The sequence below is a fragment of the Hevea brasiliensis genome, chromosome 4 (assembly GCF_030052815.1).
Source record: "Hevea brasiliensis isolate MT/VB/25A 57/8 chromosome 4, ASM3005281v1, whole genome shotgun sequence".
Classification (NCBI taxonomy): domain Eukaryota; kingdom Viridiplantae; phylum Streptophyta; class Magnoliopsida; order Malpighiales; family Euphorbiaceae; genus Hevea; species Hevea brasiliensis.
The window spans coordinates 11691795-11819231 of record NC_079496.1 but is presented as its reverse complement, the minus strand read 5'-3'; the positions used below and the strand labels follow the sequence as shown (position 1 = coordinate 11819231).

At 35.1% G+C, this 127437-nt stretch overlaps 9 protein-coding genes and 1 pseudogene across 21 annotated transcripts; 3 read left to right on the top strand and 7 right to left on the bottom strand.

The window, feature by feature from the left end:
• Positions 1-17733: 17733 nt before the first annotated feature.
• Positions 17734-22860, top strand: LOC110670002 (65-kDa microtubule-associated protein 1). Of its 2 annotated transcripts, XR_009148189.1 has the most exons (12): positions 17734-17898; positions 19135-19186; positions 19302-19391; positions 19490-19693; positions 19790-20044; positions 20159-20374; positions 21082-21237; positions 21323-21634; positions 21858-21945; positions 22050-22198; positions 22321-22679; positions 22717-22860. XR_009148189.1 is itself a non-coding variant. In XM_058145337.1 (11 exons), exons 3-11 carry the CDS (start codon positions 19320-19322, stop codon positions 22624-22626), a joined length of 1758 nt encoding a protein of 585 aa, XP_058001320.1. In that variant the 5' UTR covers positions 17734-17898; positions 19135-19186; positions 19302-19319; the 3' UTR covers positions 22627-22860. The 2 variants fall into 2 exon arrangements, 1 of the variants encoding a protein (XP_058001320.1); XM_058145337.1 differs by having other exon boundaries at positions 22321-22860.
• A 3997-nt stretch (positions 22861-26857) lies between these two features.
• LOC110669999 (protein HOMOLOG OF MAMMALIAN LYST-INTERACTING PROTEIN 5) lies at positions 26858-31465 on the top strand. Of its 2 annotated transcripts, XM_021831908.2 has the most exons (7): positions 26858-27095; positions 27216-27316; positions 28355-28464; positions 29398-29473; positions 29681-29821; positions 30399-30527; positions 30604-31465. In XM_021831908.2, exons 1-7 carry the CDS (start codon positions 27002-27004, stop codon positions 31114-31116), a joined length of 1164 nt encoding a protein of 387 aa, XP_021687600.2. In that variant the 5' UTR covers positions 26858-27001; the 3' UTR covers positions 31117-31465. The 2 variants fall into 2 exon arrangements, with proteins under 2 accessions (XP_021687600.2, XP_021687599.2); XM_021831907.2 differs by having other exon boundaries at positions 26859-27095; positions 30399-31465.
• A 4541-nt stretch (positions 31466-36006) lies between these two features.
• Positions 36007-39798, bottom strand: LOC110670024 (indole-3-acetate O-methyltransferase 1). The gene is made up of 4 exons (XM_021831947.2): positions 39542-39798; positions 38804-39223; positions 36856-37131; positions 36007-36360 (listed from the first exon to the last, which is right to left on the bottom strand). The coding sequence occupies exons 1-4, from the start codon at positions 39650-39652 to the stop codon at positions 36007-36009; spliced, it is 1161 nt and encodes a 386-aa protein (XP_021687639.2). The 5' UTR covers positions 39653-39798.
• A 3890-nt stretch (positions 39799-43688) lies between these two features.
• Positions 43689-67272, bottom strand: LOC110670020 (uncharacterized; annotated as a pseudogene).
• Positions 67273-69746: 2474 nt separating this feature from the next.
• On the bottom strand, positions 69747-74248 carry LOC110670023 (putative BPI/LBP family protein At1g04970). Of its 2 annotated transcripts, XM_021831945.2 has the most exons (6): positions 73542-74236; positions 72806-72945; positions 72106-72457; positions 71377-71625; positions 71164-71289; positions 69747-70215 (listed from the first exon to the last, which is right to left on the bottom strand). In XM_021831945.2, the coding sequence occupies exons 1-6, from the start codon at positions 73962-73964 to the stop codon at positions 70051-70053; spliced, it is 1455 nt and encodes a 484-aa protein (XP_021687637.2). In that variant the 5' UTR covers positions 73965-74236; the 3' UTR covers positions 69747-70050. The 2 variants fall into 2 exon arrangements, with proteins under 2 accessions (XP_021687637.2, XP_021687638.2); XM_021831946.2 differs by lacking the exon at positions 69747-70215 and having other exon boundaries at positions 71164-71294; positions 73542-74248.
• A 1636-nt stretch (positions 74249-75884) lies between these two features.
• Positions 75885-80721, top strand: LOC110669963 (zinc finger BED domain-containing protein RICESLEEPER 2). 8 transcript variants are annotated; one of them, XM_058145335.1, is made up of 4 exons: positions 75885-76165; positions 76342-76532; positions 78453-78678; positions 78977-80721. In XM_058145335.1, the coding sequence occupies exon 4, from the start codon at positions 79131-79133 to the stop codon at positions 79767-79769; it is 639 nt and encodes a 212-aa protein (XP_058001318.1). In that variant the 5' UTR covers positions 75885-76165; positions 76342-76532; positions 78453-78678; positions 78977-79130; the 3' UTR covers positions 79770-80721. The 8 variants fall into 8 exon arrangements, with proteins under 8 accessions (XP_058001318.1, XP_021687546.2, XP_058001319.1 ...); XM_021831854.2 differs by having other exon boundaries at positions 76454-76532; positions 78539-80721; XM_058145336.1 differs by having other exon boundaries at positions 75886-76165; positions 76342-76393; positions 78539-80721.
• A 760-nt stretch (positions 80722-81481) lies between these two features.
• On the bottom strand, positions 81482-87810 carry LOC110669962 (serine/threonine-protein phosphatase PP-X isozyme 2). Its single transcript, XM_021831848.2, has 8 exons — positions 87525-87810; positions 85682-85834; positions 83582-83644; positions 83410-83495; positions 83008-83083; positions 82662-82930; positions 82505-82583; positions 81482-82059 (listed from the first exon to the last, which is right to left on the bottom strand). The coding sequence occupies exons 1-8, from the start codon at positions 87663-87665 to the stop codon at positions 82009-82011; spliced, it is 918 nt and encodes a 305-aa protein (XP_021687540.2). The 5' UTR covers positions 87666-87810; the 3' UTR covers positions 81482-82008.
• A 650-nt stretch (positions 87811-88460) lies between these two features.
• On the bottom strand, positions 88461-93925 carry LOC110669993 (transcription initiation factor TFIID subunit 6-like). 2 transcript variants are annotated; one of them, XM_058145331.1, is made up of 13 exons: positions 93819-93925; positions 93450-93653; positions 93259-93345; positions 93069-93170; positions 92867-92975; positions 92435-92538; positions 92210-92347; positions 92019-92114; positions 91681-91805; positions 91061-91193; positions 90522-90647; positions 90295-90406; positions 88461-88974 (listed from the first exon to the last, which is right to left on the bottom strand). In XM_058145331.1, the coding sequence occupies exons 2-13, from the start codon at positions 93606-93608 to the stop codon at positions 88613-88615; spliced, it is 1653 nt and encodes a 550-aa protein (XP_058001314.1). In that variant the 5' UTR covers positions 93609-93653; positions 93819-93925; the 3' UTR covers positions 88461-88612. The 2 variants fall into 2 exon arrangements, with proteins under 2 accessions (XP_058001314.1, XP_058001313.1); XM_058145330.1 differs by lacking the exon at positions 93819-93925 and having other exon boundaries at positions 93450-93812.
• Positions 93926-105632: 11707 nt separating this feature from the next.
• On the bottom strand, positions 105633-109156 carry LOC110669967 (syntaxin-52). Of its 2 annotated transcripts, none has more exons than XM_021831866.2 (6): positions 109003-109156; positions 108158-108380; positions 107081-107286; positions 106885-106985; positions 106717-106761; positions 105633-105986 (listed from the first exon to the last, which is right to left on the bottom strand). In XM_021831866.2, the coding sequence occupies exons 2-6, from the start codon at positions 108373-108375 to the stop codon at positions 105855-105857; spliced, it is 702 nt and encodes a 233-aa protein (XP_021687558.1). In that variant the 5' UTR covers positions 108376-108380; positions 109003-109156; the 3' UTR covers positions 105633-105854. The 2 variants fall into 2 exon arrangements, with proteins under 2 accessions (XP_021687558.1, XP_021687557.1); XM_021831865.2 differs by having other exon boundaries at positions 108891-109054.
• Positions 109157-110259: 1103 nt separating this feature from the next.
• On the bottom strand, positions 110260-113741 carry LOC110669966 (cell division protein FtsZ homolog 1, chloroplastic). The gene is made up of 6 exons (XM_021831863.2): positions 113335-113741; positions 112806-112905; positions 112435-112664; positions 111798-111965; positions 110787-111020; positions 110260-110660 (listed from the first exon to the last, which is right to left on the bottom strand). The coding sequence occupies exons 1-6, from the start codon at positions 113584-113586 to the stop codon at positions 110391-110393; spliced, it is 1254 nt and encodes a 417-aa protein (XP_021687555.2). The 5' UTR covers positions 113587-113741; the 3' UTR covers positions 110260-110390.
• Positions 113742-127437: the final 13696 nt, after the last annotated feature.

Below are 127437 nucleotides of genomic sequence, written 5' to 3'. Positions count from 1 at the left end.
TTTAAAATTCATTTACCATTTTAGCCCTTTTAAGCCCCCTTATATCTCGGAAAAAGCGGTGGGGGGTGAGAGTACCTAGAACTAGAAGCCTTCCGATGCACTGCCTCTTCCTCTTTACCTAACCAATGCTCTCTGATTCACCGTCTTCTTTGGGTTGTTTATTTTCTATTCAGCCGTTGGCGTGAGAAGATTGGAACCTCCACCCCGATGCATGTTGTCACTCTCTGAATTGCTGCCATTATTGCTTTGGTTGCTCGCTACATTTACCATTTTGCCTTCTCTGGTATTGACTTCGTTCAGTTCCTTGTGTCTTCCAAACGATATGTGGGCTACGGATGATAAGGAAGAGCCAATGGAACGAATTCCCCTTAATGAAGATGTAGTAAAATTGCCTTGTGGGGCAAGCTTTGGGTGAGGAAGATGTGAAGATCATCATATTCGATTAAGTCTAAATTAGATGATATTTCCTATGTCAAATAAATGTGATCTTTTAAAAAAAAATATGATAATTGGGATGAATAACTCTACTAAAATAAAGATGAAACCTTAAAATAATTTAAAAGTCGCACTAATTAAGGAATTCTAAATAAAATTTTAAGGCATGTATCATTTGATATCAATATTATTATTATTATTATTATTATTATTATTATTATTATTATTATTATTATTATTATTCATTTAAATGGATTAAATCAAGACATGACAGTAAATTAAAATAATAATAATAAGTAATCACCTTAAAGGTAAATTGACATGTAAATTGCAAAAGTAGGGGAAGAGAAACTATCATTGTATTATTATGTCATAGAACCAATTCAGCCTAATCTAAGTGGTGAGAAAGGTTGCAATTTGATTATGGGCCTAAGTAGTTATGTCATATCTTACCCCTCTGTAAGGCATAACATGATCCCGTAGTATACTTAATTAACTATCGAACTTCACCTACCGATAACTCATTAAGTACACTGCAAGGAATTTTAAAACTATTTTCTTACTTTTTGAAAGTGGTGAGCATTTCTAGCAGGTAATAAAAACATGTAATAGAAGATTAAAAGTTAGTTAAAATTTTTTTCCATTTTTATTTTTCTGCAAATTCTAGAAAAATTTCGGCTGAGTGCCGGTAGTAATTGAGAAAAATAAAAAATTTTACCTGTGGAAAAACACTTCCAATAATAGCACTACATCAAATCTCAACCACCAAATCACTCAATCAATACAATCTATCAAATCTCCACAGTTTATAACATTTTCAAAACAGTTAAATAAATTCATTCCCATTGCATTCAAAATATTTGATTACATTCACAAATTAGTTCACAGACATAAAAAGTCAAAAGACCATATTATTGCATATGATTATACAACTGCTCAGTTACAAAAGTACATATGACTACAAAATTATTTACATCAACAAGTTACAAAGGTATAATCAAATACCCATACAAAAGTCTCTGAGTAGTCCCCACAAACAGCAGCTTAATCTGCTGCTTTTTCCTTGTCTCTATTTGCGACAGCAAAAAAAGCTATTACTGAGTATAAAAATACTCAGTGATGCACAACAAAATATAAAATGCATAATATAAAACATTTATGAACAATTCACAATTCAAAAATCTCACAATCACATTTCACAATTTTTTAAAGCTCATTATAGCACAATTTTGATAAAACAATTTAATAAATACAGTGTTGCCAATCCATACACAACTTAAGCTATGACACAAAATTTCCAATCAATGCCATATTGTACACCACAACAAAGCAATCTACAATCTCACTAATCGAAATCAATAAGGGAGGTGGCTAGCTAGCTAATAAGTACTCATCCGATCTCAACCTCAACTGGCAAGCCAGAGAGGGAGGAAAATAAACTATCTCAACCCCATAAATAGAGAAGGAATAATGTGATACTGTCATGCTAAGTGTGAATACAAAATCAATTCAAAACAATTTATTCAAATAATTTGTGAGAAATCTGGTCAATTTCCAAAGTCATATTCACAATCATAAATGGCAACACAATTCATAATTAACTAAAAAAAAAAATCAAATTTTCAAGAATCATATATTTAAATAAAAATTACTGTGCATAGATCTGATATGAGTCGTCTCTAGATCTTGACTCAGTCCTTTATTCCTTCCAGGTCTTCTTCAGCTGAAACACACAATTGACAGTGTTTCAGTACCTTATCTCACAATTGTCACGACCCAACCTATGGGCCGGACCGGCACTAGGACCTGGGCCAGCTTAAAGCCCCCGAGGCCCGTAGTAAGCCTAACTGTTCATTAACCCAACTCTAAGGCCCATTTGGGCCCAATATCAAGAAAACAAACGGACAGAGTCCGGCCATAAAATGGACTTTCCAACGGGGAGTTTTTGACTCACCCGACCTGTAAACACAATATATAGTCATTTGGGGAGCTCAGCTCACCCTCCACATACTCATTAACATAAAATAAATGGGAGCTCAGCTCCCTCATCCAATCCATCAAACATGCATAGCATATTTAGTTTACAGGTCCAACATGATAACAATATTACAGACCATAATCAAATAATTTCTGCTAACACATGCGGAAATTCTAGGAGTAATTAAAATTACACAAATATTGATAAACAACCTGCGAGGTAGAAAAGCAGGTTAACCCAGAACAAAATATCCTCCTGTGGCCTGTAAAAATTTTTGAACAGGAGTGAGCGTTCGACTCAGAGAGTAAAATATCAATCTTAACTATAATCTCTATAACTATCTGAAACTAATGCAATCCTGTAGAGTGAAATGCAACATTTACATCATATTCACATCATAGCATCAAAAAGGTAATTTGGAGTACTCACGCACCCTGTAACATCAATCATAATATATGGGAGCTGATCCCCTATACAGCTCTCTTAAATCCAACCTGGTGCCAGCGAAGAACTCAGCTCGGACTTCCACTTAATAACCAAATCGGGGTCCCAGCGAAGAACTCAAGCCGTGTCTACCCCGAAGGACCGGGTCCCAGCGAAGATCTCAAGCCGTGTCTACCCGTCCTATCCATAGTCCACACCACATCACACGCACGCCAACGCACGCACACTGCTCCAAATTACCACAACAACATCCATGGCACGCTAACAGTTATGAATGCAACATAAATCGTGCCTAGAGTTTAACTACATAAATATTTGCATATAAGTGATGCATGGGCATGCTTGAACATATAATAATATCAAAATTACAATTAAAATTAATATTTTACTCACAGACTTGACGGCAATCACTGGCGGTGGGGCGGAGGAAGAAGGCCGTCCGCTCACACGACAATTATATTACAATTATTTAATACAAATGACTCAATACAAATCAAGAAAAGACCCAATACGTCCTAAGTCGTGCCGAAAATCCGGCAGAGTCTCCCCTATACCTAGGACCTACCCAACCTGCAAAAGGGCTAAAAACGCACTTCTATATTCACAATCCATATATCAACAGTTCAATCATATCACTCAGCCCCTCCTGGGCCCATCAAATCAATCATCCATCACAACACGCAAAATTTCAATTTAGTCCTTATTATTGATCATTTTTGCAAAAACTGCCCAAACAAGCTCTAAAAATTATAAAACTTTGCCCCACGGTCCTTAGCAATATTACTAAGCTATTGCAAAAAGAATCGTAATTTTCTAAGCTACCACGAATATTTTATGGATTTTTAATCCTATTTAAGCACTAGAAAATTACGAAAAAACAAGGTTCGGGTTTACCTTTGCCGATTCCGACTTGAACGCTGGGATGCCCGACAATCGTGGGGTAGCCAAAACCTCGATCCAGTCGAGACTTTTCCGGTAGCTAGTGCATGCGGCCGGAAATTCACAGATCCGGACAACTGTCAAATTTTCGCGAATTGAGGATACCTACACGAAGCCCCATAATAATATATAAAAAATCAGGGGTGTTACATTCTTCCCCCCTTACAGAAAATTCGTCCTCGAATTTTACACAAGGCAGAATAAAGTACATGATTACACATTGAACAGATAAGGGTACTTGCTACGCATGTCCCGTTCTGACTCCCAGGTGCACTCTTCCACTGACTGGCTCCTCCACAAAACCTTAACCATAGGGATCTGTTTTGATTTTAGCTGTCTCACTTGGTAGTCCACTATGGCTACAGGTTGCTCCTCAAATGTCAAGTTCTCCTTTAGTTCTATTACATCCGACTGTAGTACATGAGAAGGATCGGGAATGTATTTCCTGAGCATGGAGATGTGAAACATGGGATGAACGTGAGAAAGGTTGGGTGGTAGCTCCAACCGGTAGGCAACTGCTCCAACTCTATCAGTAACCTCAAAAGGTCCAATATACCGAGCTGCCAACTTGCCCTTCTTTCCAAATCTCACGACTCCCTTCATTGGAGAAACCTTCAGGAATACATAGTCGCCTTCGCAAACTCCACATCCCTCCGTGGGTCCGCATAACTCTTACGCCTCTTTTAAAGTGTTTGATCGTTCCCTGATTAAAGGAACTATCTCTGAAGTGTTCTGCACTAGATCTACATCATGCACCTTCGCTTCCCCCATTTCTGTCCAACACAGAGGAGACCTACACTTTCTTCTATATAGTGCCTCATAGGGTGCCATCTCTATGCTGGAGTGATAACTGTTGTTGTAGGCAAACTCCACCAAAGCTAGCTGCTCATCCCATTGACCTCCAAAATCCAAAACACTCATGCGAAGCATGTCTTCCAGTGTTTGGATTGTCCTTTCGGACTGTCCCGTGCATGCGAGGGTGGAAAGCCGCATCAAGTTCAAGCGGTGCCAAGTGCCTCCTGCAACTTTCTCCAAAACCGAGAAGTGAATCAGCCCTCTGTCAGATATTATGGAAGCCGGAACTCCATGCAATCTGACTATTTCTCGAATGTAGAGCCGGGCATACTGTGCCACAGAGTATGTAGTCTTTACAGGTAAGAAGTGAGCTGATTTGGTCAAGCGGTCTACAATTACCCATATCGAATCATATCCTCGCGTGGTACGAGGCAACCCAGTCACAAAATCCATAGTGATCATTTCCCACTTCCATTCTGGGATAGGGAGCTCTTGCAGCTTCCCTGACGGTCTCTGGTGTTCAAACTTCACCTTCTGACAAGTCAAGCACTTGGACACAAAGTCTGCTATGTCTCTCTTCATGCCATTCCACCAATAGCTATCTTTCACATCATGGTACATCTTGATGGAACCTGGGTGGACATTGTACAGTGTAAGTGTGCCTCTCGCATGATTTCATCTCTGAGATTGTCCACATCGGGCACACATATCCTAGAACCTTGCACTAGGGCGCCATCATTGGCAAATCCGAACTCACCACCTTCACCTTGCTGTACTCTTTCTATAATCTTCATCAATTGTTGGTCTCTGTGCTGGGAAACTCTAACTCTGTCCCTCAAGTCTGGCCTCACTGAAAAGTGAGCCAACAATACCCCCTCATCTGAAAGATCTAGGATTAAACCTTGATCCATCAACTCATGTACTTCCCTTTTCCTATTTTTGGTATTGTTGGTATCTTTTCAACCTGCTGTACTTATTTCTTAATTTTAGTTCTATCTCATCCTTACACCTTTTCCTTCAAAGATGTCTATCCCATCATCAACTTTAACTTTCTTTTTATTTCTTAGTCTTATCTTGATTACTAGTTTCATTACTTCGAGAATTCTAACCCTATGATTTACTCCTATCAGCACACTCTTCACCTTATGTAACACTTATAATTACCCATAGAGAAAATTTTTTTTGTACCCCCTTTTTTCCAACTTAACTATCAGAACATTATCATTCCCTACCAGCCTTAGTAGGAAATTGCTTATCCTGGATGAATATGAGCCCCATAAACTATAAGTTCCATCTGAACTAACACGGCTGTAGGAAATATGTGTCATGCCTTAATTCCAAACAAGATACTTCACGTGTTCATTCTCCTTAATATAATCATATATACTGCCCATAGCTTTCTAAACTTCAACCTCAAATTACCCATCAGCAACAATTTCATCTATTGAAACTCATCCATAAATAGTACTTCATCTAGCTCATAGTTTAAAACATGCAAGCCTTAGTAGCTAACTCAATTTAACTCTGTCATTACTCGATCGTCCTTTCATACTTAACACTAGGTATGCACTTACTGTCATTCTCATATCAGGAAATTGTATATGAATTGGTGCCTATCAAAATCTCAAATAACTAGGTCTCCTTGCCTCAGTCTCTGCTCCTTATATAACGCTCTGGAATCAAAAATACGAGCTAAACTTGAAAAGAAAGACAAATATCCTCTATATTCAACTACGCCCGATTGTCCATATAATAATGTTTAACCTATGTTTTTTAGTTTTTCTCTTCAAATTTCATCATCTCCTGGCACAATTGTGCTCTACCTATAAGGTATCATCTGCATGAACCCTTTACTATACCATCGCCCTTCCTGACATAATATTTTATAATTTATTAACTTTACTTATACTCGACCTATGATTCATATCTATCATCGTTTATATTGTGCCCTTAACCCTTGTTGAATCCTGAAAGATTTCTCTCGCTAATAGATTCTTCCAACACTAATTCCACCCTTATCTAGGGTCATTAATTTGATCCTTGAACTTTCTAGTGATTTATAACAATCCAGACTTGTCACTTTTCGTTCTACCCCTACTATTGTCCATCGTTATTGCGTCACTGCAAAGTGATTCTATTGATCACACTAAAAATGTTTGCCTGACATCCATAACGAACCTCTAACTACCTTCTCACTATCTCAAAAGTCTAACCTAAAACCTATGTGTCATTATCTATCATTCTTTTCCTCTCATCATACCTATTTGATCCCTTAGACTGACTTTTATTCAACTTACTGCTTACTAACTTCTCTTTCTCTACCTATTTAGGTAGGCCGCAATACCATCGCACACCTTCTAACATTTACTCATTATTATTGTATTCCATACCTCCATCACTTTTCTCACTAATGTGGTCCCATTTTGGGTTTTCCATCCTTGTCATTCTCCTTGCCAAGAATAACACTTAGCCTATCCTATATCTTAACTTTGTTCCTTTTATTATGCGCTCTTTAGGTTGTCCTTTCATTTATTTCCTTTGTCTTACCCAAAATAGAACTTGACTATTCTATCCTGGTTCCATTCTTTTTCCTAACATAATAGTGTACTTGCTAACTATATCTTTGAGTCTCTATCGCGTTATCATATGTCCGTGCTACTCGATTTGGTCCTTTGACCACTCTAGCTAGTACTTCCACTAGCATTTAGATTATATTGCATCCGCAATCAATTGTCCAAACTTTCATTCTGCACTTTCTTTATCCATTAGCCTTCTGATTTATCTTCGCTAATTTATTACTCTTAACACTATTATAATTAGATTATACTATTGTTTTGAATAATTTGAAATTAGAAAGGAACTCAAAGAAATTACTGATCATACTTTTATTGTATGATCTCTATTCTTATCCTTTAGCTTACATAATACCCTTACTACCTCGAGAACCGATTCTCATAATTTTATTTATTATTATTTTTATTATTATTATTATTATTATTATTTTCCATGTTTACTCAATTCCAAAACTTAAGATTTCGCACCCAAACCCGTCATCCAATTCAAAGGATTTACATCCATCGTGATCTGATTATATATGATTCCTATAATGGAACTTGTATCCTCTCCAGGATACCCGAGCCAACTACTCTCTACCACACTCTACAGTCCCATCTGGGACACTATTCCATAAGTCATCATTATCAGTAATAACCTTCGATCCATTACGAAAGATAGGACTATATCCTAACTTGTCGCAACAAAGGTACTACATCTACCACCTTGCCAGAACCATATCAAGTTAATGACTCTTTTATCATATCATAGCTCTATAAATCATCAATTCATAGTTTCGACCTTCTCTAGGTAGTAGAGTTGTACTTTATTCCATACTGATACACACAAGGTATACTATTCTCACTCTATAAGTGTCACTTTTACTTTGCAACTAGTCCGAAACCTCTGGTCTGATGGCAACTCTTGATGTAACTCTAGCTCATGTCAGTAATCGAGTCACTGACTCTAGTTATCACCCAACTGTGACCTTTCAATATTCTAACTCTAGACTCTTAGCCAGGAGTTCCCAACTCCTCTGCAAATATAGAACTCTGTTCTGGCATAACTGTACCAAAACAGAAGCCATCACAAACACCCTCATTATGGAGCACCACGGGGATGCACGCAGCTCTACACAATAATCTCATGTCGGTACTGTAATCTGCAGCTTACAGAGCAGACATCGAGAACATTGTATAGTTACCACGATACGTCCTGACAGACTAGGTCTCCTAATTTCTTATCTCTCCTGAATCTTCTATTATCACAAACTTATTCTGACTGGGTCATCTATTGATGACCGCCGAGTGGTATCCTCATCCTTATCTAGGGCAACTGTACTTTTAAGACTCACTTTTATGTACTCGTGCCTTACACGAAATGGGCACACCATTTAAACCCATACTGACAAAAATATAACATTTCTTGGAGTACGTATCCTCATGATAGACCTCACATGTCTACTAACTCTATTTTACATTTCTATGTACTCCACGAAAATCAAGACACTAACTGAGGTAATCTTATATTTCCCGAGGTATAACGTAGAATCTAGAAACAAAGAATTACAGGAAAAGACGAAACAGAATCCTATACTCCGCATGTGACTCCTAGTAGACTCTTCCCAACACTTTAGACAACATTCCCTAAGAATCTGGAGCCTAAGCTCTGATACCACATTGTAACGACCCAGCCCAGCCCAGTCAGTATTGTCCGCTTTGGCCCGTGGGCCTCACGGATTTGTCCCTTGGGAGGTTTCGCTCCCAAAAGCGCGCTGACCAGTTTAGGCTGACCCCCACATATATGGCCCAGATTCCCTTCTCCCATTTCCGATGTGGGACGGGCGGCACCTGCAGGCGTTACGTATCGCCGTCCCCACAGTCCGTTACAACCCACCAGCTTCCGCTGGGGGCGTCCTCGCACCCACTCGTACTGGAGGGAGTCCGGCTCTGATACCACATTTGTCACGACCCAACCTATGGGCCGGACCGGCACTAGGACCTGGGCCAGCTTAAAGCCCCCGAGGCCCGTAGTAAGCCTAACTGTTCATTAACCCAACTCTAAGGCCCATTTGGGCCCAATATCAAGAAAACAAACGGACAGAGTCCGGCCATAAAATGGACTTTCCAACGGGGAGTTTTTGACTCACCCGACCTGTAAACACAATATATAGTCATTTGGGGAGCTCAGCTCACCCTCCACATACTCATTAACATAAAATAAATGGGAGCTCAGCTCCCTCATCCAATCCATCAAACATGCATAGCATATTTAGTTTACAGGTCCAACATGATAACAATATTACAGACCATAATCAAATAATTTCTGCTAACACATGCGGAAATTCTAGGAGTAATTAAAATTACACAAATATTGATAAACACCTGCGAAGGAGAAAACAAAGTTAACCCGTAACAAAATATCCTCCCGTGGCTGTAAAATTTTTGAACAGAGTGAGCGTTCGACTCGAGTAAAATATCAATCTTAACAATAATCACTAAAACTATCTCAAACTAATGCAATCAGAGAGTGAAATGCAACATTAACATCATATTCACATCATAGCATCAAAAAGGTAATTTGGAGTACTCACGCACCCTGTAACATCAATCATAATATATGGGAGCTGATCCCCTATACAGCTCTCTTAAATCCAACCTGGTGCCAGCGAAGAACTCAGCTCGGACTTCCACTTAATAACCAAATCGGGGTCCCAGCGAAGAACTCAAGCCGTGTCTACCCCGAAGGACCGGGTCCCAGCGAAGATCTCAAGCCGTGTCTACCCGTCCTATCCATAGTCCACACCACATCACACGCACGCCAACGCACGCACACTGCTCCAAATTACCACAACAACATCCATGGCACGCTAACAGTTATGAATGCAACATAAATCGTGCCTAGAGTTTAACTACATAAATATTTGCATATAAGTGATGCATGGGCATGCTTGAACATATAATAATATCGAAATTACAATTAAAATTAATATTTTACTCACAGACTTGACGGCAATCACTGTGGCGGCTGGGCGGAGGAAGAAGGCCGTCCCGGCTCACCTGACAATTATATTACAATTATTTAATACAAATGACTCAATACAAATCAAGAAAAGACCCAATACGTCCTAAGTCGTGCCGAAAATCCGGCAGAGTCTCCCCTATACCTAGGACCTACCCAACCTGCAAAAGGGCTAAAAACGCACTTCTATATTCACAATCCATATATCAACAGTTCAATCATATCACTCAGCCCCTCCTGGGCCCATCAAATCAATCATCCATCACAACACGCAAAATTTCAATTTAGTCCTTATTATTGATCATTTTTGCAAAAACTGCCCAAACAAGCTCTAAAAATTATAAAACTTTGCCCCACGGTCCTTAGCAATATTACTAAGCTATTGCAAAAAGAATCGTAATTTTCTAAGCTACCACGAATATTTTATGGATTTTTAATCCTATTTAAGCACTAGAAAATTACGAAAAAACAAGGTTCGGGTTTACCTTTGCCGATTCCGACTTCGGGAACGCGCTCGGGATGCCTGACAATCGTGGGGTAGCCAAAACCTCGATCCAATTCTGAGACTTTTCCGGTAGCTAGTCCATGCGCCGGAAATTCATGATCCGGACAATCACAAATTTTCGCGAATTGAGGATACCTACACGAAGCCCCATAATAATATATAAAAAATCAGGGGTGTTACAACAATAAATCCAATAATTAATTCATATATACTCAATCCTAGCCTTAATATGCTTAAACAAACATTCTTCGAAATTTTCATTTCGGGATTGCTATTCATATCAATATATTGACTTTCTTATGCTTAATAGGTATGGAAAATCCACTTATACCCACATACCACATTTTGGGTGCCAAATTTGTTGGTTTTGATTGTTCTTCAAATTTTAGGTCTCTTAGGTATAATTTCAAAATTTTCAGATTTGATGTCCTGTTTTGTATTGTTCCATTGGTCATATTGCTGTGGGTTGACAAAGTATTCTTCATAAAACTTGTTCCTTATTGTCTTAACTTTAATTCTTTTTTTCGAATCACTCTATTTGGAATTTTGTAGCATAAGTTATGGTCATTTGAACATTCCTGGCCGGATTGGTCTACCCATAATTTCTAGGCACTTAATTTGGTTCTGACTGTTTTGGATCACTAATTTTGGGTGATAAAATGATTGGGTTATGGGCAGAATTTGATTTGGTGTTCTTCATAAAAGTTATAGTACTATGTCATACCTTTCCAATACCATAAAAGTCAGGTCATTTGGACCTGTATAGCTCAAGTTAGGGCCAAATGAACAAACACTATTTATTTGGTCATTTTGGTATAGTGGCAATGCACTACACCCGGGTTTGACCTAATTATTCACTATGTTATAGTCATTTTCTAGGCATGATTTCTAAATAAAAAATGTGTCATTATGTGTCTATTTTCATTCTCAATTGGCCTCACACCAATTTGTTTGATAAATTTTTAGTTTTGGTTCCTAAAAGGGACCTAAGTCAAGCTGCCAAAATATGAACACTAACCAATCCGAATTACAATTTGGTTCTACCAATTCACACACACCAAATAGTCATAATTCACTATTTTTCAACTCAACTAAGGTCAATTGCCTCAATTGACCAATTTCTCTAATTTTTTCCAAATTTTCAAAATGTTCAAGAACATTAATTACACAAACTTAAAATCTAATGAAATCAAAGTATATATCCATGGTCTACATACAAAATTCAACCTAAATAACCATTCAAATGCATCAAATTCATTCAATTCAAACCCCTCCTATGGCTGGCTGAATTCCATATTAATCCCCCATAGTTGTTTTCTTTTGATTTTTAAGTTAAGTTCTAGGTTAATTGAGCTAAACACACACATAATAAGCTAAAATTTTCAAATTAAATTGCTTACCTCCACTTGACTTTCAATTCTTCACTTTCTTCCTTTTCTTATTTTCTTTCCTTCTTCTAATGCCTCCTCAAGTAAAGATAACAAGCTTTTATGGTTTAATTTTAGGGAATTTAGGGTTTAGTTGGGTGAACTCAAGCTTTGCTCAAGCTTTAATGGTGTATTTGGCAATGGAGCAGCTAGGAAAGGCGGCTACCGAATTTACATGGAAGAGAAGATGAGGTTTTTTTGTTTTAATTTTTATGGATTTTGTCTTTTATTAAGTCAATTTGACTTAGTCAAAAATTGTAGGAAATTTTAAATTGATTTGTGATGTCAGGGGTAAAGTGATGTAATAAAACTTTTAAATTCTTTTTATTTTCTCTTTATTTTTCAATAGTTTCTTTAATTTAATTCTCAATTCTGTAATTTTCGTTTCTCCGATTTTATTGGACAGTTAGATCAGGAGTCAGCTCTAGGGGTGAATTGATAAAATTGCCCCTCGTTGGTTCGATCCGGTTTGCTAGTTATTCGATATTTCTTCCGGATCTCTGACTTAATTAGTTGACCTGCTTAACAATTCTTTTTCGGGATTTTCTCTTTTCCACTGTGTTCGCAATAGTCCTAAGGACCGCGACGTCATATTTTCCGGTTCAAAATTCAGGTTAAGACTGACCTTGCAGTCACTCCCTGGAAAGGTCGTCCATCGCTATGACTCCCGACTCATTTAACTTCTTATACGTTGTTTTTCTTATTTATGCTTACCTATCTGTTAATCACTAATTATTTGAGTTCAGGACTTATCTAGGTGTCTTAGATGTGATTATAATCCCCTTAATTTGTCACGACCCAACCTATGGGCCGGACTGGCACTAGGACCTGGGCCAGCCTAAAACCCCCGAGGCCCGTAGTAAGCCTAACTGTTCATTAATCCAACTCTAAGGCCCATTTGGGCCCAATATCAAGAAATCAACCGGACGGAGTCCGGCCATAAAGTGAACCTTTCAACGGGGAGTTTTTGACTCACCCGACCTGCAAACAAAATATAACATCAATTGGGGAGCTCAGCTCACCCTCCACATACTCATCATCATAAAAATAAATGGGAGCTCAGCTCCCTCATCCAATCCATCAATCATGCATAGAATATTATGTTTACAGGCCCAAAATAACAATTTAGTTTACAGATCCATATCAAATAAACATTTGTAACACATACGAAAATTTTAGAAATTTATAGATTTACACAAGCATGAATAAATAACCTGCGAGGGAGAAAGCAGGTTAACCTCAAAAATATCCTCCTGTGGCCTGGAAAAATATTGAACAGGAGTGAGCGTTCGACTCAGAGAGTAAAATATCAATTTTAACCATAATCTCTATAACTATCTAAAACTAATGCATCCTGTAGAGTGAAATGCAACATCAACAACATTTTCACATCATAACATCAAAAAGGTAATTTGGAGCACTCACACACCCAGTAACATCAATCATAATATATATGGGAGCTGATCCCCTATACAGCTCTCTTAATTCCAATCATGTGAAGAACTCAGCTCGGACTTCCACTTAATAACCAAATCGGGGTCCCAGTGAAGAACTCAAGCCATGTCTACCCCGAAGGACCAGGTCCCAGCGAAGATCTCAAGCCGTGTCTACCCATCCTATCCATAGTCCACACCACATCACATGCACGCCAACGCACACACACTGCTCCAAATTACCACAGCAACATATATGGCACTTTCACAGTTATGAATGCAACATAAATCGTGCCTAAAGTTTATCTACATAGATATATGCATATAAGTGATGCATGGGCATGCTTGAACATATAATAATAGTGAAATTACAATTAAAATTAATATTTTACTCACAGACTTGATAACGGTCACTGTGGCGGCTGGACGGAGGAAGAAGGCTGTCCCGACTCACCTGACAATTACATTATAATTATTTAATACAAATGACTCAATACAATTCAAGAAAAGACCAAATACGTTCTAAGTCGTGCCGAAAATCCGGCAGAGTCTCCCCTACACCTAGGACCTACCCAACCTGCAAAAGGGCTCAAAACACACTTTTATATTCACAATCCATATATCCACAACTCAATCTCATCACACAGCCCCTCCTGGGCCCATCAAATCAATCATCCATCACAATATGTAAAATTTCAATTTAGTCCTTATAATTGATCATTTTTGCAAAAACTACCCAAACAAGCTCTAAAAATTCTAAAACTTTGCCTCGCGGTCCTTAGCAATATTACTAGTCTATTGCAAAAAGAATCATAATTTTTTGAGCTACCACGAATATTTTATGGATTTTTAATCCTATTTAAGCATTAGAAAATTACGAAAAAGCAAGGTTCGGGTTTACCGTTGCTGATTCTGACTTCGGGAACGCGCTCGGGACGTCTGACAATGGGGGGGGAGCCAAAACCTCGGTCCAATTTGGAGACTTTTCCGGTAACGGGTCTATCTGACCGGAAATTCACAGACCTGGTCAACTGTCGAATTTCCGCGAATTGAGGATACCTACACGAAGCCCACAACACGGGGGTTAGTACATAAATTTTTCAGAATTTTCTAAACTCATTTAATACTCGAAAAGACACTGCGAAGTTTCGTGGGACCCACCGAAAAACGGTGTCAAAAAATTTTAAAATTTATATCCCCGCGAAGCTCTCGACGAGTGGAGCGCTCTGGTACTCTCGGTTTTCTCGTGGGATTCACGGTTTGAAAAAATCTAGCCCGAAAGTCAAAATGAGTTAAAACTTCCCGGGTAAAAATTGGACAAACCGCTGGATGGATTTCGGTGTTCTTGGTGTCTATGGAAAGCTCTCGACGAGTAGATGATTTTAGACACAAGACCCGGTCTAATTGGTGGCCGGATCCGCCGAATTTTGGCCGGGAAGTCGAGGAGTCGCGCGCGCGCTGCGCCTTATTTCTGGGGTCATTTTCCGGCGTTCCAGGCGGCGGCCGGCCGTGGGGGAGGGCTGAGGCGGCGCGCCGGCGAGGTGGGAAGGCAGGGGAGGTGGCGGCGCGGCAAGGGGAGGAGGGAGGAGAGAAAAAAGAGAGAGAGAAGGGGAGGAGGTCGGGACGCGCGGAAGAAAAGAGAAGAAGAAAAAGGAGCCGGTCCGATTCGACCGGTCCGATCCGTTTCGGTTCGACCGGTCCGATCCGTTCCGGTTCGATTCGGCCGGTTCGATTCGAAATACAAAATTTTGAATTTTTACTCTGTCTCGGGCCGAAAACGAGGTCCAAAAATTTCGAAAAATTTTCAGAAAACTCAGAAAAATACGTAGACTCTAAATATATTTTTAGTTTTGCCACGCGGTCTTTAAATTAATTTTTAAAAATCATCAAAGTTTATATTTTCGAAAAATCGAACCCGATTTTTAAAATCCGAAAAATCTCAAAAAAATTCCTAAAATTTAAATAAAATTAAAATACCAAAAATGCTCATAAAATAATAAAATTTAAAATTTTGGGGTGTTACATAATTGTTCGAACCGACGCTGGTCACCGGAATAGTAAAATATATCAAGTCATGCAAATAGGGGTGTTACTAGTTATGCATAAAGTTTTTTTTTTTTTTTTAAAGATAAAAAATAAGCTCCCTGAGTATGATAGTTATAGTCCCTTAATTTTGACGTCGGAGGTCACCGATTACGTCCTCGATTTAACTAACTCCACAAGAAGGGAATTATCTTCAAACCGGAAAATGGCATCTAATGAAATGAATCATTGGACAATCAGTCATCAATTTTTATTACACTCCTAAATAAAGATAATATTTAGTCATTATACTAGTGTGATGAGTCAAATTGAGATAAAATAGAATCATCTCACCAAATTAATCACTAATATATTATGCTCAATGATATAAAAACAATATTTAATCATGTAGAAAGTTAAACTGAGATGAGATAACCCTATCTCACCACATTACTGTGCTTGGTGGTAATTATGCATAAAGTTGTGGGCATCAAAAGCAAACATATCATAATGTAAAGTAATAAATACAAAAATCATGTGAGGGTATTTGGCTGCTTCACTGAACCCAAACCATTCCTTACACATATTATCTCTGTCTTGCCCACAACAAGCATGCCCTGCAAAGCTGCTCCCATTGGTCTCTATGAAAGCCTGTCTTAAAAGAGAAGCCAGATTTAATCTTTAGAAAATTGCATTGTTAAAAGAAATAATTATGAATTTTAAGAAAATTAATCTTTTCTAAACTATAAAATAAATATAAAAAATATATTAAAAAAGTTTTTTTGAATTAATTTTCCGCATCCCGGATCTTTTATTAATTACCACATTACAACATAATTAACCTGCTAGTTAAAACTCCTAAAAAAATAAATATATAATTCTCTTATAAAAAATTAAAAGAAAATAAATTATCAATATTTAAATTTTTATTCTCTTATTAATCGCTTGATTTCTAAAGCATTTTGCTTAATTTTTCTTTTTTAATTTATCATAATTTAAAATTTTAAATTGATATATATATATATATATATATATATATATATATATATTTGACTATTAAATAATAATTTTAATAATAATATCTAACAGACTTTTTAATTGCTTGTGCTCACTCCTCATCAAAAACATATACCTTACGTGTTGCCAACAAAAAATGTTTCTTTTGCACTTAGCAAATGGGCGTGGCATGTTCAACACTAAACACACATGGTGGGGCAATTGCAACAAAATAGGAGAATGAAATAACTTTAAAATTTTCTAATTTCATTTATATTTTATCATATATTTTTTATTTAAATGAAGCTCAATGAGTCAATAGAGTACAATTTAGTGTTGGGGTGTGGCTTCCACCATGAGCAAGAGAGCAAGAATAGCAGAATGTGGGCTCTCATTCTCTAATCCAAAGAAAAGAATATCTAAAACACTAATTAGGTGAGGTTAGCATTAAATATCATAATCAAATTGCATGGTGATTTAAGGATAAAAAGACTGTAAGCTGCGTGATGATGGACACCTGGTATTGACAGCGACTTTTGTCGTCGTCCCCAAAATCTCATTTTGCTTTCTAATTTATTATTTCTTTTACTTCCAACTATTCTTTTCTTCATGTTTTCCCCTTATCCATGCATCTACCCTTCTTCTTCCCTTTAACTACCAATTTGCCACTCCAAATCAAAATGATTGATGCGTTAAATTAATTATTGAAGTTTTAATTATATATTTTTGTTTTCATTTTTTTATTAAACATAGAAAATAATTATTTTTAATTTAAATGTCCTGAGCCCACCTGATGGATTCCCTTCTATGTAGTCAAGCCTTAGATTAAGGGTCTATTTGATATTATTATTAAAAAAATTATTTTTTTTAAATATATTAATTAAAAAATATTAAAAAATAATTAAAAATTAATTTTAATTAATTTTAATTATAAAAATATTACAATAATAAAATAAATTTTTTAAATTATTTTTTTAATAATATTTAAAATAATATTTTTATTCAAAATACTAATTTTAGACTCTTAAAATTCAATAAAAAAAGGGCTTAAGTGACTGTCAACGGAAAACTATAATGTACACTGACAGTGTCACCTTCGTAAATAAGTCCGGAACCCGCGGGTAGTTAACTATCAGAGATTTGAAGGACAAGTACATTTAGATATATAAGGGTCCCACCTTCCATCTCTCTCACTCTCACTCTCTCTCCTCCTTCTGTTAGCTTCTTCTGCTCTCTGTTTCTCTCTCTCCGTCAGTGTATGCAAACACCGAGAGACCCGAAGACCACAGAGGAAGCTTTAGATCTGAAACTAACAAACCCCCAAAAAAACTAGCTCCAAGGACGATTCAGGTAAGCATTGTTTTGTTGTCCCTCCAGTACACTTCAGCTTTTATTGACATTCTTGTTTTTTAGCCTAATGTAACTGTCTTGATCTCGTTTTGAGCACTGTTTGGCTAGTGGGTCATGCTTCTGTTTCAGTTTTCGGGATAGGGGAGAGATCTGGGATTTGTTGAAGCTGTGCTTGTGCTTGATTCTGTGAATGCGGGGTTTATTGTGGTGCATTTTTGTTCAAATTATTAGGATTCCATGTTTTGGGTTCTCTTAGTTGTTTTATATGATTGTGATCATGGGGTTCGATGAATGTGTTTTGACTTGCCAACTTGAGATATTGTCATTGACTCCTTTTCTTTTGATCCTTAGTTGGGCTGTTTGAGTATTTGGAGACGTGCCGTGATTTGTTTCGCTAAGGGTTTTATATTTGATTAAACTGAGGCAGAGTTTGGTTTATGACTAAATGTTAGAGAGGATAAAGCAGTTAATTGCTTTTATGAATCATTAAAGTGAACTGCTGTGATTCAATTAAGTAATGTTTTGTTTGGCTGCTGAGAATGTGTGAGCAAGAGAGATTCCAGAGTTAGAGTTGAATAAGTTGTCCTCTGTGTTGTCAATGAGAATTATCGTAAAAGTAAAGAAATCAAGATTGTAACTAGTTGCAGTTTGATGTCCTTGTTTTTAATCAAATTAAAAGATCATGACTAAGGAAATGATTGTACTAAGCCAGCAGGTGGTTTCTTCAGGCCTGAACAACTGTATAGTCAAGATTCAGAATTATAGTCTCTCTTTCTTTTGTCACCTTTCATTAGAAATCAAATAGCACTAGCAAGTTCTAAATTGGTAAATTGGTAAGTGATTTGGAATTTTATGTTTCTGCTTACAATGAAACAGGATTTAATGATCAATGCTCGGAACCTTGCACGTTTGCCAAAACGTTTTATGTTTAAAGAAAAGATGTGGATATTTTGTGGTTTTTTAAACTTTTATGAACTAGAGGATTTGTACATGGTAATAGACGAGCTAAGTGGCATATTTTGAAGCAATAGGGTCTGATTGTTCCTTTTGTTTCATGCATCTAATGGCATTTGAAATTTGTGATGCCTCTTTTATTAAGTCAAAACTGCCAAGCTGGGTAGTCTTTCCAACTATTTGGACTTGTTTATTGTTATCTTTTTCAACTTTCCTAATTCTTGAATGCTTGAACCCTCTACTCACTAGTTGTCTAACCTTATCTGTGACCATTTCTGACAGGTGTGCATGTTTTACTTGTCTGATAAAGGTCTGTTTCTTGCTGGTCAATAAGGTATATACATTTGATTCTCAGTTCCTGGATTGTAGTTTATATGTGTAACCAATGGATGCCTCTTGATACTAAATACAGAAGTCTTGAATTCCTAATGCTCTGTGATGCATGTTAGGTTGTAGAATTGCCGTCAATGGCGGTCACAGATGGTCATAATCCTCTTCTTGGAGAAACAACTTGCGGTACTTTGCTGCAAAAACTGCAGGTATTTTATTTTATTTGGAACTTCTCAATTTTTTCGCCCACCCAATTAATGTGTTTGGTATAAAGAAATAGCTTAATTTATTGGCCTTGACGTTCTAGGAAATCTGGGATGAGGTTGGTGAGAGTGATGAGGAACGAGACAAAATGCTTCTTCAAATAGAACAGGAGTGTTTGGAAGTGTATAAGAAGAAAGTTGAGCAGGCAGCAAATTCAAGGTCACAGCTTATTCAGACATTGTCAGATGCCAAAATTGAATTGGCCACTCTTCTTTCAGCCCTTGGAGAAAAAAGTTTTGTAGGAATTGTGAGTAATTTACTTTATTGGGTCCCATATGTCCCCTGGTATAAGCAACAGCGAAAAACAGGCTTCCATATGATTTCTTTTTTACTTTAATTGCAGCCACAGCCAGAGAAATCTTCTGGAACAATCAAGGAACAACTTGCAGCTATAGCACCAGCACTGGAACAGCTCTGGAAACAGAAAGAGGACAGAGTAAAGGAGTTTTCTGATGTACAATCACAAATTCAAAAACTATGTGGAGAAATTGCTGGCAACGTGAATGTCAATGAGACTCCTGCAGTTGATGAGACTGATCTATCCTTGAAGAAGTTAGATGAATATCATTCCCAACTTCAGGAACTTCAAAAGGAAAAGGTAAAGCTCTATCTTGATGATGATGAATTACCATTTAGCAAAGAAAATTACGCTTGTCTTAGCCCTGTAAAGGTGTAAAGTTTATAACTGCTAATTGCTTATTTGATATGGTAGAGTGATAGGTTGCAGAAGGTCCTTGAATTTGTGAGCAGTGTGCATGATCTCTGTGCTGTTCTTGGAATGGACTTCTTCAGTACCATAACTGAAGTTCACCCCAGCTTAAATGACTCTACTGGTGTGCAGTCCAAAAGCATTAGTAATGATACATTAGCAAGGCTGGCTAAGACAGTCTTAGCACTAAAAGAAGATAAGAAGCAGAGGCTTCATAAGGTAAGCTTACTTATTTTAGCTTGCTTTTGGTGCTCAGAAAAGAATAATGTGACTTATCACTTTCCTTGATACTTTATACTTGAACAGTTGGATATAGACATGCATACTACTTGAAAACTTTAACCTGAGGCTGACTGGCCGAGCCTCTTGATCAATGAATATCTTACCTTGTAAATTTTTTTTTCTTTGCTGGAGAAATAGTAATTATATTCAATAAACAGTATTGTACAATTTTGGTGGGGAAAAAACTAAAGACATTATACTTGATAGGGATTTTTTTCCCATAAGGCTTTGTTGTAAATTTATGCATGACCACATTATACTTCTAGGTAACATGAAACATATTCACTCTGTACTTGTCATTTAGATACATATCTTGATATGAAAGAGAAAAGTTTGTTTTCACATGTTATCTCCGTTTGACAATTGACAATTTTGGAGTGTATGAAAAACTGTGCTATTTCCTGTTAATATGTCCTAAAACTTCAAGAGTGATATCCAAGTGGAAGATAAATAGTCCAAACATGTTCTTTTATATGTGTGATGGAACATTAAACAGTTTTTCTATTGCACTTAACTTCAGTCACATTTTTGGATGTACAAAAAGACTTTTTGGAACTTTTCTCCTATACAAATAATTTCATTTTTATGTGCTCTCTTTTCATTAAATTAGATAAAGCTCTTTGACATGTATCTTTTCTCCACAGCTTCAAGAGTTGGCAACTCAGCTGATTGATCTATGGAATCTGATGGATACCTCCATAGAAGAAAGGAAATTGTTTGATCACGTTACCTGTAACATGTCAGCTTCAGTTGATGAAGTGACTGTCCCTGGTGCTCTTGCTATGGATCTGATTGAGCAGGTATTTAAGTTCTGCTAGGAAACAGAAATACAGGTTTGAATGAACTGTGGGAGCTGTTTACTCATTTTACTGTCATTTTTTTAAGGCTGAGGTTGAAGTCGAAAGGCTTGATCAGCTAAAAGCGAGCAGAATGAAAGAGATTGCTTTCAAAAAGCAAGCAGAACTTGAAGAAATATATGCAAGTGCGCATATAGAAATAGATCCAGAAGCTGCTCGAGAAAAAATCATGGCAATGATTGATTCTGGGAATGTTGAGCCTGCTGAGTTGTTGGCGAACATGGACAATCAGATATCAATATCCAAAGAAGAAGCTCTTAGCAGAAAAGATATTTTGGACAAGGTTGAGAAATGGATGTCAGCATGTGAGGAAGAGAGTTGGCTTGAGGATTACAATCGGGTATTTATTTATGATTTTCTCCTTTCTCTTGAGCATGGATAAGTGTAAGTGGGTGATCGTCCTTACAAATATCCAATCATATCATCTTAATCATAATAGCTTACTGAAATATCGAATCTACTAGGTTAGACAGGAAATAAACATATCAGAAAATTTGGTTTTTGAACTTATTTGTATCATAATTGACTTGTAAAAATTAATTAGCTTTCTTTTGTTAAAACAGGATGAAAATAGGTACAATGCCAGCAGAGGTGCACACTTAAACCTCAAGCGTGCAGAGAAAGCCCGGATTTTGGTAAACAAAATTCCAGGTATCTGTAGAATTAGAGAATCACCAGATTTGTGAGAATTAACTTTTAACAGATATAACTTTCTTAACCATTCATGATTTTTAATTTTTTTTTTCTTTTTGTAGCACTGGTGGACACTTTGGTTGCCAAAACTCAGGCATGGGAGGAAGATCGTGGCATGCAATTTGCTTATGATGGAGTTCCTCTATTGGCCATGCTAGATGAATATGCCATGCTTAGGCAGGAAAGAGAAGAAGAGAAGCGAAGACTTAGGGTAAGTTTTAAGTAATAACTAAGCAGACCAAGCACATGGTTGAGTTTAGACCAATTTGATGTTATTATTTGGTATGATTGATCTCCCTTACTAAAGGAGGCTACAACGTTTGGACATGACAGGATCAGAAGAAGTTCCATGAGCAGCAAAACACAGAACAAGAAACTATTTTTGGCTCAAGGCCCAGCCCTGCTCGACCAGTTGGTACAAAAAAGGTGGTAGGCCCTCGTGCAAATGGAGGTGCCAATGGCACTCCCAACAGACGGCTATCCTTGAATACTCAACAAAATGGCAGCAGGTCCAGCACTAAAGAGGGGAGAAGGGACAGTACTAGTAGACCAGCAGCTCCTGTTAACTTTGTTTCTATATCAAAAGAGGATGCTGCCTCCCACATTTCTGGTACTGACCCAGTTCCAGCTTCACCGTGATGAGAGAGATCTGTAGGTTTATGTTGTTTTGATATTACTGTTGTTATATGTAGGTTTATGTTGTTTTGATATTGCTGTTGTTATATGTAGGTTTATGTTGTTTTGATATTGCTGTTGTTACTACAAGGAGGTTTGTTGTAATGATATAGATGTGAAAACAAGATTGGAGAGTGAACTGTTTCTAGTTATGTATGTTCTATTGGCAATTTGAAGCTGTCATAATCCTTGGAGCTATACTTGGTCGATTTAGGATATATTGATTGTATTGCCTCTGAAAAAGATATTTTGGCTAACGAGCTTCCTGTGCATGTATCTACTTGATTGACAGTGATTGAGTTTCTGGCAGAATTGCAATTAAGACTAGAGAACTTTTGGAAGTTGCTGCAATAGTGCCGGAGTAAGACAATCTGGAGGTTGAACTCCTGCTGAGCCATTTATAGCAGAAGCGTTGGATTCAGACGGTTCCACTATCACCCATGCAGCTTGTGGAAAATAAGGCCTTGGTGAATAAGAACCAAATTGGATTCTGTATCAAATTCACAAGCAGAGTTATAATAAAAAATTCAAAAAATTATAATTTCTCAAATTAAACTCCGCCTAAGTAGTTTGCGCTTAGCCGGTCCCAAGCCCGAATAAAGGAGGAGGGTTGCGGTAGGTGACAACCAGCGTAAAAATTTCGTCACACCCTATGATATGGATTCAAATGATATAAACGTTGGGGCGTCCTCTACTAACGACGCGCTACATCGGAGCCCGGGTGTAGTGATAAATATGCAAGGGTGTAGGGCGTTCACCGAAAGCGACGCGCCATGCCGGCGCCCGGGTGTGGTGTTAAGTGAGCAAGGGTTCCCACATCATGGACGGGTGTGGGTAAAGAAGTTAGTCCATAGGACAGATAATAGAACAAATAGTGGAACAGAACACAAGATAGACATAGAAAATAATAGAAGATATCATAGAAGGAGACCAATTAGGAAGGAGCAGGATAGGAGGAGGATCAGGGTTGGTACTTGGAATGTTGGATCACTTACAGGAAAATTAATGGAGCTTGTGGATACCTTGGAAAGGAGAAGGGTGAATATTGCTTGCATTCAGGAGACTAAATGGGTAGGAGAGAAAAGTAAGGAAGTGGGTAATTCAGGTATAAATTGTGGTTTACCTGAAAGGAGAGAAACAAGAACGAGTGGGTATAATCATAGATGGACATTGAAAGATGAAAAGAGAGAAAAGTAAGGAAGTGGGTAATTCAGTTTATAAATTTTGGTTTTCCTGAAAGGAGAGAAACAAGAACTGAGTGGGTATAATCATAGACAGGACATTGAAAGACGCAGTAGTAGATGTGAAAAGAGTAGGAGATAGAATTATACTAGTAAAGCTAGTACTAGACGGAGAAACAATAAATATAGTTAGTGCTTATGCCCCACAAATAGGACTAGACAGTGAGAGTAAACAAAGGTTTTGGGAAGATATGGATGATTTAATGCAAAGCATACAGAATGAAGAGAATGTTTTCATTGGTGGAGATTTGAATGGACATGTAGGAAGTGATAGGCAAGGTTATGAGAATGTTCATGGAGGTTTTGGTTTTGGCAGTCGAAATGAGGAGGGAAAAAGCATCCTGGATTTTGCTATGGCATACGACCTAATACTAACAAATACCTACTTTATAAAAAGAGAGTCACATTTAGTGACTTTCAAAAGTGGGCAACATAGAAGTCAAATCGACTTTCTCTTAACCAGGAAGACAAATAGAGCTCTATGTAAGGATTGCAAGGTCATTCAAGGAGAGGCTTTAACAAGTCAACATAGGTTGGTGGTCTTGGATGTCAAGTTTAGGAACAATTCAAGTAAGGTCAGAAGAAATAGTGTAGCTCGAACAAAGTGGTGGGAGTTCAAAGGAGTAAAGCAAGTGAAGTTCAAAAATGAGCTTCTTGAGTCTGAAGTATGGAAGCTAGATATGGAGGCCAATGATATGTGGACACAGATGGCATCAAAGATTAGAGAAGTAGCTAGAAAAGTAATTGGGGAGTCTAAAGGACATGGACCACCCTCAAAAGAGAGATGGTGGTGGAATGAGGAAGTACAAAAGGCAGTGAAGAGAAAAAGGGAATGGTATAAGAAATTACCTAAATGTGATAATAATGAGGCATATGAACAGTACAAGATAGCAAAGAAAGAGGCAAAGGCAAAGCGATTAGCCCAAAGAAGAGCACAGGCCTTTGAAAAGTTATATGAGAAACTTGGAACTAAAGAAGGGGAGAAAGATATTTATAGATTAGCAAGGAGTAGAGAAAGGAAATGTCAAGATCTCAATCAAGTTAGGTGCATTAAGGATAAAGAAGGAAAAGTGTTAGTGAAAGATGAGGACATTAAAGAAAGATGGAGAAATTATTTTAATGATCTCTTTAATAATAGTCAAAATGGAAATAGCGTGAATATAGATTATAGAACAATAGAAAAGAATGTAAATTATACTAGAAGGATTAGATCTTTAGAAGTAAAGGAAGCACTTAAGAGAATGAAAGTAGGTAAAGCCTGTGGACCCGATGAAATACCAATTGAAGTGTGGAAGTATTTGAGAGATATGGGAGTGGCATGGTTAACTAAATTATTTAATAAGATTCTAGACTCAAAGAAAATGCCTGATGAATGGAGGAAGAGTATTTTAGTACCTATTTTTAAAAATAAGGGAGACATACAGAGTTGCTCAAACTATAGGGGAATTAAACTCATGAGCCATACTATGAAGTTGTGAGAGAGAGTTGTGGAGCATCGACTACGTCATGATACTTCTATCTCTCTCAATCAATTTGGTTTCATGCCTGGTCGTTCAACTATGGAAGCGATCTTTCTCATTAGAAGCTTGATGGAGAAATATAGAGATGGGAAGAAAGATCTACACATGGTTTTTATTGATTTGGAGAAGGCTTATGATAGTGTTCCAAGAGAGGTCTTATGGAATGCGTTAGAACAAAAGAGGATATCTATTAGGTACATACAAGTATTGAAAGATATGTATGAAGGAGCAACTACTATTGTGCGCACAGTGGGAGGGGACACAAGAGATTTTCCGATCTCAATTGGATTACACCAAGGATCAGCCATAAGCCCTTACCTTTTTACATTAGTTTTAGATGAACTGACGAAACATATACAAGAGAGTATTCCTTGGTGCATGATATTTGCGGTTGATATTGTTCTGATAGATGAGACACGAGAATGAGTCAATAGGAAGCTAGAACTTTGGAGAAGTACTCTAGAGTCAAAGGGTTTTAAGTTAAGTAGAACGAAGACAGAATACATGCATTGCAAGTTCAGTGAAGGCCAAACTGGTGATAGGGAAGGAGTTAGTTTGAATGGAGTGGCACTGTCCCAAAGTAATCACTTTAAATATCTAGGCTCAGTCCTTCAAGTAGATGGGGGATGTGAGGAGGATGTTAGTCATAGGATTAAAGCCGGATTGTCGAAGTGTAGACGTGCCACGGTAGTTTTATGTGATAGTAAGAGTCCAAATAAATTAAATGGAAAATTTTATCTTACAGCAATAAGACCTGCTATGCTATATGGTAGTGAGTGTTGGGCACTGAAAGAGTCGTATGCATCTAAGATAAGAGTTGCAGAGATGAGAATGTTAAGGTGGATGAGTGGTCATAGTAGACTAGATAAAGTCCGTAATGAAAGTAGAGAAAAGGTAGGAGTGGTGCCAATTGAAGATAAGTTGAGAGAAGGGAGATTGAGGTGGTTTGGTCATGTGAAGCGTAGACATACGGAGGCTCTAGTTAGACAAGTAGAGCACATTAGGCTAGAGGATAGAAAGAAAAAATGGGTATACCTAAATTGACTTGGAGGAGAAGTAGCAAGATGACTTGTAAGATTACACATTTATGAGGATTTAACCCAAAATCGTTCAGAGTGGAAAAAGTGAATCCATATAGCCGACCCCAAATTTTTGGGATAAAGGCTTAGTTGAGTTGAGTTGAGTATAATTTCTCAAATTATTAATGTACTGATATTTTATAATTTTTTTAGTTTGAAATACCCTCACAGCTTGACTGCATAATTCCCAAAAAGCAAACGGCAAACGAAACTGAAATTGATTACACTCAATACCAAAAGCTGAACGCCTGAAAGTCGTTGTCTCACATCAGATCACGTCGTAGCTGATGCGTCATTGGATAACTAATGAAAACGACGTAGTCTTCATAAATAAACCAATTAACCTTTTGCACGCTCAATTGAAAGATCGTCTTCCCGAATTAACTCGAAGTTATCTTCTCTGCGCACGCAACTCCCTCTCTCTCTCTCTCTCTCTGTAAAAAGCAAAACAGAAGAAAAGAAGAGGAAATAGGTTAAAGAAGATCAATCAAGCAAAGAAATGGCGAGCGATAACGAGCCCGCGAAGTTGCTATTGCCGTACCTGCAACGAGCCGATGAGCTGCAAAAACACGAACCTTTGGTCTCTTATTACTGTAACTCTCTCTGTCTCTCTCTCTCTCTCTCTCTCTGTCTAATTTCAAAAGCTAGAGGTTTATACCAATTTCTGATTCGTTAAACCCTAAGTTTCTTTTATCTGTTGGTTATTTGATTAGGTCGTTTGTATGCAATGGAGAAAGGGTTGCAGATTCCACAGAACGAGCGGACCAAGACCACCAATTCTCTCCTTATTTCCCTTATGAATCAACTTGAAAAGGTTTGCTCCTTTTCATTGTTTTTATTATTATTGTTTATTGAGCATCTTATTACATTGCTTCCTTTCAATCTTTTAGTGAATTGAAGGTGAACACATTATTAAGCAAATGATTATCACGGTTTTGTGAATGTAGATTGCTTCTACACTTCAAGAAACGAATTTTTAATTTTTAAGGTTTTAGTATTTGCACTAGTACTGAGGCTCTGGGTGTCAAGGAATAACCCATTTGTCTAATCTCGATGTGCAAAATCTGTTGTTGGGAACTGCTTTGCAGCTTAAGCTGTGATCATGTATTTTGCAGCCTGTAATGCCCACTCATTTTTCATATATTTTCCTAATATTTCAAGAGTTTGAATTTTGTTAAAAGTTTTAAAAATGAACATGCCTGTTTATTTAATTTCTATTTTCTGCTACTGGTTGTTAGTCAGTTTGTTGAAGTTTGTGTTATGGTGAAAATTGAAAATTTGAGCTCTTTATGGCACGACGGTGGTTATGTGGAATGAAACTTTTCGAATACTTTTCTGTATTGTCCCCAAAAGTATAGAATTTTCTCTGACTTCCATTCCATATGCAAATCTTAGCCCAATCAACTTCTAAAATTTATATTTATCCTGTACCCTCTGTATATTATTATATGATACAGATGCCTGTTAAATTTTTAGACACTTTTTGGCTAAATCCCTGTATCCTGAAGTTTGCATATGTTGTGTTGAAGTCCTAAATACATGCCTACAGTGGCCACATGCATCTGAATCTGAACAACTGAGCTGCCTTTATTGTTGAAAATATGATTCAAACCCATGCTTGTAGGTCAAGAGACCAACTTTAATATTGTATGCTTCCAAATGTTATGTGCAGTTTGCTATATTGATGAATGGCACAAGTGTTTGTTACATGTACAGGAATTTTTCTATCTTCTATGGACTTATTTTGAGTATACTTTGTTTCTGCTGCAGTTATTTATGTGCTTTACGATTGAAATGTGTTTTACCTCAAATTTTCTCTCCTGATTGCGGTCAATGGTTTTGTCTTTTACAGGATAAGAAGTCACTGAAGTTGGGGCCTGAAGACAATTTGCACCTAGAGGGATTTGCACTAAGTGTATTTGGGAAGGCAGACAAGCAAGATCGTGCTGGACGAGCAGATTTGTATGACATTTTTTCCTCATTTTAACCTTGTTATCAGTAGGGAATTGATACTTCTCCAAGGACTATAGTTGCATTTCTTTTTGTTTTAGTTATCTTAGATTGTGGATCTAGGTGCAAGGCTCTCATGGAACTTATCTTTTGAGTTTTGAGATTACCTCTCTGTTTCCTACCTCATGACATGTTTTTTTGATCCATTCCCTTGAGTCGAAGCTGGTATCAAATCCCATGATAGAAAACTGGCTATACCCTGAGAATTATGTGGTTCTGTTGGGGCACTGTAGGTCATATGTTAATAGGGCATATAATCTAAGTGACCTGTGCTAAGATGGCATGGTGAAAGATGATGTTCATGTTTCATAAGTTATAGTTATTATATATATATTTGTTAATATATATGTATCTGACTATTTATGTGTGTATCAACTCATCCAAAATACATGCCTCAGCTCACATTTCTTGTACCAGGGAAAAAGGGATTGGCAGAGTTTCAATTTACGAGTTAGCTTAGCTTTAGTCAATGGGACCCAATCTATTATTATAAGAGTTTTTGTGAACAACATAATAGTGTGAACATGTTGATTCACAAGTCACAAGAAATTTTTTTTTTTTTTAATTTCAATTTCATATGATTGTGATAAATTTGATATGGACTTAATTCAATAATAAGGAGCCTAACTATAATTCTTGTCCTCTCGATCCATTTGAACTTTGTGGTGGGGGACATGGCCGTGGGAAGGTGTTTGGTCATTTATTTGGGCTATCTGACTGTTAATGGATCTAATCTGTGAAAATCAGTTTGTGATCATAATAATTATTTCTACTTGAGTAAGCTATTTGAATTTATCTTGATTGTGATTATGTCCATATGCATGTAACTCATTCGCAATATTGGCTGCTCTAGATTTTGGAATTAAATCCTGTGCCTGGTTGCAGGAATACTGCAAAAACATTTTATGCGGCAAGCATTTTCTTTGAGATTCTAAACCAGTTTGGTGCCCTTCAGCCTGATGTGAGTTTCGAATCACCTTATTTGCCCTTCAAAGAGTTTAGGGATTGTGCTCTCAAATTCAAATATTTTAGCTAAAATATGTGTTTTTTGTTGTAAGAAGGGATTTTTTTTGGTTAAAAATAAACTATATAAGTGGCTTATCTTCATTTTTTTTTTTTTTAAAAATAATGGCTGTATTGTTATATTTACTCTTTTCGTATCGTACAGCTGGAGCAGAAGCAGAAGTATGCAGTTTGGAAAGCTGCAGATATAAGGAAAGCTTTGAAAGAAGGAAGGAAGCCCAATCCAGGTCCTCCTGATGGTGATGAAGATTTGTCAGTTCCATCCATTGCACCTGGTGGTGGTTATGTATGTTTTTAAAATTAATGTTAGCTAAGCGTCTTGAGCTTATCAATGAAACAACATCTGCTATTTCTTTTTATAACTTTAACTCTGGAAGATCTAACTAAAAAGGGAAGGTGTTTTGGTTTTTGTTGGGGGCAAGTAGGTGATGGAGGGTGTTGGTTGAAGCATTTTAGTAGTTTGATTGCAAAACTGGTCATAAATGTAATTCTGATCTCCTTACTATAGTTTTCTCATCTTTAAAAGTTCACAAATAGTTGTACATAAGGGAATCTACTAATTTTGCAATCGCATTTCATTTTGCGATTTGGTATCTTTCAAAACCTTTTTGTAAATTGGATTATCAATGTTGGAATAATAGATAATCTAGGTTTTGTTTCGTTACTAAGGATAAGGAAATGAGAACAAAAATGATCTCTCATTTCTGATCTCTTAGACACAAGGAAATGGACCTTTGAGAATTTACTAGTGCGGGGTCAGTAAATTTGATAATGGAAGTGTCTCATTTATTCTTATATTAGCAAACAATCTGTGAAAATCTAGAAAATTTTGAAGAATCTTCAAGCTATGGTTGTGCTTGCAGGATCTTGGGCCTACTGAAACTTCAGTTACCAGTCCTCGACCAGAATCTGATTATTCATCACGCTTCCATGATCAAGTCAATGACCAGCATTATACAAGCATTCCACCATCAAGCCAGCTCCATGAGAAGGTGAACAATCAGCATTCTGCAAACATTGTATCACAGACTCAGTTTCATGATTCTGTTAACAACCACCATTCTACAGGCATCCTGCCATCACCTCCTTCTTACCCTTCTGCTGTTTATCCTTCCCATGATTTCCAACCACCTCCTCCTGCCAGTGGATCAGAAAATGATACATATTCTCAGCCATACCACCATCAATCCTACTCACGAGAACTTCACCAGCATGCACCACATAATTATCCGCATCATGACACACCCTCCTACTCATATCCCAACTTCCAGTCTTATCCTGGTTTCACAGAGAGCAGTCTCCCATCAATCCCATCTCACTATCCTTCTTATTATCAAGGCTCAGATTCTTCCTATGCTCCACAGTCAGCTCCTCCTAGCAGCTATCCATCAACTGCCCAATACACTTCTAGCAGCAGAAATGGGACTGATTCAGATCCTGCCCCTACTTCCACTCAGTCATACCAACATGACAGCAATTACCAGCCTCCACCTGAGAAAATTGCCGAGGCACACAAGGCTGCAAGATTTGCAGTTGGAGCCTTGGCATTTGATGATGTATCAGTTGCAGTGGACTACTTAAGGAAATCTCTTGAACTTCTAACAAATCCATCTGCTAGTCAGTAAGTCATTTTCATCTGGATCAGATTCTAATGGTGCTTCTATCATTTGGACTTTGGCTTTTGAATTGTTTGATATGTAAAGTGATTGGATATTTGCACAAAAAAGAGCTATGACTGACCATTTTGACATATTGATGTGAATGGAAGTTATTGATATTAGATTCTTTAAGTTCTGTGTAGCATTGAGTCTCTTTGGATGTCGTGAGATGAATTTGTATTTTAAAGTGTATTTTTTTTTCAGGCTGAAAACCTACTCTATCAGTTATCAAATGATTCAAATTTGAATGGTATGGACATATTTCCTTCTTAGTTTTCCTGTAGTTTTGTCATTTTGATCTTAAATGGGATTGTAGGCTAGAGTATGCAGCTATTGGTAGGAAATGAAAAAATGATGAGGTGCAATGGCTCTACTGGAACTCGAAGTCATGATATACATTTTGTATTTTGCTGCAAAAAATGTTAGCTAGTGTCGTATGAATGATAAGGGTAATGGCATGAACTTCTAAGACCTAGAGCATGATTCATACAGTAGTACCAGGAGTTTCTTTGGAGATGACTAACTTAAACATGTGGAACGTTATGAAGTTTGCAATTTTGCATGCGAAGCATAAAATTTCAAGCGCAATTGAGGTTTATGGCAATTGGTCAAACATTTTAGTTTGCTCAAAACTCAGCCATCATAACAATGCATCTCTGCTATAAACTGAAGAACGTAGTTAATGTTGCTGAGATACTGCTGCAACTAAAAACTGCTAATATTCTAATAGGGAGGAATCCCATGTTCGTCAAGTCTGGCGTACATACAAGGATGATACATGCGATCATAAATTGGGCAACCAGCTTAGTAAGTCAATTATACGTAGCCAGTGTTTAAATAATGCAAGTATGTATATATATAACTAACCTTATGCCAGTAGTTAGCTATGTAATTCCAAGGATAACATTTGAGCTGCTTCAGGCAACGATTATTCCCAGTTGCTGTTAGTTTCTGGAAAATATCGTCCCTCATCTTTTTCTAGTTAGCCTATCATGGGATTTAGGATAATTCAAATTTAGAACACAATAAAACCCTTTAAAAAAAAAATGAGAGACAATTGTCAAAATTTATATTAATTTTTAAAATTAATTCTTAAATTATTAAAAATAAAAGTCTATAAAGATATAGAGACGACATATGTAATTATTTTAGTATAATCATTAATTCTACTATTATTATTAGGATTTAAAAGTTAAAAAAATAAGAAAAGCACTAAACAAACACTAATTAGGAATGTCAGACTTCTTAAATAAAATAAAATACTATTTCTTAAATTACTATTTAAAATAAATAGCCATAAAATTTCTGAAGACACCTACTTATTGTTTCTCCTTAATAGAAAAGAACTCGATTTTGGAGAGTTAAAACTACAACTAAAAATTCAAGAGAGAAGGATTCAAAACTTGAAATGTTAAAAACTGCAACTAAGAATTCAAGAGAGTAAGGATTAAAAACTTGAAATTCTCGGAGAGTTAAAACTACAACTAAGAATCCATGAGAGAAGGATTCAAAACTTGAAATTCCTCTTCAATAATTCGAGTAGCATCAGAATCGAAACAACCATTCCACTTAACAAGAAATCTGCTAAAACCACCTTGAGAGGAAATAAACTCTATAATCTAAAACAAATAGAATATTCTGGTTGAAAGTGACTTAGGTAAATATTGACCTATATAAAAATACTAGAAGGTGCCGTAATAGGCTCAAAGATGCATTCATAAGGTGATAAATCCTTCACATTTAAATATGACTAATATTCATATGATTAGGCAGGTCAAGTAAATATACACTAGATCTAAGTTTTTGCAAGATGGAGAATATGCCAATGGCTCAAGCATGCAATTGTTTAAAAGAATTTTTAAAATATCTTTAAGGGGGACGTGAACAATGACATAATCACCAATTTTAAACTCTTTATTCCTATGATGCATATTAGTAACAAATTTGCAATTTTAATTACTTAAAAAGTAATATTTCGTCTAATCTCAATATACAAATCACGAATATGTAAGGTAAAGTGCTCTAATAGCAAATTGTTGCAGAACACAATAGAGCACTAAGAAGGAAGGATAAAAAATTTTAAAAACTTGTGTTCATTCTCAAAATCAATCCTCAAATTGTCAAAAATAAAAATATACCAAAATAACTAGAGGATGTAAGTACTTATAATAGAATTGTTAATCTCATTACTACTAGAATTTAGAATAAATAAATAAACACTGATTAGGAATTCCAAACCAACTCAAAATTTTAAATAAAATAAAATAATACTTTCTAAATTCTTCCTAAAATAAATATTCCATTAGAAAACAGTCCTGCATCAAATAAATAAATTCAGTTTTTCTCATGCATTCAAGATAGTTTTTTCTTTTGAAATTATAATTACTTATCATGTTTATATATTATTTTATAATTAATTTACCATTTCATGTATTAATCCTACATGAAATAGTAGGACTCCTCCAAAGGAGCCATGAGTCCTTGTACGTTTTATGGTTAAGGTGAGCATGACTCTTGCAAGCAAATGATCTTACTCTTTTTATTTATCACTAATTATTCGATGGGTGATCTTAACAAGGAGAGATTCTAAGATCATCAAGGCAAGTTCTTTGTCAAAAAGTGCAAGTGACAGGTTAAAAACCCTTTGATTTAACACTTGATTGGTAATTAGAGCAAGAACAAAAGATTGCTTTGTCCTTACCATTGAAGGGTTTTGTCCCAGTCTATATGTAGCTTCGTTTTGAACAAATTTGTGAGCTAAGTGGTATTGCGTTTATCACCAGTCGATCGGATAAGCCTAGAAACAATGGGGTTTATATATTATATTTTCATTGGATAAGCAGTCTTTTAACAAAAATTCTTCTGCAAGAATTAGTTTGATAATAACTAAGCTATACATTCCCAAGTTGGTAATGAGCTTTTCCCCACCACTCTTGAAGAAAACGTCAAGGTGGCATCCTATATATAATGCACACCAAACCATATCTGATCAACTGCTAATCGTGTGGGCTCTGAGAAGCAATGGGAATCTGTCGTTCTTGTTTCGGGCAACCAAGCCCCGAAAGATTGCCAAAAGGGGATCTAAAGGATCAGGATGTTGGTTTAGCATCGTCTATTATTGAGTTCATGAAGGAAGGATGTTCTTGGAGAAGGAATGAGATAAAGAAAAGGCAGTTTTGCCCTCAAGAGAAGCAGAAGCAGCAGGTTGAAAAAGACAAGGAGTTCTCTACACTAAAGGAGTGTCTGCTAGCTTCACCAGTGTTGAATAGCTATAACTCTAATGGAGATCAAGTACACCACCACGTGCTGAAGCAGAACAAGGTGTATCCTTCAGATTATGTCTCTAACCCAAGGGACCGTTTCTCTAAGCAAAGGCTTCTAATGGTCGGTGAAGTTGGTAGCAGTGAAGTGGACGTTTCTTCTTCATTGAGCAGAAGCCAAAGTGGGAAGAAGAAGAAGAGGGTGAGCTTTAAACTGCCAGAAGAGGCTGATATAATAGTATATAACACACCAGAGGGGGAAACTCTGGAGTAGTTGTATAATGGATTTTTATTGTCTAAACATATATTGTGAGACTCACCTATTAAATCTGCATGTTTTTATCTTAGATTATAACAGTGGTAAAATTAATTCTCCAAGCGTGTAAATTTTGTTTAAGATTCGCCAAAAAGGTTGTGGGAAATTAATGATAGTTCAAATTTGTTTGGAAATTAAATAATGAAAATTGGCAACACTTTTTCATGTAATTAATATTAGTTCTCTGTTAATTAATTTAGTCTAACACTAGCTAGCTATCTAAATTGTCAAGAAAACATCATTATTAGATGATAAACTTTCAATTAATACCCTATTAAACTTTGAATAGATGATCAAATGATCAGTAGTCAAGCAAGAAAAAAAGAGAATATAGTATTCAGCATTCTAATAGGCAAAGAAGTAGTTAAGATAAAAGAAGGGAGAGCCTTTCCTGGTTTGTAACTGAAGTAACTACCTCTGGCCCCTCCCTACCGTCATGAAATGATCAAAACGAGAAAAGAACTAATAATCAAAGGCAAAACTTTGAAAGTAAACTTAATTCAATTAGTATTGACAAACGTTTTATTTGCAGTACATAGGTAAATACAAGTTTACATCTGCTGACATTTTTCTTTTGGTATTAGATCGAAGAAATTTTTAAAGAAAGGATGGTGTTAGAAGTTCAAATCTCTTGCTTTAATTAATCTGATAACTAACATCAATAGATATAATTAGTTACAAAGGAAGCAATATGAAGAGGGTTTACAAGCTTTTCCCGTCGCTTCTCCAATATTAATGGTTAGGCCTAAATTTTACAATGGAGCATTTACCTAGTTTGGATATTCAAGGAACACAGTTACAAAACCCATCAAGTAAAGGGAGGAAAAACGAGATAGCAATAAAAGCCCTTTTTCTCCTTTCTTTTTCTCTGCAACCATTGCTATTTGAACTGCTCCAGACCGACCGAATTAGATCAGAAGCTGTTTCAGTTTAGATAATAAATCCAGAGTTATGAAAAATCGGGGTTAACTCGGTCAATCAGACTAAATTTAAAATTTAATAAAAAAAATTTAATTTTTTTTTAAAAAATATATTTTAAAATATAATTAATTTATTTTAATAATTATTTATAAAATATATTAAATTAATGATTGAATCAATTCATTATTAGTGATTATTAAATGTATAATATATAAATAATATTTATTTAATAATATATTCCAGTTTAACTCCTATTTAACCTTGAATTTTTAATCTAGCACACAAGAAGAGAGGTTTTCTCTTTTTTTTTTTTTTCCTAAGCAAAAGAAAGAGATGCAACTATATGGAAGAACTGTAGTTTCTCTAATAGGACTTTTGCATGGCTTGTGGCTCGTCGTTCCACTCGTAAAAACAACTCCTCACTTAGCTGGTCGCCAATATGAGCATCGACAAGTACCCCAGAGACACTCCGGCAGGTGTTGGCAAATGCTCGGCCAACCTCTTTCGCATTGTCAGGACAGTCAACCACTAGAGGACTCCCTCCTTTGAAAACCTCAAGCTTGTTTATAGCAAATGAGCCATGAGCTTCCACCACATTCCTAAAATCTTGTAGGCTCGGTGCATACACAGGAATGTTGAAATTGTCACGCTTCTCACTTGTAATAAGCCCCTGCAAAGATAATAACATTAGTATCGAAATTAAAGCTATCATGCATAAAACTATTATGATTAAAGTAGATTTGTTCTTATCCAAAGGCAAAAAAAAAAGGTAGTACATATAAATTGCAAACCCTTTTAGACCCTCATTTGATTGGTTATCTGATGCTGCAACAATGATCTAAATGGATCGAAGGGTATTGTTGAGCGATATGATTGTGTTGGCAAGTGGTACAGTATTTCTATATCAATAACAGTAGTTATAACGTTGCCCAACACAGAAGATGGACATGAAATGGATGGCCAGATTCTAGTATTGGGAAAGCATTAAACGGTTAAGATTTGACTAGGTTAATCATGACCAGTGACATTTTATAATGAGGCATTTGTAAGCCCTAGATATGTAATCATATATATACTGCTCTGCATGGTGTCTTCTTGCTTTTTGGTCTGGGAAAGCGCAACATATGACAATTGGCAAGTAGTACTAGATAATAATGATGATTACCTCTTGGACAAGATCATCCCAAGCATCCTGATAGTGGGTCCCAAATAAGAGGCCAGCCCCACCTTGGTCTGTGGGGTCCTCTGATGTTCTACCCAAGCAGACAAGGAACATGGACCCACCTCTCTTCATTTCCTGTGATCTTGCTCTTAAGAATCCTGCAAGATCAGTTTGAAACTGGTGCTTGTAAGCATTTGCTGTGGATTCACTTGCACCATGGATAAACACCCTTTTTTTGTTGTATGCACCTGATCTCTTGTCTACCGCACTCTCTGGCACCTACATATATAGACATCCACACAATTAGACGGGTTCTTTAACAAATGGGTGGAATAAAAAAAAAATAAATAAAAAAGAATGAGTTTAAATGTAATTAATAAAAAGGATAAATTATGTTGAGATAGAAGATATTAAGATAGGACGTTAATTATAATAGCGTTTTAAGAATTTAGACATTATTTATAATAACGTTAGAGTTTTAAAAATTAAAATGAAAGCGTTCAGTTTTTATTTTAATTTTTTAATTATTTTATTTTATATTTTAAATAAAATATAAATATTATTTTAATAAGTAATATTATAATAATTAATATTATATATTATAATATTTTTATTATAATATTTTTTTTAAATTTAAAATAAAATTAAATTTTAATTAAATAAAAAATAAAATATAAAATGAAAGTTATAAAATGTTATAACATTTTATATTTTAATTGTTTATTTAATTTTAAATTAAAAAATAATTTCTTATAATAAAAATATTATAATATATAATATTAATGATTATAATATTAATTATTATAATATTAATTATTAAAATAATATTTATATTTTATTTAAAATATAAAATAAAATAATTAAAAAATTAAAATTAAAACTGAATGCTACTATAAGTAGTGTTTAATTTTTTTTAATTATTTTATTTTAATAAATTTTTATATTTTAATTTTTATTTATTTTTATTTAATTTGATTTTAAATTAAAAAATAATTTTTTATAATAAAAATATTATAATATATAATATTAATTATTATAATATTAATTATTAAAATAATATTTATATTTTATTTTAAATAAAATAATTAAAAATTAAAATAAAAACTGAACGCTACTTAACGCTACTATAAGTAGCGTCCATCTTTCATTTTATTTTTTAAAACTCAGACGCTATAGCGTTCGGGTCTTCAAAAGCTATTATAATTAGCGTCCCACCATAATTCACATCCTTTTAATAATTACATTTAAACTCATCATTTTTTAATATTTTTTATTTTTTGATTCCACTCATTTGGTAAAAAACCCTAATTAGAGACATGTTATTTATAAAAAGATATATATGACAGTTAATGATCAACTGCTTGCATTGGAAAACCAATAGATAATGATCCTTTCATCTTTATCCATCCAAGTTTTAAAAACTTCATGATTTGTATAAATAATGATTTTATCAAAGTCACAAGCATGCATGCATTGACCTACTTAAAAATTTATGAGTTCGCAATTGTAGGCTTAATTAGCCTCGTATGATAGGTGCATCGATCTCTGTCAATCTCCATATCGATTAAAATTTTATTTATTTATTTAAAATATATTTATAAAAATTTTTTTACTTAGATTTAATTCATTATAAATTTAAAATATAAATATATAAATTCATATATTTAATATATGAATCACGTTGTATATCTTATATTTTAAATTTATGGCATACCGAGACCACCTCACAAAGGGTAATATGAAAACAAAAATTTCAACCCATGGAATTTTAAAAATATATTATACCAAAATCTTGTAACATACACAATTATTCATTAATTTCATAATTGCTTAAAAATAATGTATAACATAAATGAAGATTATAATGTATAACATAAATGAAGATTATACTTTCCTTTTTAATCTATCTAAAACTCTCAAACAAAATATTAAGAGGCCAAAAAAAGCTAACCTGAGAGAGCCAATGCAGGGAAAATACTGAGTGAAACACATCAATCGATCTTGTCGGAAAAAGTCTTCGGTGAAAGGAACCGGGAACTCCAGCTGCAAAATAATTTCGGTGACCACTAGTAGATAGACACTCTTGCATGCTTCCCCCATAATTGGCAGCCAAGGGTGGAAGGAGTTGAAAAAGAGTGTTAAAGTCGTTACTAGGGAGATCGGAGAAAAAAGCGGAGAACTCAGGCAGCTCAAGTCCCGACGACTCATATCGCTTGATCATGTGCTTGATGATAACGTCAATTATGTATAATGTGTTGTTTCCAGAAGAGCATCCTAAGTCCACCACTTGAAATGGGACATCGGGAGAATTGAGCTGCACCATATCCAAGGTTTCTTCAAGAAAGTGAAGCATTGATCGAGCATGTAAGGCCTGCATGGATAATTAAAGATTTTTTTCCTAAAGAATTTAGTCCCAGTTAGGCTAATTAATCAAACATACAAGAACCTCAAGAAAATTAATAATATGTTATCAGTACTTAAACCACTTATTATATAGTTAAAAGAAGCAACTAACAGTTGCTTAAATTAATATAAAACTAAACTAAAGATCATTGATGCATAATCTTAGATCTACGAGGAGAAAAGGAGAAAGAAAAAGGGACCCATGCATACTCTGTAGTACAAAGAATAGAAGAAGCAAGACGATATACAGATTAAAGATTATAAAAAAAATGGAGAAAATGGCAACCTGGGCTTGGGAGTTATTGGCATAGCTAGCCTCTCCCTTGCCTCCCTTCATACAAAGTAATTTCTCAAGCTTGATGTCAGAGACAACAACAGTGCCTCCATTAGGAGCCATAGAGATGATTGTTGTAGTGTTGTATTTGTGTGTAAGGAGCAAGAAACTAGGGCTAAAGAAAGAAGAGTAGGGAGAGGTGGAATATATATATAACAGTAGGTTACGTAATAGTAACCTCAGGCCCTCGATTATCGCCGGAATACTAATTTGCAGAATCTATATATGACGCACTCTCTCTATAAATATGGAAACAAGTGGTTGGTGATTTTAAGCAAATTTAGCATTTATTGGCAAAATCTAGAGTTTGTTAAATCTGGTTTAAACGTGTGATATTGATGTTGGCCAAATTCAATGGCCTTTTTGTAAATATGCATGACAATCTTAATTTTTCTTTTTTATTATCAATAAAAGAAAAGAAAATATGGTAGGAATTTAAATTCGTGACTTTCTATAAAAAAAATAAATAAATAGAGTATTTTATTTAGACAAATTTACATGAAAAAGAGAAATACACCAATGAAGTAATATTGAAGTTGTCAGTTGTGAGATTAAGTTAATTATATTAAAAAGAAAAAGGGAAACACAAACTCGTTATTATTTTTTTAATATTTATTAAATTTAATGTATGTGATTGGCAGAAGTTGTATAGTAAAAAGGCTTGCTAACATGCAACTTAATGATTAAGTTAATACAGTATTAATCTCAATACAGTAAAAATCAATTAAAATCAAGAAAATACACAAAATGAGTAAAGAAATGCGTACACAAAAAAGGGAAAGCAATCCATATTGATCAAGAGCTGATTTTGGGATCTGATATGCTACTAAGTATAAAGGGAAACATGTGATTAATAATGGCCAAATGTAATATTCTTTTACATGAATAATATTTTTTTGATTATCAATAAAAAAAAAAAGGCTGGTTAGAGAAAAAGAGACTGTAACTTGATAATTTTCAGTACTTAATGTGCATCGTAGGAATTAAGTTGCAAAATACGTCTCTCTCACAATAAAAGTTGATGAACAAATTATGACTATTATTATTATTATTATTATTATATGGGTTGAAGGTGAATGGTTAGGAGGTGTTGTGACAGTAGTAGGTGAGACCAAGATAAGCACTCAATCCATAAACTTTTTTTTTTCTTTTTCCCAGTTTTTAATTGATGTAAGTTTTTGTTAATTGTTCCTCTATGGGATAATTAAAGTTGGATTTGTCGTCAATGTGAGAGAGCAATTCCATGGGATAATGTAACTGTGGGGAGATCTTCTGTATTAAATCCAAATCATGATTTGATTTTATTAAATCATCATCCCAGAAATCAAGGTTAGGTTTGTGTTCTAAAGAGAAGAAAAAAAAATTCTAATTAACTGCTACTAACTAAACTAGCACATTAATTAAAAGCAATACACGTTAATTGATTTTAAAAACAATTAATGTTAATCCTTGATAAAAGTTTTACTAATTAGTAAGTATAAAAGATAGAAAGAATTGAGAAAACTACAATATTGGAATGGGAGGTTCAGTGATCATGATGTGTGCCTATATATTTAATATATATAATGAAATATCAATCCATTAAAAAGCTTTGCTTTAGCATGAAAATGGGTTTTACCATTAATTTACCCAAAACACTTGATTGAATTTTTCTTCTTGACCTTCTCCGGTGTTTAATAGTAATATAATAATCATTCAACCATGGTAACCATGATTTTATGGGCACTTGATTCTCCAATTAATTTCCATGATTAGGTTTATTGATGTATGAGTTATATCAACCTTAGATTGATTTCTCTTTTTTTTTATAATTTCTTTATTAGAATTTTCCCTTTTTTTTATTAATAAAAGGATTGGAAGAGTGGAGAGACTCGAATTTAACACTTATTACATAACTGATATACCTTTAGTTATTGAATCAAGTCAAGCCAAGTAAGCAATGGTAGAATTTAACTAAATAAGAAAAGTGCAAAATGAAAATTTTGACAATGGAGAATGTATCATGTGTAAAAAGGCCTTAAAGGTGTTGGAACGGTAAAAAAAGATGGCAGTTAAGCTTGTATCATGTGTTCATGTCTGTCCTTTCGTGCTATGGCCCTCATTTTGATTTTGCATTTTGGAGGTCAAGTCCCTCAAAAAGCTGGCTAAGCTAAAAAGCACTTTTCTAATTTTTAGGGTAGAGAATGGACCTGCTGCCTATTCCCAATTCAACACAAATTACTCTCATCAAATTCTGGTATTTTGCCATTGTTAATTATGAAATCCAAGATCCCTCTCATTATTTTGTGTCTAAACTTAAAAAATATTGACCCTGCAACCCTAAATACTATATACCAAGATATACTTCAAGCGAACGTACTTTAAATGTAAATTTGACCATGTGATTAATGCCTCAACTTAACCAGTGGATAAAGAGATTTTCAAGTGAAAAATTAAGGTGAGCTTATGTAATGTCATTAAATTGTAAATGATATGAGTTGGTTGATGTTGTTCATTTTATAGGTTTTATTCCTCTATGTACTCTCATTACCTGGATAGAACTTTTATCTTGCCCTATCCCCCAGGCATGGTTTTGTAACACTCACAAGGAACAGCCTTCCAATCATCAGTGGATTTATCAGGCAAGTGGCAAATATGGGTTGGGTTTTGTGACGACAAAGAAATATAGACAAGAAGAAACCTCAATGAGACTTCATACAGCCTCTCCACATATTCCGCACAATTAACAAGAATCTTATAATCTACAGCTAACACTTAACTAGTGCTTAAATTTGATTGGTCCATGAAACAGCTGCAAGAATACAATCTTCTAATATTCAAATATAATTATTAAACTCTGATGGAAACAACTAGACCAACTAGTAGATCGATAAATCAGTCTTTAAATTGATTTAGATTTATAATTAAATTAGATAATACAATAATTTAATATGATCTTATCAATTAAACAATTAAATTGAAAAATCGATGCGACTTAATTGATACAACTATTTTAATTATTCAATAAATTTTTTTTTTAATATTAGTGTGAAGAATTAAACTCAAAATCTCATAAAAAAAAATCTTTAAAATCAAAATCAATTTAGCTAATTTGACAATTGTGTTTTTTTATGTCAATATATTTATTTTTTAACATTTAATATTTCATAAATATTAAAAAAATACATTTATAAAATTTTTTTATGCATTATATAAAATTTAAAAACACTACTAAAATTTATGTAAATATAACTTAATAAATGTTAAAATTTTATTTTAAATAATTAAAATTTAATTAATTATATTTATTTATATTAATAAGTATTATATTTAATTAATTTATATATATATTTAATTAATTTTTATAAAGTTGAATAACTTATTCGCTGATTGAATCACTGACCCATTAAACCTCAGAACCAGATTTAATTATTCAAATTACTTTAATTACAAGATATCCAAAACTCGGGCATTAGTGTCAATGGTGAACCAAAATCATATAAAATGATACATCGATAAGCCTGCTTCAATGGTATATGCATGAAATTTAGGGTTGGTTGCTTCGATGTTTGCTCGTGTGATTATCCCCCTCTTCTCCCCTAATCATTACACACATTGAACCCTCTTGATCACGTGATATCCAGCTGCATGTGACCAACTATTAATTTCACCATAAAAGCAAGCCTCTAAACTGCACTTTTGGCTTAGCAATATGCATAATGAGCGAGCATAGGTCATATATACCTTAAGCAGTAGACATTCTAACGGACAATCAAAAAGTTCTCTTCTTAAAGGACACCTAGATTTCTTTCAGAACACAAACTCATTCAATATTTTTGAACAGGATCTTGCTAAGAAATGCAATTCATGCTCAAATTTGACAGTCATTCATCCAAAACACAAATCACCAAAAAGAAGTTTTCTCGTAGCAGACAAGCACATAAAATATGCACAAATATTATTTTTGTCCTTTGAACACAAGTACCTAAGTGAAACCCTGTTTCCCAAGGTTTCAAAGCTGGAAAGGAATGATTAGAATGACTAGAATGAGTTGTAATTGCATGCTTGTTGAAGTCCAATATTTCACATGGTGATCACTGCACATACAAAACGCCTCACATGAACTAAACGCTTCAAATTCCTCATGTTATTTATGATATCCTAGAAAAACTCAACTGGTGTCCACTGTGGTGTGTCTTAGTTACACAAAACAAATTATCTAAAACTAATACATAACAGGAGGGGGAGGGGGATTGAACTAATAGAATGGAACATTAATTCTACAATTTACAAGGAAATAACTCATGTTGCACTAAAAATTTTGATAAAATAGAGGAAATATTACAAAGTTAAACTAAAGCTAAATATTGCCCAAGACTTGGTATAAAACTCACTCGTCAATTTTCTACAGGCCCCATTTGACATAGATTACCTGTTTTTACCAAACAGAATATATATATAATCAGTAATCATTCTTGTCACACCCTACCCCTCAGTAAGGCATAACATGATCCCCTAGTATACCTAATGAATTACCAACTCCGTCTACTGATAACCCATTAAATACACTACAAGGGATTTTAAAAACTTTTCTTACTTCTTTTACAGTGGTGAGCACTATTTACAGGTGTTAAAGACTTTGGTGAACTGAGTGAAATAACTAACTCAATTGGTTTATTTGGAATTTCTGTAAAAATTTTGGCAGAGTGCCATCTGTATTTTGGATAAAACAGTTCTTCAGAAAACCTGTAAAAAGTACTTCAATAATTTTCCAAATCTCAACTCCAATACATTTCTCAACACAACAATTTATCAACTCAATTCCATAGAAATTTTTCAAAGTCTGAGATAAGGAAATATAATACAGCTTTTACAAGTCAAAACAGCTCGTAATTATTTTACAACTTCAAGGTACAATTTGAATTTACAACTGCTCAAAACCAAAAACAATATGTACATACAGTGTCATACATTACAGTACAAAATGCAAAATATTGGTATACTCATTATACCCGAAAAATCTCTCGCTGGAGGTATATGCAGCCTAGTCTGCTGCCCTGTCTGTCTCTCTCTACTGACAAAGAATTAAAAAGCTATCGCTGAGACAATGTCTCAGTGGTGCACAACATTAACCAAATACAATTTAATCACAATTCATAATTCATGTAAATAGTGGATACTTAAAATCATAGTTAAATTCAAGACAATAAATGTCAACAAGAATTTAAACTCCATTTGTCAATATCACAATAATTTTCCATAAGTCAGATCATGTTTGAATTCAAAAGACAGTATATGTCAATGAGAGTTTAAATCAATTTCACAATCTCACAATACATAATAATGCAATTTAGTCGAACAATTTAAGAATACAGTGTTGCCAATTCATTCACAACTTAAGCCATGACACAAATTTCCGATCAATGCCGTGTTGTACACCACGACAAAGCAATCACAACCTCACTAATCGAAATCAATGAGGAAGGGGAGCTAGCTATATAATGAGTACTCATCCGATCACCTCAACTGGTAAACCAGAGAGGGAGAAAAATAAACGATCACGACTCCATAAATGGAGAAGGAAAATAAACGATCACAACCCCATAAATGGAGAAGGAATGATACGATACTGTCATGCTAAGTGTGAACACAAAATCAATTCCAAACATTTTATTCAAATGATTCGTGAGAATCCAATAAATTTCCAAACTCATAGTTTCATTCATAAAATGGCAACCCAATTCATAATTAACTTCAATTTCCACAAAAACCATTTACAGTGCTTTTCAATCAATAAGTTTCCATCAATATCATTCAAACAATTTTTCACAGTTTCAAACCATTCACAATGTTTTTCAATCAATGAGTGTCCACCAAACACATTTCCACAATTTAAAACAATGATATGCAAATAGTCAATATTTATTTCCATTGAAAATAATTCAAAAGAAACAGTTGTTGTGCACAAACACAATTTAAAACAATAATATACAAATATTCAATATTTATCTCAATTGAAAAATTCAAAAGCAATAGCCGTTGTGCACAAACCTCTGATGACTGTCTCCCTGGTCTGGACTCAGTGTTTCCTTCCCTTTTGCTGAGACCTTGTTAACTGAGAAACACAATTTGAAGTGTTTCAGTCCTAAATTAATTTGCCTCTAACGATAATGTTCGATAAACAATTCACTGAATACCTTTATTTGCTTAATCACCTAATATACCGACCCTCGACGTGTTCTAGGTAAATTAGGTCTTAGTGTCATTAACATGTCATATTCGATAGGGTTTTAGGTTTGGTACGTTTTACCAAAGTCATTTCCTTGCTTAGTGCATTTTAATGCAACTTGCTGGATTTCGGAATACTGGTTTGACCTAGCCGGACGGCCTAGTTCCCTCGGTTTTCGGGTCTCGGTCGAAACTACAAACTTGTAGATCTAGGTCTTATGGACCGCGGTGCAAAATTTCAGGTCAATCCGAGTTAAGTAGACCGAGTTATAGTCATTATACTATTGCTGGTCAAATGGTACCATTTTAGGTCAATTTTTGGTCAATTTGGTCAACTCTGGTTCGGCCAGTTTTTGGACCCGAACTTGTTCAAGTTGTTTGACTTGCTTATGGTCATTTCTGGGCTTTGGTGTCTTCATAAGACTTGTAGGTATGGGTCTTAACTATTCTTGGTCAAAATTTCAGGTCAATTGGACCTGGTTTGAGTGAGTTATGGCCTAAACACTCACTGCTGCCCAATTGGTCATTTTTCAGGTCCTAATTGCACCTAATCCGAATTGGTCATTTTTTTAGGTCACCTTGCAAGCAGAATTTTGGTATGGTTTCTCAATGAAAGTTGGCACATTTTGTGCCTAGTTTCACCTCAAATTGGTCTCATACCAATTGAGGTTACACATTTAAGGTTATAGGCTAAATTGTACACTGCCCTCACTATGCCTTTCACACCCCACTTCAAACACACATTTAACTTGCAAAGTTTACTTCCATACCCTACCAATCTGTTTTGGTACATTACCAAAAGCATTATCTACTTTACATTAACATTATTTTGGGCAGATTACCATTACTCTCAACACACCAAATATCATTCACAATTACAATTTCTAATTACCATTACAAACACACCTAACCATTACAAATTTTACATACACTTTACAATATCAATCTACATACATCTCATCAACCTTCTAGGTCAATATTCTGCCCACACTTCCTTCAATATATACCATTACTCAAGTGTCCCCAAGCTGCCAAAAATATTCTTCAACACCAAATTGTCCTACAATTCATCAATTCCCATCCAAGTGCCAAAAATCACCATATAAATATGAAGTAATTCACTAGGTTACTAATTCATCATGATCAACACCATTTCTCATCAATTATATGCACAAATATCTCATCAAAAACGTGACTCATGGCTGTCCAAAATGAAAACAACAATAACCCTTCAAACTCAAAATTTTCCTTCACCAAACCAACACCCATAACATGAACATAAACTTTAACAAAGAAATTCTCAAAAATGCAAACTTACCTTTAATTGTAACTTGCTAAACCTTCATCAAACTTCTCAAAATTGGTATCAATATCTTCCTTGTGATGTGTAGACCATTTTTTATGAAGGAACTTAAAGGATTGGAGTTGAAATGGAGAGAGGAAATCAAGCTTTACACAACACGTCCATGGAGGTTTCAAGGTTCTTCATTTCGCAAGTTGAATGCAAATGAGGAAGATGAATTATTCAGCTGCATTTTAAGTGTACACATGTCCCACTATGTATTTAATTAATCCTTAGTGGTCCACTAAAAATTAAATCATATTTTAAGCTAACTTCCCACTTATTCCACATTTAACCCATGATTTCCACTATTTATTTTAGGTACCACCAATTTAATTTTTCATTTTATTTTCTAAGTGTAATATTATTTATTTTTAATGGACATTTAGGTCAAAAGACACTTCGGGATGTCAAATGACCATAATGCCCCTGTTCGGGTTACGTTCCCGATTTTTCGGTAACACCGTATTTTGTCTGTTTTTCGATTTTTCACTTTTCTTTGTACTAATTATTTAATTTTTCTTTAATCTTTCTAATGAGATTTATACTTCAATAAGGGTCTATTTATGTCCTAAAAATGTTTTCCAGGGTTCCCATGATCCAAGGCCGATCCAACGGTCCACGCCGTGACTTCCCGGTGCGGTCACCCATCGCTAGGTTTCCCGGCTCACTTACTCGGTTACATTTCTTTGCTATGATTTTTCCTTTGTTTTCCTTGTACTTTCTTTTCTTGTATTTCATTATTTTATGTCTCCTCACTCATATTGAAGTGTAGTTCTAAGCATCCTAGCTGTCCGGACAACACTGGTCACCGGTACAGTAGAACGCACTACCGAACTTAGGGGTGTTACAATTCTTGAGAGATTCTAGGTGAAAAAGCAAAAGAAAGTGCAATATAGTGAAGGCAGCAAAAGGGGGAAAAAACATGTAGCTGAGAATGACAGTCAACTTGTGGTTCAACCTAAAAACAGAATGTATCTCATCTCAACATTTTGTGATGTAATTCCATGGACATGCATACAAAAGTATAGAACGTGACTGTTACTCATGGCTGAACCTAAAAACAAAATGTGCGTTATCTCAACATTTTAGGATATAATTGTGTGAACACCAAAGCTAACCTTGTAACACCCTCACTTTAGCTAGTCCGTACATTCGATTGTTCCGGTGACCAATGTCTGTCCAGACAGCCAGAATGTCCGGAACTATAATTAGACTAGAGTGAGAAGTCATAAATAATTCAAATAAGTGTAACAAAAATTAAGAAAAAATTTTAGAAATAAAATACAAGAAAGTTAAATGAGCCGGTGCACTAGCGAAGGGTAACCTAACAGGAAGTTGCTGTTTTCACAGCTAAAAGCCTTAAACCCGGGGAAAAATTCGTGAAATAATTTTTGGAACTCCAGAGAAGAGTCATTGAGCCTTCGATGGCATTAGAATGCCAAGAAAATACTTAGAAAAATTTTTAGATCGGTACAGACAATTTTAGTCCGTTAAGCAAAATGAAGGGCATTTTGGTCATTTTGTTTTCAGAAACGATTTTTGACCAACTTGTCCATTTAAGTAAATGAGATTTATGACATAAAATGTGAGTTACTAGTGAAGAAAAATTTTATTAAAAATAAGTAAAGGAAGAAGAAAGAAAAAGAAAATAAAAATGAAGTAAAATCTAATTATGACATAAGATGATGTCATTAAAAACCTCTTCCACCAATCACCATTCACCAAATACACTTAAAACACAAAAAGGGGCTGAAAATAAAATTAAAAATCTGCCCATCTTCTTTCTCCTTATGGCTGGCCGAACCATCTTCCATGAGAGCTCCATCATTTTCCTTCAACAAAGCTTCCTTTCCCACTTAAACTCACCATAAAAACCCTACCTCTCTTTAATAAAATTTAAGCTTACACTTTGGGCAAGCTAGAAATAGCAAAAAGAATTGGAAATCAAGAAGTTTTGGAAGTTGGGAATTGCTCACTAAGAGGTTAGTACTAGCTTCTCTCTTCTTTTCCTTTCTAATGTTTAAATCAAGGTTAAGTATGAGTAAATTACATGGAAAAAATTGAAATCCATGCATGAAAAGAAAGACCTAGATTTCGGCAGCCATGAAAGGATGTAGGGTTTGATGGTTTTTGATGGATTTGAATGGCTTAGAAATGGTGTTTGATGTGTAGACATCAATTAGAAATTGATTAGTATGCCTAATGTGATATGTGTTGTGTAAATCTTGAATTGGAGTTAGGGTTTGATATAAAAATTAGGAATTTAATGATATGTTGATAAATTGTTGATGTTGAGACTAATTATGGACTAATTGAAGTGCATGGAATATGAATTGTGGATGGTAGTAGTGTGGGAAGGTGGTATTGGGAGTGTTCTTCTTGTGCAGGGAATTCTGGACCTATGAGTCCAGTGTGTTTAAATGAACATAAATAGAGCTAGATAGCTCCAATTGGTGTGAGGCCAATTAGAGATGAAATTTAAGACCTTAAGCCACATTTTTCATGAAGAAACCCTGCCCAGAAAACCAACTTAAGTTGACCTAAAAATTGCCTCAATCCGGGTAACACACAAGCTGTCCCTGAAAAATGACCAAATGAACTTTGGTCATAACTCAGTGTAGAAATATCCAATTGGCCTAAATTTTATATCAATAGAAAGCTTAGATAATTTAGAACAACTTTCATGAAGACCATAACTCCAAATTTTCACCAGAACTTAATGAAATTGTCCACTAAAGTCAAGACACCAAATCTGGCAGAACCAATTCTACCCAGAATTCTGGGTACAGGTCAATCCGGCCAGTTATGGTAAAATGGCCATAACATGAGCTACAAAACTCCAAATAGAGTGATTCAAAAAGGAAATTAAAGAAGATACATAAAGGAACAACTTTAATTATGAACATTTGACTAAATTCTCACTGTAGAATTGTCTAATGGAATAGTGAACTCTAGCACCCAAAACTGAAACTTTTGATTTATTTCCTATTAGTTTGAAGTATTGATTGGCAACCAATGCCAACACTTTGTTGAACCAAAATGTGGTAATCTCATGTGGTTAGAACTCATGTTACTATTATGTATAAAAAAGTCAACAAATTAAGTGAATAGTAATGTGTGAATAGTAACCTCAAAAACATAAGGAATAATAAAAGAAATTAAAGAAGTCATTATGAGTACTAATATATGTGGAAACCCATATACATTTATTATTTATTATTATTTTATTTTAATTAGCTAATAATAATTTAATATATTTATAAAAAATATATATATTTTATTAGATGGTCTGCTTATTTATTTTTAGATATATTTATATTATTTTTGAAATTAAATATATATCTGCAATCTGAACAACCCAGTTCAATAATAACTCTATTCCCATTCTACACCTAATAGAACTCTTGAAATATATATATACTCTAATCATCTCTTCTGTTAAACTTTACTCTCAAAACCTGGTTGTCACCTCTATCAAATACTCTCAACAGAGAATCCCTAAATTTTTCCTTCTCTATTCATCACATTCGATTCTGTTTTCAAGGTAAAAATTCTCATTCTTTATTCAATAATGGGTGAATTTAATTTTATTTTCTTTCATTGATTTGTTACAACTACCCTAAAAATTTTTTTTTTTTTCTTTGATCATTAGTATTGAATTGGATTAATCATAATTATTGTGAGATAATATTTTTAAATTTAGATTTTATATATATATATATAAAACTTTTATTCTCCCTGTTCGTCCACGTCCCTGCACGTATATATATATATAAAACTTTTATTCCCCCTGTTCGTCCATGTCTCTGCGCGTGTATATATATATATATATATGTTATTTTATTTTATTATTATTTAATATTTTTTTTAATATTTTGGGTGTGTAGGAGATTTGAATATTCAATCAGTCAATTGAAATTATCTCTCTTCTATTGAAATAACTATTGTCTTGGAGGTTTCAGGTGATTGGTAATTATAGTACATGGCACCGTTTTTGTCCCTTTTAAAATTTCTTAACATTAAGTTTGTTATTAAATGAAATTTTAAATCAATATTTCAACAATGATTTTATATGTGATTTTCTATAGTTTTATTTTATTATTAAATTTTATTTCGATTTTGATTAAATAATTGATTTTGCCAACTATCTCTGCATTAGACCCATTAGGATTCCGGGAACAGGCCTTTAATGTATTTATATTGATTGATATTTGACTATAAAATTTACCGATGTGTTACTGAATTGATTTGAGATTGATTTGATTTTATTGACTCTCTGAAACTATTGAGATACACTATTGGAATTGCACTATCAGTTATTATTTGTTATCTGAAATTTTTTATTGATTTTGATTGATTTGTACAAATTGATTTTCTGTTTTGAATTGGTACCTGTGCCCAGTATCTGTTTCTGTTATCTGGCCTCGCCGTGTGGACCATCACGGTATTAGGTTGCATTGTCGAGTCATGCATCATTGCAGTTTATGGTTTGCATTAGTATCATATGCATTGATATCTGTGAAGGAGGAGGAAAGTATCTGATATCTGGTAGCGCGCTTACCATCTGGCCTTTGGTGATGTGGGGTATCATCACCCTGGTGCACTGTACCATAAAATTTTTATTGAATGAATCTCTTATATATATATGTTTTATGAAGTTATTTTATTAATGATTTTGACAGCATGAGCATGATTTTATTGAATAGAAAATTTATTATGAAATTAATCAAGCGTCTGCCTGTTCCTATTCCGTTGTGTGCTATAATTATTATTCACTGAGCATCTAGCTCAAACCACGTTTTCTCTGTCTGTTATCTGTTTCAGATCAGTAGAATTCTCCAGCTGATCCAAATATTCAGTCCATTCTCTGGAGAGGGACAACTTTGATTTGTTTTCATGGTATGCCCGAATTCATGCTTTCTCGGGCCAATAATTAGTTTAGTTTATTGAACAGTTTAAGTTTTTATTGAAATCTGTAGAGACTCCGCAGTTTACCTATGGGATATTTATGATGTTTATTCAGCATTTTGTTTATTTGAATTTTGTCTATTTTTGGGATTAGTAAGTGACAATATATTCATTCAAGATACTCTGATAAGGCTTGCATGATTTAAGAATACTTAAATTATGCGCCGGTCACGGTTCAGAATTTTGGGTCGTGACAAAGTTGGTATCAGAGCTCGGTTAAGGTCTAGTAAACTTGCGGAGCATAGGATACTTAACGTCTTTTCAGTTTATCATTGCTTCAGATATCTGCGTCCTTCGTACTTTTTCACCTGTCTTAATTTGGCTCACATTTTCAAATTTAATACTTGTTTATTAAAATGAATAAGTGCCTGAGTCTGTTAAATGTAAGAGGAGAGCTTGGGTCAAGGGTCTTAATGGTGCAAACCTTGATCCAACAAGGGAGGTACCCCCTAAAACTATTAATCAGACATCTGAACAGATGCCTATGGCTAAGACTGGGGCACAACCATTCTTTTGTTTCTCCATACTTTTCCATGATATTTAGTACACCACCTACTTTGTTAGAGTATCCTTCATCTGTATCAACACCTATGAGGAACGCAATAGACACTAATATGGTGTATAGGGGATGTATAGTTCACATTGGAGATAGGGAATTAGTTGCAGATCTTGTTTCTTTGGATATGTTTGAGTTTGATGTGATTTTAGGCATGGATTGGTTAGCCACTTATCACGTTTCATTGGATTATCATAATAAAGTTGTACTCTTTAAATTCCTGGGGAGGCAGAATTTCAATTTCAGGGAGATCGCAGTATAGCCTCTAGTAATCTTATCTCTGTAGTGAGTGCTAGACGATTATTGCGAAAGAGGTGTAAAGGGTATCTAGCTTATGTTAGAGATGTTCAGGTAGAAGGTGCAGGTTTGGAGAATGTTGCAGTGGTTAAGGAGTTTCCTGATGTGTTTCCAGAAGATTTATCAGGTTTACCCCCAGAGCGAGAGGTAGAGTTGGGTATAGACTTAGTCCCCGAATCGAGCCCATATCTATGCCACCTTATCGTATGGCACCCGCAGAACTTAAGGAGTTGAAGGAGCAACTACAGGACCTACTAGATAAGGGGTTTATTCGCCCTAGTGTTTCTCCATGGGGTGCTCCTGTGTTATTTGTACGGAAGAAGGATGGGTCTTTGAGAATGTGCATTGATTATAGGCAATTGAATAAGGTAACTGTGCGTAATAAGTATCCTCTTCCACGCATAGATGACCTGTTTGACCAACTTCAAGGTGCAAAGTATTTTTCCAAGATTGATCTTCGATCTGGGTATCATCAATTGAGGGTCAAGAAAGAAGACATACTCAAGACGGCCTTTAGGACTAGGTATGGACACTGTGAATTTCTTGTAATGTCTTTTGGTCTTATCAATGCTCCGGTCGCTTTTATGGATCTCATGAATAGAGTTTTCAAGCCTTTCTTAGATCAATTTGTTATAGTGTTCATCGATGACATTCTAGTGTACTCAAAGAGTAAGGAGGAGCATGAGCAGCATTTGAGAATTGTCCTTCAGACCTTACGAGAACACAAGCTATATGCCAAGTTCTCAAAATGTGAGTTTTGGTTAGATAGTGTGGCTTTCCTGGGCCATACAGTATCTAAGGATGGGGTGTGCGTTGATAAGAAGAAAGTTGAGGCAGTGCTTCATTGGCCTAGACCCACAACTGTGTCAGAGATTCGTAGTTTCTTGGGTTTAGCAGGGTATTATAGACGGTTTGTTCAAGACTTCTCTCGTATTGCAGTACCTTTAACTAAGTTGACACAGAAGAATGTGAAATTTCAGTGGTCTGAGGCTTATGAAAAAAAGTTTTCAGGAGCTTAAGACTCGTTTAACTACAGCACCAGTGTTAGCCCTTTCATCTGGATCAAGGGGTTATGTAGTATATTGTGATGCTTCTAGGATTGGTTTAGGATGTGTTTTGATGCAGCATGGACGGGTTATTGCATATGCTTCTCGTCAATTGAAAAGGCATGAGCAGAATTATCCAACTCATGATTTGGAAATGGCTGCAGTAATTTTTGTTTTAAAAATCTGGAGGCACTATCTGTATGGTGAGACTTGTGAAATCTTCACTGACCACAAAAGTCTCAAATACATATTTGACCAACGTGATCTTAATCTTAGGCAAAGGAGATGGGTAGAATTGCTGAAGGATTATGATTGCACCATACAGTATTGTCCTGGAAAAGCTAATGTAGTGGCTGATGCTCTAAGCAGGAAGTCTTCTGGTAGTTTAGCCCATATATCTACCAAGATGAGGCCTCTGATTGGTGAATTACATGGGTTGCTAGATCAGGGAGTAGAGTTTGAAATCATAGCTGGATCATTCTTAGCACATTTTCGAGTTAGGCCTATCTTGATTGATCAAATTAAGGCTGCTCAAAAGAGGGATTCTCAGCTGTGTGAGATTATAGATAATATTCATCAAGACCAAGCTCAAGGATTCATGTTGAATGATGATGGAGTTCTTCGTTATGGCACTAGACTTTGTGTCCCCAATGTTGATGAGTTGAGAAGAGAAATCATGGAGGAGGCACACCATTCTGCTTACACGGTACACCCAGGTTCAACTAAGATGTACCGTGATTTAAGGGAGCATTATTGGTGGGGTGGCATGAAGAGGGATATTGCAGACTTTGTTGCTAAATGTTTGACTTGTCAGCAGGTTAAGGCAGAACATCAGAGACCATCTGGGTTACTTCAGCCATTGCCTATTCCCGAGTGGAAATGGGAGCATATTGCCATGGACTTTGTTGTGGGTTTACCTAGTACACGAGTTACAATGCAATCTGGGTAATAGTGGACAGATTGACAAAATCTGCTCATTTCCTTCCTGTGAAGACTACATATGACTTTGCTAAACTTGCACAGTTGTATATAAACAAGATTGTTAGTCTTCATGGAGTTCCAGTTTCCATTGTATCTGATCGTGGTACTCAGTTTACTTCTCGATTTTGGAAGAAATTCCAAGATGCTTTAGGAACACGAGTAGACTTTAGTACTGCTTTTCACCCTCAGACGGATGGACAGTCAGAAAGGACCATACAGACATTAGAGGACATGCTTCGTGCATGCGTTATGGATTTTGGTGGCTGTTGGGATCATCATTTGCCTTTAGTAGAGTTTGCTTATAATAACAGTTATCAGGCAAGTATAGAGATGGCTCCATATGAGGCATTATATGGTCGAAAGTGTAGGTCACCGGTTTGTTGGGATGAAGTTGGAGAAAGAAGGCTTATTAGACCAGAGTTGATACAATTAACTTCAGAGAAGGTTCGACTAATTCGTGATCGACTTTTGACTGCTCAAAGTCGACAGAGAAGTTATGCTGACCCTAAGCGTAAAGATGTAGAATTTATGATTGGTGATCATGTATTTCTGAGAGTTTCCCCTATGAAAGGAATCATGAGGTTTGGGAAGAAAGGGAAGCTTAGCCCTCATTTTGTTGGTCCATTTGAAATTTTGGAGAGAATTGGAGCAGTTGCTTACCGTTTAGCCCTTCCACCTGGTTTTGCACATGTACATCCAGTTTTCCATATTTCTATGCTTAGGAAGTATGTACCAGATCCATCTCATGTTTTACAACCTCAAATCATGCAAATTAGGGATGATATGTCATATGAGGAACAACCAGTAAAGATTTTAGATCGACAAATTAGGAAACTCCGATCTAAGGAAGTGGCTTTGATCAAAGTCTTGTGGCATAATCACTCAAGTAGTGACGCCACTTGGGAGGCAGAATCTGAAATGCGAGCCAAATATCCTCACTTATTTGATTCTTTAGGTTAGAATTTTGTCTATTCAAATTCGGAGACCGAATTTTTTTTAAGGGGGGAAGTATGTGGAAACCCATATACATTTATTATTTATTATTATTTTATTTTAATTAGCTAATAATAATTTAATATATTTATAAAAAATATATATATTTTATTAGATGGTCTGCTTATTTATTTTTAGATATATATATATTATTTTTGAAATTAAATATATATCTGCAATCTGAACAACCCAGTTCAATAATAACTCTATTCCCATTCTACACCTAATAGAACTCTTGAAATATATATATACTCTAAACATCTTTTCTGTTAAACTTTGCTCTCAAAACCTGGTTGTCACCTCTATCAAATACTCTCAACAGAGAATCCCTAAATTTTTCCTTCTCTATTCATCACATTCGATTCTGTTTTCAAGGTAAAAATTCTCATTCTTTATTCAATAATGGGTGAATTTAATTTTATTTTCTTTCATTGATTTGTTACAACTACCCTAAAAATTTATTTTTTTTTTCTTTGATCATTAGTATTGAATTGGATTAATCATAATTACTGTGAGATAATATTTTTAAATTTAGATTATATATATATATATATATATATATATATATATATTTGGAAGTGTCCCATCCCTGTTCATATAACAATTGAAGCGTCCCACCGTCCCTGTTCATATAACAAGTGAAGCGTCCCGCCCCTGTTCGTCCACGTCCCTGCACGTGTATATATATATATATATATAAAAAAAAAACTTTTATTCTCCCTGTTCGTCCACGTCCCTGCACGTATATATATATAAAACTTTTATTCCCCCTGTTCGTCCATGTCTCTGCGCGTGTATATATATATATATATATATATATATATATATGTTATTTTATTTTATTATTATTTAATATTTTTTTTAATATTTTGGGTGTGTAGGAGATTTGAATATTCAATCAGTCAATTGAAATTATCTCTCTTCTATTGAAATAACTATTGTCTTGGAGGTTTCAGGTGAGTGGTAATTATAGTACATGGCACCGTTTTTGTCCCTTTTAAAATTTCTTAGCATTAAGTTTGTTATTAAATGAAATTTTAAATCAATATTTCAACAATGATTTTATATGTGATTTTCTATAGTTTTATTTTATTATTAAATTTTATTTCGATTTTGATTAAATAATTGATTTTGCCAACTATCTCTGCATTAGACCCATTAGGATTCCGGGAACAGGCCTTTAATGTATTTATATTGATTGATATTTGACTATAAAATTTACCGATGTGTTACTGAATTGATTTGAGATTGATTTGATTTTATTGAATTGATTTGAGATTGATTTGATTTTATTGACTCTCTGAAACTATTGAGATACACTATTGGAATTGCACTATCAGTTATTATTTGTTATCTGAAATTTTTTATTGATTTTGATTGATTTGTACAAATTGATTTTCTGTTTTGAATTGGTACCTGTGCCCAGTATCTGTTTCTATTATCTGGCCTCGCCGTGTGGACTATCACGGTATTAGGTTGCATTGTCGAGTCATGCATCATTGCAGTTTATGGTTTGCATTAGTATCATATGCATTGATATCTGTGAAGGAGGAGGAAAGTATCTGATATCCGTAGCGCTTACCATCTGGCCTTTGGTGATGTGGGGTATCATCACCCTGGTGCACTGTACCATAAAATTTTTATTGAATGAATCTCTTATATATATATGTTTTATGAAGTTATTTTATTAATGATTTTGACAGCATGAGCATGATTTTATTGAATAGAAAATTTATTATGAAATTAATCAAGCGTCTGCCTGTTCCTATTTCGTTGTGTGCTATAATTATCATTCACTGAGCATCTAGCTCAAACCACGTTTTCTCTGTCTGTTATCTGTTTCAGATCAGTAGAATTCTCCAGCTGATCCAAATATTCAGTCCATTCTCTGGAGAGGGACAACTTTGATTTGTTTTCATGGTATGCCCGAATTCATGTTTTCTCGGGCCAATAATTAGTTTAGTTTATTGAACAGTTTAAGTTTTTATTGAAATCTGTAGAGACTCCGCAGTTTACCTATGGGATATTTATGATGTTTATTCAGCATTTTGTTTATTTGAATTTTGTCTATTTTTGGGATTAGTAAGTGACAATATATTCATTCAAGATACTCTGATAAGGCTTGCATTATTTAAGAATACTTAAATTATGCGCCGGTCACGGTTCAGAATTTTGGGTCGTGACAATATATATATAGTATAATTAGTGAATTAAAAATTCTTGAACTTTAGTGATTCTAGGACATAAAGGAATAATCCATATGGAGAGACTTAGGAAAACATTTCGATGTACAAATAGTACACGAAAATTGATCGATGTGAATCGCAATTATCATGAATGGAATAATGAATGTATAAATTACGAGAAATACATGAATTATGTGTAATTGTGATATAGGAATTTATGTTTTCACTAGAAATAGAATAAAATTTTATCAATTATAATTGAACCTTATAATGAAATAATGACATAATAATACATATTAATGCTTAATGGTATTAATGTGCCCATGTATTGCCTAGACACGTGTGTCAGATTGGATAGATTGGTATGCCAATAGGGTATTGTTTTAGCAGTACTACGTAAGACTTTATACCCGCATTTATGACTTTATGCCCGCACTCATGGCTTTTATGCCTGATTACTTGTTATCATGGCTTTTAGCTATACTGATATGTTATCACGACTTTTTAGCCATACTGACTATATACGTGGTTGACGTACTGAGCTTACACGTCCCATGGTATGACGGCCCGAGACACTGCAGTGTCCAGTGCCAACGACCCGTTATCCAATTTAGTCAACCTGTCATAGGTTACTTGAGCAGTGAAATTTATTGAAATAAGTTAAGAATATTAGCAGTTAAGAATATTAGCAATTAAAAATATTAGAAATTAAACAAATGAGTAAAAAGACTTAAAATAAATTAGATTAATTATTTAACAGAAAGAATTGAAATGAACTGAACTGATGTTAAAAATTTATCTATTATTAAATGACACTGAGAACTTTAATTATTATGAAATAATCTAAGATAACCTAGAAAGTATTGAATTAAACGATACAAAAAGATTAATAATAGAAATATAATTTAAATAAATGTTACAATAAACTATGTTTTGTTTCCATCTGTATTTTGTATATTATCTTCTTTGTTATATTATTGCACTACTAAGCAGCAATGCTTAGCGCGATGGATTTGTTTCCTCGCCCAAGTACTGAAGGTAAAGCCCAACGGATATTAAATTGGGATTTTGGAGTTCTGATCTGCAGAGTGTCCAAGATTGTCACCTCCTCAGCAATGCATATAGATAGGACCCATATAGGTCATATTATGTATTTTGTACATTATAATTACTTATTATTTGTAATGTAATATCATTTGAATCCATATCATAGGGTGTGACGAAATTTTTACGCTGGTTGTCACCTACCGCAACCCTCCTCCTTTACCCGGGCTTGGGACCGGCTAAGTCGTTCAACTATGGAAGCGATCTTTCTCATTAGAAGCTTGATGGAGAAATATAGAGATGTGAAGAAAGATCTACACATGGTTTTTATTGATTTGGAGAAGGCTTATGATAGTGTTCCAAGAGAGATCTTATGGAATGTGTTAAAACAAAAGAGGGTATCTATTAAGTACATACAAGTATTGAAAGATATGTATGAAGGAGCAACTACTATTGTGCGCACAGTGGGAGGAGACATAAGTGATTTTCCGATCTCAATTAGATTACACCAAGGATCAGCCATAAGCCCTTACCTTTTTACATTAGTTTTAGATGAACTGACGAAACATATACAAGAGAGTATTCCTTGGTGCATGATGTTTGCGGATGATATTGTTCTGATAGATGAGACACGAGAAGGAGTCAATAGGAAGCTAGAACTTTGGAGAAGTACTCTAGAGTCAAAGGGTTTTAAGTTAAGTAGAACGAAGACAGAATACATGCATTGCAAGTTCAGTGAAGGCCAAACTGGTGATAGGGAAGGAGTTAGTTTGAATGGGGTGGTACTGTCCCAAAGTAATCACTTTAAATATCTAGGCTCAGTCCTTCAAGTAGATGGGGGATGTGAGGAGGATGTTAGTCATAGGATTAAAGCCGGATGGTTGAAGTAGAGACGTGCCAAGGGAGTTTTATGTGATCGTAAGATTCCCAATAAATTAAAAGGAAAATTTTACCGCATGACCATACGAGGCTATGTTATATGGTAGTGAGTGTTGGGCACTGAAAGAGTCGTATGCATCTAAGATAAGAGTTGCAGATATGAGAATGTTAAGGTGGATGAGTGGCCATACTAGACTAGATAAAGTCCGTAATGAGAGTATCAGAGAAAAGGTAGGAGTGGTGCCAATTGAAGATAAGTTGAGAGAAGGGAGATTGAGGTGGTTTGGTCATGTGAAGCGTAGACATACGGAGGCTCCAGTTAGACAAGTAGAGCACATTAGGTTAGAGGATAGAAAGAAAAAAAGGGGTAGACCTAAATTAACTTGGAGGAGAGTAGTACAACATGACTTAGAAGCATTACACATTTCTGAGGATTTAACCCAAAATCGTTCAGAGTGGAAAAAGCGAATCCATATAGCCGACCCCAAATTTTTGGGATAAAGGCTTAGTTGAGTTGAGTTGTATTATTTGTAATGTAAACTATGAATTGTATGTTGAAATATAGATTATGGAATTGTAATTAATTTGTAAATCATGTAAATTATGAATTTATGTAATCAGTCTGTAAATCATGTAAATTAATGAAATTTGAGAATTTTTATATATAAATTGTACATGAATGAAAATGCAGGAAAATGAATATGAAATTGAAATATATGGATGAGATTTGAAATATGAGATAATTATGAGAATAATTGATGAGATTTTTATTGTAAAATATTATTGAAAATTTCAAGCAAGTGAACAGTAAAATACGCCAAATGATAATAGAAACAGAGGAAACTCCATTGGTTTCTCCTTAGAAAAATAATTGATATTAAAATATAACAAGAACAAATTATTAAAAGAATAAAATAAGATAAGATAGGGTGCTTCGGCACCGAGTGTGACGTGTCTTGCTCGACTACACTATAGTCAGGTGAGGGTTGTCACAAACCTAGTTTCTAAAATTGCTCATGCAACCCCACCCTTCCCCATGTTGTTAGCAGAACGTCTATCAAGTAGCAGTGATAAAACAATAATAAAAAAAATAATAGTTTTCCCAAATTCTCATGTAAATTCAGAGAGAGATGCTATATGTTCAAATGGCTTTTACATAGAACAAAATACCAACATATGAAAAAATAATCTGCCCATAAGAGGGAAAACTTGAAGCTAAATGCAAGCACATGATAACATACAAAAGCTAACATTTTATAAACTAGCTATCCACTTCTCTAGATGACCCCCATGGCACCATGCTAATGGTATCAGCACAAAGAACAGAGTTTAAACACACAAATCAACAATTATCAGCATATGTAGACACATAGATACCTGATCAAAGGGAGCACCATAAAGATGCCATTACTTAGAAGACTTCATCATCTCCGAAAACATGTGCATAAAAGACTAACCAAAAACAGGTTGAAAATTTCCTTTGGCTTCATCATAAAACCATCTGCAACAATATTTTCCTCATCAAATAAGAATTGAAACAAGTCGATTCATTCTCCGCTTGAATGAAAACAATGAAACAGACACTTAATATATCCTCATCACTATTGTCAAAACAAGGGACCAAAAGAAAAAGAAAAAGAAAAAGGGAAAAGTAGAAGATAATAAAAAGCCAAAAACATAACCTCAAGCTCTAATTTGGAGGAAATTCAGAATACTCAAAGTTCAATCTAATCATTATCTTTACAAGAGGAAACTGTCAATCAAATAAGCATTTCCTAGTTGGTTTGAGAAAACATAGTACTGAACTTGATAAAGGGAGGAGAAAGGGAGAAATGCCATATTCTGCTGCTTGTTATTCCATGTTTGTATATTTTAAGTTTCAACAGTCCCTCAAATGTCACAGTTACTATGTGACACCAAGGAACCTGCCGACAATCTCCAAGCAAGAGTCTATCTGCTTGCCGCTGGGAATATAAAGTCAAAACTTCATTTCAAATTAATACTAATGGCTGCAGGCTGCAGCATCATCACAGATAATTATTTAAACATTTGTCCGAATTAAAGTTGCCACAATTTATCCACTCCCCCTATTAAAGTTCAACAATTAAAAAAAAACAAGCCGCCCCCCTCAGACAGTGAACAGAAGGCAACCTACCAGGTTTTTACTATGACTTGAATAGGCCATGGAATTTGACAAAGAGGCAATGAAGGGCTTTCTTCATACAAAGTGAAGGGGAGTTTAGAAAACTGTAATCACCACTGTTGTAGTTAATTTTATAATCTATTATGTATATCTCACTCTGATGAAAACATTTCAAAAGAATTCTCTCAAGACTTCTACATTTCTACCCAAGAAACAATTATTATTGCCCTTTCCTCTCAGTTTCATCTCAGACCCCTTCATTTGTGATGAATAAAAAAACGAAAAAGAAAATGACAAAAAAATAGGGTTTGCAATAGCTTATGTCAAATATTATTAGGATTATAATTACCAAGAAAAAAAAATCCATGCCTACACTACCCTAGAGATGGGTGGTCGCATCATACAGTTTTTCTCAAGCATCAGTTTGCATAAAAAAACCGGTTGTGGTCCATTATTAGCATCAGTTTCTAACTGACTTCATCTTTCATTGTTCTTTTGAAACTTGGCAGGAGAGAGAACTACACATGCACCTTGAATCAAGCCAGCCATTACACTGCTTTCATGATTAGATTCATACATCTGAAACAGAGAAACTTGGAGTTCAGTGCACACATGAAAAACACAACATTTGTCAAAATGAAAATTCAGGAAAGGGGAGGAAAGAATTAAATTCAACCAACAAAGTACATTAACTTTCAGCAAGATCAATATTTGTTCGTACATGCATGTGCACGTGTCTGCATATTTATACGACCAAGAACCTAGTAGGTTCATCCAACCACTTAACACATGATCAAATCAAACCACTCTATGACAACTTCAGATACTAGAGAAATGCAAGCATATACAAGATAATTCACCTCATTGCTTTCAGGGGCAGATGGGTGACCCACAGCCTCAGGCAGGTCACCTGGAAAGTAGCATCAATTCACAACAACCCACTTTGACCCTGTTCAATGTCCTCCCAAATTGCCTGCAACAGGAGTCCACATACCCGTATAAGGAATGTTTAAACAAAGACTACTCCACAAAAGGAAACGGAAAAAGTAAAATAACGAAAAACACAGCTAAATAAACAAACCAACTCTTAATTACATGCAATAGTTGAGTAATGGGCTTATATCAGACAAAACCATCTATGAATGCTTTCATTTCTGTAGCTGTACAATTATCATTGCAATAAGCATATGATTGGGGATTCACTTGCCTGAAACTTAGAGGGTATCAATTTCTCATGGCTAGAATGGAAAAGGGCATGATCGTGCCCTTAATATGTTACTCCATCAACAAGACAAGACTCATAGAATGTTTTTCCATCCTCAACTTTAAATGCATTCCCAATCCATTCAACACTGTGGATGCCATCAGAAGACATCCCAGCATGTTTTCTACTGTCATCATTAGGTTCAGAACTTCCAACAGGATTTGCATGGGTGACATCTTGCTTGCTTTGCTTCACATCGCATCTTGTTGTACATTCACTAAGTGTGCTTATACTCTCAGAGCCTACAACCACAGAATGGCCCTGACTAGTCTTCAAAGGAACTTCACTAGTGTTTGATGATGCCTCTTGGTCGATATCTTGTAAGTTGTTAGAGGGTTTGGAATTTTCAAAATTGTTACTAATAGTCTCAGATAATGTAGCGGGAGGTTGCAATTTCGATTCAGAAACAGATCCCTCTTCCTGTATTTGTGACTCAGATACTTGAGTTAGTTGAATGGATCTTTCACTTGATAAGCAAATAGAAGGAGAATTGGAGACAACACCCATAGACTGTGTTGAGTTATTTGGTAAATTTCCAGCACATGTTGCCCAATCCACATCTTTCACACTTGGTGAGAAACTATTCCCTGTCATGTCCCTTGCATTGGGTACTTTTGAATCAGATGCTGGCTCAGCATGGTTTCTAATCACAATACCCAATCCTGCAGAACTTTGTAAAGCAGAGCTTCCATTTGCTATTGACTTCTCTGGATTGACCTTTTAATCTACTATTCCATTTTTCTTCTCTGATGATGGCTGAGCTCCAGCTGGATTAGAAGGTCCTTTTGGTAGAGTAATGCTTCTCATGACACGACCATATTTAGGTGGCAAAGGCTTTCCATTGCTTAATGCTGTGCAGCTCAAGCAGTGCCACTCACCACCTCCAGGTATTACTTTCTGATTCACTGCTTCTAGACATTTTAAGTGAAATCCTTTGTCACAAACATCACAAAGGACTACAGTTTCCACCTCATTGACAGAAACTTTGCACATCTGGCAAGTCAAAGGCTTATTCATATATTCCCTTGAAGGTGGAGTCCATGTGTTACGTTCCAGACGTTTTGGTTGCCATAGCTTCTGAACAATTTTAGCAATTTCATTGTGGTTATTGAAAAATGATGAGGATTGGACATACTTCATTCCTTGCATAGGTTGATGTACACCTTGCAAATTTGTAGGAGTATTGTCAGCAATAAAAGGTCGGATTGCTTGATCTCTTGCAGCTTGAGAAGATGCCTGCGGCAAACCCAAATCAGTAGTTCCCTCAGCCTTAGCAGAGTTATAATTTAATACCTTGCTTTCTTGTGTGGCTTTTGCTGAGGACATAGAATGAGATTGTACAGACCAAGTTGAAGCATTCAACTGTGGCTGATTTGCACAATCATTTGCTGCAATTAGATAATTTAAAGAGTATCATAAGGAAACAAAATAAACAAAACAGAGTAACAAAGATGGTGATATTGACAATTTCACATTTCAGTTCAGAAGAATTTAAGAACATTCATTTGAAACGTGTTACAGTTGACATCACTTGGAACCTACCACCTAACCCAGCCCCTCCTCCCTACCTATTCTTTCTATTTCATACACATGCACATGCATAGATGCATACAGGATGAGAATGGAGTGTGCTAGGAAGAAATAACAAAGGGTATAAAGAACAACTCAGCGGAATCTTAACAAGATTGCAGTTTTGCTTATGTGTTAGCAATGAATCAAGTACATTTTACTTTTAAGGTGAAAACATAATACATAGTTTGCATAAGGATTGGAAAAATGAAAAATAGAACTCCTAAAAAATACCATTATCAAAATTAAGCACAATTTCTGCAAATAAATTATGGTTCATTCTACAATTCTTAGTTTTATTAGAATTTGCTTGATTATATCTTCTTATGTTATTTAGTAAAAAACCATTACAGGCTCAACAATCCAAACATTGTATCTAACAAGGAAAGGAAAAGAAAGAATTAAAGTTGACCATCATTACTGGACCCAGAAGAGAAAAGAGGTTAGGATAGAGGAGAAATAAAAGATCACCTTGTACTTTTGGTGCATAAGAAGTCGCATTTGGTCCCTCTGATTTAAAATGTAATTTTTCAACTCTAGGACCTGCTAATGCAGATGAATCCCATACTGGATGACTGTTGCATAACCCAGTGGATACTGTTGATGCTCTCACTTCAGTGGGGAGCAGCTGATTTGGTACAGATGTGGAAGTTGCTGTAGAGACATGCCCTAGAGTCACTGAAGCTGAATGGCCTCCAGAAGGTAAAGTTGTATTACTTGGTTTATCTGATGGAAACATGCAAATGGAATGGGATGGCCCGTGGATATCACCCACTGCACCAAAACTTGGCTGCAACATTTGAGATGAATATGTAGCAGAAGGTGCAGCAAATTTCTTGGATCCTTCCATCTAGACAAGCATAAAGAAATTCAAATTCTCTAGTCATGATACAATCCAAAAAAATCCAAAGAGGTAGTTGAATAGCTCAAACAGAGATAAGAATATAGTTTGAACTGCAGCCACTCCATGACAAGGATAATAGCATAAGTTTATATTAAACCCTAGAAATACTTAGCACCATTGGCCTAATATCTTTTGGTTTATGCTCTTTTCCTTAGCTGCATTGTTTAACCTAAGAATAAGCTTAAAATTCTACTATTTTACCAGGCAACTCAGAATTGGCTCGGTGGCTAAAGAGAAAACTAAATGTTTTTCTTTTGTTGGTGCTAAAGAACTAGTCTCTTGTCATTTCCATGCTCATTATCCTCATATTATGAAGCAACTGGACAATAAAAATAAACCCTACCATGTTTGCTAATGGCACTAAATTGACATGTTAAGGAAAAATAAAAACCTTAATTTATGGAAAAAAAACACCAACTTAACCAAAAAAAAAAAAAAGAAACCATGCAAATACCACTCAAAATCTCACAGAAGCAGACACACAGACTTGAACACTTTTACCTTCTCCTTTGTAAGTGAGACCTTCTCTTTAATAGACAACCTCGTCCCTTGAAACCCTAATCGTTGATCTTTGAGCTTCCAATTGAGCCCTAGATCCTCATTGACGGTCCCAATCGTATCCCTCGCCACTATATCCTTTGGCGCCAAATCCTCACAAATCTCCACCAGTTTTGTCCTCGCCTCCGCCATCAAATTTACCTCCGCTTCTGTTGGATTCTTCCCTCCTCTCATAGCGGCCATGGTCGACAACGCTAGCACTATCTCCGCCACTCTCCACATCTCTCCGGCCCCACAATTCGCCTTTTTGTTTGATCTGACACCTAATACTTCACTCTCCCCATTCTCCACCGGCCTCTTCTCGCCAACTACAGCAACCTCACAATCCGATTGAGGATTCATACCATCTGTGGACTCATCATTACCCGCCGAATCCATCTTAGGAGCCAAATCTCATATACGACACCGTTCCACGGAGAGCGACCTGCAAGAGAGAGAGAGAACAGAGGCATGTGAGGAGAGGAGGAGGGAAACGGGGGAAGGAGAGAAGCCCTAGAGAGAGAAAGAGAAGGGTTTGGAGAGAAATTTGAAAATTAGAGACGTTAAATTGAGTAACCTTTTTGGCGGGTAAATTGGAGCACTATGTCGTTGTAAGTGTGGCGAAAGAGAGAGAAATTGTGCACTGCAAAGAAGATGACAGAGAGAGCGCGTGTATCACTATGCAAGGCTCTTGTTAGCGTGTCTAGAGTGACTAGAGAGAGATTTTTAGGTTCTTGTTATTCGGTTCGGTTTAAATACCGGTTTACCGTAGGGGGATTCGACGTTTAATAATCCAGGGATTTTCATTGTGCTGTAGTGCGTATTTTACGTTGTTGTCAATTATCCAATAAGTTGGCTCCATGTCTGCTTAATCAACAATTAGATGACTTCTAAATTTTAATTGTATTTTAAGTCAATAAACTATTTATATTATAGTAATTTTTAATTATATTTTCATTAATAACAAAAATATCAAACTCATAAAATTAATTTTTAAATAATTTACTTACAAAAGTTGTTTTAAAAATAATAATTAAAATCAATTAAGACAATAAAAGTTTTTAGAGAAAACCTTTTCTCTCAATCCCGTTTGTTTGTTTCTGAGGCAACAGATCTTTTCTTGTGCCAACCAGCAACCTTACCTGCCCTTCGGGGCGAGGAGGGCGTCTCTATCCCTATTTTGATAGTGGATTGTGCTCTTTCCTCCCCCAGATTGAGTATTATTCATAAATAATCATCATTGGTTTTAGTATATTGATCTGATGTCTTTACTGGAGAGGGTTCTTTTGATCGATTTTGTTGTGTTTAACTTGCATGCAGAGTGGGGACAGTGATTGGTTTTCTTCTTTAACTTAAAGTTAACAGGTTCTTAGAACGATAGGTTGATCATTTTAGACGGCGAATGTATCTCTTGGAGACGTTACTCGTGCTTCCTCTATGGGCATCCAGTCTCTCAAAGGCTAGAGTGCAAAAGAGCTCTGCCTCGCACCCGTGGTTCTGCTTAGCTTTAGATCCTATTCTTCTCCATGGTTTCCAATGTTTACTTTGTTGCTGTAAATGGGTTCTAATGGTTGTTCTTCTTCCTGGTGTTCTGTTGCTAGTGGATTTGCTATGTTGGGTGTTGGTGGCTGGGCGATTCCTCTATGCTTCATTGTTGGTGGTCGCAACTCTTGGGCGAGTAGTAAGGATTGTTTGCTTCGAGGGCAACATCTCCTTCCTTGGTACTAGACCCTTTCTTTGGGTTAAGCTAGAGTTAGGGTTCTTATGTTTTTTTGAGCATTAGGCCTTTTTTGTTTGTGGGTTGGGGCAACCTGTTCGAGCCCATTTTTTTGTTAGTTTGATTTTGATTTTTAAGGAGAATTTAAGCGAAGTTGATTTGAGGATCTATCCCTCTCTTGTTCGTTGTAATGGTCCCTGGCCTTTTTCCCCTGCAATATTATATATATTAAAAAAAAAAAAAAAAATCATCATCATCAATGGAAAAAAAAAAAAAAAAAAAAAAAAAAGAAAGAAAATTTATTAAGGTTAATTATTTATATTATATTATATAATTGTAATTAATAAATTGTTTCATTTTATTTATTATTATTAATATTTATATTATTTATAAATAATTAATATATTTAATTAATTATTAAAAACCTAAAATAATTAGTTATTTTTATTTTTAATTAAAGGTATAAAAATAAAAGAGTTAAGAAATTATTTTTAAAGCAAACAAAAGAATCACTTATTTATTATTAATATAAGATAGTTATTTTTATTAAACATGGCTCGATAGGATAGTTTAATAATTAGTTATTTATTAACTTTTTTTATTATCATAATAGTAAATTTAGAGATTCAAACCTAAAGTAAGAGCCTCCATTCTCATGTCTTCTAAAGTTATAAAAAAATAAATTAAATCTGATTGAATTTATTTATTTATTTTTATAATATATCTAAAAATTAAAATTTTAACAATATTGAATACATTGAGTAACTTAATTATTTTTATCTATCTATAAAATATGAACATCTCGAATCTAAATTTTTTATTATAGCAATTTTAAAATTTATTATATTTATAGAGAGAAAATAAAAGAATTGTCCCGTAATTATTACTTGATTCGTACAAATATAAAACAATGTAACTGACATCAATAAATAAAAATATAATTTTAAAAAATAAATTAAAAAATATTATAAAAAAATTTTGTAAAGACAATATTAATTATTATAAAATGCATTCATTAATGTAAATTTTTATCTATAAATTTATTATAATATTATCATAACTTATAAAAATATTATAAAAAAATTTTGTAAAGACATAATATTAATTATTATAAAATTAAATAAAAGATTTTTTTTTATTTTTATAAGTTATGATAATATTATAATAAATTTATAGATAAAAATTTACATTAATGAATGCATTTTTCATTTTCATAATGAAAATAATATGAATTTTTGTATTTTTATTATAGTAATATATCTTTTTTCATATAAATTTATAAAATAGAGATTATATATATATATATATATATATATATATATATATATATATATATATATATATATATATATATATTTTGTCAAATGATATTTTAAGATCAATTTTTATATGTAAGCAATTTTAAGGACGAACTTATTAATAAATAAAATAATAAATAATTTATACAATATTCGCAACAACTAATTTTTAAAAAATAATTTCAAACTCCCATCAAACTTAAATAATAATAAGAAGAAGAAGGACAAGCGAATCATTTATCTTTAACTGGATCAAAGATGTGAATATTTTGCATATACAATCATGTCCAGAAAAGACTTGCAACAAAAGGATTTTGGTATATTTACCCAAACTCAGCAATCATGCATACAGCAGGAATATGAATTGTTCAACATCCAACAAATTACTAAATCACAGATTTGAATTGCTTTAGTGTTTAATTGACTGTATATACACCCATATATGCAACTTTTGTACGTATATCTGTGTCTCTGAAGCACCTGGTTGAAGTGGACAGAGTCACTGACTGCCAACTGATGTGGTACTGTCATGTGAGGGCAAGGTTGCTGCATATCATCATCTTGGATTTCGTGTAATGGATTTCAGCATTCTTAATTGTAAATCCATGAAGAAATGGCAAAGGTAACCCCTTCAAGAGGCGTAAGTTCACGTTTGGAAGGAAGCTGGTTTCAAGAACTGCAAAAGCTACCTGCTGTGAATGGTAACAGAACTTTGTGAGATTAAATACACTGATTTAGATACCGTTAAACAGTTATCCAAGAAAGAAATAAGTGATTCTCACAAGAGATGATGCTTCAATGAAGAGAAATCAGACAGAATCTGGTTTCTATTGCCATTTAATAAAAAAATATTATGAATGAATAATGGCAAGGGGAAAGATATACCTAGAAGGTAAGATGTTCTTAACATGCACACGGCAAACTATTTCAAGCTCAATGATTCAAATGTTAAATATTCACACATACTATAAAAGGTAAAGTAATCCCCAGCAAATTGAGTTGTGATGCACATTCATGATTTATGGCTAGAGAAGCAGCAACCAGCCAGGAGGTCCATATTACTTCCAACTGTCTTTTACACTGTGTTTGGATTGAAGGAAAACAAAGGAGGAAGGAAAATATGAGAGGAAAATAACCTTATTTTTTATTCAATTTATGTTTGGTTAAGAAGAAAGTAGGGAGGAAAGAAAATATTGAAGGGAAAATAAATGTTGGATTCCACTCCCATTTTCTATCCAAATTGGGGGAAAAGTGGGAGAAAAACATTTAAAATTACAAAAGTATCTCTATATTTTAGCTTCTTTTTAAATATTTAGGGGGTAAAATTGTAATTTTATAGTTCAAAAGTAACTTTCCTTTTAATATTTTCTCTCTTATATAGTTATATCCAAATAAAATGAAAAAGTTATTTTCTTTTCTAATTATTGTATTATTTTATTTTCCTCGATTATTTTCTTTCCTCTCATTTAAACATAGTGTTAGCTGTGTTGGGAAGCTGTATATACTTTAGATGAATAAAGCTGTTGCAGCTAATAATATGGACAACTATAAATTACAAAATTGACTAGCTGCAAACTCCCAACAATGATAAAAATTTGCATATATCAACAAATCCAATGTGAAATTCAGTATGAACATACCCAAAGTAAATGCATTCGCAGGTCCCCAATATTGCTCCAGTTATAAGACACAGTAAAATTTTTCAACTTGAGGATACCAGCTAGCTTATTCCCTAAAATATGTGGAGAACATGAAGCGCTAATTACCTGCACTGAAAAGTGAGTGAGTAAAGGCAATGAGACTAGTTTTTGAAATTACAGTAACAAGGGATAAGATAATTTTATCAAACATACCAACGAGACACAAGCAACTGGAATAACTTCATCAGCATCCAATACATTAATTGTCACATCTAAATAAATGGTTGCATTAAGGTCGTTCTCTACAATTCTTATCACCAGTGGAGAAGTCAGTGATATATTAAGATTCATTTCATCATTTGGATACTTCTTGTAGAGTTGAGGATAAATGAATCTCCATGTTGTAGTGTTTAAGAGGGATTGATTTGGAAATCTATCCACTGTCCAATGCATATAACCTGCCTGACCACAGAAATTAGCCGAAGAACTATTAAGGTAATTGCTTAACCACAAGACTGCATCTCCATGAGTGCACATAGTGGCTGATGTATATGAGTTTGCACTATGTACATTGAAACAGATAAATACGAAACAATTACTTTCTGTTTTTTCCATTTATTTTCAAAGATCCGTTTACTACCCTTTTCAGAAACCTATCAAAGAGAAAAAGGCTGTAAAATGTACGAGTGTTATCATGTCGAAGCTGCTTAACCACAACAACATTATATGTCATGCAAGTGTGCATAGTGCTTATGAGTTTGCACTATGTGCATTGAAATAGATAATATGAAACAATTACTTTCAGCCTGATTTTCCATTTATTTTGAAAGATCCTTTTACTACCTTTTTCAGAAACTTCTCTAAGAGAAAAAGGTTGCAAAATGTACTAGTGTTATCAACTTATCATGTCAAAGTTCATGATGTAGTTATGCAAGAACTTACATTGAAGTATACTACTGCAGCAGTATTAAAAACATTTTCATGTAATGAAATTCCAATCATCTTAGCTGGACAGTTTGACGAATCGGAAGCTCGCAATCCTTTATAATAATAGCTGGGAATTAAAACTTTGTCCCTTGCCATGAATAAACCACTGATATCAATTTCAATTGAAGAATTGCTCAACACAGGTTTGTCTGTGAAAGTAACATTCATTGCAGAAACATGATCTACTGAGACTTGTTTTGGAAGTGATTGTAATCGGGAATCAAGTTTTGATATGCCTTCTTTGATTTTCTTGGAAATAGCATTTTCTACTGCAGATCCTATTGGACCTTCAAAAGCTTCAACCACCCTGCAAGATAAGAGGATAAAATCGGAATTAGAAAATAACAAGTAAAATAACTTGCACATTGCTGTAGTATTTTCTGGCCTTATTTATTTGTATGATGCCATCAATAGGAGAGTAAATTCCTAGCTCTTAACGTTTGACATCTATACACTTCTAATTTTCATGAAAGTGATAGGGCCATCACCATAAACAGTAGTAAAATCATATTGTGGAATGTAATTTGTTTAATATATGCATTTAAAGAAGAAAATCCAACCAGCTAAAAGTATTAAGTGAGAACACCCTCTTTTCGAGAACAAAGAGACAAACAGTAGTTTCTTAAGGATTAACTTATGTGAAAGGATTGCTTACACTTGATAAAGCCAAGATGCTCCACCATCCAACTTAATAGAGATATCTTTCACATAACATCCACAATCCAAGAGAGAGAGATTAAGAGTTCCATCTTGTTCTTTTAAACCAACGGTAAGCCCAACTTCCATATCTTTAACCTTTGCAGAAGCAAACTCATCAATTTGTGTTTTATGGATTGAAAATCGAAAAGGATTGTATTATACCAGATATGAAAAAAAATTAAAATGACATAGAAAATAAATGATACATCACAACACCTTTCTCCCCAAAAAGTAAAAACCAGAAAAATGATAGCAGAAGCAACATTACCATTTACCATTCATTAATTGACAAAACGAGGAATTGAGGGGAAAAAAAAGATCATTTTATCACAAGATATTCTGAACTGTCCAGTACTAATGTATCCCTCTTGTGGCATATAACAAAATCATGCATTGATGTGTTATAATCAATATGTAATTGGACTTTAGTTCATTGAATTATGCAAGTAACACTGCTAACCTTTTGCCTCCTTCCCTAGCATGATTGATTTTTAACAGAACACACTTCTCGAATGGCACAACCCTGAAAGTGAAAATCTTAAACCACATGCACCCTTCTTCTCAAGCTTAATCAAAATTGCAACAATTATGTCACATGAAGAACAAAGCAAAGCAATCAACAACCAGAAACATTTAACAAACTCTAAGCAAAGAAGGCAAAATCAAAGAAAAAAACTTACGCCCTTAAGTACCTTAACTGAGGCATCTCCACTGTCCGAAATCACAACTATCCAACTCTTATAAGAGTACCGCCAATTCATGGTCAAATCCGCGGTAGCACCTGAAGCAACTAGAACAATACCCGTCTCTCCAGTTTCAACAGATGAAGAAGCAACAATAACACTATTAATCGTGATGTTCGATAGAACCACATGGACTTTGCCAAGAACTGGGATTTTCACATGCTTCTCTATGTCTGGCAGTTGAAGTGGAATCATGGACGATACTGCCCTTTTTATTAGAACATCCTTAGCAAAATCAATACCTTTATCGGATAAGAGCAGAGATATATATCCTTGTTCATTGGATTGGAGATGGGTACTTGCAGGAATCAATAAAAATGACAAAACTAAGAAGAAAATAGGGGGTGCCATGAAATTCAAGAAGATACCCATGTACACCCACAGGGAGAAGCAGTTTAAAGAAAGATTTTTTAGCGAAAGAGACCGGACGAGGGCGTTATGTGCACGGACCAGGTTTAAAGTTTTTGGATTCTAATCCATTACTTTGATTTGCAGTCGGCTTGGATTTTTAAGACACTTGTGCTGGCGGCAGGAACCACGCGCGTCTAGCTCGCGTTACAGATATCATCAGTACAGAGAGCATTCACATGAGAGATGGATTCTAACAAATATTGGATGATACCAACATGATACCTTCTTACCAATTAGTGGCATTTTATTGAATACCTGCACAACCCTACACATATTTAGTGAAATGATTAGTAATTGGTCATTAGAATTAAAGATCAATAGCAGGAACTTGAAACTTGATTGCAACACTTGTAGTTTGGTAGTTAAATTTAGTGGTGAGGACACTATTTCAAATGGGAATAGCCTGTGTTTGAAGGAATAGGTAGCGTGTAAATGAATCAAGCTGTTCGTAAGCTATTCGTGATTCGGCTCGATAAAAGTTCGACTTAATTTCTAAATGAGCTGAACTCGAACTCAAATTTTAGATTCGTTTAATAAATGAGTTGAGCTCGAGCTTAGCAATATTTTGTTTAAGCTCAAACTCGAGTTCGGCTCATTAATAGGCTCACGAACTGACTCGTTGAACGAGCTTTCGAACTGACTCGTTGAATAGGCATGCGAATTAATTCGTTAATTAAGCTCATGAATAAGCTCGTTTATAAACTCATGAATAAGTTCATGAATAGGCTCGTTTATAAACTCATAAATGAGCTCGTTTATTTGCTTTTAATATAAAATAATATATTATTATATAAATTTATGATACAATTACAATAAAAAAAAATACATTTATAAAATATAATTATTTTTATCTACTCCCACAAGGTTATTATAACTTTTGTGCATAAAAATTATTTTAAACTAATTTATTCATATTAAATTACTAAATATGAATTCATGTATCTCTCTATTCTCTTCATTTTTCTCTCTAAATGTTGAACTTTTAAAATTTTAAATTTATCACTAATCTATCTAATTAGTATTGCTCTCTCTCTCTCTCTCTCTGTCTGTGTGCCTGTGTGTGTCCTCTCCTATTTCTATTTGTACTAACTAATCTATCCATATATTATTAATCTCTCTCTCTCTCTCTCTCTCTCTCTCTCTCTCTCTCTCTCTCTCTCTCTCTCTCTCTCTCTCTCTCTCTCTCTCTCTCTCTCTCTCTCTCTCTCTCTCTCTCTCTCTCTCTCTCTCTCCGTGTGTGTGTGTGTGATCTCCCCCCTATTTATATTAATTCTAACTAATCTATTCATATTAATTTATTATTACTTTGTATACTATCCTTCTTCCAATCTGTGTGTGTGTGATCTCCCCCCTATTTATATTAATACTAACTAATCTATTCATATTAATTTATTATTACTTTGTATGCTATCCTTCTTCCAATCTCTATCTCTATAAATTCTCTCTCTCTCTATAATCTCCCCCTATTTCTTTTTATCAAGGCCAATTAATCTATAATTACTATATTGCTTAATATTGTACACTTATTTCATATAAAATAAAATTATTTATTTTTTTAATAGAACATTAGTGAAAAATATAAAGCACAAAATATAATTTGATAAACTAAACAATATAATATATTTAATTCTTTTGAACTTATTTAAATAAATTAAATAGAAAAATACCCTAATTATAATATATTTATATAAAAATTCATAAATGATGCTTTATGAAGAGTTTAAATTAGTTAATAATATAAAAAGTAATATATTTTATTAGAATAATATTAGAAAAAATAAAATAACAAATTTAATAATAATTACATAAAAATAATGGTATTGTGATAAACTGCGTAGTTTTCATTTAAAATGACGTAGTTTTGATTTTTAAAAATAAAATAAACTAAAATAAAACACAACAACCGATAATCTCTTATTTTGGTAAGTGATAACCCTAGACTTCATTCTTCTTTCTCTCGTGTAAACATAGCAACCACCGCACCCACAGCCGATTCACTATTTTTTTGTTCCTCGGACAAGAGCAAGGTGGTTGAATACAACAACTTAGGTCTCAAATCTCGGAAATCAACAGCTTCAGTCTCAGATCTTGGATAAGACAAAGGTCGAATGCTGTAGATTTGATTGGACAAGGGCAGATTGAGTTTACTCAATTTTCAACCGGTAAAGGATTTTTTTTTTTTTTAGCTTTTTTGTTCTATTTTTCTTTCATGAGATTTGCTTGTTTGATTTCTTTCATGGTTTATCTATTTTCAACCAAACTTCTATTCCATTTTTTTGCTTTTTTGTTCTGTTTTTTTACTCAATTTAATTTGTTAAATTAATTCTTAATTTCTTAGACATGGAAAGTTTCGTTGTTCTCCCTTGTTTTCCTCGCCGTCGCTGTGTGTGGTGAGTTTGCTTTCTCTATTAAGGGATTTTCCTTATATAAGCTGTGAAATTCGTACATAGGTGGTGCGCATTAAGTTCTGTAAAGTACTGTTCTGGTATGGATACTGATGGAGCTTTTAAATGGGTAGACCAATTGCAGGTACCCTACGCCTAATGAATAATTAGAACCATTGCTAGAATGATTTATTGAGTAATTTTTAATCAACTATTTGCTTGAAAATTGTAGCTTTTGTTTTTTTTTTTTAATATGCATTGCATTTGTGATTTCAATTGGCAATATTAATACTTTTGTTCAATATGGAGTTTAGCCTGTCATTTTTAATTTTAGAAGGTGTGCAACCTTAACTAGCTAGTCTCCATTTTGAATTGATGCTTAAAGAAAATGCCTCATGATCAAATATTGTAAAATAGTATGTTATTTTTGGTGGTGGAGATGGAGTGTTTAAATACAACGGATAGCTTCTTAATTTAGGGCTTTATGTTCATTACTTGATGAGCATTTCATCACTAAGAATGATGGAGCTGCTCTTATCAGAAGTTTTGAACTGGCTAAGATCAGTGCTGTACTAGCATGCAATTTGTATTTCTCACATGAGTATCCCCCTTCCTTTAAATATTCATTATTTAATAAATAACAAACTAGCAGTTAAAGAACGCCCCTTTTTTATTTTTGAAAAAAAAGTTTATTTTAGTTTTTGAAGTTATTTGCTTTTGTTTGGTGTTTTTGTTTTAAGATATGATTTGTAGGAGCTTTGGTTTATGGGTCTTTGTTTCTCCAAATGGATGGAAAGCTGATCTGATAAAATTATGATCTGGCATTCATTTATTATTCTACATAAAAGTCATATATTCTCCCCAGCATTTGTCTATTTTTATATAGTACAATTATAGATCTGAAAAGGAAAATATTGCTTAAGAATTTTATCCAGACAGTATGTAAAGGCTGGAGGGACACATTTTCTTTTCTCATAGCTTCTTCTGATTCCTATATGTTCCCACCCTGAAGTCGGTGCTAAAATGTACAACATTTCTGAAAAGAAATTTTGGGTGGCTGTTTGTCTTTGTTGTATGAATCATTTTCTAGTTTCTCTTGTAATTTCTCTTATTACTTTATCTTCAAAAAGGTACTAGACAATGATTCTAAATGGATGCACTATGCCTCTTGGGATTACAATTGACTGCTTGGAGCTTCTATTTTTAGCAAATAATTCCCTCTTTGAATTACAATATTAAAAAAATGAATATTTTAAATTAATCATTAACTGCATTTTGAAGATTTTATTTTATGAAATAATATTTTAAATTCTCTCATGAACTCTTTTCCTAAAATTGTCTTCTTTTTTTAATAAAAAACTTAGTTTTACCATATGTTGTAGTTATTTAAAACATTAAAATCACTACTATTAGAATCTTAGGAGCAGCTGGATTAAGTACATAACAAATTCAAAAGCTATTTTGTATGATTTCTACCATCTAAAATTTTCCCAAAAGTTGATTAAACTTTAACCAAGCTGTAGTTATCTATTTCACTTCACATTTAATCATTTTTTAATAATAATAAATAATTAAATTAGTTTGAATTTTATTTTGATTTATTTTGATTACCAATAATTTATCAATTTAATTATTGAATTTTATTTTGATTACCAATAATTTCTTTTCCTTTCAATAAATTAAATTAACATGGATTTTAATTGATAGTCTATCTTAAATTAGGCAACTAATTTGGGATGGACTCAATTGAGATCCTAGGAATTTAATTATTGAATTCATCCATTTTGATTTAATTCATCATTTGAATTATTGAATGTTATTTTAATTGGCAATAAATTCCTTTTTTTCCTTATTTTATATATCATTTTCAATAAATTAACATATATATATCCTTTCCTATTATATATATATATATATATATATATATATATATCTTTTCCTTTCAATAAATTCAACATATACAAATTAAATTGATGGTCTATGTATCTTAAATGGTGAACATTTTCATTCTATATATCATTTCATTTCATTTTTATATAAATAACATGCGAAATTTTTTTAGCAGAATGTCAAACAACTCAAACTCAAATGCGATTGACTTAACTTCTCCTATTGATAACGCTTGTTCTATTGCTTTTCTTTCTACTCAAGATTTATCTACAAGCCCAATCATGGATGATGCTACTATAAATGTTGATGAGTCAAATCAGAACAAAGAAAAAGATATCATCGAGGCAAATGAAGAGGAGGAAAATCCATTTGCTTCAAAGAAAAGGAAGGGAACATCTAAGGTATGGGCTGAGTTTAAAGAAGTTACTCTTCCTGATGGAATAATAAAAGTAGAGTGCATTCACTGCAAAAACCAACTGGGAGTTAACAAGAATGGTGCTACAACACATTTTCTTAGAAATTTAAAGATTTGTCCAAAAAGGAAAGTGAATTTGAAAGGTCAACAACTTAGTGTCACTACAACACTAGTTGAGACAAAAAGTGTGACATCTGTATAGAATTTTAAATATGACCATGCCAAGATAAGAAAAATCCTTGCCCATATGATTCTTGTTCATGAGTTGCCATTTCTTTTTACAGAGTATGAGCTTTTTAATTTGTTGATGAGAACTGCAACTCCATATTATCAAAAGATTAGTCGTGCAACTATAAGAAAGGATTGTTTCTCTGCTTATGATATTGAGATTTTTTCTCCGCTTATAATATTAAGAAAAAGAAAGTGAAGGATTTGCTAATGCACGTTTACAAAGTTAGTGTGACCACAGATTTATGGAAGTTAGGTCAGCAGGTTTCATACATGGTTGTTACTGCACACTTTGTGGACTCTAATTGGAATTTGCAAAAGCGTACTTTGAACTTCTGTGATGTTCCACCACCTCATATAGGAGTTGTTATATGTGATGTGCTACAAAAATGTTTAGCTGAATGGGAAATTGAAGATAAGATATGGATTGTTTCTGTTGATAATGCTGCCTATAATGATGCTACTATTAGAATGTTGAAAGATAATCTTGCTTACAAGAATAGTCTTGCACTTAATGGTAAGTTTTTTCATGTGAGGTGTTGTGCACATATCTTAAATTTATTGGTGCAAGATGGTTTGTCTGAGATTGAAGATATAGCTTTCAATGTGCGTGAAAGTGTGAAGCATCTTACAAAAGCTGAGTCTCGCTATTTGATTTTTTGTGAAATGGCAAAGCAATTGAAATTACCTTCAAAGAAGCTTATTTTGGATTGTGGCACAAGGTGGAATGCAACATATTTCATGCTATCTGTTGCATTGGAGTTTAAGGATGTTTTCCCTCTATATCAGCAAAGAGATCCAACTTACACTTTCTTGCCTAGTGAGGAAGATTGGGAAAAAGTGAAGTAAGTTTGCTCTTTTTTTGAAGAATTCAATGAAGTTACTAAAGTAATTTCAGGTACTGAATACTCAACTTCAAACTTATTCCTTATTGAACTTTATAATATAAAGAAATTGTTAAATGAAGCGCATGAGAATGTGGGCTACATGTAAGCCATGGTTAGCAAGATGAAAAAGAAATTTGATAAGTATTGGGGTGATTGTAATTTGTTGATCTTTATAGCAGCTGTATTGGACTCAAGGAACAAGATGAAATTGGTTGAGTAGTGTTTTCTAGAGATTTATTCTAAATCTGATGCTATTGAGCAGATGACTATTGTTCAAGAGACTCTATAATGAGTATGTTGAAGCTCATAGAGCAAAAAATGTTGACATAGAAATTAGTGAGGCTGAAAACCAAAAGGATCTAGTCATAATGTAAGTGGGAAAGGAAAAGTTAGAGGGAGAGCATAATTTTATGGTTACATTAGGAATGTTGATAATATAATTGAGCAAGCGAAATCTGAATTAGATGTGTATTTGGAAGATGGTGTTCATATTTGTGAAGATGATGAAAAACTTGATGCATGAGAATGGTGGAAGATGAATAATAAGAAATATAGGCTATTATAAAAAATGGCACATGACATACTATCAATTCCCATTACAACCGTAGCTTCAGAATCAATTTTTAGTGCCGGAGGTAGAGTTGTTGATCCGCATAGAGCAGTCTTGGCAGCAAAAATTGTTCAGGTTTTAGCTTGTGGATCTGATTGGTTATGAGCTTTCTATGAGATACAGAGAAAAAGAAAGGTAAATACAATAATATATTACACTTCAGTCCTCAATAGGACATGGTAGCATACAATTAACTTTTATAATTTGTTTGTTATCATGGAAGGACAAGGAGGAAATCCAAGAGATTATACTACCTTAATGGTTTGAAATATATTTACATTCAATTTTCAGGTAATATTTATTATACTTTTCTTTTGGATTTTAATTTTTATTTTGCTAATTTGTTATTAAGATATTTTCTTTTGATATTACTAATGTTGATGTTTTGTGTGGTAAATCTTAAAGATTACATGGATGCCAAAATCACTTCAAATTTAAGCTTTGGGCGAGATCTATCCAATCATTTTAGTGATTTAATTTTAGGATTTATTATTTTAAACTTTTTTAATTTTATTTAAATTATGATATTGTTGTAATTTGTATTATTTTCAAATTAGTTATAATGTGTTGTATTTTTTTTCTTGTTAATTTGTATTATTAATAACTATAGACTCATGTAATAATTTATTTTAAAAGTAATTATGATTTAAAACATGTATTATAACTGACGAGCTTGAACTCTTCGAGCTCAAACTCATCAAGCTCAAACTCGAGCTGGACAAATGAACTTAAACCAAACTCGAATCAAATTTGAATTTAATATATTGTAAACGAATTAAACTTGAACTTTAATATTAAAACTTGAATCTGAAGTATATATTCAAGAGATGAGCTTGAACAAGTCAAAACTCGATTTAATTCGATTACACTCCTAAGAATAGGAGACTTAAGAATAGGAGAGAGGTCGGCGTTCATAGCCAATAGAAACACTTACCCAGTAACCATGGAAGAGATCTCCTGTTCATAATCCGTTGAAAATAATAATAATAATGAAAGTACAGAGAAGAGATACCTTTATCCTATCTCTTGAATGTCCCACACGAAATCAGAGGTAGAAATCATGATGCACAAAAGAAATGAATCTGTGCTTCAATCTTGTCATCTTGTTAACGGTAGCATGACACCACTCAAAAAAAAAAAAGAAAGTAAATCATAACTCTTATCGTACGAAAGGGCAAACAACTAATTTGATGGCTTATACCTCTTTTGCTTCCCCTTCACCGTACCTAACCTAATCTTTTCCATGAAAATAAAACGAAACTATCTCCTTCTGCATGACCCATTCATCTCCACCCAAATTGAGGAAGGATAGATGTTCTACAATTCCATGATTCACCCGCACAATGCATGATATACAATACTATTACACATACAGAAATCAATGGTGGTGGAAATGGGAATACAAAAAAGCAAACCCTAATAATCTAAATGTATAAAAAAAACCCGAAAGCATAACTCTTCCTGGTTACTAGGTAACCTCTCCATTGGCTCTTCTGGTATTGCTCCTGATTTTCTTCACCATGCTACTGTAGATCTTTCTTTGTCATCAATTCACTCGTATCTAATAATAAAAGGCTTCTCGCCAATTGCATCACAAGAAATAATCGGGTGCAGGTTTTTTGGCAGGTGTGCCTCTTGATTCCTGCATTTAATTTGAAATTTCAGTGGGCTATGAATGTATATATAACACACATGAATGCGCGCGCACACGCGCAGTACGGTGGAGAAGGCAACCCTATAGATTTGAACTCCTCATGCATTTGAGCATTTCCATCCACATTCGGTCTCTCAGAGAACCATATCAATAGTTCTATAAGTTATGAATAGTTCATATGAAGCTCACAACACAGAAACCATATGATTAAAATCATTGCATCACATCCTACTCTTTTCAAGAATACTGAATAGCACACAGGTTGTGAAATGAATTTATGCATTTTTCAACCACTGTCTGCCTGTAATAACAATTATCATATGGCCCACTGTTAATAAACCTTCATACTGCCACCGTTGATACTTAGAATGGTCAAAGCCCCAAGCTTTTTTTTTTTTTTTGGGATCAATTTCCAAGGGATATATGTACCAACCTGTGGAGCTGCATCAAACACACGAAACCGCTTGTGAAGGTTCTCATCCAACTCGAGGATTGCAGCCACATTACCACATCTGCAGCAAATCCAATTGAAAAATCATTAATCTGGAACAAATGCATGGGGAGAAATTAAAGATCGGGAGCCAATTTACCTGTAACAGTAGTTTGGAGCCGACCAGACAGTAACTATTTGGTTATTAAACATCCATTTGTATCCTTCCATTACCAATTGATGAGCACGGCATATATAGTCAATGTTGTTCGAGTGGTTGAAAGAAGTGACCACACTGCCACCAAATAAAAAACCAGCACCACGTGGACTCAAACCCCAACCATCCACAATATCTTCAGGATCTGACCAGAGAAGATCACACATGGCACCGTCATGAGGTACTTCTTGCTTTCTATCAATTGTTCGAATCTGGAAAAGGAATCTAAATAGTAATTTCCTATGTATAACTTCAGAAAAATGAGTGAGTAATCAGAATGGATTTTAACCTGATCCAATGTTGATATGGCAGGAGACAGACCACCATGAACACTAAAAATCCGATTCTCAATGAGAGCTGACAAACTGTAACAAAAAAGCATTAAAAATCAGAAGGAGGAAGTTCTATAGGAGCCAGCTTAATAATAGCCATGTAAGTAAACATTATATAGCCTAATGCTTTAAAAATAGCAAACTCAATAGCAGCAACATTTAGCTTCACTTAATACTGCAAGAACTACCTACTTATTGTAAATCAGTGCAATGGAGTTGTCATAAGACAACAGAACATGTTAAGACATCATATGCCCAAACATCCCCCCCAAAGTTAGCAATGGGTCCATATCTTTTACACCATTCAACCTTGGTTACATAAAAGAGCCATGTTTTTGCTCTAATCACTATTCTCATACCTTAAGTAATCAAATATATCAGTGCAATATCGCCAAACATTCACAGAACCATATTTTCGTAGGCACTCATCATAAAATCCATACACCTGTGAAGAAAGAACAACTGATAAATACCTTAAAGAATTAGAATGTTAACCCACCAAAAAAAAAAAAAAGAAGTTAAAAGAATAACCTGTGTTATCTGACGGCTCTCATGGTTCCCTCTAATGAGGGTTATCCGATCTGGATATCTCACCTGGTAAGTGCAAATTGTCAGTATCAATACTACTACTAGTAGTAGTTGCATTGGTAGCAGCAGTAAGAAGAAGAAGAAGAAGAAGAAGAAGAAGAAGAAGAAGAAGAAGAAATGGGATGACAAAATACTATTAGTAGTAATAGTACTGGCAGCAGCAGCAATAAATAACTTGGAGTGTTAGTGGTAGTGGCTGTTGAAATTTAGAATAATATAAAAGATAGGAGAAAATCACAAAACAAGTATATACGTTGTACAGCTACCAAAAGCCTATATCCACGGACACAAAACCTTAAAGGCTGCGGTCTTGTTTGTTTGGTGGTAAGTTAGCTAAGGAACTTCAAGTTCCCAGGAAGCGTCAAAATGAAGCTTGTTTGGTTAGCCATTTTTATAAAGTTTGCAGAAAGTGAAGCACCTCACTTCCTAACCATGCAGGAATTTAAGTTCCTGAGCCCAACCTAGTTAAGTAAGTTCCCTCGCTCTTGCCCTTGCTTTATGAGATTTGGTTAGCCATGTTTACCCTTACTCTAGCATTATATCAATTAAGTAGAGTAGGGATATTCATAAACACAATTTTACTTCTTGGGAATTTAGCATACCAACCAAACATATTTAAACCACACTTCTTGGAAAGTAACTTCCCTGAAAGTGTACTTCTCGAGAAGTTCACTTGCTAGGAAATAGACCATTTTGAACCAAACGAGGCTGTAACATTTTCATTCACTTGTGTTAATATAAAACATAAGAGTCTATATTTATGATGGAAGATAAATGACATACATGGCACTCCCATCAATAACCCATAAATCAATCCTTTATACAAGTATTAATCAAGTCATTGATTTTGCTAATCAATTATATGATTTTCTCATAATCATGAAATTCTTCGATAGTAGCAATGAAACTTTGAACAAGTATGAGAAGAAGGAGAAGAAGAAGAAGAAGTAGTAATAGTAGTAGTATTAGTAGGGTAAATTATAGGTATTGTCAGCTCTGGTGAAAGTGAAAGCCCAGCATGTACTAATCCATGCCCAAGGCCTCTGAAGGTATGCTACTGCAGAAATGTGAAGAAGAAGGTTCCTGAACAGGGAATGCAAATATCTGGAATTGCACAGCTCGATGGCAGTTAGAGAGAATTTCGGGTGGTGAATCACATGGGAAAGGCGACTGAAGAGAATGCTACTACTAATATAAATAAAGGCCTTGCTGCTGAAGAAGGGAGGATTATTTTTGCTGTAATTTGGCAGTCTTGTGCTATGGGCTAGCCAGTCTAGTTTGGGAGGTCTTCTCCTGGGATTATCTTGTTTCTTTTACCTGTTAAGTATTAGTAATTTAAAGAAGAGAGGAAAGAGTTATATATTGTAATCTTGAGTGGACTGTTTTGAGCTTCACCAATATCAATATACAACTCAGTAAATTCCTCCAGTGTTCTGTTTATTCTTCATTTCTTTAACTTTATTTTCCTAACTCTATCAGGTATCAATACTAGTTGTATGTGATACCACCTGCCTCATCCTAGCAAAGGTGCTGGCTCTAGGGCCTGCTACACCCTGAACCTAGTTAACAAACACGGACACAATAAATGACAACACTTACACATCTTCCTTAGCAATGACTTCCATAAAGCCTAGAAAAATAGGAGAAGAACACATTTTAAAATTGCCACTACCTTCATACAACGTTTTTGAGATAAGCTAAAGTCATAAAAAATGATTCAAATGACTTGAATGAATGCAAATTGCATAAGAACTCTTGGGTCAAACATAATATAAATGTCATCGATCAGACAGTGGCATACACATCAGACAGTGTGAAAATCATGATAAAAATGGATTTATCTTTTCGTAAACACGCTGTCTAGAAACTAAAATATAGAGAGCTACAGTTGTAATGCATGAGAGTACAAAGTCAACAAAAATTCTGCTTAAAATTAGATAAAATTTAAAAGAATCCACCTAATCTGAACAAATAAGGGAAAGATAAGGGAAAAAAAAAAAAAAAAGAGCAAACAACATAATTTTCCATTGATAAGGATAGTACCTTAAGAGCTAGTAGAAGCAGAAATGTTTCAACAGAGTAAAATCCTCTGTCAACAAAATCTCCAAGAAACAAGTAATTAGTCTTTGGGCAATCCCCTCCTACTTTGAAAAGCTCTTTCATGTCATAGAACTGCCCATGGATATCTCCACATATCTATGCACACAAACATCAATCAATATTAATATATAGTACAAGTATTCAAAATTTAGAACAGCGGTTGCACATTAAACAAATATTCCAGGTGGATTTGTTTCCATTCAAACCTAGGCCAACAGTATTGGCACTTTCTATTTAATTAGGCAGGAAAGGCTGCAGCATGAAATAAATAAGGAACAAGTGGATTCAATTCAGTATCACCCATAACCTATTACTTGAAACAATGTAGGCTTTGCTAGAACTCAACAGGTGTGCATGTGAAGAATCTCTTATTGTTAATGCAACAGTCATATGGCCAAGAGAAACTTCTTTTTTCTCACATTAAATAGGTGACAACATATATATATATATATATATATATATATATATATATAACAGGAAAACTTTGCTCCATAAGAGGTTAAGAAATTCCACTCCCACCATGCACATTGTACATGACAATGACATTCAATGAATAAAATCCTTCTCTTGGTATAAAACACATAACAAATCTATATATATATATATATATAACAGGAAAACTTTGCTCCATAAGAGGTTAAGAAATTCCACTCCCACCATGCACATTGTACATGACAATGACATTCAATGAATAAAATCCTTCTCTTGGTATAAAACACATAACAAATCTATTATATTTTAAAAGCATCACCAAGTTAAAACCAGGGAGGGGGGAAAATAAAAGAGAGAGAGAGAGAGAGAAGAAGAAGAAGAAGAAGAAACAATTTTCACCAGCATCACTCTAAAAAATTTGAAGCAGTTAGATTCAGGTCCATTTCAAAATTATGTAAAGCCAATCCAACACAAGTGACCTAAACAGTTGAAGAAGTACACCACAAGCCAATCATCAGTACAACGATCATGCAAATAGGCCAGATTCAGGCCTAATGTTGTTATTAACCCAATTTCAATAAGCCTTTGACTGAAAGTATACAGTTCCACCTAGGACAGTTTGTACACCACTGACCACACCAAAGCATCATTCTAACCTGAAGCTACCTAGTTGAACTATAACTTTCCTGTGAATTATTTACGCCTTCACGATGCACTGCAACATGCAGACACCGGACTGGAGAAAAATCCTGTAAAGCTTTAAATCGTTACCCCAAAAAAATTGGTTAAGACCCTAAAAGTCCCCTAATTAATATTCAAACAAAATGGTTTAATAAACGCACTGAATAACTGAAGCCCATTAAGTCCAGCCAATTATTGCAGCAAAGGCACATAATGTCCAACTAAACCAAAAGCAAGCCAACACAATAAGACATTCAAAACTCAATAATTTCAAGGAACTCAGTAATCTACTACAAAAACAACCTTCGAATCCAATAATGACGGTAAGTAGGCAAAACTTATTCAAAGAAGAAGACGGAGGAGGAGGAGGAGAGAGAGAGAAAGAGAGAGAGAGACCACCAAAAGCTTTTCACGCTACCATTCAGCATAAATCTTCAAAAGCATACCAAAAAAAATCCATAATGAAATGCGAAAACCAGTATTTTGTTCAGAACCCTAACTCCTAATTTACCCCCAAAAGAAACCATTGGTCTGCAATAAAGACTAAAACCAATCAGCTGCAAAGCCAAAAACGATAGCAACTTCTCATCTAAATCAGAATCAACCACACTAAAAAAAGAACGGCCAAAAACAAACAAAATAGAATAGGAAATTTGTAGACATAAATACTAACAGTGACAGGGGCATCGACGCGTTGCACGTTGCTCTCTTCGACAAGGATTTCCATGGCTTTGAGGCAAAGAGCCTTCACTTCCGATTCCTTCAATGGCTCGCATTTCTTTAGCTGCTCTATTTGCCTATCTAGGTCAGACATCTCCCTGCCCCTCTCTCGTTTCCGTCTAAAACCCTAAAAATTACAGGATTGCAAATTTGTAATATCTCTGTGACTGTCTCTCTTTGAATCACAGTAGCTCTGCATCTACCGCTTTAAGCATTTTCTCCACTAGTTTTGTCTTATTTGCTATTTGCTGCTTTTTTTTACAGGACTCTGGTTCTCTATTAAAGGGGATAATAATAATAATAATAATAATAATAATAATATATTATTATTATTATTATTATAAAATGTACTTATAATTATAAATTTATATAGATGATTTAATATATTTATAATTAAAATTATTATTTTTTATATGATTTATAATTATATATATATAATTTTATTAAAAATATATAATATATTTAAAAAATTATAGAGATATATATAATTATTTTTTTTAATTTCAATTTGATATAGATCCAATAAGATTTTGATATAATTTCAATTTAATTTATAAATATAATTTAATTTAAAAATAATCAAACTAAATTTTTTTCAGCACGGTTTAAAACCCAATCATACACCTATTGTGTATAGCATGTCCTATCAAATCTCTTGCTATTGCAAGTTTTTCATACATAACAATTGCATTAAAGGGATAAGCCAACTTTTCAAATCTAAAGGCAAAATTTCATGGATAATCCCTTGCCTAATCGTTTAAAACGTTAAATTTCAATTTACATCAGTGAAATTACATAACTCTAATTTGATAAGCTAAAATTATCAAATTTTGATGAGATAAATCCAAATGGCTTGTAAAATAAGGATTAACATGGAAGGAGCACAAGCTGAACGCCACAATTTGGTATGTTTGATTAGTTATCTACAAAAAGAATTCCGTACAACTTTCTTCGGAAATGCAAAAACTATCCTGGAAGGAAAAGAACGAGGAATGTAACAGATAATTTCCTGAGGACAATTGCTGATATCTCCAGTTAAATTTACAAGAAAAAAGACAACTCTGGTTTCGGAATGAAGGCAAACATACTTTCACCAAAAAGTTCGTATAGAGAAGCCAGCAAACGTCCTGCATCTATGTCCTCCTTCCAAGCCTGTGCAAGCACAGTTGATGCTTTTAACACCTGACCACCATCCCTTCCTGGCATGTTTTCATTAGGCAACTGCCGAGATGTTAATGGTATGCTCATGCTAGAAGCCCCAACAGCCTTGGGATATCCACCTGTTGCCCCTTGCATGTCAACTTGCATGGAGTTCATTGGCATTACACCCATCGCACCATCTGTCGCTAGTTTCTTGAGTGGTGGTTGTTGCATCAAGTTGTCTGTGCTAGCTTTTCGTTTATCTTTTTATTTATTAGGAAGCAATGACCACCCCCAAGAAATGCAAGCAAAAAACAAAGGATCAGGAATACGTAGTGCATTTGTGTGATATGCTTGGAAGAAGCTAAATCATGTCACCAACATTGTCAACATGTTAATAGGAAAGTCAACAGAAGACACTCACATGAATTTTGGTCAAAAGGCTGAACATGACTCAAATTCTACAAGTCATGTGCATAAAGAAACTCAAAGCATTATGTATTCTGATAAACTTAATGTCACACAATCATATGAAAACTGTCTAAGTTTAATGTAGATCAATGAACCATTCATCACCAGCTCATGCACAAACGCTAGGAAAAAAGAGTTATTCAGGACACATGCGAAATGATATATTAAACGTAAAGAGAATTTAAACAACTGTTTTTTTCCCATAACATCATCAAGAACTTGTCACAAAGGGAATAACATTCAAGCATGCTGTTGAATTTTTCATAAGCTCTTCCCCTAGGAAGTTACTCTTCAACAACTTACCATACTTGGGCTTCATTTGTTTCATGAAACATATTTTCCTTAAAAACATTTTTCAGCATTTTCCAACATTTAGGGCTCTCGCCGCTTAAGAAAATTTGTTAACAGAAAACATTTTCCAAACTAAAGGGAAACTAAGCTATTTTTAAGAAAAATGATTTCTTAAGAGGAAATTATTTTCCAAGAAAGTCATTTTCCGGACTTTAATAAACTTATTAAAATGTAAATAAACTTATAAATGCATGACAAAAACATACACCCGTTCGTTTACTGATCGTCCTTCACCACCGACAGCCACTACCGGTCACTACCGACCCGTGGAAGCCACTGGCAATGTGTTATGGCAGCCATAATTTTGGATTTTATGCATTTTTCTCATATTCAACAATAAATTAGTAAAAAAAAAAGAAATTTTTACTATCTAAACATTTTTGTAGTTTATAATTATAAATGGAAAGAAAAATAATAATTTCCAGTACACTCCAAAAAAATAGAAATTAATTTTCCTTTATTTTTCAGCATTGCAACCAAACAATGGAAAATAAGTTATTTTTTCAGAAAATGTTTTCTAACAGACAAGTTATTTTCCACAGCAAACGGTTGATCTCAAGACTTTTTATGCACGTCCAGAGTACAGCACTTACATTTTCAATAAAACACGCACACATGTTGACTAGTCTCAGGAAGACCCACCCCACAAAGAAAAGCATTCACATGGATTTTCAGACGGTGGATTCTAAAAAATGCTAGAAAGGATATATACAAGTATTTATGCATAATATTCCAGTAAGCCAAGAAAAATGAAGTCATACTCGGCATTTTAGTCATAACTCTTCCATTGCTCTTCAAGACAGTCCGTATTGGTGGCGTTAGCATACCAGGTAACATTTTGAGCCGATCATACACACATAGACCAGCTGCGTGCTGAATGATATAGGCTAAGACTTGGTTAGTAATAGGCTAATAGCATAGCCACATCAATAGCAATCCAAATCACAAATGATCCGAATTTTAGCATCAAACTGAAAAATGAACTCACCATCAAGGCCCCATAAACACGCCAAGCTTCAAGCCTCTTAATCTCGTTCTTTTGCTTCTCAAGAAGCATTTCTGGTTCAAGCAATAGCAAATATGGCTCTAGATTTGGCAGTATCAAAAGACGAACCTGTGCAAAGTCAAAAAAATCACTACAAATTTCTGAAAACCAGACTAAGAAAAGTTAGTAGGAGTGAAGAAAGTAAACAGAAGTGAGGGAAAAAAAGGATCCAGAAAAATGTAAGTGTTATTAAAGCTCAAATAATTTCACTGCAAAATAACTATTTTTTAATTCTTACTTTAGTTCCTTTTTTTTAACCTCTTTCCTTTCGGAGAGTTAAGATTTCCTAGACAGCATGCAAAGAATGAACTATCTATCCTTGCAAAATGAATTTATAATTACTAACATAGCATCTTCAGTACCAAAATCATGATCACCTCTCAACACACGGCACACCCCTACCCCCACTATATGTATATATATGGTAATTTTTTTATTTTTTAGTTTTTTAGTTTTCTGGTAAGATGATAACAGAGGAATACCACATTGGGTCCTAAAGCTGCCAATCCTTGTACTGCCCCATAATGTTGAGGCAATGATTTTGTTGGGTCCAAGAATGCATGAAGTAGAGTCCTTGTGACACGTGGCTGCAGATTGTGGTAAACATGCCCAAATCTGCAACATATCAGCTGGTAAATTATACTATGTGTAGTATTGGTGGATAGAAAGGTAGATTAAAGAAATTTAGTATGTTATTCTCTCAAACATGATAGTGGCAGATGTAAGAAAATCCACACTAGCTAGCATCATCATATTCATTGCAATGCCTAGACAAAGAAGTACATCTCTTGTGTTATATGTACATCATGCAGAAACACAAGACTTACTGGAAAACACATTTCTTATAAATGGAGGGAAAAGTGCAAGGCAAGCTTCTGAAAAATTAAACTTTGCACTGTTCAATACCAGAAACCCAATCTTATCAAATTCCACACTAAATTATTTCACATTAATAGCAGGATTTGAGAATTCTATCTCTAATGTCTGTTTATGTCCTTTCACTGGGAAGTTTACAATTAAGAATGAATATTTCTAATCAAAGATGATAACCCAAGAGCTTGACTTTTGTTCATATCAAACAAAATAGAAACAAAATCCTTGCCTTTTGCATATTGATGCAACCAGGTTTGCTGTGAAGTTTCTAAGCTCCCAATGATTGTCAGAAAACCTATTTCCCAACCTTTTAGCAACTAGGCAGGTTACAATAGACGGCATCAGTTGGTGTAGCTGAAAAAAATGAGGGGAAAAAAATTAGATACAAAAACAAGCCCTTTAACTGTAGTATACCAGTTTAGAAACATCTCAACCACCTAAATGTTAAACAACATCAAACGTGGAGGACATAGGAACCACAGATCAGAAACAAATCACCACAAAAAGAAATAAAATCTTCTGATACTTTGATAGACACAAATTTGATATGCTGAAAAATAAACTTACATAAGGTTCTACATGTATGTGTGGATTTTGAAGAAGGCTTTGGGCAACACGCATTAAAGCAAACAGGACAGAGAAATTATTCAAATTTCGTGCAACCTGAGAACATTGTGAAAAGAACATGAGCTCAAGAAGAAAAGGGAGAAAAAAAAACTTCATCAAAATAAGACAATATGACAATCCTCCAAAGCTACCTCATCAGCAATCAAGTAAGTGAAATAAGGAAGTAAAGGATGGAGACCAGAGTCTGTTGCCAAGCTAACTAAAGCTTGTTTGAAAAGTATAGAACCAGACTTCTTTATGGTAAGCTCTGTGATTTTGTCAAAGTACAGCTGCACATAAACGATAAGATCTTCCTGATAAGCATTAGGTGCAGGTAGAAGGCAGAGAACATATGTAACAAGCTACACAAAATTTACCTGAAGTTCCTTTGACAATACATGCTTGACAGGTAATTTAACGTCAACAGGAAGACCATCTTCCTTATATTCAGACTTTTTACCATCAGAGGATGCTGCAAGTGCTACAAACAAAGCACAACACCAGTATAAATTTTTGAACCTAAAAATTTTATCTAAGCAAATTAAACCTCATCATGAAGATTAACAGAAGCTGATTAAACGAAACCATTATATAGTAGGAAAAGGGTGTGATACAAATGGACCATCAAAACATCCAATTAAAATTTAGAAAATGCACGAGTCAATTAACTATGCATCAATAGCATCCGCAATCACTAATTAAGAATCTTTGTACTCCAGATCACGTGAGAACCAAATTAGTAAAACCAATCAAATCTCTTAATTCATTTGCAATAATTGCAAATTATGCAACTAAACTTTGCAAAATACCTTCAACAGGAGCATTCTCAGGAATTGCAGGTTGAACGCCTTCAATTGCCAACCAGTGAACTTTAACTGACGTATCAAGAGGCGCTTTTGGTAAAGGCGCCTCAATCACCTACAAACACCACATAAAACACAAACTATTATGTAATTAGGAGCTAAAAGGGTTCTTCAACCACCCACAATTAAAAAATGACAACTGTCTTACGTCTTTAAACTCAACATCCTTGTCATCAATGTAGTACAGATCCTTATGTCCCGCAGCTCTCTTGAAACGCAGCGGATCCCCAGAGGCAAAGCCATACACAGGCTGCAGCAGCAGCAGTAAGAAGAAAAGAATCGTAGAAAGAAATCCCAAAAAAAAAAAAAAGCGGAAAAGTTAAAATCGAAGAACTAACGTCCACATTTCTCAAGCTAAGAGCACTATCGACATCTTCTGCAGTCAAAGTAGTTCTCCTTGAGTGGCGCATGCATTTAATAGCCTCCTTGACAAACCAAAACCCAATTATTTAGTCTCCAAACTCAGAAAACAGCTTCATAGCAGAGAACTAACAATAAACAAACAATAGAAAGATGAGATAAATAGCACCTGCATGATCTCGCGAACTCGGTACTCGACATCGGGAGCTAGAGCGAGAGCAACCTCAGGGGACAAATTGGTGATTCCAATGCTCTGTGCAATCACCTCGATTGCTTCCTTGGGCACTATACTCGTTACTTCGATTGCTTCCTTGGGCACTATACTCATTTTGAATTCCGGTTCATGCACGATTAGCCCAGAGGGAACAGAGAACTGATCAAACGCAAGAAAGAGACAGCTCGGCCTCAGAAAATGACATTGGTCTTGCACACGTTCATTAATATTGGTCGATTAGATATGCAGAAGCAAAGAAATTTAACAATTGGAGCAAACTCAGAAATTAGAGAGTAAAAAATCTGAATCGAATTTAGGGTTAACCGTAAAATGCTGCACACTTGGTAGTTAGTACCGGCGAGGCGATGGAAACTGGATAGTTGGGCTGTTTAATGGGCCTAAGACGATAACGGAGGCTAAAAAGTTGTACTCCATTCTGCATATTTTCTCTTTTTTATTTGTCTTTAGATTAATAATTAATTTGTTAATATATTAATATTTAATATACATTTAGAAAAGTTTCAATAACAATTTAATAATATGAGTTATTTAACTTTGTAACGAAATAATATGACTAAAAGATATATTAAAAAATATTTAAATAAAATATATTACTTTAATTATATTATTAAATTTTTTAAATTCATGTAAAAATAAAAATATCTCTTTTCTAAAATCAGATGAAGTAATAATGATTATTTGTTGGGGTCATGTTACTTATCAACAAGAGTAAAATGACAATGAATAAGATATTTATTGAATTTGATTAATATTTTTAAAATTTAAATTTATATTAAATTTGATTAAAATTATTATTTGAACCTCATTTTAAATTTAATTATTATTAAAAAAATATCTGAAATTATTTTATTTTATATATTTTTATTAAAAATTTACATAAAAAATTATTTTTTATTAATAATTTATATTTTAAAATTTTAATAATTACATAAAATATTTTAATTTTATTTTATATAAAATAAAAATATAAAGATTTATAAATATTATTATAAAAATATATATTTTATATTTAATTAAATATTTACATAAATAAATTGAGATAACAAAAACCCAATATATAAATTATAAGCTCAACCTGAATCCATCATGATTATTAATTTTTAAAATAAATTTCGTACCCTTCCAAAACTCGATTACATATTATCAAAATCTGTCTTATTAGAATTCAATCGAATTGAATATCTGTAAAAATTTAACCTGTCGTTATACCTAAAACTGTAAATGTAACACCCCAAAATTTTAAATTTTATGAGCATTTTTGGTATTTTAATTTTATTTAAATTTTAGGATTTTTTTTTTGAGATTTTTTTCGGATTTTAAAAATCGGGTTCGATTTTCCGAAAATATAAACTTTGATGATTTTTAAAAATTAATTTAAAGACCATGTGGCAAAACTAAAAATATATTTGGAGTCTACGTATTTTTCTGAGTTTTCTGAAATTTTTTCGAAATTTTTGGACCTCGTTTTCGGTCCCGAGGCAGAGTAAAAATTCAAAATTTTGTATTCTGAATCGAACCGGCTGAATCGAACCGGACCGGATTGGACCGGTCGAATCGGACCGGCCTTTTTCCTTCTTCCCTTTTTCTTCCCCGCGCGTGTCGTCCCTCTCCCTTTTCTCTCTCTTTTCTCTCTCCCACTCCCAAAGAATGGCCACCACCGCCCCTTCACGTACGCCGGCCGCCTCCCCAATGGCCACGCCAAACGGAAAAACGCTGCGCGAACGCCCCATCAGACGCCGCTCGACTTCCTACGATCCGGCCACCAATTGACGGTCTTGTGTCCAAAATCATCTACTCGACGAGAGCTTTCCATAGACACCAAGAACGCCGAAATCCATCGAGCGGATTGTCCGATTTTTGCTCGGGAAGATTTTAGCCCATTTCGACTTTTGGGCTAGATTTCTCGAAAACAGTGAATCCCATGAGAAAACCGAGGCCACCAGCACGCTCCATACGTCGAGAGCTTCGCAACGACATAAATTTCAAATTTTTCCGACACCGTTTTTCGGTGGGTCCCACGGAACTTCGCAGTGTTTTTCCGAGCATTTAATGAGCTTAGAAAATTCTGAAAAAATTATGTACTAACCCCCGTGTTATGGGCTTCGTGTAGGTATCCTCGATTCGTGGAAATTCGACATTGACCGTCCGCAAATTTCGCCGCATGAACCACACTGGAAAAGTCTCCGAATTGGACCGAGGTTTTGGCTAGCCCCATTGTCGACGCCCCGAGCGTTCAAGTCGGAATCGGCAAAGGTAAACCCGAACCTTGCTTTTTCGTAATTTTCTAGTGCTTAAATAGGATTAAAAATCCATAAAATATTCGTGGTAGCTTAGGAAATTACGATTCTTTTTGAAATAGCTTAGTAATATTGCTAAGGACCGCGGGGCAAAGTTTTATAATTTTTAGAGCTTGTTTGGGCAATTTTTGCAAAAATGATCAATAATAAGGACTAAAATTGAAATTTTGCGTATTGTGATGGATGACTGATTTGATGGGCCAAGGAGGGGCTGTGTGATATGATTGAACTGTGGATATATGGATTGTGAGTATAGAAGTGTGTTTTGAACCCTTTTGCAGGTTGGGTAGGTCCTAGGTATAGGGGAGACTCTGCCGGATTTTCGGCACGACTTAGGACGTAATTGGTTTTTTCTTTGTTTGTATTGGGTCAGATTGTATTAAATAATTGTAATATAATTGTCAGGTGAGCCGGGACAGCCTTCTTCCTCCGCCAAGCCGCCTCAGTGACCACCGTCAAGTCTGTGAGTAAAATATTAATTTTAATTATAATTTCACTATTATTATATGTTTAAGCATGCCCATGCATCACTTATATGCATATATTTATGTAGCTAAACCTTAGGCACGAATTATGTTGCATTCATAACTGTGAAAGTGCAATGTATGTTGTTGTGGTAATTTGGAGCAGTGTGCGTGCGTTGGCGTGCGTGTGATGTGGTGTGGACTATGGATAGGACGGGTAGACACGGCTTGAGTTCTTCGCTGGGACCCGGTCCTTCGGGGTAGACACGGCTTGAGTTCTTCGTTGGGACCCCGATTTGGTATTTAAGTGGAAGTCCGAGCTGAGTTCTTCACGGCACTGTGTTGGATTTAAGAGAGTCAGATAGGATCAGCTCCCATATATTATGATTGATGTTACAGGGTGCGTGAGTGCTCCAAATTACCTTTTTGATGTTATGATGTGAAAATGATGTGGATGTTGCATTTCACTCTACAGGGTGCATTAGATTTAGATAGTTATAGAGATTATGGTTAAAATTGATATTTTACTCTCTGAGTCGAACGCTCACTCCTGTTCATTATTTTTTCAGGCTACAGGAGGATTTTATTTTGGTTAACCTGCTTTTCTCCCTCGCAGGTCAATTATTACTGTCTGTATAAACTTGTTAAATCTTAGAATTTCCGCATGTGTTAGAAATGTTATTTGATTTGGGTCTGTAAACTAAATTATTATCATGTTGGACCTGTAAACGTATAATGATATGCATGTTTGATGGATTGGATGAGGGAGCTGAGCTCCCATTTATTATTATGTTGATGAGTATGTGGAGGGTGAGCTGAGCTCCCCAATTGACTATATATTGTGTTTACAGGTCGGGTGAGTCAAAAACTCCCCGTTGGTAAGTCCATTTTATGGCCGGACTCTGTCCGTTTGTTTTCTTGAAATTAGGCCCAAATGGGCCTTAGAGTTGGGTAAATGAATAGTTAAGGCTTACTACGGGCCTCGGGGGCTTTAGGCTGGCCAGTCTAGTCTTTGGTCCGGCCCATAGGTTGGGTCGTGACAAATGTGGTATCAGAGCTTAGGCTCCAGATTCTTAGGGAATGTTTGTCTAAAGTGTTGGGAAGAGTCTACTAGGAGTCACATGCGAAAAAATAGGGTCCACATTCGTCTTGCATTGTCGTCTTTGCTTCTAGTTTCTGCTTCATATATTGTGTGTAAATATGAGTCTCTAGAGCTGTGTAATGTGCAATTTTGAATTTTGTGGGCTAATGCTGCTGAATTTCAGGAAAATGCGTAGAAGCAGGAGAGCTGCCACTGCACCAGAACCAGATGTGCCCGACGAGGTGTCGGCACAGGATGAGGCGCCTGCCCCGAGGAGGTGGGGTAGGAGGCCTAGAGCTGCTCAAGTAGAGGAGCAGCCACCCCCAGTACAGGATCAGTCCTTTATGGCACAGGGTCCCATGGACCCCATGGCAGCTACTCTAGCTGGTCTGCAGAGAATCATCGACATGATGGCGCAGTATATGGTCCACCCTCCACAGCAGCAGCAGTCCACCGCACCAAGAGAGGAATCTTACAAACAGATCATAAATTTCAAGAAGTTGGTGCCTGGAACTTATGATGTGTCAGACGATGCATATCGGTTTTTAGATTCCTGCAGACAGGCAGGAACAAAATTACAGTTGACTAATAGAAGACTGATAGAGTGTGTGCAGCATATCATGGGGCCTATGCCTAGACAATGGATGAATGACTACGTGTTACCCCGGATGGAGGGATTGACATGGGCTCGGTTGTGGAACTTTTATCAATCGGTTTGTGCGTAAAGCTTCAGAGATCGAAGCGGTGGGCCTTTGAGGCCTTAAGACAGAATGGCAGTGCAGTAGATGAATATGCTCTGCAATTTACGAATTGAGCAGATATGCCCCTCTGGCAGATCTCTAGAGACTATGAAGGTGAAAAGATTCCTAAAGGGGCTTGACAGAGGTATGCGAACACAGCCATGATGTCGATCGATCTTTTGATGTGGTGGTTGATCGAGCGCAGACAGATTGAGATTAGCTATCTTTGTGGATGACAAATGTAGAGTAAAGAAAAACAAAGCAGAGGGTTCTTCAGGTGTTCCCCACATGGGTACTACGGATAGTGGTGGCCAAACTACTTACAGAGGAAGAAGCAGGAATAAGAGGAGTGGTTTTAGACACAAATCCTGAGGGTTCAGACCAGGGTACGGATCCAGCAGTGGTAACAGTTCAGTGCAGCGATTACTGCTCGTTCAGATCCTCTTTGGCACCTTGTGCACAGTGTGGAAGAGGACATTCAGGACCTTGTTTGATGGGTTCAGGAGTATGCTTCAGGTGTGGCCAACCAGGCCACTTTGCTAGGGAATGCCCCGTGTTCAGCGAGCCACAGATGGGGTCACAGGGTTCTGTTGCAAATGTTCCTCGCCAGTTGTATCCGGGTACTTCCAACATGGCAGGCGATCGATTGATGTGCCACAGGCCGAGGACAAGGGCGTGGATTTGGAGGCGGTCGGAGGTAGAAGTCGATGTCGAGTTACGCCACTCGGGGTAGGGTCAAGCTCGAGTTTTCACCTGACCCACCGGGATGCTTAGGCTTCCAATGCGGTTGTGGCGGTATTCTTACAGTGCATTCTTATGAGGCTCGTGTTTTGATAGATCCGGGTGCTACGCACTCATTTGTCTCCCCTGTGTTTGCCATGAGGTTGGGTAGAAACCCTACAACTTTAGAGTGCCCTTTGTCAGTAGCTACCCCACTTAGTGACAACATAGATGTAGATATGGTTTTTCCGGGTAGCCCAGTGGTAGTGGATGGAAAGATCCTCCCAGCAGACTTGGTTCCTCTACCAGTAATGGATTTTGATGTAATCCTGGGGATGGATTGGTTGTCAACTCACTATGCCACTTTAGACTGCAGGAACAAAAAGGTGTATTTCCACATACCTGGTGTGGAAGAGTTTAGCTTTGATGGTGACAGGAGCGTGGCTCCATATAATTTGGTGTCAGCAATTAGTGCTAGAAAAATGTTGACGCGTGGATGCCAAGGGTATTTGGCATTGGTGAGAGATACATCTGTAGAAGGTGTCAGCATGGAAAATGTTCCTGTTGTCAGAGAATTCATGGATGTCTTCCCTAAGGAGCTTCCAGGGTTGCCACCAGGAAGGGAAATAGAGTTTTACATTGATGTTGTGCCGGGTACAAACCCCATATCGATGCCACCTTACAGGATGGCACCAGCAGAATTGAAAGAGCTGAAGGAGCAACTACAGGAGCTTTTGGACAAGGGTTTTATACGTCCGAGCACTTCACCTTGGGGCGCTCCTGTTTTATTTGTGAGAAAGAAGGATGGGTCATTGAGGTTGTGTATCGACTACAGACAGCTGAACAAGGTCACTGTGAAGAACAAGTATCCACTTCCTCGGATCGATGATTTGTTTGATCAGCTCCAAGGAGCTAGATTCTTTTCCAAGATAGACCTGCGATCAGGCTACCATCAGTTGAGAATCAGGAATGAGGACGTGTCCAAAACGGCTTTCAGGATAAGATATGGTCATTATGAGTTCTTGGTGATGTCTTTTGGACTCACTAATGCACCAGCAGCCTTCATGGACTTGATGAACAGGGTGTTCAAGCCATTTTTAGACCGTTTTGTCATCGTATTCATAGATGACATTTTGGTGTACTCTCGAACCGAGGAAGAACACTTGTGGCACTTGAGGATGGTGTTGCAGACGTTGAGGGAGCACCAGCTATATGCCAAATTTTCAAAATGTGAATTTTGGCTAGAAAGCATCTCATTCTTGGGACACGTGGTTTCTAGTGACGACATTCAAGTGGATCCCAAGAAAATTGAAGCTGTAACTGATTGGCTTAGGCCTACAACAGTCACTGAGGTGCGAAGTTTTCTGAGTTTAGCTGGCTACTATAGGCGTTTTGTACAAGATTTCTCCAGGATAGCGGCTCCCCTAACTAAGTTGACCAGGAAGAATGTTCCATTCATTTGGACAGATGACTGTGAGGTGAGTTTTCAGAAGCTTAAGGAGTGTCTAACCACTGCCCCTGGTGTTGACACTACCTGTGAGTGGTGAAGGATACACCGTGTATTGTGACGCCTCCAGAGTTGGCCTAGGGTGTGTTTTGATGCAGAATGGAAAGGTAGTGGCTTATGCTTCAAGGCAGCTGAAGAGGCATGAGCAGAACTACCCCACCCATGATTTGGAAATGGCGGCTGTAGTCTTTGCACTAAAAATCTGGAGACACTACCTGTATGGTGAAGTGTGCGAGATATACACCGACCATAAGAGTTTGAAGTACATCTTCCAGCAGAGGGACTTGAACTTGAGACAGAGGAGATGGATGGAGCTTCTGAAAGACTATGATTGCACCATCGGTACCACCTGAAAAGGCCAATGTTGTGGCGGATGCCTTGGCGAGAAAATCTTCTAGCAGTTTGGCGCACATTTCAGTAGAGAAGAGACCATTGATTCAGGAGGTACATGAGTTGATGGATCAAGGTTTAATCCTAGATCTGTCAGGAGAGGGGGTATTGTTGGCTCATTTTTCAATGAGGCCAGACTTGAGGGACAGAGTTAGAGTTTCCCAGCACAGAGACCAACAATTGATGAAGATCATAGAAAGAGTACAGCAAGGTGAAGGTGGTGAGTTTGGATTTGCCAATGATGGCGCCCTAGTGCAAGGTTCTAGGATATGTGTGCCCGATGTGGACAACCTCAGGAATGAAATCATGCGAGAGGCACACTACACAGATGCAGATGTCCACCTGTGTTCCACCAAGATGTACCATGATGTGAAAGATAGCTACTGGTGGAATGGTATGAAGAGAGACATAGCAGACTTTGTGTCCAAGTGCTTGACTTGTCAGAAGGTGAAGTTTGAACACCAGAGACCGTCAGGGAAGCTGCAAGAGCTCTCTATCCCAGAATGGAAGTGGGAAATGATCACTATGGATTTTGTGACTGGGTTGCCTCGTACCACGCGAGGATATGATTTGATATGGGTAATTGTAGACCGCTTGACCAAATCAGCTCACTTCTTGCCTGTAAAGACTACATACTCTGTGGCACAGTATGCCCGGCTCTACATTCGAGAAATAGTCAGATTGCATGGAGTTCCGGCTTCATTAATATCTGACAGAGGGCCCCAGTTCACTTCTCGATTTTGGAGAAAGTTGCAGGAGGCACTTGGCACACAGTTGAACTTCAGTACGGCTTTCCACCCTCAGACAGATGGACAGTCCGAAAGGACAATCCAAACACTGGAAGACATGCTTCGCATGAGTGTCTTGGATTTTGGAGGTCAATGGGATGAGCAGCTAGCATTGGTGGAGTTTGCCTACAACAACAGTTACCACTCCAGCATAGGGATGGCACCCTATGAGGCATTATATGGAAGAAAGTGTAGGTCTCCTCTGTGTTGGACATAAATGGGGGAAGCGAAGGTGCATGATGTAGACCTAGTGCAGTACACTTCAGAGGTAGTTCCTTTAATCAGGGAACGACTGAGGCGGCTTTCGATGAAGCGAGAAGAGTTATGCGGACCCAGACGGAGGATGTGGAGTTTGCGATGGCGACTATGTATTCTGAAGGTTTCTCCAATGAAGGAGTCATGAGATTTGGAAAGAAGGGCAAGTTGGCACCTCGGTATATTGGACCTTTTGAGGTTACGGATAGAGTTGGAGCGATTTGCCTACGGTTGGAGCTACCACCCAACCTTTCTCACGTTCATCCCGTGTTTCACATCTCCATGCTCAGGAAATACATTCCCGATCCTTCTCATGTACTGCAGCCGGATGTGATAGAGCTAAAAGAGAACTTGACATTTGAGGAGCAACCTGTAGCCATAGTGGACTACCAAGTGAGACAGCTAAGATCCAAACAGATCCCTATGGTTAAGGTTTTGTGGAGGAGTCAGTCAGTGGAAGAGTGCACTGAGTCGAGCAGACATGCGTAGCAAGTACCCTTATATGTTCAATGTATAATCATGTGCTTTATTCTGCCTTGTGTAAAATTCGAGGACGAATTTTCTGTAAGGGGGGAAGAATGTAACACCCCAAAATTTTAAATTTTATGAGCATTTTTGGTATTTTAATTTTATTTAAATTTTAGGAATTTTTTTTTTGAGATTTTTTTCGGATTTTAAAAATCGGGTTCGATTTTTCGAAAATATAAACTTTGATGATTTTTAAAAATTAATTTAAAGACCACGTGGCAAAACTAAAAATATATTTGGAGTCTACGTATTTTTCCGAGTTTTCAAATTTTTTCGAATTTTGGACCTCGTTTTGGTCCGAGATAAAAATTCAAAATTTTGTATTCTGAATCGAACCGGCCGAATCGAACCGGACCGGATCGGACCGGTCAAATCGGACCAGCCTTTTTCCTTCTTCCCTTTTTCTTCCCCGCGCGCGTCGTCCCTCTCCCTTTTCTCTCTCTTTTCTCTCTCCTCCCCACCCCACCAGCCGGCCACCACACCTTGACCCCGGCGCCGCCTAGCCCTCCCGGCCGGTGCCGCGCCCAAATGCCGGAAACGCGCAACGCCCCACGCGCACGCCGCTTCGATTTTCCCGGCCAAATTCGGCCGATCCGGCCACCAATTGGACCGGGTCTTGTGTCCAAAATCATCTACTCGGCGAGAGCTTTCCATAGACACCAAGAACGCCGAAATCCATCAAGCGGATTGTCCGATTTTTGCTCGGGAAGATTTTAGCCCATTTCGACTTTTGGGCTAGGTTTCTCGAAAACCGTGAATCCCACAAGAAAACCGAGGCCACCAGCACGCTCCATTCGTCGAGAGCTTCGCAACGACATAAATTTCGAATTTTTCCGACACCGTTTTTCGGTGGGTCCCACGGAACTTCGCAGTGTTTTTCCGAGCATTTAATGAGCTTAGAAAATTTTGAAAAATTTATGTACTAACCCCCGTGTTATGGGCTTCGTGTAGGTATCGTCGATTAGCGGAAATTCGGACGATTGGCCAAGTTCGCAAATTTGGGCGAACGGACTTCTGGAAAAGTCTCCGAATTGGACCGAGGTTTTGGCTAGCCCCCCATTGTCAGACGTCCCGAGCGCGTTCCCGAAGTCGGAATCGGCAAAGGTAAACCCGAACCTTGCTTTTTCGTAATTTTCTAGTGCTTAAATAGGATTAAAAATCTATAAAATATTCGTGGTAGCTTAGGAAATTACGATTCTTTTTGCAATAGCTTAGTAATATTGCTAAGGACCGCGGGGCAAAGTTTTATAATTTTTAGAGCTTGTTTGGGCAGTTTTTGCAAAAATGATCAATAATAAGGACTAAAATTGAAATTTTGCGTATTGTGATGGATGACTGATTTGATGGGCTCAGGAGGGGCTGTGTGATATGATTGAACTGTGGATATATGGATTGTGAGTATAGAAGTGTGTTTTGAACCCTTTTGCAGGTTGGGTAGGTCCTAGGTATAGGGGAGACTTTGTCGGATTTTCGGCACGACTTAGGACGTAATTGGTTTTTTCTTTGTTTGTATTGGGTCAGAATGTATTAAATAATTGTAATATAATTGTCAGGTGAGCCGGGACAGCCTTCTTCCTCCACCCAGCCGCCTCAGTGACCACCGTCAAGTCTGTGAGTAAAATATTAATTTTAATTGTAATTTCACTATTATTATATGTTTAAGCATGCCCATACATCACTTATATGCATATATTTATGTAGTTAAACCTTAGGCACGAATTATGTTGCATTCATAACTGTGAAAGTGCCATGTATGTTGTTGTGATAATTTGGAGCAGTGTGCGTGCGTTGGCGTGCGTGTGATGTGGTGTGGACTATGGATAGGACGGGTAGACACGGCTTGAGTTCTTCGCTGGGACCCGATCCTTCGGGGTAGTCACGCGGCAGAGTTCTTCAGGACCCCGATTTGGTATTTAAGTGGAAGTCCGAGTGAGTTCTTCACGCACTGTGTTGGATTTAAGAGAGCTGTATAGGGGATCAGCTCCCATATATTATGATTGATGTTACAGGGTGCGTGAGTACTCCAAATTACCTTTTTGATGTTATGATGTGAAAATGATGTGGATGTTGCATTTCACTCTACAGGGTGCATTAGATTTAGATAGTTATAGAGATTATGGTTAAAATTGATATTTTACTCTCTGAGTCGAACGCTCACTCCTATTCAATATTTTTTCAGGCTACAGGAGGATTTTATTTTGGTTAACCTGCTTTTCTCCCTCGCAGGTCAATTATTACTGTCTGTATAAACTTGTTAAATCTTAGAATTTCCGCATATGTTAAAAATGTTATTTGATTTGGGTCTGTAAACTAAATTATTATCATGTTGGACCTGTAAACGTATAATGATATGCATGTTTGATGGATTGGATGAGGGAGCTGAGCTCCCATTTATTATTATGTTGATGAGTATGTGGAGGGTGAGCTGAGCTCCCCAATTGACTATATATTGTGTTTACAGGTCGGGTGAGTCAAAAACTCTCCGTTGGTAAGTCCATTTTATGGCCGGACTCTGTCCGTTTGTTTTCTTGAAATTGGGCCCAAATGGGCCTTAGAGTTGGGTAAATGAATAGTTAAGGCTTACTACGGGCCTCGGGGGCTTTAGGCTGGCCCAGGTCCTAGTGCCGGTCCGGCCCATAGGTTGGGTCGTGACAGTAAAAAACTGATATAATATTTTAAATCAAATTAAATTATCTTATATTTTACTTTATAAAAAACATAAATGCTTCGTTACTTTCACGAAAAATAACTTATATATAAAATGAAAATAATTTTTATGAAAATATTTTTCTTCGCTTATTTATTTTAAATTAATAATATATATTTATATTATATATTTATAAATATTTTTTTATTTTAATAAAATTATTAAAGCTTAAAATTATTTTTCTTAAAAATAATTTAATTTTATTTTTTATTAAAAAATATTTTTGTTAGTAATTTTAAATGCCACAAATATTAAAATATGAAAAAAAAAATTTCAAAAAAATATTTCCCATGAAAATGACAAAACTTAAATATTAAATATTTACATTTTATGTCTGAAAATTGGAGGCAAACATTTAATTCTATTTTACCTGGCATTTCTAATACACCGTTTTGAATCCTAATATCCTACACAGCCATAGTGCTGCTCTAGACTATTGAATTACCATCCAATGGCAAACATGTTTTACAGTTGGCCAATTATCATTTAAATCTTATCTGCCAAGTTCATGATTCTCCATTTTCCTAGTGCCGGTACTAGTTTTCACCCCAAATTTGGTTTACTTCTTCTCAAGCATCAACCCAAATTTGGATAATATGTGTTGCTGCATTTGGAAGATTGACTGAAAGCACAGTATACATTTGGATAAAAAGCAAGGCAGTACCCGCAGATAGACAGATTACCTGATACTTGTAATTTACACAGTTGCATAACAATTCAGCATCTTCACTCACAAAAGCAACAAAAGGAAAAGAGGAAATGCCAATCGCAATGTTCCAAAATGAACCAATAATGAAGGCAATTGCACAACACATCACACAAAAATAGCGAGGAAAATTTGGTAAGTTTGCTATTGGTTGTGTTACAAATATTTTATCAGTAGATATATGACGACAACCAGAATCACAATCCCCACAACAGCTAAGAGCATGCACAAGCAGGAGCAGCCACCCTTTGTACGCTTGTTCAGAATGGCCAGATTCTTCTGCACTCGCTGTTATATAAAGACCAAAAAACAACGTCCAATCCCAATTACATTATGATATAAGATTCAGATGTACAGGGGGCAAAAAAAACAAAAGCATATATATATATATATATATATATATATATATATATATAGATAGATAGATAGAGAGAGAGAGAGAGAGAGAGAGAGAGAATGAAATAGGATAACCAGACCAGTCTGATGCCTCTAGTGATGTGCACTGCAGTATGTAAACTGTTTGCTTTCCAGCAAAGAGGCCAAGACATTGTATAACACATCTTCATAGTTTAAGATTTTTTTTCTCCTTTACAAGTATAGATCTTAAATTATACAATGAACTAAAAACTCAAATACATTCTTGAATATCAAAGCTCCTATCCAAATGGACCCTCAAGTTGCATTCAAATATATAGGGATTCAAAATGACAATAACCATAACTATTAATCTGATTGTTTAAGATTCACACTAACAGCAGCCTAAAAAGAGCGAATGCACTCCTCAATATTCTCCAGATTTGAAAGTTTAGCACTCACAAAGATCAAAATTATCCACTGAGGTTTCAAACAATTCCAAATATTTCTAAAAGAACAATATACCCTTTGCTTTTCCTTCCATCTCTTTTTCTCTCTGTGCGTCAGGGCTTCAGTCCCATTTATGTACTCATCCCTTATTGTGAAAGTAAATAAAAAAGCCAAAAGCACTATGCAGTTATAGAACTCAAGGCAAGAGTATTACCCGTAAGCGGGAGTCAGTAACATCCACATGTTGGTCCAAGTCATCCTGCAAAGTGGGAGACCAAAATCATAATCTTTAGCATGATTCAATTTATAAAGGCCACGTTTTTGGCAGCAATATTCAAATATGTAAGAAAAAATGTAATAACCAAGAACAAAAAAACCGTACAATAAGTCTAGTGTGAAGATCAAGTTCCTCATTGACTGCTAATGCAATATGTTTTGTACTTGTTACTGTCTCCTCCAACTTCTCAAGGCCCTCATCTTGCTCTGCTTCAAAAGCATACAGAATGTAAGAATCCAGTACTGCAAGAAACTGAGCAACATAACAATAAGAGCATCCTCGACAAGTTATAGCAGCTTGCCTTTCATAATTTGCCGTTGAAGACCGACAATGCCATGGTTGTCCAAACCTTCAGTTCTGCGCATGGCATCAGCTGGCTTTATTTCTGGACCAAACAAGCTATCCCTGTTGGCAAAGTTTGACATATTCAACGTGGAAGCCATCTGGTTTACTTTTGTTCTCAAATTTGCAACCATGTCCTTGCGACGATTCATCTCTTTCTCTGATCTGTGTATCACAAAAGGCAGCACTTATAGATTTCAGATAATTACAATAAATAAATATCACTTTTGCCACATTGAGCATTGCATGCATTGTTATTTATTTTGAGCAATACAAAAACTACAATTGTGAATCACAAAACAGCACAGAAAGCAAGAAACAGAAATTCTTCAACATTATGTAAGAAACTTTTCCTTTATCGTAAAGAATATTGTAATGTTCATGTGGAAACTTCTGACGCTGAGAAGAGGAAACATATCATGCAGCCAATCCAAGAAGCAAAATTTGTGCTGCCAACCATAATGAATGAAATATGTGTTATAATATTTATCCTTTATACCCTAAAACCATCACAACACAACACTACCACTCAGGTCATAAATTTCCCCTACCAGTAACCAAAATGGTTAACAATTTTGAATAAAAACTAAGATAAGGAATCACCAAAACAACAGAGGAAGCAAGAAACAAAAGTTAATTAACATTTCAGGATAAGTTCAGGGAGGCTTGACCATGTTCAAAAGATAGAAACATAACAGACTTAAACAAATCACTATTTCCTACATATGCAAAAAAACAGGGCATGAGTTAACAGCCTGCAGCCCAATAGCAGCAGGATTGTAGATCACTAGACATACAGTACAAAATAAGATAACTCAAATCAACTCAAGAATTTGAGGTCAGCTATATAAATTCTCTTTCTCCATCCTAAATGATTTTGTATTAAATCCTAGTCATGTTGTATTACTCTTCTCCAAGTCAGTTTAGGTCATAAAATAAGATGATTAAAATAAAATATGAACAGAGCCAAAGTAAGATGATTAGCATATACAGTACACCAAAATCATGATCTGAGTAGAATGTAGAAGTAATTCACATTTGCTGCTTCCCGGGAAGTTTTGTCAAAAGGGACTGCAAGCTATCAAGCCTCGTCCCTAAAATTGTAATCTTCCTCCTTATAGCAGATGCATGACGCTGTGTTTCGGGCCCTGATGCCGGAAAAGAACTCCTTTCTGCAATCATGCCATTGATATCCTCTGCAAGCTTTGCAGCTTCATTATGTTCCTTCATCCATGGGTCTGTAGATGATGCCATTTTACCTAAATGATAACTTAGCTAATCAACAGATAATCTTAATAAATATCAATTCAAGCTGATTTGGAAAAAAACAAAAATGGAGCTCAATTTCTATAGCACCTTGTCCATTTGCCGTAAAACGTAATTTTATTTCGTTCTCTAATTTCCTCTATGTCCTCAAAGATCTTAAGAATTACAGCTTAAAATGTCACAAATACTAGCGGATCTCAAAATCTTCTCCAATATAAAGCCAAACCATAGTTATCTAAAAATTTCACAACATCAATTTCGACCAAAATTTACAAATTTCCAAAAACTAACCAAATAAGGGGGAAAAAATCAATCGCAAAACCCAAAAATTGAGACCATATCCACCTCTTGATAAGCTTAACAGATAAAATATTAAATAATTCTGTTGCTCATAAAAACGCATAAAAAAAAAAACCTAAAGATTTTGTCGAATTCAGCATAAACACGATCGGATTACAACTTTACAATACAATAATCGAAATTCACAAAATTTATCAACCCACCAGTCAGGAAATGAACCGATCGGATCAATTATGAATTGAGATCGGGTGGCAATTGAAGAGAAAGGAAAGGAAAGGAGAAGAAAACAAGAGAAGGAAACAGCATGGGAATTACCTGTCTCTCCTTTTATTCGTGGCGATGACAATTATGATTTTGGTTGAAAGAGAAAAGGGTATTTTGGATTTAAACCGTGAACAAGACGGTGTCGTATTTAATTATGTGGACTGTGGAGGCATAAGCACGAGACACGGCGTCAACATCAACCGGCGAAAGTCTTCCCGACGCACTCGTCGTTTTGACATAACTCGAAATAAATAAGCTTCGAGAGTTCCATAGTGACGTGGACAAACTTGTCGTCTCCTCAAAACGCACCGTTTACGTTACTCCAATATGTGGATCATATCTTGACTCCTCACTTTACGGGAAGACTATAAATGTTCCAATATTATTGTTACGTTATTAAATATTTTATTTTTATTGTTATTAGGTATCCCATTATTAAGATTTAACAAGTACTCACTTAATGATTTTTTTAATTTTTAAATATTAAAATTATTTATTATTTTTAAATAAAATTAAAAAAGAAATTAAAAAAATATGATGAACAAAATTTATTTAAAATTAAAATTATTATTTTTAATAATTTATTATTAAAAATTAAATAAAATAATATTTTATTTTTTTAAAAAAACTAAACATAAATTAGAAAATTCTATCCTTATTTAATTCAAAAATTAATTTTAAAATTATTTGACAATAATATAAACATTTTAGGTAATACATAATTAAATTTGTGAAAATGAATAAATATTTGTGATTATTAGATTTAATTAAAATTTTATTAGACGGATTTAAGTGATACATAATCAAATTTAAGATAGATTTAAATTTTATATACTAGATACTCATTACTTCGATAGTTTATATAAATAATTAATTATATATAATATATATTTTTGTAATACTTATAAATTTTTATATATTATAGTTAAATAAATAGAATTAAATATTTTATAAAATTATTAAATTTTTAAAGTATAATTATTAATGAAAACATGTTTTATTTAGATTATTAAATGACTTAGATATTTTTTTAATAATAATTAAATTTAAAATAAATTTAGATAATTTATGATAAATTTAAATCAAATATTAGACATTCTAATATTATTAAAAATATTAACCAAATTCAGACAAGTCCACTGGTTTGTATCATTTGAGTATTTAGTAGTTTCATGGGAGACGTGCTTCATAATTTAGAACCTAAATCAGCGCAATTTGAAGTTTTTTTAATATTATTTTTTATCCATAAATTTTTCAGTCATGGCTATAATAACGGACAAATTTGCGTATGCCCATTGATACGCAAGAGACAACAAAACCATCTGATATGGATTTAACTTCACAATCAATACAAAGGTGAATTTGGCGCAGGAGAAAGCATTCTCCCCCATCTCTATCTCCACAAAACAAAAACCGAAAAAAGGGGAGAGAAAAAATAATCAAAAGAAGAGCTTTCTTGGAGATGGTCTAGAAGGAACCGTGGAAGGTGAGGTTGCAGGCTTGAGAGGGAGCGGCACTGCCTTGCCTTCTTGGTTCCCTGCCATTTTGTCTACAAGTTTTGCAGCCCTGGGGTCTGTTAGAAGTGTCTTCTGGAATGACTGGGAGAAACCAGTTGCAATGATGGTCACATGAATCTCTCCATTATAGCGGTCGTCCACAACAGCACCAAATATTATATTTGCAGATGGATCAGCTAAGCTTGTAACAACCTGGAAAGTAATCACATGCATAAATGTTAATAATTTTTCAATAATTTCTAAGGCCTTAGAAAGCGTTTAACGTCAACTTGCTCCTTTTCCAGCCAGAAAGTCTAGAATTGAAAGGTACTAAGGTACCTGGGACACTCTGTTCACTTCCTGCAACGTTATGTCTTTTCCTCCAGTAATGTTATAAACTACTCCAGTAGCTGACTGAATTGATGATCCAATCAGTGGTGCCAAGGTTGCTTGTTCAGCTGCTTCTTCTGCACGATTTTTGCTGGAGGAAACTCCGACTCCAAGCATTGCAGTACCGGAATCTTTCATAACTGCTTTTACATCTGCAAAATCCACATTAACCAATCCAGGTATCTGCATAACAAGGGCATGCTTACATCATATACTAACAAAGTTTATGGTGTAAAATGTAATTAGGGAAAATTTTATGAATGACAATCACAGCCAAATTTCTGCCAAAATTTTATCAAGAAGGTAATTGTCACCTCAAGAGGAAGAGGCTACTCTTCTTAAGCTAAGAAAAAGAAGAAATTGGCCAATTTTGTTTTTTGTGTGTGTGTGTGTGTGGTCTTTTTTTTTTTTTTTTTTTTGGTGGTTTGGGGTTGGGGTTGTGTTGGTTTGGCTGGTATGCCCCTAAACGATTCATGGAAGGAAGGACACCCAAGGGCAATTCAAAGAGAAATTACAGGAATGGAAGCAAGAAAATGAGAACTAATGCATGCTGAAAGGGAGATAAGATGAAAATTAATGCAGAAAACTTGCAGATCAGACTGTGAAGTTTCCAGTTTAATGAAAATAACAACAAGGCTACTAAGGTCTAACTAAGTTCCGAACTAAGCTTCTCATCATTGGACATGTGCCAATTAAGTGTTTAGGAATTAAAACCAACTTTGGCTTGCCTTCTGTAAACATGCTGCCATCATGCTTCATCATAAAATGCAGTTGCATTGTGGGTTGATTTCAAAACTAAGAGCATTCTGCTTAAAATGCAAAATTGTTAAACCTTCACATGTATACCATTGAATGATCATTTATGAAAATCGATGGCAAATGGTTTTAAATTGTCACTAGCAATGTAGCACATTCAAAATCAATTGACCTAAAGTGCACTATTACAGTAAATCCACTCACTGTAATAATATCCGAAATTCCTTGCACTCCTTGGCGTAGAACATCATCAGCAAGAAGGAAGGCATCCTGAAGGGGTGTCTGCTCATCAGCAATATTAAGCAGGCGGTCATTGGGTATCACTATTAGAGTATCAACATTTTTTTGTAATTTTTCAATAGCCTCTAATGCCTGCAAAGATACAAATGCAAGACAAATATTTAACAGACAATAAATATCTAAGCATCTATTAGAAGATATCAAATTACTATAACTTAGAAGCTCAAAAGCTTGTGTTTACGCCACATTTGAGGAAACATATTGCCAATAAACAGAGCTCCATATATAAAATGAAAGCAACTAAGAAGAAGTTCAACCAATTGTCTGAAAAGATATATAAATCATTCAATGTATATCGACAAGCACATATAAGAAATAACAATCTCTAAAGCAGTCTAAGTGGAAGAAGGGAACCATCAATGAGGGGCATGTAACACGGTTCTTCATTTCCAATCTGAAATTGATGTTAATGCCACTCAGTGAGATTGATAGAACTGTGTTGGATTTGGATTGCATTTTAAAGTGGAACAAACACGCCACTATTGCTCCGACCAATGCTGGCAAGCCAATTAGAATGATAACAAGCAAAAGTGACACCTACCTGCAGGGATCTCTTACGGCCCTCAAAACTGAAAGGATAGGTGACCACACCAACAGTCAAATACCCTGCCTCCTTTGATATCTGGGCTACAACTGGTGCAGCACCAGAGCCTGTGCCTCCACCCATACCAGCTGTTATAAAAACAAGATCTGAGCCCTTAAGTGCATTCGCAATGGCTTCTTTTGATTCCTCTGCAGCCTGCTCTCCTAAAAGAGGATTCCCACCAGTGCCTGTAATCAAATCAAAGGGACACAAAAAGAAAGAAGAGTGATACCCCAAGAGAAATAAAAGTGGGTGGGTAAAAATGCTACACCATACCAAGAACATTTAGGAATTGGATTTCCATGTAGACCAAAGGGAGAGAGCCAAACCTAGTCCACGAGTCAAAAGCTCTCCAATTTGAAGTGGGTTCTGAGCAGCAGACTGTAATAGTGCTTGAGAATCGGTGTTTATGGCATAGAAATCAACACCCTAATTTCAAAACCGAGTAGACACAAACATTATCATTCGCAAGACCTTCCATGAAAGTAAACACCAAGTCAATAAGTGCATAAGTTCATGAACTCGATTAGTCTTTCGATCTTCAAGCCATTGGGTTCATTCCCTGTTGGTTTACTCAAATCAAATTTAACTTTGCCAATCATAACTTTTATACGTATATCAATTACCCGATTCAAAATCTGAGTTTCACTAGGAATAAGAAAATGCATGAGAAAATTACAAATGCGGGCATATTTTGAAGCAAGACTAGGGCAAAAATTATAAAACAGTAATCTTTATACGAAAGAACCAACGCACACATTCGTCCAAAAGAGAGGTAACAATGTTTAATCTCAATTTTTTTTTTTTCCTAAACTACGAAAGTCAAGATAGGAAAATGCGAAATTGGAAAGCGAATACCTGCAAACCACTTCCAATCATGCGATTAACGGCATTATTGCCACCGCCACCGACACCCACGACCTTTATCTTCGCAGACTCCATTGGGGCAAATGAGCAGCTTACAGACCCAGAACACGAACCAGAACGGTATCGCTTGGAACTTCGTCCAGTTCTCCGGGAAATAGATAGCTTGTGGGGAATTGGAGTAGACAATGAAGGAGACGATGTATTGGGATTTGATAGTTGAAGTTGAAGATGAAGCGTCGCCATTTTCTTGTATTGTAAAAATTTTTTGAGGCAGAAACAGAAAGAGAACGAGAGGCTTTAGGGTTTTAGAAACATTTCAATCTCAATACCAATTTCATTTCTTGTCATCTTCTCTGGAGCTGCCAGATTTTTGGGAGTTGCATAAATATCGGGTGGGCCTCTCACCCCTGCCCTCTGTTTCTGCATTTGTTCTCGCTATTAAACGGCGCCGTTGCACTAAATGGTTTCCTGTTGCCTGTAGGTTTCCGGATTAATATCTGTTAAAGAACTGAAATCAACAAAATTTTAGTTGAATTCTTCAATATTACAGTTCATTTAATTCTCAATCTTTCTTTTACATTTTGATTTGAATTTCAATTTCTAAAATTAATTTTTGTATTATTACTGTTATAACTATAAATTATATATATAATTAAGGATTAAATATATTATGTAATATATTAATATCATTATAATTAAAAATATAAAATAATTTAATATATTCACTATTAAAATTATCAAGAATAAGAAAAATTAAAATAACGAAAAATAATATTAAATTTTATATAATTCATAATTAATATACATATTATAATATTAATTACAAATGAATATATATAATTATATTAAAAATGTATAATATATCAAAACTTTTAACTCGCGTTTACAGAGTCTCTACTTTGTGTTTATCATTCCTAAACGCTTGCTTGACTGACTTCTCTATATTATTCTGAGTTGGATAGCAATAAAAATTTAAAACAACTGCAACATATTTAGCTGGTTTTAATTCCATCAAGAGTAAATGATATGCTGATATTAGCAAGTCTCGGATGGAAATGGCCTAGGGAAAAAAATAAAAAGGAGAAAATTTGATATTAGTGATAGAACGAATTACCGCTAAAACAATAACAATTTTAACAGAATCATCATCCTCATATATTCTATATTTACACACACTTTATAATCGATGTAAGATATCAAAGAACCAACCTCTTGGTAGATAGGTCTGCCTCGGTTTTTTGCGTAGCAGGCTCACGCACAAGGTTGAAAAATATGTATGAATGAGCAACTACTATTATGCGCACAGTGAGAGGTGACACAAGAGATTTTCCTATTTCAGTTAGATTATACCAAGGTTCAGCTGTAAGCCCTTACCTTTTTATATTAGTTTTAGATGAATTGACGAAACATATACAAGAGAGTATCCCTTGGTGCATGATATTTGCAGATGATATATCAAACTGGTGATAGAGAATGAGTTAGTTTGGATGAAGTGATACTGTCTCAAAGTAATTACTTTAAATATCTTAGCTCAGTTCTTCAAGTAGATGGAGGATGTGAAGAAGATGTTAATCATAGTATTAAAGCCGAATTGTTGAAATGGAGACGTACCACAAGAGTTTTATATGATTGCAAGATTCTCAATAAGTTGAAAGAAAAATTTTACCGTACAGTCATACGACTAGCCATGTTAAATGGTAATGAGTGTTGGGCAATGAATGAGTCGTATGTGTCTAAGATAAGAGTTGCGAAGATGAGAATGTTAAGGTGAATGAGTGGCCACACTAGACTAGATAAAATCTGTAATGAGGATAAGTTAAGAGAAGGAAGATTAAGGTGGTTTGGTCATGTGAAGCGTAGAAATACGGAGGCTTCAGTTAGACAAGTAAAGCACATTAGATTAGATGATATAAAGAAAAGAAGGGTTAGACCTAAACTAATTTGGAGGAGAGTAGTACAACATGACTTAGAAATATTATTCATTTCCGAGGATTTAACCCAAAATCGTATAGAGTGGAAAAAGAAAATCCATATTGTCACGACCCAACCTAAGAGCCGGACCAGCACTAGGACCTGGGCCAACCTAAAGCCCTTGAGGCCTGTAGTAAGCCTAACTATTTTTATACCCAATTCTAAGGCCCATATTGAGCCCAATTTCAAGAAATCAACCAGACAGAGTCCAATCATAACATGAACCATTAAACGATGAGTTTTTGACTCACTCGACCTATAAGAATAATATATATAACAATTTGGGGAGCTCAGCTCACCCTCCACATACTCAAAATAATTTTATTTCAAATGGGAGCTCAGCTCTCTCATTCAAACCAATAATCATCCTTGTATACTCATATATCATACTTACAATTCCAGTTAATACATACATAACGGATCCAAATAAATACATCACTAATAATAATAATATATGTGGAGTTTTAAAACATAATAAAAGGACAAAATATAATTAAATGTCGATAATAGACATGCGAAGAAGAGAGCAGGTTAAACTCAATAAAGAGCCTCCTGTATCCTAGAAAAATAGGTGAACAGGAGTGAGCGTTCGACTTAGAGAGTAAAATATTGATTTTAAGTACAATTTGTGTAGCTATCTAGAACTAATGCGTCATAAAGATTTGAATGTAACACTTTCATAGTTTTCATACAAATCACATCATAAACAACAAAAAGATTATTTGGAGTACTCACACACCCATATAATATCCAAACAGTACATATATGGGAGCTAATCCCCTATACAATTCTCTTAATTTAACCTCTGCCAGTGTGAAAACCCAATATTTCACGTATTTATTTATTTTAATTAGCTAACAATAATTTAATATATTTATCTAAAAAAAAAGAAAATATATTTATTGGATGACCTGTATATATTATTTTTGAAATTAAATATAGATCTGTAATCTGAACAACCCAATTCAATAATAACTCTTATCACATTTTACATTTAATGGAACTCTTGAAATATATATAACCTAATAATCTCTTTCTGCTAAATTTTACTCTCAATGCCTGTTTATCACCTCCTTTTATACCAAATACTCTTAACAGGTATTTTCATTATCTTTTATATATATATATACCATTTATAATCTGATGTGGGCAGAAAATCCCTAAATTTTTACTTCTCTATTCATCACATTCGATTTTATTTTCAAGATAAAAATTATCGTTTTTTGGGTGAATTGAATTTTATTTTCTTTCCTTGATTTGTTACGACTATTCTAGAAATTCTTTTTTTTTTATCATTGGTATTGAATTGGATTGATCATGATTACTTTGAAATAATAACATTGAATTTAGATTATATATATATATATATATATATATATATATATATATATATATATATATATATATATATTATTGATTAAAGTTATTATTATTATATTAAATTTATTTTTTTATTTCATTATTATTATTATTATTATTATTATTATTATTATTATTATTATCATTATTATTATTATTAACTTTGGTTTCAAAATAAAATATATTGTTTTTATATATATACAATGAGTCTGTCATATTAGTTTAGTTGAATAATTTGTTTTGTTATATTTTGGGTATGTAGGATATTCGAATATTTAATTTGTCAACTGAAATTGTCTCTATTTCATTGAATATAACTATTGTTTCAAAGATTTCAGGTGAGTGGTAATTATAGTACATCGCACCATTTTAGTCAATTTTAAAATTTCTTAGCATTAAATTTGTTAGTAAATGAAATTTTAAATCAATATTTTAATAATTATTTTACATGTGATTTTATAGAGTTTTACTTTATTATTGAATTTTATTCCGATTTTGATTAAATAATTAATTTTGTTAATTATCTCTGCATTAGAGCCATTAAGATTCTGGGAACAGGCTTTTAATATCTTTATATTGATTGATATCTGAGTATAAAATTTACCGACATATTACATTGAATTTATTTGAGATTGATTTGATCTTATTTACTCTCTGAAATTATTAAAATTAACTGTTGGAGTTGCACTATCAGTTATTATTTGCTATTTGAAATTTTTTTGTTGATTTTGATTGATTTGTACAAATTGATTTTCTGTTTTGAATTGGTATCTGTGTCCAGTATGTGTATCTGTCATCTGGCCCCATCGTGTGCATACTATCACAGTATTAGGTTGCATTGTTGAGTCATACATCATTGCAATTTATGGTTATATTAGTATCATATGCATTGATATCTGTGAATGAGGAAAAATGTATCTAATATCTGGTAGCGCGCTTACCATCTGGCATTTGGTGATGTGGGGTATTATTACCCTGGTGTACTGTACCATAAAATTTTATTGAATGAATTTCTTTTATTTATATGTTTTATGAAATTATTTTATTAATGATTTTGATAGCATGAGCATGATTTTATTGGATAGAAAATTTATTACGAAATTAATCAAGCGTCTGCCTGTTCCTATTCCGTTGTGTGCTATAATTATCATTCACTGAGCATTAGCTCAAACCACATTTTCTCTGTCTGTTATCTATTTCAAATTAGTAGAATTCTATAACTGATCCAAATATTTAGTCTATTTTCTGGAGAGGGACAATATTTAATTTGTTCTCATGGTATGCCCGAATTCATATTCCCTCGACTAATAATTAGTTTAGTTTATTGAATAGTTTAAGTTTTTATTTGAAATCTGTAGAGACTCCACAGTTTACTTATGTGATATTTATATTGTTTATTCAGTGTTTTGTTTATTTGGATTTTATCTATTTTTTGGGGTTAGCAAGTGACAGTATATTTTTTCAAAATACTCTGATAAAGCTTGCATGATTTAAAAATACTTAAATTATGTGCAGGTCGCGACACAGAATTTTAGGTCATGACAAAGTTGGTATCAGAGCCAGGTTTTGGTCTAGTAAACTTGCGGAGCATAGGATCCTTAACGTCTTTTCAGTTTATCATTGCTTTAGATATCTGCGTCCTTCGTACTTTTTCACCTATCTTAATTTGGCTCACATTTTTAGATTTAATACTTGTTTATTAAAATGAATAGGTGCCTAAGTTTGTTAAATGTAAGAGCAGAGCTAGGGCCAAGGGTCTTAATGGTGCAAACCTAGATCCAACAGGGGAGGTACCACCTCAAACTATTAATCAGACATCTGAACAAATGCCTATGGCTAAGGCTGGGGCACAACCATTCCAATTAGCTATTGCAGGTCAAGCACCTAGAGTTGATCAGGTTACTATGGCAGATTTGGCAGCGGGATTGCATGCAGTGAATCGTGTTGTTAATACTATAACTGAGTACCTTACAACTCAACAACAGCAACCTGTGGCTGGCCTTATTTCAACACCAGCTCAGGATAGGGCTCGATTTCTTAACTCTACAGACTTTCTTAAGCTAAAACTAAAGGAGTTCACTGGAGAGGATGCATTAGCTGATCCCTTAGATTTTCTAGATGATATGGAGAGGTGTTATAACACTATGGGTTACAGTAGTGCTAGGATGGTGATGTTGGCAGGAAATCAGCTTAAGGGAGTTGCTCATGAGTGGTATCTCTCTAAGAAGAATGGGTAACCCGAAGGTTCTATCCTTTGGCTTAAGTTTCACTCTCTTTTTTAGAGCGATTTCTCCCACTTAATGTTCAAGAGGATAAGGCTTTGGAGTTTGAAACCTTGAAGCAAGGCAATATGACAGTTGTAGAATATGAGATGAAGTTTACCAAATTATCTCGCTTTGATAAACACTTGATTCCAAATGAGGAGAAGAAGGCTCGCAGGTTTGAAATGGGCTTACGAGACAAGCTAATTGATTGTGTAGCTCCTTTACGACTACCTAAATATGAGGAGGTGGTTGATCGGGCTAGACAGATGGAGATGCATGATGATGAACGTTGGGCTCGTGAGCAGCATAAGCTGTTAAAGAAAGATGGTCAGGGTAATCAGTTTAACAGAGGACAGAGTCATCAGGACTCTTATCAGGGTAATAAGTAGAGTTCTTAGTCTACAGTTGACAATAGGACACATCAATTTAGAGTTGGTCAGGGACATGAGCAGAGGACTCATGCAGGGAATGCTCGGTATAGTCAGATTAGCACTAGGCCTGTTTCCCCTCCTTATCAGCATTGTGGTAAGCTACATAAGGGCACTTGTCATTGGGTTACTAGAGCATGCTTTGGTTGTGGACAGTTGGGACATCGTAGACAAGACTGTCCTACTAGTGGGATAACTCAGGGTGCTGGTCAGGCAGTACATTCTACTCCCTCTCAGGTTCAGCCAGTTTCATAGTATAGTGGTAGAAATCAGGGTCGTGGTCAGGGTGGTAGAGGTTCTGGTGGTAGAGGATCCGCTCAAACTCAGGGACAGACATCTGGTGGTAGAGGTCAAGCTAGGGTTTTTGCTTTAACTCAGCAGGATGCTCAGGCATCTAATGCAGTAGTGACAGGTATACTTTCTATTTGTTCATTTGATGCTATAGTATTGTTTGATCTCGGTTCCACTCATTTCTTTATTTCTCCATACTTTTTCATGAGATTAGTACACCACCTACTTTGTTAGAGTATCCTTTATCTGTATCAACACCTATGGGGAATGCAATAGACACTGATATGGTGTATAGGGGATGTATAGTTCACATTGGAGATAGGGAATTAGCTGCATATATTGTTTCTTTGGATATGTTTGAGTTTGATATGATTTTCGGCATGGATTTGTTAGCCACTTATCACGTTTCATTGGATTATCATAATAAAGTTGTACTCTTTCAAATTCCTGGGGGGGCAGAATTTCAATTTCAAGAAGATCGCAGTATAGCCTCTAGTAATCTTATCTCAATAGTGAGTGCTAGCCGATTATTGCGAAAGAGGTGTAAGGGGTATCTAGCTTATGTTAGAGATGTTCAGGCAGAAAGTGCTAGTTTGGAGAATGTTGCAGTGGTTAAGGAGTTTTCTGATGTGTTTCTAGAAGATTTATCAGGTTTACCCCCGGAGCGAGAGGTAGAGTTTGGTATAGACTTAATTCCTAGAACTGAGTCCATATCTATGCCACCTTATCGTATGGCACGTGCAGAACTTAAGGAATTGAAGGAGCAGCTACAGGACCTACCAGATAAGTGGTTTATTCACCCTAGTGTTTCTCCATGAGGTGCTCCTATGTTATTTGTGCGAAAGAAGGATGGGTCTTTGAGAATGTGAATTGATTATAGGCAATTAAATAAGGTGACTGTGCATAATAAGTATCCTTTTTCACGCATAGATGATCTTTTTGACCAACTTCAAGGTGCAAAGTATTTTTCCAAGATTGATCTTCGATCTAGGTATCATCTATTGAGGGTCAAGAAAGAAGACATACTTAAGACTGCCTTTAGGACTAAGTATGAACACTATGAATTTCTTGTAATGCCTTTTGGTCTTACCAATGCTCCAGCCGCTTTTATGGATCTCATGAATAAAGTTTTCAAGCCTTTCTTAGATCAATTTGTTATAGCGTTCATCGATGACATTCTAGTGTACTCAAAGAGTAAAGAGGAGCATGGGCAATATTTGAAAATTGTCCTTCAGACCTTACGGGAACACAAGCTATATGCCAAGTTCTCCAAATGTGAGTTTTGGTTAGATAGTGTGGCTTTACTAGGCCATACAGTGTCTAAGGATGGGGTGTGTGTTGATAAGAAGAAAGTTGAGGAAGTGCTTCATTAGCCTAGACCCATAACTGTGTTAGAGATTTGTAGTTTCTTGGGTTTAACAGGGTATTATAAACAGTTTGTTTAAGACTTTTCTCGTATTGCAGCACCTTTAACTAAGTTGACAGAGAAGAATGTGAAATTTCAGTGGTCTGAGGCTTGTGAAAAAAGTTTTCAGGAGCTTAAGACTCATTTAACTTCAGCATCAGTGTTAGCCCTTTCGTTTGGATCAGGGGGTTATGCAGCGTATTATGATGCTTCTAGGATTGGTTTAAGATGTGTTCTAATGCAGCATGGATGGGTTATTGCATATGCTTCTCGTCAATTGAAAAGGCACGAGCAGAATTATCCAACTCATGATTTGGAAATTACTGCAGTAATTTTTGCTTTGAAAATCTAGAGGCACTATCTATATGGTGAGACTTGTGAAATCTTCACTGACCACAAAAGTCTCAAATACATCTTTGACGAATGTGATCTTAATCTTAGGCAAAGGAGATGGATAGAATTGTTGAAGGATTATGATTGCACCATATAGTATACCCAGGAAAAGCTAATGTGGTGGCTGATGCTCTAAGCAAGAAGTCTTCTGGTAGTTTAGCCCATATATCTACTAAGAGGAGGCTTCTGATTGGTGAATTATATGAGTTATTAGATCAGGGAGTAGAGTTTGAAATCATAGCTGGATCATTCTTAGCACATTTTCGAGTTAGGCCTATCTTGATTGATCGAATTAAGGCTGCTCAGAAGAGAGATTCTTAGTTGTGTAAGATTATAGATAGTATCTATCAAGGCCAAGCTCAAGCATTCATTTAGATGATGATGGAGTTCTTCGTTATGGTGCAAGACTTTGTGTCCCTAGTGTTGATGAGTTGAGAAGAGAAATCATGGAGGAGGCACACCATTCTGCTTACACAGTACACCCAGGTTCAACTAAGATGTACCGTGATTTAAGGGAGCGTTATTGATGGGGTGGCATGAAGAGGGATGTTGCAGACTTTGTTGCTAAATGTTTGACTTGTCAACAGGTTAAAGCAGAACATCAGAGACCATCTGGGTTACTTCAGCCAATGCCTATTCCTGAGTAAAAGTGGGAGCACATTGCTATGGACTTTGTTATGGGTTTACCTAGTACACGAGGTGGTTACAATGCAATTTGGGTGATAGTGGACAGATTGACAAAATCTACTCATTTCCTTTCTGCAGAGACTACATATGACTTTGCTAAACTTGCCCAGTTGTATATAGACAAGATTATTAGTCTTCATGGTGTTCCAGTTTCCATTGTCTCTGATCGTGTTACTCAATTTACTTCTTGATTTTGGAAGAAATTCTAAGAAGCTTTGGGAACACGAGTAGACTTTAGTACTACTTTTTACCCTCAAACAGATGAACAATCAGAAAGGACTATACAAACATTGGAGGACATGCTTCGTGGTATGTGTTATGGATTTTGGTGGCTGTTCGGATCATCATTTGCCTTTAGTAGAGTTTGCTTATAATAACAGTTATCAGGCAAGTATAGAGATGGCTCCATACGAGGCATTATATGGTCAAAGGTGTAGGTCACCGATTTGTTGGGATGAAGTTGGAGAAAGAAGGCTTACTAGACCAGAGTTGATACAGTTAACTTCAGAGAGGGTACAGTTGATTCATAATAGACTTTTAACTGCTCATAGTCGACAGAGAAGTTATGCTGACCTTAAGCGTGATGATTTAGAGTTTATGGTTGGTGATCATGTATTTCTGAGAGTTTCTTCTATGAAATGAATTATGAGGTTTGGGAAGAAAGGGAAGCTTAGCCCTCTTTTTGTTGGTCCATTTGAAATTTTGGAGAGAATTGGAGCAGTTGCTTACTGTTTAGCCCTTCCACCTGGTTTTGCACATGTACATCCAGTTTTCCATATTTCTATGCTTAGGAAGTATGTACTAGATCCATCTCATATTTTGCAACCACAAACTATACAATTTAGAGATGATATGTCATATGAGGAGCAACCAGTAAAGATTTTAGATCGATAAATTAGAAAACTCCAGTCTAAGGAAGTGGCGTTGATCAAAGTCTTGTAGCATAATCACTCAAGTAGTAAGGCCACATGGGAGGCAAAATCTAAAATGCGAGTCAAATATCCTCAATTATTTGATTCTTTAGGTTAGAATTTTGTTTGTTTAAATTCAAGGACTGAATTTCTTTTAAGGGGGAAAGTATGTAGAAACCCAATATTTCATCTATTTATTTATTTTAATTAGCTAACAATAATTTAATATATTTATCTTAAAAAAAAAAGAGAAATATTTTATTGGATGGCCTGCTTATTTATTATATATATATATATTATTTTTGAAATTAAATATATATCAGTAATCTGAACAACCCAGTTCAACAATAACTCTTATCCCATTCTACACCTAATAAAACTCTTGAAATATATATACCCTAATAATCTCTTTATGCTAAACTTTTCTCTCAAAACTTGTTTATCACCTCATTTTATACCAAATACTCTCAACAGGTATTTTCATCATCTTTTATTTATTGCTCTATGTGTGTGTGTGTGTGTGTGTGTGTGTGTATAAATTTACGATTTATAATCTGATGTGCGCAAAGAATCACTAAATTTTTACTTCTCTATTCATCATCTTCGATTCTGTTTTCAAGGTAAAAATTATTGTTCTTTGTTCAACAACAGGTGAATTTGATTTTATTTTCTTTCCTTAATTTTATTTCAATTTTAATTAAATAATTGATTTTATCAATTATCTCTGCATTAGAGCCATTAGGATTTCGGGAATAGGTTTTTAATGTCTTTATATTGATTGATATCTGACTATGAAATTTACTAATGTGTTACACTGAATTTATTTGAAATTGATTTGATCTTATTGACTCTCTGAAATTATTGAAATTAAATGTTGGAATTGTATTATTAGTTTTTATTTGCTATCTGAAATTTTTTTGTTGATTTTGATTGATTTGTACAAATTGATTTTCTGTTTTGAATTGGTACATGTGCCTAGTATCTGTATCTATTATCTGACCCCACCATGTGGACTATCACGGTATTAGGTTTCATTGTTGAGTCATGCATCATTGCAATTTAAGGTTTGCATTAGTATCATATGCACTGATATTTGTAAAGGAGGAGGAAGGTATCTAATATCTGGTAGCGCGCTTACCATCTGACCTTTGATGATGTGGGGTATCATCACCCTGGTGTACTGTATCATAAAATTTTATTGAATGAATTTCTTTTATTTATATATTTTATGAAATTATTTTATTAACGATTTTGATAGCATGAGCATTATTTTATTGTATAGAAAATTTATTGCGAAATTAATCAAGCGTCTGCCTGTTCCTGTTCCGTTGTGTGCTATAATTATCATTCACTGAGCATTAGCTTAAACCACGTTTTCTCTGTCTGTTATCTATTTCAGATCAGTAGAATTCTGCAGCTGATCCAAATATTCAGTCTATTTTCTAGAGAGGGACAATCTTTTATTTTTTCTCATGGTATGCCAGAATTCATATTCCCTCGGGCTAATAATTGGTTTAATTTATTGAATAGTTTAAGTTTTTTTTAAAATCTGTAGAGACTCCGTATTTTACTTATAGGATATTTATATTATTTATTTAGTGTTTTGTTTATTTGGATGTTATCTATTTTTTGGGATTAGTAAGTGATAATATATTTTTTCAAGATACTTTGATAAGACTTGCATGATTTAAAAATACTTAAATTATGTGCCGTTCGCGACACAGAATTTTGGGTCATGACAGCCAGCGAGTACATCTCAAGCCGGACTTTCTCTTAATAGTCCAAATGCGGGGGCCAGTAAGATCATCTCGAGTCGTGCCTACCCTGACTTATCCATAAAAGGATCGGGTCCCAGCGAGTCAAGCTCCAGTCGCGTCTACCTGTCCTGTTCACATACAATATCACACACCACACGCACGCCAACAGACGCACACTGCTCCAAATTACCATAAAATAACATCTATTGCATTTCATCAAATAAAGATCCAATATAAAATGTGCTTAGTATTTAACTACATAAATATATATTTATAAGTGATGCATAAGTATGTTTGAATATATAATAATATTGAAATTATAATTAAAATCAATATTTTACTCACAGACATAAACCGAGGTCACTGTGGTAGCTGGACAGAGGATAAAAGCTGTTCCGGCTCACCTGACAATTACATTACAATTGTTTAATATAAATGACTCAATACAAGCTTACAAAGAACCAAAAACACTCTAAGTTATACCGAAAATCCAACAGAGTTTTCCCTATACCTAGGACCTACTCATCATGCAAAAGGGCTCAAAATACACTTCTATATCCACAAGTCACACAACCATATCTCAATCACATCACATGGCCCCTCCTAGGCTCATCCAACAGTCAACAACCATAATTTTGAAAAATCATAGTTTAGTCCCTATAATTAACACTTTTACAAAAACTATCCAAATGAGCTCTAAAATTCTAAATTTTTGCCTTGCGGTCTTTAACAATATTACTAAGCCAATATAAAATGAATTATAATTTTCTAACTATCCACGAATATTTCATAGATTTTTAATCTAAACCCGAAACTAAATAGTTAAGGAAATTTAGAGTTCGGGCTTACTTATGCCAATTTTGATACTGGAAACGTATCCGGGACGTCTGAAAACAGTGGAGTAGCCTATAATCTTGACCCGATTCTGAAGTACTTCAGCCGCCTGTCTATCTGGCCCGAAAATGCAGACCGAATCAACAGTCGAATTTCCGCGAATTGAATGTATCTACGTGAAGCCCATAACACGGGAGTTAGTACATAATTTTTTTATGAAATTTATTAAGCTCATTTAACACCCGAAAAAATACTGTGAAGTTCCGTAGGACCCACCAGAAAACGGTATATGAAAATTTTGAAATGGGTATTTCCGCGAAGCTCTCGTCGAGGGGAACACTCCGGTACTATCGGATTGCGAGAAATTTAGCCCAAAAATCAAAATAGGATAAAACTTTCTAAGCAAAAATTGGTCAAACCGCTTGATGAATTTTTGTGTTCTTAGTGTCTATGACAAGCTTTTGAGGTGTAGATGAGTTTCGGGACAAGACCCGATCCAATTGATGGCCCGATCGGCCGAAATTGGCCTTCGAAGTCGAAACGGCACGCACGCGCAGGGGGAGCTTTGGCGCGATTTTTCGGCCAGCTGGGGCATCAACCGGCGGCTGGTAAGCGTCCTGGAGGTGCGTCGGTAACCAGGAAAGGCTAGGTGGTAGCTGGCCAGCGAGGGGAGGAGGGAGGAGAGAGAAAAAGGAGAGGGAAGAGAGGAGGTCTGGCGCACGAGGGAGAGGGCAAAAGAAAAAGAAGAAGACCGATCCGATTCAATCGGTCCGATTCGATTCGATCGGTCCGATTCGATTCGATCGGTCCGATTCAGAATACCCAAAAATTTTGAAAAAATTTCAGAAAACTCAAAAAAATTTATAGAGTCTAAATATATTTTTAATTTTGCTACGTGATCTTTAAATTAATTTGTAAAAATTAACAAAATTTATTAATTTTAAAAAATCAAACCCGATTTCTAAAATTCGAAAAATTTCAAATAATTTTCTAAAATTTTTAATAAAATAAAATATTAATATTTATCCATAAAATAAATAATTTAAAAATTAAGGATGTCACACATATAGCCGACCCCAAATTTTTTAGATAAAGATTTAATTGAGTTGAGTTAAGGCTCACGCACAAGGACCCTCCTTTCGGCTTTTTACCTTTTTCATTTATAAGAAATAAAACACATGCATATACAAGTTAGTGATGAGAATAGACCACTGTTAAAATCATAACAATTTTAACAAAGTCTTTATTCCATATAATCTATACTCACACATACTACACAATCAATGTAAGACCCCAAAAGATCCCATGTGGTTTCAGCACTTAAGAACCATGCAGATACATAACAAGAATGTTTAAAATTTTTATTCTTTTAGAACTGGTTCTCTTGAAAATCTTGTCCGAATTTCAGAATAAAAGAAAAGGAGCAACAAGACTTGATTAATTCAAGGCACCCGACACGACACTACTTTAGTGAAACAAAAGAAAATTTTGAATAAGTCCACAATCTAAATTGGCAATGCAACAGTATCCCCACTAAATGCACTAACTTAACAAATCTAACCTTTAATTATCAATGTAAAAGCCAACAAGAAGATTCTATTTCACCTTTATCAATTTACAATTTTCACAATTGCAAGGAACGACGAACCTAAAGAAAGAAAACACGACACTAGAACTATTTCACACAGAACTATACATATGCATACATGTATAAACTAGAGAGAGAGAGAGAGAGAGAGAGAGAGAGGTGTACATAAGGGGCGGTGACACCCGAAGGCAACTTGAATATGATTT

Bases quoted from the DNA above. Each gene is read 5' to 3' on its own strand.
- LOC110670002 (XM_058145337.1), top strand. From the start codon at position 19,320: ATGGCGGTCACAGATGGTCATAATCCTCTTCTTGGAGAAACAACTTGC. The intron at 19,694-19,789 runs GTGAGTAATTTA...CTTTAATTGCAG, and splicing joins AAAAAAGTTTTGTAGGAATT to CCACAGCCAGAGAAATCTTC. The intron at 21,238-21,322 runs GTATTTAAGTTC...CATTTTTTTAAG, and splicing joins CTATGGATCTGATTGAGCAG to GCTGAGGTTGAAGTCGAAAG.
- LOC110669999 (XM_021831907.2), top strand. From the start codon at position 27,002: ATGGCGAGCGATAACGAGCCCGCGAAGTTGCTATTGCCGTACCTGCAA. The intron at 27,096-27,215 runs GTAACTCTCTCT...TTATTTGATTAG, and splicing joins ACCTTTGGTCTCTTATTACT to GTCGTTTGTATGCAATGGAG. The intron at 27,317-28,354 runs GTTTGCTCCTTT...TGTCTTTTACAG, and splicing joins TTATGAATCAACTTGAAAAG to GATAAGAAGTCACTGAAGTT.
- LOC110670024 (XM_021831947.2), bottom strand. From the start codon at position 39,652: ATGGCTCCTAATGGAGGCACTGTTGTTGTCTCTGACATCAAGCTTGAG. The intron at 37,132-38,803 runs GTTAGCTTTTTT...CTATATATGTAG, and splicing joins CCCTGCATTGGCTCTCTCAG to GTGCCAGAGAGTGCGGTAGA. The intron at 36,361-36,855 runs GTAATCATCATT...TTATCTTTGCAG, and splicing joins GGGATGATCTTGTCCAAGAG to GGGCTTATTACAAGTGAGAA.
- LOC110670023 (XM_021831945.2), bottom strand. From the start codon at position 73,964: ATGGGTATCTTCTTGAATTTCATGGCACCCCCTATTTTCTTCTTAGTT. The intron at 72,458-72,805 runs GTAAGCAATCCT...CTTATCTTGCAG, and splicing joins GCATCTTGGCTTTATCAAGT to GGTGGTTGAAGCTTTTGAAG. The intron at 70,216-71,163 runs GTATGTTCATAC...TACCATTCACAG, and splicing joins TGCGAATGCATTTACTTTGG to CAGGTAGCTTTTGCAGTTCT.
- LOC110669963 (XM_021831854.2), top strand. From the start codon at position 79,131: ATGCACGTTTACAAAGTTAGTGTGACCACAGATTTATGGAAGTTAGGT.
- LOC110669962 (XM_021831848.2), bottom strand. From the start codon at position 87,665: ATGTCTGACCTAGATAGGCAAATAGAGCAGCTAAAGAAATGCGAGCCA. The intron at 83,645-85,681 runs GTACTATCCTTA...TGCACTTACCAG, and splicing joins TGCTTCTACTAGCTCTTAAG to GTGAGATATCCAGATCGGAT. The intron at 82,060-82,504 runs GTTGGTACATAT...AATTAAATGCAG, and splicing joins TGTTTGATGCAGCTCCACAG to GAATCAAGAGGCACACCTGC.
- LOC110669993 (XM_058145331.1), bottom strand. From the start codon at position 93,608: ATGAGTATAGTGCCCAAGGAAGCAATCGAAGTAACGAGTATAGTGCCC. The intron at 93,171-93,258 runs GTTAGTTCTTCG...CTGCTGCTGCAG, and splicing joins TTAGCTTGAGAAATGTGGAC to CCTGTGTATGGCTTTGCCTC. The intron at 92,348-92,434 runs GTAAATTTTGTG...GTTTATGTGCAG, and splicing joins TATTGTCAAAGGAACTTCAG to CTGTACTTTGACAAAATCAC.
- LOC110669967 (XM_021831866.2), bottom strand. From the start codon at position 108,375: ATGGCATCATCTACAGACCCATGGATGAAGGAACATAATGAAGCTGCA. The intron at 107,287-108,157 runs GTGAATTACTTC...TGTGATACACAG, and splicing joins CTTCCCGGGAAGCAGCAAAT to ATCAGAGAAAGAGATGAATC. The intron at 105,987-106,716 runs GTAATACTCTTG...TTTATATAACAG, and splicing joins TTACTGACTCCCGCTTACGG to CGAGTGCAGAAGAATCTGGC.
- LOC110669966 (XM_021831863.2), bottom strand. From the start codon at position 113,586: ATGGCGACGCTTCATCTTCAACTTCAACTATCAAATCCCAATACATCG. The intron at 111,966-112,434 runs GTAGGTGTCACT...GTATCTTTGCAG, and splicing joins GCCGTAAGAGATCCCTGCAG to GCATTAGAGGCTATTGAAAA. The intron at 110,661-110,786 runs GTACCTTAGTAC...ATTACTTTCCAG, and splicing joins AAGTGAACAGAGTGTCCCAG to GTTGTTACAAGCTTAGCTGA.